The sequence below is a fragment of the Lissotriton helveticus genome, chromosome 9 (genome assembly GCF_964261635.1).
Source record: "Lissotriton helveticus chromosome 9, aLisHel1.1, whole genome shotgun sequence".
Lineage (NCBI taxonomy): Eukaryota > Metazoa > Chordata > Amphibia > Caudata > Salamandridae > Lissotriton > Lissotriton helveticus.
Window position 1 is genome coordinate 560,511,740 of NC_136070.1, and position 144,179 is coordinate 560,655,918.

Genomic DNA, 144,179 nt, shown 5'->3' on the forward strand with positions numbered 1-144,179 from the left:
TTGGATTAAAATGAAAACATTCTTTAAGATACTTAGAGTGTGTAGTAGCTGTGGTCGATGCCATTGTTGAATTCGGTGGTAAATTTTTTTAAATGATTGGATAGAAGCTCATACTAAGGATGGTGTATTGAATACTGTGATATTTCATATCAGGAGAACAGATAATTGTGTTCAACTGGTAGCGCTAATTGATAAAAATTACTCATGAAGGTCACCTGGAGTTACATCTACCATCAAACAAATTGAAAAAGTGCTCTTGGGAACTCTCTTTAGACTCTCATGTATCAACTTGGGTCAGCAAGTGTCCACGGTGTTTAGTCTCTGTCAAGCACTGGAAACATTTGATAATTCATTGCACCAAGTACCATTCCATGTATCTTTTTTTGTAGTAGTAGAAGTTTTATATAGCGCTAACTTGACCTGAAGGTATCGGCTATTCAGAGTGCTTTGCACGAGCACCAGTTGCGTTACACAAGGACATGTTCATTTTTGTTAGGCGCTGGAGATTAAGTGATTTTCCCAGAATCGTAGGATGTGGAGCCATTAGGCTACATCTTCTCCCTGTGGAATAAAATTGCTTTTGAGTTTACATGCCATTCAGTGTGTTATATGTGAATACCTCATAGTGCTGATACACTATTATTATTCCAAATGGATTTATTTTGGTTTAGTAGGCAGTACCAAGAATGTGATGTGTTTCTTATCTCATATTTTCTCCATTGAGGGATCACCTAAAGAGATAGTCATGAATAACAGTCCACATTAAGTATAAGAAATGTTATCTCTAAGAATTACATTAAACAGTTGTGTGTGGCATGTTATAGTACTTCTTCAAATGGCCCTGTTGAAAGTGCAAATCCGAAAGTGGATTCTTTGACTGGAAAAAAACTGACTGAGGATGTTAGTTCTCAAGATGTCAAAAGACACACAAATGATGGACGGAATGTGGAACAAATTAAACATTCACCCCCAGTCAAGAGATCTGGGTTAAATCTGTCGTTCTTTTACTCACCATGCATCCCAGTTTGTAGTTCTCAAGATGGAGCAAACCATCATGATCTTAGTAACTACAGTCAATTTTGACCTGCTGCTAGACGCTCTATAAGATTACCTTCCAAATTTGGTGACTTTGTAATTTATTGTGTTATTCTGTGTCCAGTTAGTTCCCAATTTTTATATTCTCCATTCTTCTTTTTGTTAATAGTGGGGAGGAAAGCAAGTAGGTAATTCGTGTTTTTTTTATATAAATGGCATTTGTGGACTTCAAATTGTATGTGTGTTTCACTCCTTTAGATCTGGTCTCTTGTCTCCATGCTTGTCAATTGAAGAGAACAAATCACCTCGATGGACGTCTTCTCCTTTGTGGGTCCTTATTACCTTGAAAATAAAAGTTTGAAATGAAGTGTTACCAGTTTCAGCATTCTTCCTTCAGAAAGAAGTCTTACCAAAAGGTTGCTCTTTCTTTTCTTTTACAGGTCTTTATCAGATCTGCGACAGCACCATTTTGCTACAGCATTACAGCAGTGCGGATAGACAATATATGAGTTTTGGTGTTTTGGGAGAGATGCGTTGTTGATGATTAGGAGAAGTAATTTCTAGAAAGTGGAGTGCCTTTTTATAGATGTCATTTGAGGTGGGCTCCAACCAGTACAGTTGGCTTGTTACTATTATCTCCTGCACCATCATGTTTCTTTGGTGCAGAAGCATGGGTGGGTGGCGCCAGTGGTTTGCACGGTATTCTGATATTTAAACATTTTTCTAAAGCGACTTTTAATGTTTCGGAGTCATCTGTCACTCTATCGCTATTGTAGGATGAAATTCTATGGAGTAGTCCATGCAACATTGGCAATGCTTGCCGGTAGCACAGAACTGCAGGGTGAGAGCAGCCATCTTGCATGAGCAGTAGCCAAGCCAAATTAACCAGTGCTTTTTAAAAGGTGTTTGTAATGGAATAAATGAGGGTAGTCCATTCTTTGTAAATTCAATGATGTATTTATTCCAGTAGTATTCAGGAAGAGAGCCCCACCAGGAGCAGTCTGTGCTCTGCTCAGCCCATTTGGCAGCTGATTCAATCATACCAACAATCTAACATTCAACATTCTAAACTACACCCATCCTGGCTGAGCAGCATACTACATCTTCACCCTTTTTTGCAATGAGAAGGAAGAACTTCAAGAGGCACAACAAGAGGTTACAAGCAAAATTTAAAATGATAATCAAATCTGTTCTCTCTGTAAAAGGGGTAAGAAGGGTTGGGTTCTTTCTTAATTCATGATCATCCACTCATTTACATGTTTCGAAATGTCTACTCCTTTTCATTACATGTTTAAAAATGTATTCATCATTTCATCCTCGTTCCAAATGTAATGGAATATATAAGGGTGGAATAAAGCTACAATGTCCCTACAACAGAGTAGATACATAGAACCTTACGATAAGGTAATGTTAAGGTTGTCAGAGCTCAAATATGAAGAAAAAAAAACACAAAAAAAACAACAATGCCACAGTGTCAAAAGTATAATGAAATTTAAAAAAACAGAACCAGTTATACAAATATATCATTTATTACATACATTACACAATTCTCTGCACAAATCAATATCATAAAAACACATCCATATTAAAATAATTTCCAGAGAAAAAATGATTCAAAGAGAACAGTTGTCGACGCAGCGTTTCGGTTTTTTGCTTTAAAACACCTTCATCAGGACAGTTTTTCTAGATGACAAGGAACATACAGTTAATTTACCATTAGTGATGATATATTCTTAAACATTTCCATATGCAATCTCTTTTTAAAAAAAATGACCTAGACAGTGTCACTATACAATTTAATGTGGCATGATAGCAGTGATCCATTTTTTAGACAACAACATTTTTTTCTTTTCATTTTGAGCTCTCAACAAAGTTTAAATGACAACCCAACTATTACCCCTGTACACAAAATATTTAGTACAAGTATATATGACTAGTATCTCTACTATTTCCTACATACTTACATACCTCAGTATCACAATTAGAGTATGCAACAGAAGTATTTTGTTTTTCATTAATACTTCTAGGCTCATCCAATCAGTACAGGATTATGTGATTATCGAGCTTCACATCGAGATAACCACCTTAAAATGGAAAGTGTCACCATCACTTCTCATAATCACCTTAAAGGTGCTTTTCTGACTTTTGTCTGAACATTCACAACTGATACAATCTCTTACCGACCTTTCAATTTCCAAATCAATCCCTGGCCACCAATACAAAGCTTTAATGTTTTTCTTGGTCCTGGATATAACTGGATGTCCCTCGTGTCCTAAAGTAATGATTTTTGAACGAACACCCTTAGGAGGAACTAGCTTATCGCCACGGCAAACAAATGTGCCATCCATACTCAATTTATTTCTAACTTCCCAAAATGATTTGAATTGAGGATCACTTTTCACTTGAGTGTGCCATCCATTTGTAATTTTCTCTTTGACTCCTTCAAGCACTAAATCTTTTGTACGTTCATTCTCCCATTCATCTTTTAAAAAGCATGTGAATCCGAAAACACACTAGCCACACAACAATCATTCCAAGAGTTATGTTCAAGTTCCCTCAAAGGTAAAGACAACCTACTTAAGAAATCAGCCACAGCATTCTTAACTCCTGGCACATACTCAATAGTATACACAAAATCTTGAAGTCGCATGAATAATCTCGCAATCCTGGCTGATGCTCTGCATAGACCTTCAGTAGTTAACAGCTTGGTCAAAGGTTTATGATCTGAGCGGAGAGTAAACTCCTTGCCCCAAATAAATTTGAGAAAATGTTCCATTGCCCACACACAGGCTAAAATTTCACGTTCAATGACGGAATATTTTTCCTCGCATGGTGATAAGGAACGTGAAGCAAATGCAATTACCACTTCCACACCTTGTTTGGACATTTGAGAGAGAACACTTCCTAAACCAGTTCCACTGCCATCTGTGGTAAGGAAAGTTTCCGCAGAGGGATCGAAGCTTTGTAGCATTGGAGCATTGCAAATCGCCAATTTAATGTCGTGAAATGCTTTCTTACAACTCTCACTCCACACAAATGGTGATTTGTTCTTCATCAAAACTCTCACCTCATACGTTTTTTGTGAAAATTGGTTTACAAATTTGGAGTAAAATTCTGCTAAGCCCAAAAACGATCTGAGATCATCCTTGGATTTCGGTTCAGGGGAATTAACAATTGCCTCCACAAGTTTTGCTTTGGGTTTGATACCACCATCACATATCTCATGCCCAAGATATGTAACAGATTTTTCTGAAAATGTACATTTACTCAATTCGGCAACCAATCCATTATCCGAAAGGATTTTGAGTACTTCTCTAAGCACCGTGTCATGATGAGACTTGCTCTTCCCCATTATTAAAATGTCATCCTGGAAGAAAATTACCTCCTGCATATGACCAAATGACCTAGACATTAATCTCTGAAAGACAGCCGCTGCTGAGGCTAAACTGAACGGCATTAGTTTAAATCTAAAACACCCAAAAGGTGTGCAAAATGACGTGAAATGTCTACTATCAGGGTCTAGGACTATCTGGTGATATGCCGCCGAAAGGTCTAAGGTAGAAAACCACTTAGCCTCTCTAGTTAAAGATAACATTTCGTCTATTCGGGGAAGTGGGTATTGATCAATTAATATTTGACTATTCAAATACCTCAAATCCACACACAAGCGGGCCTTTCCGTTGGCCTTGCATGCGACGACCAACGGAGAAACCCACTCTGCGGCTTCTACAGTCTCAATTACCTTGGAGTTTAACAATTTATCTAGTTCAGATTTAACTTCGTCCCTTATGATCATTGGAATATTCCTTTGTTTCTGGATCCTAGGAACTGCACCCTCTTTAATCGGATATGATGGGTAAACCCTTTCAACCTTCCCATTTCTTCAGAAAAGACAGTAGGAAACTCACTAAGCACCCACTTTTTTGTGTTCTCACCCTCACAGGAAACCAACACCTGCTCCTTGCTGCTTGGATCCAGAATGATATCTAAGCTTTTCTGGTCCTTCCATCCCAAAACGGATGGCCCATCTTTCAAAATGTATAATTTGCAGGTGGCATGTCTTCCTTTAAATCTAAAGACTAATACTCTAAAACCCACAATGTCAATTCTTTCACCAGTGTAACTTTATGGAGCGATGTCAGGAGGTTCTAATCCCCCTCCAATTTGTGAAACAAACTGTTCATCCCAAATGTGCTGAGCAATGATAGTGAATGGGGAACCCGAATCAGCAGCCAATTGGGTAAGAACTCCTCCTAAAGAAACTTGGCACAAGGGTTTATCTGATGATCCTGAAATATTCAATACAACTTTTTTCTTTGGAACCAATTGTACTTGAACACCTTCGTCACTGGATGAAAAACTGCCATCTGGTTCTGTTTCTTGAATGCATGCAGCCTTACTTTTGTAATTTTTTTACATTTTCCTTCTGCACACCTTAGCAAAATGTCCTACAATTCCACATACTAAGCATTTTGTTGTTTTAGCAGGACATTTTGGATAATGAGCGGAATGTGAGTGACTGCCACATCTATAGCAAACTAACTCTGAAAACTTTTTTGTTTCTATGTTATCCTTTTTAAATCCTGCCTTTATATCTCTATTACCTTTATAATTGCTTTTGCTATCTGAAATTTTGTTAACCACTTCTACATCCTTTCTTTCATTAGCTAAGGATGCTTTCGCACATCTTTCAGACAATTCGGCTTCTTTAACCATCGCAATAATTTCTTTTAATGAATTATGGCCTTCCACCCATAGTTTATGTTGAATAGATTTGCTTTACGCATACATCACCACTTGATCACGCACCAATTCATCATGAAGCTGAGCAAATCTACATTTGATAGCTAACTTTTTCAATGCAGCCACATAATCGTCAATAGATTAATTTCTTTCTTGCTTCCGTTGAAAAAATGCGTGTCTAGTAACAGCAATGCAGACACTTGGAGAAAAATGGTTGTCTAGATCTAGTAATGCTGCTTCGAAAACATCAATGTCTCCACCATCTCTATCTTGTTTGTGTTGATTATAAATCCGCAAACCTTCCGGACCCAAACCTAATAAAAGAATTCTCTTTTTCCTTTCTGGTGAAAATGACCCTCCAACATCTTCCATGTTGTCAATGTAGTTGAGGAAATATTCTTTCCAATCTAACCACACAATTGGTGGATCACCTGCAACAGTCAGAAATTCTCTTGGAGACATTACGTTCATGCCCTGTGATGTTTCTTTAGATGCACTGTCACTTGAAGAAGAATGCATGGTGAGAAGAAGAAAAAAATGCACAAAACAAAAAAATATATATATGTATATAGAGATGGTACTTGAAAGTAACTTTGAAAGTATGCCAATAAAGATTTTACTTGAGACCTGCACCACATAATTATCACATGTGTATCTTAATTTAGTTCAACCTATTCCTTGAAAACGATTCTTGAAAAAAAAATATTCGCAGGTCAGTATCCTTTCACACCCTAAAAGATTCCGTATGAAAAGTTAGTAAAAATAAATAAATACCGTTTCTCCTGCAAAAACGTTGTCTCCTTACGTAGTCCACTTTCCACTGTAATTAGAGATTGCCGATCGACCACATCTGCTTTTCCGCTGTGATTGAAATTTGCCGATCGACCACAAGATGGCCGCTTGCGTGACCTTACGTTGGGTCACGTAGAGCGTAACCAGAATGCAGCGTAACCAGCTCACGGCCACACCAAACACGACGTGGTCACAGGCGAAGTGTCACAGGAAGACAGAGCGCGCACGGACAATGCCGCATCTTTCAAAGGTGAGCCATCTACAACGAAGGTCGTTCCGTTAGAGGCACGAGTCAGTTTTCGTAAGATGCACTGGGTATTAAGTTGTTCAACGCAGACAATGAGACACAAGCAGGAACAAAAAAAATGCGCTCACCGTTCATTCAATGAACTTGAGATCCTTGGCGAAAACGGTGAACAAGAAGTAGAGTAAAAAAATCTGAATTCCTTAGCACGCTGCACCGATGGCAAAACCATAAAAAAAATTATGACACTGACTTCTTTATGTCTTCAGTTGTAATCCCACGACGTCGCCAAAACTGTAGTAATTCTCCACACGATGCTAAGTTGAATATCTTCTTTAGTCATATAAAGATAGTAGCAAGGTAATAAAGGTGCTGCCAGCTACAAGTGCAACTCAGGTCTGACAGCCCTCTACAGAATGCACAACAGATTCCACATAACTACATTCTACATTCCACATCCTACATTTTATTCTACTACGAAACTAAATACTCAGTTACCACAATAATCACCTAAATAAAGGTGCTTTTGTATTAAGTTAAGCTATATCTGCTTGATAATATATTACCTTTCGACAATATGGATCCCCACGAGGTATAATGTATACTGGAGCCACCACTATCTTCAAGTTAAAAAACGGATTCTGAAAGAGTATATGATACTTAATAAATGGCTGAGCAGCATACTACATCTTCTCCCTTCTTTGCAATGAGAAGGAAGAACTTCAAGATGCACAACAATAGGTTACAAGCAAAATTTAAAATGATAATCAAATCTGTTCTCTCTGTAAAAGGGGGAAGAAGGGTTGGGTTCTTTCTTAATTCATGCTCATCCACTCATTTACATGTTTCGAAATGTCTTCACCTTTTCATTATATGTTTAAAAAGGTATTCATCATCCCATCCTCGTTCCAAATGTAATGAAATAAATGAGGGTGGTCCATTCTTTGTAAATTCAATGGTGTATTTATTCCAGTAGTATTCAGGAAGAGAGCCCCACCAGGAGCAGTCTGTGCTCTGCTCAGCCCATTCAGCAACTGATTCAATCATACCAACATTCTAACTTTCAACATTCTAAACTACACACATCCTGGCTGAGCAGCATTCTACAGTGTTCCTTATAATGTATATAAGATCATCAGCCCAGTAGATCTGAGTTTCAGTTTAACCCATTGAAAATATCGAACTGCAGGATTTTCATCACACCTATGTTTTAATTCTGACAGTCATCTCTTCCCACCAGGTAGATTTAACATGCTACAGTTCCTCCTTAGCTTCACTCAAGAGAGCCTGTGTGTGTAACCACAGCAGTCACGAAAATGCCCCAAGCAATACAAATAACTCTGATCTATCTGCAGTCCCATTTAGGAGCACAGCCGATACTGAGGAAATCATGCTGATGAAATGAGATTTGCTCTTTCTCTGGTGGATTCGATTAAGGTTTAAAAACCTCTGTGTAGCAGGGATTTGTACTCAAGGGAGTTATTGAATGCTGAGCATTCTGCCGTGTGTGGCTCTGTCTTCAGACTAATGTGCACTATTCTAGTTCTGTCTGACTTTTCCAAAGGACAACTATCTCCATAGCTTACATCAGCGCAAGAAGACCGCATTCCTTTTCACATACACTGAAATTTCCTGTGGAACGAATGTGTTAGATGGGAAACCAAGAATTGAGGCTTATCTGGTAGCCCGCAAGCACAATCAAAGTCAAAGCTTGGTTCTGCATCTGTAAGTGTCTGGGTCTCTTCTCTATCTGGGCCTATATAATTAGAACATGGTTGCTCAACTGTGGCATATCTTCTTAAGACTCCTTGTGATGTCACTGGCCATGAGTTCTTTTGAGATTGTGACATCAACAGTCTTTGCTAAACCCATCTTGTCAACATTTTCTGCACAAAGCTGGGAGTTTTGAGCAGATGAAGTCTATGTAGCGTGGTGGGCACAAGATACAGTTCGAAACATTCCAGTAAACTGCTTTTGGTCTCAAGTAGGCCAAGAGAGATCTTGTGCACCTGTGTCCATATGTCTTGATTCTCAAAGGTATGTATTCACAGTACACTTTGCTGTTGGGAGGGGTTACATAGCCAGCTAGGTGCCTTCCCTTCAGACTCTGAATGTGATACTAAATGAAAGAACTGAAGGGTGAAATGCTACTGTTCCTGGTTGAGGTACTGTTTCTTCCGCTATATGTGTACTTGGAAAATCTATCCTAAAGCAAGTTGAACATTCTTTGACATAACACTGCCAGGCTTTTGCAATCTTACCTTTCACAATTTAGGCTTTCCTTCTAAGTGAATTTGTTCATCTACTCACAACAAAGTGACACGTCACCTGTGCACATATTTGTATTTAAATCGCTTTAAACATTTCTGTCAGAAATGCTGTGCTGGTCCGTGGAAGGATGCCAAAAATCTCATAAAATGGGTGTCAAGTCGGCATCCAGGGACAGAATTTTTCAAGCTGTTGATTGATAATTGAGCTATCATCTTTCATTCCATGTTTTTCTCTGCTTTTAAAAAACACATTTTTGGCAGACAATGTACTCGCTCATGATTATTCCATTATCTTTGCCATTAGCAACTCGTGAACTTTGAAAGAGGTAAGAAGAACATAACCACCCTGCATTAACCAACAGAGCCAGCCTGACTTTTCTGAAGCAGGTTTGAAGGTGATAGCTGCCATCTTGCAGTATGTTTCCAACGCTGTATTGTTTATGTGTATTACATGTACTCTTCTTCTTCAGCCTTCTGTTCTGTGCTACAGTCTGTCCTGTTCTAGGATTCTACTCGGATTCCATCATCATCAATTCAAGACTGATGACCGCATTGATGCAAGCAATGCATTTGGTCGTCCTTTTTAAATCTTAATCATGATCATCAATGTATTTGTAATTGTTGTCTAGGGACCTCTTTATTTTATTCTCCCTAATAGTTGCAATCAATGTTTTTAAAGACCTTGGACAGATTTAGAATTTTCTGTGGCAATAGCTACTATTTGTTTGGAGTTATTAGCGTTTTCTTCTTCCTTAATTACTTTTGACAACTCTTTAGAAGAATATTGTGATTGTGGGTTTGTCAATGGAGGGTCATGTGTGGAACTGTCCCTGGGCAGACCATGCCCAATATAGTAAGGCAGGTGCTGTGTTGGCTGTTGGTTTTTTCTGCAGTTGTGTTCCAAGGGGTGGATGACTCATTGCGGTGTTTTTAGGATTATCTCTGTGGGGTATTTACAGTACAGTCTAGTAGCAGGTCATGTGACTCTCCACCCTAACCCATGTCATATGTGTCACTTCTTCCACCTGCTTGGCCTTTGGCTTTACCTCATGCTGTAAGGCATGGACTACGTTTCTACGTGTTAGTTTATATGAGTTGGTGTGTACGGTATAGGAGCCCTGTTTGCATTGCTGAGACTGCCGAAGTTGAACCTAATGTCAATGCTCAGTTGATGATATATACATCCAGAATATTTTCCACCTCTTTGCCCATTTCTGGCCACCAAAATGTCTCACATAGGTTTTTATTTTTTAGCACTGCACCCTAGATAGCCATTATGTGCTACCTGAGATATCCCTATCCTTAACCCTTCAGGCGGTACAAACTCACAACTCTACTGGTACAAAACTATGCAAATGACCAGAAAGACACTTGATACTTGTCAACCATCACACAAATACTTATTTACTAGGTTCAGTGTCTCATTACTTTCACTACAATTCCTCCATTCCACTTGTTCAACAGCGCATTGACAACATGCAATAACATCAAGCAAAGCTACCACAATCTTTTCTTCCTTACTGTCCTTCTCTAGCCCAACATCACACAAAGGTAACCGAGACAAGCAGGAATCTGTGATATACTGCACACAAACGTTATACAATTTGCAGCATTCTGATTAGTCTAGAGGAAGCATTTCCTGTACCTTTTTCAACCAGTAAGTATGTCAAAGGTTTCTGGTCTGTCCATAATGTAAACTGTGTTCACAACACAAGTGCTTTAACATTTTCAATACCCCCATACACCGGCTAAAGCATTACATTCAATTGTACATTATTTTTAGCTTGTTTAGGAGTTGTAGGTACAAATGCAATGACATTTTACAAATTTCCTCTATATTGACACAACATTGTACCTAACCCCAAAGCACTGGCGTCAACCATTATGGTGCAGTTCTAACCAGATACATACGCTTTAACAATGGTACTGTAGACAACAGTTGTTTTAACTTGTTCAAAAACAGCGTGTTTCCTTTCAGCCTACAATAACTTTTTTTTTTTTAACCGCCTCTTCAACGCTTCCATCAGCTTTGCATAACCATCAACCCACCTTTGGTAATAGCCACTGAAGCTGCTGAGGGACTTAAACTGATCTTTGTCTAAAGGAGCTAGGGACACTTTGATCACTCTTATCACATCTTCTTTGGGTTTAATACCTTTTAGAGTAATTATATGACCAAGGTAATCTACTAAGTAAGTTTATCAACCATGCTCTATTAAACTTGACAACACGTTCTCCAAAAATGTGATTGTGCTCATCCTGGTTATCAGAATATATTGTCTTTGTTGTCTTTGAAGGCCTGGAGATTCAACTTGCACAAAACAAGTTTTTAAGGTGGATCCTGAGGGTTCCCTAAAGCACTCCATCCTTCTCTGTCCATGAAGAGCTTGGTGTCAAGTATATTGCTGACTTGGTAGCCTTAAAGCCTCTGCTGTGTTGGATTAGGATATGGCCCAGGGAGGGGGCCTAGTTAAATTGTTTGATCCTGAATGACTGTAACTTGAAAACGTGCATTAAATTCCCTGGCTCTCTTATGCAAAGGCATCTTTTACCAGTGTAGGCAGGGCAGATATCTTTTACAATCATGATTCCCTGAGTTCTTGAGAGCTTAGACATGTGAGGGACTTGTGTTTTTAAGCACGCCCTTTCTCATTGTGAGTGCATGGATCTTATGAAGCCTGCTGTGTGTGAGCATTTATTGTTGAGAACTGTGCAGGTAATGGAGACTTACCTTTCGCCTCTTAGTAGTAAAAGGGATAGGTTTCTGGTGGCTCGTTTCAGGTTTAACCATCTACACCATCTTCTGACCACTCCATCTAGCTGGTTTCAATCAAGTATGCTAGGGCCTCATGGCTGCGACTAAAGGTCTCTACAGCATTTTGTGCTTCTTTCTAAATATTTTAGCAGCCCTAGGAAGCAGTTTCTGTCGCCTCTCCGAATTTTATGCAAGCCCGTGTGGCGCTCATGCATTTGCTGCTTCTGTCAAATGAACACGCTCTTTTTGCAGTAGTCTCCTTTCTTCAGCCAGCTTTGAGGACAAGACAATCAAAAGCGACTGATATTATGTGGTTATATACTATTACTGTACATTGTTTATAATGTGATTTTATTCTATTTTTATTGGTATTTATTTATGATACTGTATTTAATGTATTTGCTCTATGATTTAATCTTCTTTGGTTGTGATTGCGACCGAATAAAGATTGATTTGTTTTGGAGTGGAATGAGAAGTTAGTGAAATTAGGAATTAGTACATACTAGACTAACTGGAGTGTAACCAGGAGTCAGTGGAATTAGGGGTCACTACGGTGTAAACAGGAGTCATTGAGATAGGTGTCACTCAAATCAGGAATTACTGAAATCAAGAATTATTGGTGTGAAATCAGAAGTCTATGTAATCAGGGATTTAAGAGAGACTTCTTGCCACAGTTTCCTTAGCTTAGAATATTCACCAGGCATCAGACTGGATCTGGAAGGTTTTGATGAGCAGTACCCCCGCACACTGCAGATGGCATTGTTCAGCTCCGTGTGGCATTGTCGGCGTCGTCCATGCCAGAAATTATGTGTGCAGTGCCTATGCCTATGGCACCTCGTGCTGAAGAAGTACGGAGGCCTCCATCCTATATTAGACCTGCGCCTTCTCAATCTTTTCCTCAAGAAGCAGAAATTCGAAATGTTCACACTCACTCAGATTTTGTCTGTCCTGGGCCCAGGAGACTGAATGATAGCATTGGACTTGTAGGACGCACATTTTTATATCCCCATCCTGCCTGCCCACAGACGTTACCTGTGTTTAACGGTGGGCGAAAATCACTTTCAGTTATCATGCTCCCCTTTGGCCTTACCAGCGCCCCCAAGTGTTCACCAAGGTGATGGCAGTGGTCACAGCTCATCTGTGGAGGTCAGGGTTTCCAGTTTTCCCCTACCTCGACGATTTGCTGTCGAAGGCGGGCTCGCCACAAGCAATAGTTTCCCTCCTCCAGACTACAGTGAACCTCCTGCACTCACTGGGGTTCACTATTGATGAGATGAAGTCACACCTGACTCTCTCAGACGCTCCCTTTCAATGGAGCTTGTTAGAAATTGGGTCTTTAGTTCACCCTATCCAAGTAGGGACCACAATCCTGATCAGGGTAAGCTAGATACACACTTTAAATCAACCCATGCTCACCCTCTGGTAACTTGGTACAGAGCAGACATACTTACCTTAAGAGGCAATGTGTAAAGTATTTGTGCAACACACACAGTAACACAATCAACACCACAAAAAGACTCCACACAGGTTTATAAAAATAAAGAATATTTATTTCAGTAAAACACGACTGAACTCCAATCAGTAGAAGTTGACATATGAATTTTCAAATAATAATTGCATAAATAGTCCTTAGAAGTCACTAGCGGTAAAAAGGTTACTTGAGGTCATGAGGGACCGTTATAAATCCAAAGTTCAGGACAGGAACCAGACAGGTCCCGCTGAAGAAATACCTTGGCTGGAGCAAGTGATGACGTCAAGAGCCTACTGTGTCATTGTCGAGCCACACAAAGGGGTCCTGCGGCATCGTCGACCTCTGTTAAAGTGAATGCAATGCGTAATCATCAAGCCATGCAAAGCGTTGTTGTTGAGCCGCGCAGGCTGTGGATTCGCTGTTGTTGAGCAGCCTCTGCCTCAAAGGGCAATGCAGTGAAATTTCTCATGCTGTTGGGCGATGCGTCTGTATTTGCAGAAATCAACTGCAGAACCCACTTCTGAGGCTCAGGACTGGAGGGAGCACCTCAGGCAAAGGTAGGACCCACAGATGGCAGAGTCCAGCAGCACCAGCAGGATTGCAGGAAGTTTGTGTGTCACTGAAACTTCAGAAAACAGGAGGCAAGCTCTTGGAGTCACTTTGGGTTCAAGTGAGATGGGTCCAGTCCTTGTCCTCGGCAGGGCAGAGATCAGCAGACAGCAGGACAGCTCAGCAAAGCAGAGAAACAATTCCTCAGAACAGTCAGTCAAGGCAAAGTTTAAAGCCTTACAGCACAGCAGTCCTTACTCCAGCAGAGTTCTTCCCAGGTCCTGTAGTGCACTAAGTGTGCCTTTGATGTAGGAGGTAACTTAAAAGGAGCTGGCTGAATAGCACAAAAATCCCTTTCAACACAGTTCTGTCTGCCAGGATATCTGTGGGGGAGGGGTTAAATCAGTGCTTTGTGTGTGAACAGGACACTGCCTATTGATGTATATGTGTCAGCCCTTGCCATTCCTCCTTGCCCAAGAAGACCCATCAAAATGTAGATGAATGCAGATGAGTACTCAGATTGCAGATGAGCACTCAGAATGCATATGAGCCTCACCTTCCCATTTTTGTGGCTGCCTAGAGGGAATGCAGTGTTGCTGTTACCCAGCCCAGAAGTGTATTGGAGACAGGCTGCAGGCACACAGAGCAAAGTTAAGACCAGAGAAATGTCCACTTTCTAGTGGCATTTCTAAAATAGTAATGTCAAATCCAACTGTACCACTAACAAAGATTTATCATTTCCATTCCAGAGATATGAAACATAATTTAGCTAATTCTTTCTAAAAAGTAATTACAGCTTTAAAGTGTTTTTAAGGAATTCCCAATGCTAGCCTATGAGAGGAGTAGCTCTCATATTAGTGAAAAAACAAATGTAGGTGTGTGTCACTATCCGGGCATATAAAACTTAAACGTGCATGTCCTACCTTTTAGTTACTCAGCACCCTGCCAATAGGGCTACCTAGGGCCTACCTTAGGGGTGCGCTACATATAATAACTAGCATTTACAATGCAACGGTCTCGCCTTTGCAAAAGTTAGAGCTATTGGCATTGTAAATGACAAAAATGTTATTTATGCGTTGGTTTTGAAAACAGATAAATAAATGGCATTGTCATTTACAATGGCAATAGCTTAATCTCTCGCAAATGCCACACACAAACACACAGACCCACACAGACCCACACACACAGAGCCCCACACAGACACAGAGCCCCACACAGACACAGAGCCCCACACAGACACAGAGCCCCACACAGACACAGAGCCCCACACAGACACACAGAGCCACACACAGAGCCACACACACAGAGCCACACACACAGAGAGCCACACACACACACACAGCCACACACACACACACAGCCACACACACTCAGAGAGAGCCACACACACACACAGAGCCACACACACACACAGAGCCACACACACACACACACAGAGCCACACACACACAGAGCCACACACACACACACAGAGCCCCCCACACACACAGAGCCACACACACACACAGGGCCACACACACACACACACACAGCCACACACACACACACAGAGCCACACACACACACACGCACACAGAGCCACACACACATTCTGGAATAGACATGTTTGAAAGGGACACAACGAGAATGGCATAACATTAGAGAAGATTGAAGTCAAAGGATGTAGGAGAACAAAGTGGAGAATAGGCATTAGCAGGGGTTGATGTATTCAAGACAGGCATACAATGAGGCAGGTCATAGGATTGTACTATAAACAATGCAGGCAATAGTGTATGAATAGGGGAGGTGACACAAGTAGAAAGAAAAGAAATGAAAATGAGAACTTTTAAACAGATACTCCAAGGACGAAATGCGGCACAGGTGGAATTTGGCAACATCAAGCAAACAGAGAAGGAAGAGCATGCAGCACGTGCCTACTTCAAACACAACCCAATTCAACACTTTGAATTTGGAAACCAGGAAAAATCAATTACTAGGGCGCTCAACACTTTCAGGCTAAGTACACGCAACCCAATTCAAAGCAATAAATCAGACCCTCAGTTTAAATGAAAAAAAAGTGTAATGAATCAATCCTGACTTATTACTGATATCGCATCCCATGCAAAGTAGCAGCAAGAAACTAGGAGCTGGTGGCACAATTAATAGAGTATAAAAGTGCCAACCCACTGTAGGCTTTTTAATAAGTCAGCAAGGTATTGACAAGAGTGCAAGCAAATGCAAATCAGGAACAGGGCAGCCATGATGAAATAAAATTAATGTGAGCAAACATCCAGTATCAATGATATCGGAACGTGAAAATATCAAGAACTTAATTAACCAAAGCATCGTCAGAACATTGTTTGTGTGTATATAATACTCATTTCATATCATTCAACACTCACATGCACTAGAGCACAAACAATCCTTGGCATTATATATACAAATTGGGTACATTGCAAAAAGCACTGCAATAATGAATGAAACATTTTCCTTTGGAAGTCTGTGAATTAGAATGCACATGTCACGGTGTCTATTCCAAGGCTGCACTGATTTGGCTGAGCAGTGGGCAGAAATGAAAACACATTATGTCGGATCAAATGGAGGGGTTATTGAAATACCGATTCACGTTAATAAGCCGCGTTTTAAAATGAGCCAAGGACATGCTGCCACACTAAATGGCACTGGCTTTTATTTTATTTTTTATCACATTAATCTAATGCATTAAAAATTTTAATACCCACGCATCTTGGAATAAGAACTCTGAGTGGATAATGCATGTACCCATCCATGTATTGTTACTATGATTGCAGTTACAGCTTACAGGTGTGAGATAAGTATTCCTGCAGATATATATTTGGGGAGTAGTGGGCCTTGGGAGGGGGGAGGTGCTGTTGCCCAGCGGAAGAGGGTGGGTGAGAAGTGTGAGGCAGCTAGTGGGGTGTGCTGATGGGGCTGGTGGTACTGGGGGCACGGCACAAGGGAAGGAGGGAGCAGCCCGGATCACAGTGCCATCGGTTGGGCGGCGGGGGGGGGGACTTGTCACCTTGCACAGGCACAAGGGAGGGTTGTCAGTCCGCTGCCCTCAAGGTGATTGCTGGTTTGGCTCCAACCCGCACGCATAAGGAGGGATTCAGGGAGCGGCTGGTGTCCTTGTTTAGCGGTTCGAGGACCAGTCTTCATGCCCTCTGCCTTTCATCCTTCTGGGGCCAGTGAGATTGGTTGTAGTTCCTTGTCAACCGCGGTGCCTACGGGCGCTCGGGAGACCTGGGCGGGGGGTGAAGCACTGTCTGGGGAGGGATGAAGGGGTGTTATTGTGGTGAGAAGTGCGGGGAGGGCCAAGGGTTGTTTGCGCGGGTCACCTTCCAAAGTAGCAGGGCATGGAACAAGGCGGGAGGTGGAGGCTGTTCCTCTGAGCGGATGGTGTGAGGTGAGGGGCGGTGTGGGTTGTGGCGGTGGAACAGCATGTAAGTACTGTTAAACAGGAAAAGTGTAGGTGAGATGCGTGCTGCAGCCTGAGCCCGCAGGTAGTTTGCGGCCGGGCTGTCAGTATTAACGGGCATGCAAGGGATGTGGGGCGGAGTTTTGGGGGTAAAGAGTGGTATACAATTAGAATAGGGTGTGGCTACACCCAATGGTTAGCCCAGGTACCACCTTGCGGGCCTAGCAGCAGTGCGCATGGAGGACTGCATTGCCCCCAGCTCGATGATTCATATGGCAGCAGGAGTGGAGCAATGTGCGGGAGGGTAGGTTAATGATGTGTGAGGATGGGAGGGTTGAAGTGTTTTGTCTGGGTCTGGCTCAATGGTTGTTAGAAAATTGCAATTCGTGAATGGCAGGCTAAGCTCGGATGGTGGACAGGATCACAGGAGGTTTATGGGGCCCGCTAGGCAAACGTAGGCTATAGTGGGGACCATAGGGGAAGCCATGTGGCCTATGCACAGAGCTGCCGACTTGTATCAGGAAGAAGGTTTCAATGCGGAGTCGCGTTAAAGGGTATACCAAGGCGCGCGAGGGGAGTGCGCGGGTGGCTGCTGCAGGAGCCTCAGCTTAGAAGTTGTATATTTAGTGATTGTACGCAAGAGCGAAAGATTTTGGGTAAGACAATAGCAGTACATGACGGGGTGCGAGGGGGCTGTAGGCTCAGAGCTGTTGACTTTGGAGCGAGGGAATGACATTTTAAACTCGGTGCGGCTCAACATCCTGTGATCCTGCTCCGATAAGTAGTCTCCCAGAGTACCGGCTTAGAGGAATTTGGCCTGGGGTGACGCAACGTGGGGTGGGTGGGGGGCATAAAAAAATGCTTCAATTTTGGAGGCAGGTTAGAGGGAGACAAAGCGCGGGAGTGGGAGTGGCGAGAGGGGAGGGGCATGGGGGCCTCATTTCGGTGGCTTAAGGAAGGGCAGCAAAGGGTCTAATTACAAGGTTAAGGCGGGGAACCAGGCTGCGCACGAGGAGGTTCTTGCAGGTAAGAATGGAGTGGGTTGGTCGGGTTACAGTACATTGGGTGTCCCCCCCCCCACCATGTCACGTGACCGGGGTCTGCTGGAGCAGGTTGGATCCCTTTAAACTCCAGCAGTTTCATTAGCTGGATGCCTGCTGGGTGAGTCATCGTTTAGGGGGTGGGGCCCTTAAGGAGGAAGAGATCTGGGGGGAGGGGAGAGAGATGTACGTGAGAGAGAGAGAGAGAGAGAGAAGGCACACGAGGCAGAGAGGCACCAATCACACGCACTGAATGAAAACTCATGAGTGGCGCTAGGTTTCCAAGGCGCTTCTTGCGACAGAGAAGCTCTGCAGGGGCCCCTTGCCGGGCCTTTCCTGCTGCCTCGAGGCCCGGGACAGAGACTCACTCCCTCCAGCCTGCAGTGAATGAAAACCTCTCCCTCGGAGAAGGGTGAAAACTGTGTGTGTGTGTGCACGCGCCCCACGGCCTGCCATAAGAAAGGCGTGGTCTGTAGTGAAGTTGTCCTTGTAAACTGCATTCATTCTAAGATCCCTTAAAAGCCCCCGCTGCCGAGATCACACGTGTCCAGGAGGTCTCCGGATCACCAGTGAATCAGTGCACGTGCAGCAGCGCACTCTGCGCACTATCTTCAATCAGCGTAAAGCAGCTCAGGGGGTGAATGCGCTGCCCGCTGGTTATTAAGCAGCCCGGCCCTCTCGGTGCATATCAATGCACCTGTCAGTGTGGTTTGCCACAACATTTATGACTGCCTGCGCATGGCGGTAAGCGCTTCGGCAGGAGTGAAAGTAAAGGTGCTTCCCAAGGTCTGGGACTGGGACTGCTTTCTTTGAATAACAGGCCGAGGCGTGGGAAGAAGGCCGGGGAAGAAAGAATCCCCGACTCCGCACATTTCTACCTTTTCAGAGCCCGCGGGCCCGGTTGATATAAAGTGCCTCGGAGCGCGGCCACCAGTATTTGCTATCTTCTGTGGAAGACGCCGGCACTTCGCTCCGAGGCTCGCCCGTGAATCTCACGTTGTATGTGGATGGTATGGGAGTACGGCTTCCCGACAGGATCATATAGCGGCACAGGGCTGAGGGTCCCGCCCGCAAGGAATGGATGCAATCTTCTGGGCTCTCTGCTCGCACTTGGTCTTTCTGGGTTGGGCCTGGCTGGCTGCATTTGTTAGGGTCCCGATTATGTGGCTAAAGGGAGTTTTGGCTTACGCCGGCGTGGCTCGCTGATTAACAAAAGTCCTCTGGGAACGGAATGGAAGCTTTTGGGCAGTCCTGGTATGGGGCCCTCACAGAGGCCTACAGAACTAACTTTTCGCCTCAGTGTTTCGGATGCTAGTTCGAGACATTTTTTGAAACAACTGCGACAAATGACTGCTAAAAACAATACACAAACTTACAAGCTACGTTTTTTTTTCAATATCGGAGCCTTCACAGTCATCGCACTGAAACTTTAGCAACTGTTTACAGTTCCGCCGGCCTCCAGGGGGTCCTCTTTAGACGTATTTGCTTCAGCCCTGTACCTTTGTGACCGGATGGAAGGAATAGGCGCAGTTGCTGCCATTGGGACAGCCAGTCTACAGCGTGTCTTGCTCATGCAGCCCCCACTCGCCAGTAGGCTCTCTGATTGGTTGAGAGGTCCACCAATCAGAAAGCTTATTTGGTAGTTGCTAACCAATCAGAGAGCAGACAGCGTGAGCAAGACACTCCGTGCCTTTTGTCTGTAAGCCCCGTCCTTTTCAGACTGGGGGGCGTGTTTAAAGAATGGAGAAAGAAACGAAAAAAACACGCCCCTCAATCCGAAAAGGACGGGGCTTACAGCGAAAAGAGAATGTCACAGAGACCTCTTCTCCAATGGCTGGCCGCTGTTTGGGAGGCCAGCCAATGGAGAAGAGGGGCGGGGTTTACACTCACTACTCTGAGACATAAAGTCTCACTGGCGAGACTGCGCAAGCGCAGCCTACGCCAGTCTCGACCTAAAAAGGGAGTTGAAGGATTGGCAAGTGGTTTTAAATGGCAAGTCGAAGTGGTAGTAAACTGCACACAAAGGCCTTGCAATGGCAGGCCTGAGACTGGTTTGAAAGGCTTGCAATACAGGCCCGTTGGCATATGCAGGCTCTGCAGTGGGACCTAAAGTTCCAATGGGGGCAGCATAAGGGGAATCTCTCTGGCATTGTTCATATCTTGGAGGGAACTGCAAAATACCTGTCGAAGACCTGATTGGGTCAGTAACAGATCACTCTCCCTTCCCCAACTATAGATGACTGTAGTAACAGATGCGTCACTCTTGGGATGGGGTGGCCATCTGGGTGAGGTGGAGATCAGAGAACTCTGGTAGAATCTGGGCTCCACATCAACCTGTTGGAGCTTCGGATGATCCATTTGGCATTGAAAGCCTTTCTTCCTTCAATCAGGGGAAGGCTGGTTTAGGTGCTCACAAACAACACCACCGCCATGTGGTACTGCAACATACAGGGTGGGGTGGGGTCGTGGAACCTTTGACAAGAGGCACCGTGCCTCTGGACGTGGTTGGAACACAAGGGCATACCCCAAGTGGTACACACTTGCTGGGCTCTCCTAACGTCAGAGTGGATGAGCTTAACCGTCAGTGCCTAGTGGATCATGAATGGCCACTCCATCCGAATGTGACACAAGGTCTCTTTGAAGAGTGGCAAGAGAGAGCCTTGGTTAGATTTGTTTGCCACCGCCCATATGACGCGATGTCAGCAGTTTTGCACACTGGAGTTTCTAATGCTGTTCTCGCTTGGAGACACTTTTCGTCTCAAGTACATTTCTGGCCTCCTGTATGCCTTTCCGCCAATACCCCTACCACACCAATACCACTCATGCCCAGAGTTCTCAAGAAGGTCAAGAACAATCAGGCCCAAGTCATTCTTGTGGCTCCAGATTGGGCTCAGAGAGTCTGGTATATCCAGAGCTGTTGAACATGAGCATTGATCTTTCGACTAGTCGGCCTCTTTGAGATGAACTTCTGTCATAGCAACAGGACAGGGTTCCACACACAAACCTGAAAACTCTTCACCTTCATGTATGGAGATTGAGTGGTTATAGTTGACAGCTTTCTACCTTCAGCCTGAAGTCTACAATGCTATTTTGGCAGCTAGGCATCCCTCTACCAAGAAAGAATATGCCTGCGGTTGGAGCAAGTTTGTGGCATGGTGTACAGATAAACATGTTGATCCTCTATCTGCACCCCTTCCCCAGGTTCTTCTGGTTATGTTATTCTTTATTTGGCCCAGCAGGGCTCTGCTTTGGGCACATTAAAAGATTATCTTTCTGCTATTTTGTCAATTCTGCAATTGTCAGACCAGCATCCCTTTTCAAATTGCCAGTTGTAAATAGGTTCTTGAAAGGTCTCCAGCATATGTTGCCACCAAAGCCTTCTATAATGCCCAAGTTGGGCCTAAATCTGGTAATACGTTTTTGATGTGAGCTCCCTTTGAGTTGCTCCACAACTGCCCAAGTAGACTTCTCACCATCAAAACAGCATTCCCAGGGGGGGTCACTGAGTTACAAGCACTATCAGCAAATCCTCTATACCATACCTTCTACCCAGACAAGCTGGTCCTCTGGATTTGAGCATCCTTTTTATCGAAGGTGGTGGCTGCTTTCCACATAGGCCAGTCCATCACTCTGCCTACCTTTCATGCTCCGTCTCATCCCTCTAAATAAGAGAAGAGACTCCACTGGCTAGGGCGAAAAAGTGCGTTATTGTTCGATCCTTGATCAGACTCATGAGTTCAAGGCAGACTATCAACTCTTCATGGGGTGTGTCGGGCCAAGAAAGGGAAGGCAGTGCAGAAGTGGAAAATCTTGCGATGGATAATGCTCTGCATCAAAATCTGCTACACAGTGGCCAAAAACAACCTCCTGAGGGTTTTTGTGCTCACTCTACAAGATTCAAAGTTGTGACCACTGCATTAGCTCATGGAGTTGCTCTCCAGGATATCTGTCAAGCAGCAACGTGGGCTTGCTTGCACAAGTTTACAAAACACTTCTGCCTGGACAGTCGCATCCGGCGTAATGGTCACTTTCGCCATTTGGTCCTACTGGGCTTTTTAGCCTAATTTGTATCACAGCCCCACCTCTGGGAAGGTATTGCTTGGGTATCTATTCTAATCTAATCTGCGGCTAAAAGTCTATATCAAATGAACAAATTACTTCAGTAATGCCTTATTTGTTAGAGACTTGATCTAGCTGCAGATTTCTTACCGACCCTCCAATCCTACAACTACACACGGTAATGGCGGGTATACTGTCGCACTTCAAACAAGTGTTAGCAGATATGGGAAAAAATTTGCTATTATTATGTAGCAATTGAACAAACTTTGGATAGGTGCCTCTCGGGGTAAGATATCCCACTACCAAGAATATCTAGTAGAGCAAGTCATGACTGGCTTGTTCAAAATACAAAAAATACTAAACCCCGGCACACTAAATAATATAGATACAATCGATAGATACATTTACATTGGCAAGAAAAGCACAGAGACAACGAGAAGAGACTTTCCAAGTAAGGATTTTAGTGAATCAAATAGAAGTAGATGATCAGATCACAATTTATTACATCAAAAAACACCAGAAAAAATATTTTAGACAGTCTTAGTATTTGCCACAAGTTATACAATTCCTTATGGTATAGGTGAGGTGTCAGTTCTTTGACTTGGTGGCACAGAAACAGCCAACGCGCGTTTCGTCACAACCGTGACTTCCTCAAGGCTTGCTTATGTAGTAGATGAACCCAGCAAAAAAACTTCCGTCGTCACTCTACAGTCACAGAGTAGTGTGGATCCCTTGTCAGTGCTCAGAGTTCAGGGTGTATAAACCCGAAGAGCAGTGATCCAATTGTCAGCTCCTAATACTCGTAAACTGTCGAACCCGGAATAAATATTACAATCAGAAAGGACTGCAGATAAATATAATGCTGCAGATTGATCGTAAATGCCACAGTAGAGCTTCTCAGAAACTATACTTCAAAGTTGAGTTCCTGTTATACACTTGATTTTCAAGTCTTCCCGTAAAGTCAATCTGGAAGCATGGGGAAAACATCTTAGATGGGTACAATGATAAGACCCAAATAATCGTCCGGTCATCGTAACGGCACCCTCAAAACGCCCGTTTCCTCAATCCTCCCAGCTTTCTGAACGGATTATAATGTTAAGAGTTACACTTTTTAAGGGCCCTAGCTGCACACAACAGTTGTTGTTCCTCGTGGTTTAACACTTCTGGAATGGAAAGTCGACTAAATATGGAGCAGGTCAACGCCAACAACTGGGGCGTAGGGATAATCAATCAATCAATAATTTGTAAAGTGCACTACTCACCGGGGAGGGTCTCAAGGCGCTGGGGGGCAGCTACTGCTCGATCAGCCAGGTTTTGAGGAGTCTCCTGAAGGTCAGCAGGTCCTGGGTCTGGCACAGCTCTGTGGGCAGGGTGTTCCAAGTCTAGGCAGCGAGGTAGGAGAAGGATCTGCCACTGGTGGCGGTCCTGTGGATGTGTGGGATGGCGGCGAGGTCGGCAGAGTGAAGCTGCCGGTTCAGGGTGTAGAAGGTGAGACATTTGTTGAGGTTTGCAGGTCCGGCATAGTGGAGTGCTTTGTGGGCGTGGATGAGGAGCTTGAAGGTGATCCTTTTGTTGACTGGGAGCCAGTGCAGGTCTTTCAGGTGGGCGGTGATGTGGGTGTGGCGGGGTATGTTGAGGATGAGGCGTGCGGAGGCGTTCTGTGGGCGCTGAAGCCTTTTCTGGAGTTTGGCCGTGGTTCCTGCGTAGAGTGCGTTGCCGTAGTTCAGTGTGCTGCTGACGAGGGCCTGACTGACTGTTCTTCTGATTCCAGTGGAGATCCACCTGAAGATCTTGCGGAGCATGCAGAGGGTGTTGAAGCAGGAGGAGGAGACGGCATTGACTTGCTGGGTCATTGAGAGCGATGAGCCCAGGATGACTCCCAGGTTTCGTACATGGTTGGTGGGTGTGGGTGCCGTTCCCAGGGCAGTTGGCCACCAGGAGTCGTCCCAGGCAGAGGCGGTGAAGCCCAGGATGAGGACCTCTGTCTTGTCTGAGTTAAGTTTCAGACGGCTGTTCTGCATCCAGTAGGAGATGGCCCTCATTCCTTCATGGAGGTTGATTTTGGCGGTTGCGGGGTTCTTGGTGAGCGAGATGATCAGCTGAGTGTCGTCGGCGTAAGAGATGATGTTGAGGTTTGTGCGCGTGGACGATGTTGGTGAGCGGTGCCTTGTAGACGTTGAAAAGGGTAGGGCTGAGGGATGATCCTTGGGGCACGCCGCAGATGATGTTGGTGGCTTCGGAGCTGAATGGGGGAGGCGCACCCTCTAGGTTCTGTCGGTGAGGAAGGAGGTGGTCAAGTCCAGGGCTTTGTCGCGTATTCCTGCGTCATGTAGGCGTGTGCGTAGGGTGTGGTGGCAGACAGTGTCCAAAGGATCCGAGAGGTCCAGGAGGATGAGGGCCACGGTTCCACCATTGTCCTGTATGGTCCTGATATTGTCTGTGGCAGCGATGAGGGCAGTTTCAGTGCTGTGATTGCTGCGGAATCCGGATTGGGACAGGTCCAGGATGTTGTTCTCCTGGAGGTATTGGGTCAGTTGCCTGTTGACGATCTTTTCGATGACCTTCACTCGGAACGGAAGCAGGGATATGGGCTGGAAATTCTTGAGGCCTTTAGGGTCCGCTGTGGGTTTTTTGAGTAGGGCGTTGATCTCAGCGTGCTTCCAGCTTTCGGGGAAGGTGGCGGTTTCGAAGGAGTTGTTGATGATCTTTCGGAATTGGGGTGCGATGATGTGGTTTGCTTTGTTGAAGATGTGGTGAGGGCAGGGGTCGGATGGTGAGCCGGAGTGGATGCTGTTCATGGTCTTGATGGTGTGGTTGTCGTTGGTGTAGGTCCAGGAGAGCAGGAAACTGGTGATGCTGGGGGGTGGTCAGTCCGCGGTGCTGGTGGTAGTGGGGATGGTCTGGGTGTTGAAGCTGTTGTGGATGTCAGCAATCTTGCAGTGAAAAAAGGTGGCTAGGGAGTCGCAAAGGTCTTGTGACGGAGGGATGCCGTTGGAGCTGGAGCTGGGGTAGAAGAGTTCCTTCACGATGTTGAGGAGCTCTTTGCTGTCGTGTATGTTGTTCTCGGTATGCTCCGTGAAGGAGGTCCTTTTGGTGGCTCAAATGAGTTGGTGGTGCTTGCGGTTGGCGTTCTTGAGGCCAGCAGCGTTGTCCGAAATCCGTTCGTGGCGCCACTTTTTCTCAAGTTTTCGGCAGGTCAGCTTGGATTCCTGGAGGTCGGTGGTGAACCAGCTGGCTTTTCTGTTGGTGCCTCTGTTTGAGGGTTTTTTGATCGGGGCGAGGGTGTTGGCGCAGTCTTCAATCCATTGCCTGAGGTTGGTGGCGGCTGTTTCGGTGTCTGTGGTGGGTGGGGTCCGGGCGAGGGTGGTGATGAGCTGGTCTACGGTGACCTTGTTCCAGCTGCGGTAGGGGAATAGTTGCAGGTGGTGGTGCGAGGTGGGTTTCTTGAAGGTGAAGTGGATGCAGCAATGGTCGGTCCATTGGAGTTCAGTGGTGTTGCTGAAGGAGACGTGGTTGCTGGCGGAGAGGATGGGGTCGAGCGTGTGTCCGGCGGAGTGGGTGGGGGTCGTGATGAGCTGTTTGAGTCCGAGGTTATCGAGCAGAGCGACAGAGTTACTGTTGTTGGCTTTCTCAAGGTGGAAATTCAGGTCTCCGAGGAGGATGTAGTCTGTGAAGGCAAGAGTGTGTGTGCTGATGATGTTGGCCAGGGCGTCGATGAACTGTGGCCGGGCTCTCGGGGGTCTGTAGACGAGTGTTTCTCTGAGGGTGGATCTGGTAATGCAGGTGTTTGGCGGTCTTGGAGGTGTCTGCCGTGCTGGTCAATACTCTGAGGGCGTTTCGAAAACAATAACAGCGAGAGTAACAGGGATGAATACAATAAGGCACAACATCAAAAAATACTACCAACAAGAACAAGGATAGGCTAAGTTACAGTGGGGGCAACACCTGTAAGCAGGAGCCGAGGGTGAAGAAAATACACGGGGCGTTGCGGGTTAGAGGGATGCCACCGGCTGAGTTGGGCGGCAGTTGGCGCGAACCCTGCTTCAGGGGAGACTCTGGACAGGAGCGGAGTGGCGACTGGGCGATGCTGCTGGGGAGAGTGTTAACCTGGACGGAGGTCTTGGTCTCACATGCGCTCCCCGCAGCGGTAGCTATTAAGTAGGGGAGGGGGGCGGGACCACGGAAGGGAGATGGGAGCGGGGACTGTGTTGGGATGAGGGGCCGTAGAGCAGCAGCGGCGGGAAAACAATAACAATAACAGCGAGAGTGGCGGGGGTGAATACAATAACGCACAAAAACAAAAAATACAACCAACAAGGACAGGCTAAGTTACAGTGGGGGCAACACCTGTAAGCAGGAGGCAAAGGTGAAGAAAATACACCGGGCGCTGTGGGCTAGAGGGATGCCACCGGCTGAGTCGTAATAATATCTCAAAAAATGGGAAACCCAATAGACCCTTGGAGGCTTGGGCAATTAAATGAGCAGGTAGCTGAGCCTACAAGGGATTAGTTCATATATATATTTATAGCAATTGAGAAATTACAATCAGGTAAGCTCTGTTAAAGTCGCTTCCAGTTAGATTACTCCAAAAACAATTTTGTTAATGTATCAATAAATCAAACATTATTATACAAATACAGAGATGAGAACAACATGGGTGTAGGTATTCTGAAACTGAGTTTTATATTGATAAAAAATCATTAGTTGTAAAGGGTACAAAATCAAGAAATCAACACAATGTAGCCAGAAGTAAAACAATACATAGGCTTAAATAATCTTCATAGTTACAGTTGTGAACACCTTTTCACAAAGTATTTATAGGCAATCTGAAGAGTTTACACAATACCAAAATTGCCTGTAGCTCAATAAAATAAGAAGTAGGTGTAAAAGTCAACGTTTCGGTCTAATGTTGTCTTTGTCCGTTAGACCATTTGCACTAGGAAAAGTCAATCATTGGGAAAACTAATCCACAAATTAACTTTCTGGTCAAGTTAAAACAAATGGCTGTAACTGCTTTGCTTAAAGACCCCAGTCAATGTGGGTGCTGTCAGCCAGAAAGGAAACACAAATTCTGGAGTAGAAATTCTGTTTTGAAATGAAAAGAGGCTCCAAGTTCAAACGCTCGCTGAGTCGGGCGGCAGCTGGCGCGAACCCTGCTTCAGGGGAGGCTCTGCATAGGAGCGAAGTGGCAACGAGGCGATGCCGCTGGGGAGAGTGTTAACCTGGACAGAGGTCTAGGTCTCACTGCTTATCAAATGTTTTCAGATCCAGTATGACCCCTGGGGAATATTCTATGGTAAGGAATCTGTGGCTAGATAGAGTCTCTGCCAGATAAGGTATAAGTGAAGGTTAGAAACATTGTTCATTAGTGCAATACAGAAATTTGTGGAATCAGTAGTTAGTAGAATCGGGAGTCATTAGAGGGGAATCGGAAGTACGTGTAAGCAAATGTTAGTGGAATAATGGGCCAGTGTAATCGAGTCAATGTAATTAGCAGTCAATGAAAAGAAGAAGTCAGAACTGAGTAGAATCCGAGCTCAGGGCAGTGTTATATTATGTTTTGCCTTTTTTTAAATAGAATATTTGTCTGACCTTTATGTTGTCCATCTATGTAAATGTGGTTGTGGGTTTGCCGAGAACAGTCATCCATAGGGCTGGCTGTGCACAGACCATTCTCAGAATAGTAAGAGTGGTGTTGTGTTTTCCATTCAGTCGACATCTGAAGTTGGGAGGGCCATTGCAGCTGCTGACCAAATGCATTGAGGGTGAGATGTTTTAAGGATGTCTATGTGGGTTCTAATGCAGTAGGGTGCAAGACATGATTGCTCTTAAAATCCCTTTCAGTTTCCTGTGTAAATTTCCCTTTGTGTTGATGAGGTAATTTATACCAACAACTTTTAGCAATCACAAGACTTTGGGGTTCATTTAGAGCAGTGATACTCAAAGTACGGCCCGGGGGCCGATTGTGGCCCTCCTACCTTTCCATGCGGCCCCTTGGTGAACAGCAGCACTGGTCTGCTGTTTACTTGGCTCAGCACTAGAATTCAGAATGGAAGCAACTAAGGTGTCCTGCACCACTTAGTTTTAGAAACACCATCATTATTTAAAGACACCTTATAACAAATTTGTAAAAATATGATAGTCTTTTCATAATATAAAAACGTGTATTTCATTACCATGCAGAATCGTTTCACCTTAGTACATCTGATGATATCACTGGATTGAGAGTTTTATATTTTTTATTTAAATGATAGTTTTCAAACATTAATTGTGGGTACAGCTAATGCTTCAAACTGGATTTTAGTGTTAGATATGAGAGGGCACTAAGATTACCACACCACTTTGTGTTTTAACTTTAAAAATGCATATCTCAGGTTCTTCTTATTGGAGTACTCTCATGTGGGTGTAATTTTATTTATTACATTTTGCTTTATATTTCAAAATCGGGTTGAGATTTCTATTATTTTGCATTTTCACTGTATTACTGTTTTGGTACTGCATACATATTTTACACATCACTCCAAGTCTGTTGGCTTTGTGCCACAGCTGCCAGGAGGTTGAGCTTAGAATAATTTAGTGACTTTGAAGGTTCACCCAGACAAGGGTTGGGATTATTCCTTGAGGTGGGTAACCACACCCCGAATTAATAAAAGTGTTTCTTACTTTGGTCAAAGGTAGTAAAAGAGCAAAATATGCTCAAAGCACAGGGAGAAAATGCCCTACAAGTTAGGGCCATTTGGTTTTTTGCTATTTTGAGCCCAATCCTCACTCTTGGTGTACTATGTGGGCTGCCACAACATGGTGAACCCCTCAGCACCCATCTTTGACAAAAGTGCATTCACACACCAGCAGATGCACTTTTGGCAAAGAAATCCCTGTCAGTCAGGCAGGCATCTCAAAATGGGGCGTACCCTGGGTGCATACACTGCCCTAAATTGGCAGGGTATGCACAGACGTGGGTCCCTTGCTCACTTTGCCACTGGATTCAAGCTAAGCGATACAAAAGGGGATGATGGACGGAGCGTTTGAGCAAATCAAACACTCACCCCCAGTCAACTGATCTGGGTTTAATCCATCACCATTCTTTAGCCCACTCAGCCACCCCATTTCAGACATGGCCATATGCAAATCAGTCTGACCCTGTGCCTCATGGGAAAAGTCCAGCCCGAACTGCCAAGCCATGTCTTCCATGGACCGGAAACAAGCATCCTGGGATCGGTTTCGGATTCATAATCCTTATCAGCCAGGCTATCTTGAATCCAGTGGCCAAGTGAGCAAGGGACTCACGTCTGAGCATACCCTGCCACACTTAGGGCGAACAAAGCGATACAAAAGGGGATGATGGACGGAGCGTTTGAGCAAATCAAACACTCACCCCCAGTCAACTGATCTGGGTTTAATCCATCACCATTCTTTAGCCCACTCAGCCACCCCATTTCAGACATGGCCATATGCAAATCAGTCTGACCCTGTGCCTCATGGGAACAGTCCAGCCCGAACTGCCAAGCCATGTCTTCCATGGACCGGAAACAAGCATCCTGGGACCGGTTTCGGATTCATAATCCTCATCAGCCAGGCTATCTTGAATCCAGTGGCCAAGTGAGCAAGGGACTCACATCTGAGCATACCCAGCCACACTTAGGGCGAACAAAGCGATACAAAAGGGGATGATGGACGGAGCGTTTGAGCAAATCAAACACTCACCCCCAGTCAACTGATCTGGGTTTAATCCATCACCATTCTTTAGCCCACTCAGCCACCCCATTTCAGACATGGCCATATGTAAATCAGTCTGACCCTGTGCCTCATGGGAACAGTCCAGCCCGAACTGCCAAGCCATATCTTCCATGGACCGGAAACAAGCATCCTGGGACCGGTTTCGGATTCATAATCCTCATCAGCCAGGCTATCTTGAATCCAGTGGCCAAGTGAGCAAGGGACTCACGTCTGAGCATACCCTGCCACACTTAGGGCGAACAAAGCGATACAAAAGGGGATGATGGACGGAGCGTTTGAGCAAATCAAACACTCACCCCCAGTCAACTGATCTGGGTTTAATCCATCACCATTCTTTAGCCCACTCAGCCACCCCATTTCAGACATGGCCATATGCAAATCAGTCTGACCCTGTGCCTCATGGGAAAAGTCCAGCCCGAACTGCCAAGCCATGTCTTCCATGGACCGGAAACAAGCATCCTGGGATCGGTTTCGGATTCATAATCCTTATCAGCCAGGCTATCTTGAATCCAGTGGCCAAGTGAGCAAGGGACTCACGTCTGAGCATACCCTGCCACACTTAGGGCGAACAAAGCGATACAAAAGGGGATGATGGACGGAGCGTTTGAGCAAATCAAACACTCACCCCCAGTCAACTGATCTGGGTTTAATCCATCACCATTCTTTAGCCCACTCAGCCACCCCATTTCAGACATGGCCATATGCAAATCAGTCTGACCCTGTGCCTCATGGGAACAGTCCAGCCCGAACTGCCAAGCCATGTCTTCCATGGACCGGAAACAAGCATCCTGGGACCGGTTTCGGATTCATAATCCTCATCAGCCAGGCTATCTTGAATCCAGTGGCCAAGTGAGCAAGGGACTCACATCTGAGCATACCCAGCCACACTTAGGGCGAACAAAGCGATACAAAAGGGGATGATGGACGGAGCGTTTGAGCAAATCAAACACTCACCCCCAGTCAACTGATCTGGGTTTAATCCATCACCATTCTTTAGCCCACTCAGCCACCCCATTTCAGACATGGCCATATGTAAATCAGTCTGACCCTGTGCCTCATGGGAACAGTCCAGCCCGAACTGCCAAGCCATATCTTCCATGGACCGGAAACAAGCATCCTGGGACCGGTTTCGGATTCATAATCCTCATCAGCCAGGCTATCTTGAATCCAGTGGCCAAGTGAGCAAGGGACTCACGTCTGAGCATACCCTGCCACACTTAGGGCGAACAAAGCGATACAAAAGGGGATGATGGACGGAGCGTTTGAGCAAATCAAACACTCACCCCCAGTCAACTGATCTGGGTTTAATCCATCACCATTCTTTAGCCCACTCAGCCACCCCATTTCAGACATGGCCATATGCAAATCAGTCTGACCCTGTGCCTCATGGGAACAGTCCATATTCAAGCTAGCCTGGCTGATGATGGCTGATTAGTCAGAAACCGGTCCCAAGATGCTTGTTTCCGGTCCAGGGAAGACATGGCTTGGCAGTTTGGGCTGGACTGTACCCATGAGGCACAGGATCCGACTGATTTGCATATGGCCATATCTGAACTGGGGTGGCGGAGTGAGCTAAAGAATGATGATGGATTAAACCCAGATCAGTTGACTGGGGGTGAGTGCTTGCATTGTTCAACACTCCGTCCATCATCTCCTTTGGTAGTGCTTTGTTCACCCTAAGTTGGCAGGGTATGCCCAGACGTGGGTCCGTTACTCACTTTGCCACTGGATTCAAGCTAGCCTGGCTGATGACGGCCGATGAGCCAGAAACCGGTCCCAGGGGTCTTGTTTCCGGTCCAGGGAAGACATGGCTTTGCAGTTCGGCTGGGCTGTTCCCATGAGGCACAGGGTAAGACTGATTTGCATATGGCCATGTCTGAACTGGGGTGGTGGAGTGAGCTAAAGAATGATGATGGATTAAACCCAGATCAGTTGACTGGGGGTGAGTGAGTGCATAGTTCAACACTCCGTCCATCATCCCCTTTGGTATTGCCCGGGAGGAGTGTCACACATTTTTCACACCTTGTCAAATGGTAGTCTATGACTGGGAGACGTTAGAGAAAAAATGCAAATTAGCCACCAGAAGCTTCTGAGAAGGGCAAGGTAATTTTCTAAAAGTTAATTCTTCTTAATATTTATTAAAAATCTGACTTAACCATTGAATTTGATTTTTAATAACTATTTTAAATAGTTTTCAAATGATTTTTCTTATCGCAGCATCTAACATATTTTCCTATTATGCCGCCTCCCACTTACTGATTATAAACGACTGGTGGTACTGTTCACCACTGGATCCGGCATTTGCATTTGAGCATGCTGCATTTGAGGGTGCCCTTTATCTACAATTATTATATAGTGCTCAGAGCTTAGACTCCCTACCCCATGCTTGTAAGACGGTAATTCGGCTATGGCTTTATGTAGTTAGGCAAATGGGGTGGCGGGTCTACTGACCCAAGCAACCCCCATTGGCATGGCACTCTGCTGCGTCAAGTTGCGGACCTAACGGGTTTCCACAAGTGGGAAATTGGTGGGCATATCCACGTTGGGTGATGTTATGAAGGGGACGACTTTAAAGTCCTTCCAGCAGTTACATGTGGAATTCCAGCTGCAAAAGTCACAGTTTTATAAATATTTCCAATTGCAGCTGGCCCTGACTCCTATTATCCTTACCCTAGACAGCTTACCGGAGTTCCAACCCTTTGAGGGTCGTCTCCTCATGGGGGACCTGGGTGCCTATAAAATTAGGCAGGTCTTTCAGACCCTAACAACGCACAAGACCAGAAGGGCGTGGCAAGACAACATACCTGACTTAACTGATGATGACTGGGCCGAGGCCATAGCTAGTCCCCGGGGCGTGGCGGTGTTCTCCTGATATCGCCTCACCCAATTTAAGTATATACATTGCACATACTACACAAGACTCCGTTTATGGAAGATGGGGGTTGTCCAATCTCCTCAATGTCTCTGCTGTGAAAGCGATGAGAGTACCTTCATCCATACAGTGTGGAGCTGCACAGCCCTACAACCCTTCTGGTGCAGAGTCTCTGAGGGCCATATGTATCAAACTCTGATTTTGCGATTCTCAAATTGCGATTTGAGAATTGCAAAACGCTATGTATGTAGGATTTGCAAATAATTTTGCGAATCCTACATATTCCTTAATTGCAAATTGCAAATTGCAAATTGCGATTCGGAATTAAGGAATACCTCCCCATTCATTCCTATGGGCCTAGACACCCATAGCAATGAATGGAAAGACATTCTCAATTTGCGATTCTCAATTGGAGAATCGCAAATTGAGAATGCAATTTCAAAGGTGACAGTGTGTCAAAAGGACACCCCCTAAGAGCATGTATGTGCGCCACATGGCACTTTGAAAAATGCAAAAAAGTAAATTTCTTTAGAGAAATCGCAAATTACCACCAACTTGAAGTTGGTGATAATTTGCTATTCCTTAAGGCCAAATTGCACTTTTTCTCTGCTTCTTACATTGTGTTAGACCTGTCTGGATTTTTTGCACAGTCCCTCCTCATTATTATTTATTTTGTCCCCTTTTTGCCCCTCATATCCTTAATATTTTTCTGTCTACTATTTTTTTAGGTGTTGGTCAAGGGGATAGGTGTTCTTTTTCCCCCCATAATCTTTTACCTCAGGCCCTGAGGCCTGTTCTGACAGGAAAGTTGGCACTACCTAAAATGGTGGCCACCAACTGCTCTAACTGTCACACCCAGAACTTGGCCATAGCCTAGCATAGGGCATTCTAGAACCTTCTGGTCCACTCTGGACCACTGAAGGGCAGCCTATATAAGGCGGAATGCGGGGCAGCCATTTTGTCTACCTGTGGAAGTCAGCTGGAGGACAGGCTGTAGCCAAGGGTGGGAGAGGTTAGACATAGGGTTGACCTCCTAGATAGGGAAGCTGCCTTGGGTTGTCACCTCATTATCCCCTTTTGGGTTACTTGTCCTGACCCCGCTGTGAAGGGTTACTGGAGACCCTGGGCGCCTAGCTTGCCCCTTGTCCAAACTAAACAGGGGAAGTCCAAGGAGAAGGAGACTGCAGTGCTGCGGTGCGCAGTCCTCTGCCCAGTGGGAGGATCGGAACTAAGACTCCTGAACCTGTCATCCGTCCAGTAAGGTGGGCTGGGGTTCCAGTGCCTTAAAAGTGCACAGTGACTGTCTACTGAGGAAGCCCCCCCTTGATTCCCTCCTCCCTTCTGAGGATAGGAAGAAAGCTGGTGGCCTGGGTAGCGCTGTACACCCCTTACCTGTGGCAGGACTGCTAGTGAGCCGATCCCCCTCTGAACGCTAAGGTGGTGAAGTGTGAAGGAAAGTCTCATCCCAGCTGAGGAGTCCTGAGCGCTTCTGCCGTGATTGGGACCCCGGGGGCCCTCCCGCGCTGTAATTACATTGTTGGGGAGTGACCCGGTTGCCAGGGAAGAGCCAGAGCGAGACGCTGCAAAAAGGCGCCTTCGCGCATGCCCAAAGCGGGTTCATCGTCTCTTCAGGAAGGGCCTAGGGTCGGGCAGGTCCGTGAGTAGCGTTTTCCTTCCTGAGAGCGGGTGCGAGCGCTTCCGCGCATGACGAGGAGATCAGTGGCCCCGCCGATCATCGTGAGGAGGAGCATCGGAGCGAGCGCTTCAGCGCATGCCCGCGGGAGCAGAGACCCCGCCGAGCAACGTGAGGAGCCGGCTGCAGCCAGAGTGAGTGTCTCCCTGCTCCCCTGCTCGCGCGCCACGCAGAGGAGCTGGCCGAGTAGGGAGAGGGAGTTGAGAGACTCGGCTGTTTTTGGGGGCATTGGGAAATCGGCCCTGTTCTCCGCTTGAGCGCCCGGCAGAGGAGCTGGCCCGAGCGAGGAGAGAGCAGGGGAGCTTCCAGGGAGCCTTCGCCCCAGTTAAGTGATTGACCACCTCGGTGGTGTACTCAGCCCCCCCCCCCCCTTTCTCATCTTGCTGCTGAACACAGAGAAGAACTTAACCACGCGGTGGAAACAAGTAAGGAGTGGAAAAGCAGGGGGAGTGGCGCTAGTGCCTACAAAGGAGAGAATTAGATACTGGTCAGTCAATCCCTGCTAAACACAGGTTGGGGAATAGCATAAGGAAAGCAGATCTGGCCAATGTGGTGAACTTATTAACTGTACTGTTATCAATAACAAGTAAAATAAGTAAATATCCCTGAAAGTGGAGCTACTGTTTATATGTTATCTGGATGTAATGAGAGAATACTACTGATGTGGAATTTTTTTATGACAGTTAACACTGCTGAAAAGTACCCTATTAATTCCATGAAATCTGCATGTACTTAAATTGAGTGGTAGTTTTCTCTCCCAAGGTTCTAGCAGATTATTATTTCACCTGTGTGATTATAAAGTAATGAACTGTGAATCCTAGAGTAAAAAGTGTAAGAGTACTGACAAGTTAAATGATTAATTGCTTAGCAGTTTAAGTGATATAAGTGCTGATACAAAAGTGACCTGCAATGTTCTAAGTTATATTTATATATTTTAAGGATAAGGAGAATATTATTTTTATAAAGCAGCTCGTATTTTTCTACAGTTTTGGTGTAGTGTTTTCTTTTGAGTGCTATTGCGTGGAATTACTTTTGGGTGGTCTGCAACCTTAACACTGTGCCTCTGAAATGTTTGTCTTGCCCTAGGCCAGGCTACCCCAGTTCCAACATTTGGTGCCTAGCGGTGGGATTACTGACTTGGTTGCAGCTACTCACTAGTAATTTAACGCAATACACTAAACCTACACCAGGAGTTTTCTCCTTGCGGCCCTCCTAATTTACATTTTTGTTTTTTCTAAATTTATTTCTGGTGGTGGGTGGAGGTTGACCCTAGGACACTTTTGGTTTCCTCCTGTGTGAAAAGTTTATACTCTAGCAAAAATGGAGATAAATGTGGAAGAGCTGGATAACTATACTGTGACCCAACTAAAGGACTGGTGTCAGCAGCAAGGTGTGTTTTTCAACAAGGGTGCCAAGAAAGGCGAGCTGCAGACAAGCATACGGGCATGGGTGGAGGCTCATTCCGGGGAGGTACCAGTGTCAGAAGGGAGTGACAGGGACACTGTCGTTGAGACTGCCATGCTGTACCAAGGGGAGGGGGGAAATCTACTGACAGGTTCCAAGACACCTCCCAGGGCGGGCAGCAGCGTCTCGGAGAAGGGTTTAACTGAAGCCGAGCTAGAAGATAGGAGGGAGGAGAGGAGAATGAGGCTGGAGTTAGCTAGGATGGATATGCAAAGGGAGGAAAGGAGGTTAGCTCATGAGCGAACCCTCAAGGAGATGGACCTACAGGTCCTGATACGAAGGCCTCCCACTCCAGACAATGGTGGCAGCGAAAAGAAAGTAGACACCAGGGAATCCAGACCCTACTTACCTAAAGATGTCATCGCTAGTTATACCTCAGGTGATGACATTGCCAAATGGTTAGCCGCCTATGAAGTTTCTTTAAGGGCTCACGGGATCCTAGAGACTCACTGGGGAGGTGGGCTGTACAAATACATGCCACCTGCTGGGAGAGACACTTTGTTGGCTCTGGAGCAGAATGAGCAAACCCACTACCCTGCCATGAAGGTGGCACTGGTGAAAAAGTTTGGACTTACCCCTGAAAAGTACAGACAAAAGTTCAGGGGAAGTCACAAAATGAGTAACCAGAATTGGGTAGACTTTCTAGACTACGCCAAGAAAGCTTTAGAGGGTTGGGTCAAGGGCAGCGAGGTAAAAGATTATGAGGGGCTGTACAATCTATTTTTGAAAGAACATCTCCTCGAGAAATGCTTTCCCGAGTTGCGCCAACACCTGGTGGATAGCAAGCTGACCGATCCCCGGAAGCTTGCAGAGGAGGCGGACACTTGGGCAAGTACCCGGGTGTCCTCCAAGGGGACTGGAGGGGATTCTCAAAAAGCCGGACAGGGCGCCCCCCAGAAGAAAGAGGGAGGAGACAAAAAGAAGGAGTTCTCCAAAGGTCCCCAAAATAATTTCCAAGGTAAGGGAGCAGGTTTCACCCCTAGGGCAAACCCGCCCAGAAACCCTAATCCTGGCCAAAGCCAGCAGCCAAGGGTTCTCCACTGTTTTGAATGCGGTGGTGTTGGACATTATAAGGGAGATGTCAAATGCCCAAAGAGACCACCCCCTCCCACCGGAGGAAAGTCACCGGGAGTAGCTAGTGTAGCGCTCGGGGAGGAGTTGCCCTTAGATAAGGGGGGTGAGTGGGCGGGTGTCACCTTAGTGTCCCTGGGAGAACGGGAGATGGTGCCAAAGATCCAGGTGCCCCCAAATACTATTAAGTATGGGCAATGGGTTACCATCAATGGCCAAAGAGGGGAGGCTCTGAGAGACACAGGAGCCAGTATGACTATGGTAAGAAGTCAACTGGTGTCTCCAGAGCAGGTTGTTCCTAATGTACTCCACCCCGCCGCGATGGCGAACGGCAGAATGGGCCACTATCCAGTGGCTGAGGTTCCCTTTGAGTGGGAAGGGGTTGCAGGTTCACTTCGAGTTGCCGTAAGCCCTGCCGTGCCAGTTGATTGTCTGTTGGGGAATGACATGGAGCACAACACTTGGAGAGAGGTGGAATACCGGACGCATTCTGCGATGCTGGGTACACCTGACTGGGCCTGTGTAAGCACACGGTCTGCGACTGCCCGGAGAGGGAGTTCGCCTGGGTTGGAGCCTGGAACAATGGCCCAACCCGCTGCCAAAAAGGGTCAGAAACGGAGACAGGGACAGCCTATTCCGGCTTCCACGCCCCATGTGACAGATCGGCCACCTGCAGTGGTAGGCCAGGAGTCCGTGGAGGGGGAAGTAGACTCTCTGGAGGATTTGCCCATCCCTGCTGAATGGCATGTGGAGGGAGGTCCTACCAGAGAGGAATTCTGTAAGGGGCAGAGGGAGTGCCCTACCCTTGAGGGACTGAGGTGTCAGGCTGAAGCCCAGGCAGCAGGTGATGCTACGGGACACCACCATATTTACTGGGAGGATGGCCTCCTCTACAGTGAACCCAAGATACCTCTACCTGGCTCATCAAGAGCCTTGGTGGTCCCGCAGCAATACCGAGCCTTTCTGCTGGAATTGGCTCATGCGATACCACTGGCAGGACACTTAGGCCAGGACAAGACCTTTGCACGGCTTGTCCTCCACTTTTACTGGCCTCAGATGAAAGTGGCGTCCAACACATACTGTAGGACATGTGTATCCTGCCAGGCCAGTGGGAAGACAGGGGTGAAGCTAAAGGCTCCCCTGGAACCACTTCCTGTCGTTAGCACCCCCTTTGAAAGGGTGGGCATCGACATTGTAGGGCCATTGGATCCACCAACAACAGCTGGTCACAGGTTCATCCTGGTTCTGGTGGATCATGCCACACGGTACCCAGAGGCCATCCTGATGATGGTGACTGATGGTGCTGAGGAAGCAGAAAGCGAGCCTCTCCCAGACCTCTTTTCATGTCAAGAGAAGGATGGGTCGGTGGAGGGAGTAATTCTCTCCCCGTCTCTCACTCCTGAGCAACGAGAGGATTGCCGACAGGTATTGGGGCAGTACTCTTCACTGTTTTCCCTTGTCCCGGGAAGAACCCACCTGTGTACCCATGATGTGGACACAGGAGACAGCCCCCCAGTGAAATCCAAGACCTATAGGCTGTCGGACAAGGTGAAGGCTAGCATCCATGGCGAAGTCGCCAAGATGTTAGAGCTAGGAGTGATAGAACCGTCCAGCAGCCCTTGGTCCAGTCCGGTGGTGCTAGTCCCAAAAGCCGCCCCACCGGGCACCACACCAGAACTGAGGTTCTGTGTGGATTACCGAGGACTGAACTCAGTTACCAAAACTGATGCTCATCCAATCCCCAGGGCGGATGAGTTGAATGACCGGCTAGGAGCTGCCCAATACCTAAGTACCTTTGACCTCACTTCAGGGTACTGGCAGATCTCCTTGACTGATGGAGCAAAGGAAAGGTCAGCCTTCTCCACGCCTGAGGGACACTTCCAGTTCTGTGTGATGCCCTTTGGTCTCAAGAACGCTCCTGCCACATTTCAGCGACTGGTGAACCAGGTCCTCTCTGGAATGGAGGGTTTCTCGGCTGCTTACCTGGATGACATTGCTGTCTTCAGTAGCAGTTGGGAGGACCACTTGCAACATTTGCAAGCAGTTCTCCAGGCGCTGAAACAAGCTGGATTGACCATCAAAGCCAGTAAATGCCAGATTGGGCAGGGGTCGGTTGTGTACCTTGGACACTTGGTGGGTAGGGGGTCAGTGCAGCCCCTGCAGGCAAAAATTGAGGCAATCATGGCCTGGGAACCCCCCAAGACACAAACTGAGGTCCGAGCTTTTCTGGGCCTCACAGGTTACTACCGTTGCTTTGTGAAGGGGTATGGCACTATTGTAGCGCCCCTCACAGAGCTCACCTCAAGGAAACAACCTCGACGGGTAGTTTGGACAAAGGCTTGTCAGCAAGCCTTTGAAAAGTTGAAGCAGGCAATGTGTGAAGCACCGGTCCTGAAGGCTCCCAATTTCTCCAAGGAGTTTATTGTGCAAACAGATGCATCCGAACATGGCATTGGGGCAGTGTTATCGCAACTAAATGAAGAGGGCCTGGATCAGCCTGTAGTCTTCTTATCCAGGAGACTGCTTCCCCGGGAACAGAAGTGGAGTGCAATTGAGAGGGAAGCTTTTGCGGTGGTGTGGGCTCTGAAGAAGCTGCGGCCATACCTCTTTGGCTCGCACTTCCTAGTTCAGACTGACCACCGTCCCCTTCGTTGGCTGATGCAAATGAAGGGGGAAAATCCCAAGCTGTTGAGGTGGTCCATCTCCCTACAGGGAATGGACTTCCGGGTGGAACATCGGCCTGGAGTGGACCACGCCAATGCAGACGGTCTCTCCAGGTATTTCCGCCTTAGTGATGAGGACTCCCAAGGGGTTGGGTAGTTCTCCTCACTTTCAGCTGGGGGGGACGCGTGTTAGACCTGTCTGGATTTTTTGCGCAGTCCCTCCTCATTATTATTTATTTTGTCCCCTTTTTGCCCCTCATATCCTTAATATTTTTCTGTCTACTATTTTTTTAGGTGTTGGTCAAGGGGATAGGTGTTCTTTTTCCCCCCATAATCTTTTACCTCAGGCCCTGAGGCCTGTTCTGACAGGAAAGTTGGCACTACCTAAAATGGTGGCCACCAACTGCTCTAACTGTCACACCCAGAACTTGGCCATAGCCTAGCATAGGGCATTCTAGAACCTTCTGGTCCACTCTGGACCACTGAAGGGCAGCCTATATAAGGCGGAATGCGGGGCAGCCATTTTGTCTACCTGTGGAAGTCAGCTGGAGGACAGGCTGTAGCCAAGGGTGGGAGAGGTTAGACATAGGGTTGACCTCCTAGATAGGGAAGCTGCCTTGGGTTGTCACCTCATTATCCCCTTTTGGGTTACTTGTCCTGACCCCGCTGTGAAGGGTTACTGGAGACCCTGGGCGCCTAGCTTGCCCCTTGTCCAAACTAAACAGGGGAAGTCCAAGGAGAAGGAGACTGCAGTGCTGCGGTGCGCAGTCCTCTGCCCAGTGGGAGGATCGGAACTAAAGAAGACTCCTGAACCTGTCATCCGTCCAGTAAGGTGGGCTGGGGTTCCAGTGCCTTAAAAGTGCACAGTGACTGTCTACTGAGGAAGCCCCCCTTGATTCCCTCCTCCCTTCTGAGGATAGGAAGAAAGCTGGTGGCCTGGGTAGCGCTGTACACCCCTTACCTGTGGCAGGACTGCTAGTGAGCCGATCCCCCTCTGAACGCTAAGGTGGTGAAGTGTGAAGGAAAGTCTCATCCCAGCTGAGGAGTCCTGAGCGCTTCTGCCGTGATTGGGACCCCGGGGGCCCTCCCGCGCTGTAATTACATTGTTGGGGAGTGACCCGGTTGCCAGGGAAGAGCCAGAGCGAGACGCTGCAAAAAGGCGCCTTCGCGCATGCCCAAAGCGGGTTCATCGTCTCTTCAGGAAGGGCCTAGGGTCGGGCAGGTCCGTGAGTAGCGTTTTCCTTCCTGAGAGCGGGTGCGAGCGCTTCCGCGCATGACGAGGAGATCAGTGGCCCCGCCGATCATCGTGAGGAGGAGCATCGGAGCGAGCGCTTCAGCGCATGCCCGCGGGAGCAGAGACCCCGCCGAGCAACGTGAGGAGCCGGCTGCAGCCAGAGTGAGTGTCTCCCTGCTCCCCTGCTCGCGCGCCACGCAGAGGAGCTGGCCGAGTAGGGAGAGGGAGTTGAGAGACTCGGCTGTTTTTGGGGGCATTGGGAAATCGGCCCTGTTCTCCGCTTGAGCGCCCGGCAGAGGAGCTGGCCCGAGCGAGGAGAGAGCAGGGGAGCTTCCAGGGAGCCTTCGCCCCAGTTAAGTGATTGACCACCTCGGTGGTGTACTCAGCCCCCCCCCCCTTTCTCATCTTGCTGCTGAACACAGAGAAGAACTTAACCACGCGGTGGAAACAAGTAAGGAGTGGAAAAGCAGGGGGAGTGGCGCTAGTGCCTACAAAGGAGAGAATTAGATACTGGTCAGTCAATCCCTGCTAAACACAGGTTGGGGAATAGCATAAGGAAAGCAGATCTGGCCAATGTGGTGAACTTATTAACTGTACTGTTATCAATAACAAGTAAAATAAGTAAATATCCCTGAAAGTGGAGCTACTGTTTATATGTTATCTGGATGTAATGAGAGAATACTACTGATGTGGAATTTTTTTATGACAGTTAACACTGCTGAAAAGTACCCTATTAATTCCATGAAATCTGCATGTACTTAAATTGAGTGGTAGTTTTCTCTCCCAAGGTTCTAGCAGATTATTATTTCACCTGTGTGATTATAAAGTAATGAACTGTGAATCCTAGAGTAAAAAGTGTAAGAGTACTGACAAGTTAAATGATTAATTGCTTAGCAGTTTAAGTGATATAAGTGCTGATACAAAAGTGACCTGCAATGTTCTAAGTTATATTTATATATTTTAAGGATAAGGAGAATATTATTTTTATAAAGCAGCTCGTATTTTTCTACAGTTTTGGTGTAGTGTTTTCTTTTGAGTGCTATTGCGTGGAATTACTTTTGGGTGGTCTGCAACCTTAACACTGTGCCTCTGAAATGTTTGTCTTGCCCTAGGCCAGGCTACCCCAGTTCCAACACATTGTATTTAAGGAATGGCAATTTGCGATTCCTTAAATGCAATCGCAAAATAGGAAATCGCATATTTTGCAATTCCTTATTTTGCGAGGCAGTTTTTCTTTCATACATGCCACTGAGCCCAATTGCGATCGCAAATGCCGAAATTCTCAGAATTTCGGCATTTGCGATTGCAATTTGGAATAATACATATGGCTCTGAGTGTCTGGATGGGGTATTAGCCTGGGGCCTCCCATATGACCCAAAATTGTTCGTACTACACAATACAGATGGGATGGGGAATAGGTACAAGCAGCACCTGCTCTTCATGGCCTTCACTATCGCCAAGCTGGACATTGCCCAATTATGGAAGGGGGTCTCCCCCTGACGTTGGGGAAATGGAAGCAGGAACTCAACAGGAGTATGGACGCAGAACAGGCAGTTTTCCAGTTGCGCGTCTGCCCCCGGGGACATAGAAAAAAATGTTCCTGTTGGGCCACATTCCGGGGTATCGACCTTACCCCCCTTCCCCTCTGACCCCCTGATGGATGAAGCTACTAGCATTCCCCGGACCTTCCTGAGCCGCACACAACGTACTATTATTGTATGCACGAATACCCACCTACACTTTCTTAAATGTATAGGTTTGGGAACTGTCCGCACAAAGTTCATGTTGTTTTATGTATCAATTACAGTGAGAAATGAATACCACCTCGAGAATATCCAAACTATCATGGTGTCAATGTATGCATGTAGGGCTACGGCCCACCTGATATCATGAAAACTCAATAATATGTGTTATTTAAAAAAAAAATCTAGCTAGTCCCATTCCTGAGATACAGTATTAGGATTTTAATCTGTACTCTGGTTTTCTACAGAAAAAAGCTAGGCCTGCTACAATGAAAAATAGTATTCGAGGAAGGTTTTGACCTGTCAAAGGGTTTATTTTTGACAGGTTGATTGCTGTTGGCACTCTGCTATAGTCTATCTACACAGGTTAGGCCTGAAGCCATGTTTTCACTGCCACTGTAGGGGATGGCATAATAGGTGCTGCAGTCTACTAGTGACATTTAGACTCAAGGCCCTGTGTACACTTTGTATCATATTATACTAGAGACTTATAGGCAAATTATGTATACCAATTTGGAATATGCCAATTAAACCATGTTTAACCCCTTCCGTGCTCCCGACGGGAGCACTCCCTCCCCAGTGCTGCCGTCGGCCAACGGCCGACGAAACCCCGCCCACCCGTTAGAACACCCGCACCGCGGCAGAAAAACCGCCGCGGTTAAGGAGTTAAAGGGGAGCACAGGTTCTTTAGTAAGGGTTAGCAGTGGTAGAGTATATAGTGTTCTAAAACCAGTAAAAATACATGGTTTAGCAAACAACAAACAAATCTGTGGTGACCATGCAGAAAAGGCAGAAGTCATACAACATCCATGTCTTACATAGTGATACATGGCAAGAAACATAATTGGTGGGAGGCTGGTGGGGTTCCACCTCTGTGACCTAGTGACTGCGGCTGGCTGGCTGTTGTTTAAAGCATTTTCAGTGCTGGAGCCTAGCTGAGGCTCTACGACTGGAAACCCAGTGGCTCTTCACCTCTAAGTAGAATCGCAGGTTTGGATGGGCAGGAGAACAGCCAATATACAGCAGTTCTCCTGTGAATGACCACCATTGTGTCCATGGGCGTCCGCAGGGGAGGGCAAGGGGGTGCGCTTGCCCCCCCCTGGATCGCCGGTCCCATTCCTTTTGGTCCATAATGTTCAAGATTACAGCAGGCTGTTCCCCTGCGACAAGCCCCAGGAGTTTAAATGATCTCTCACTTGGGGCCTCTTGCACTTGTCTCTGAACTCTAGAGGCTGCAGCAGCCCCTCCCCGACCTCAAGCAGACTGTGGACAGGCCCATTGTCATTCTGTCTGCTGCTAATCATCACATAAAGAATGACAATGGGCCATCTGCATTAAACGTGCCTTGAAGGCGAGTGATGAAGTTAACTTTTTGCCTCCCCCTGGAAGGCGAGGTTAAAATGTTGCCCCTCCCCCGGAAACATTTCTGCGGACACCCATGATTGTGTCCACCTGTAATGTATGCATTCATAATAATGGTACAGTATCACATAATGCATATCCTAGAGCTGTGCATTCAACATGGAGCCAAGTCTGATAATGATGCCTCCACCTCTGCCCTGTAGCTGTAATGTTGCCTGCCTTACGTCTTGCGTTAGATTTTTTAACACACGTCAGCACACCCGACGACTTTGCTTGTGCGCGAGAAGCATGTGTGTAACAAGGACTGAGATCCAGATTTGGTCTTTATGGTCTTGAGGGACAAAACATGTTCACCCTCCTTCAAGATAGTGATTCTACCATCAGGTCGCCTAGCCATAGAGGACTGACACTGTTGGCAGCCATAGAGATTATAGTGGCAAGACAAGCCTTTTTATCTGTGCTTGCCAGACAGAGTTGCCTTCTAGCCTCTCCCACCTGTTTTTCAATTTGTCTACAAGTCTCCTCTGAGGATCGTGTACAATAATTGTGTTTAGTGTTAGTAATAAAGTGCTTTTCTTTTATGAACCAAAGTGCTGACTAGGCAGTAATTTATTTCACATCATTAGATAGTCTATTGAGTAATGAGTGTCTAACTCCACACTACTCCTCTGAGTTAACTTTGGACTACTAGACTTATCCACCCTTATGGTCAAGTGCTAAACAGCTGTACTTGGTGCTCTGTTTCAAGTGCAATAGGAGGGCTTGGGAAAAAGAACATTAATGGAAAATGGCTTCCATTAACACATGGGAACTTCTGAAAAGGTTCTCAAAGTACCATAAAATGTTCTCTCAGTTATTAGAATATTTGCGTATTGAGAGGCCCCGTTGAAGTCATTGGAGGAGCTCACGAACAACAATGGCTGGTAAGAAAATTCTGCTCCAACATTCCAGTGTTTGTCTTTCTGTTTAGTTTGGAAAATTCCACTCTCAGTCGATGGAATGTTCGAATAGCATTATACCCCTTCTGCCTCAGGCTATTCCAGTTATGAAAAGACCTCTCCCTCGTTATAGGCCCTTGCCCGTGGCTCGGGCCTGTAGCTTGGGTTTGAGGCCTTTAACAACCATCATAGCTCTCAACAGCAGGCTAAAATGCCTCATATACGTAAACAATATTACCAGCAAGGTAAAGCATTGTAGGTGGGCACATTTCCTCGACAAAAAATGTAATTCAGTAGTACTTTTCATTTTATCATAATAAATGTTTACATTTTAAAAACATCACAATCCTACATAGGATTTCAAATGAAAGTAAAAGTGGGAGACAGGCGTCAACTTCTGAGTTGCTTTATTACACAATTTGCTCTGTCTATGAAATTAGAACTGTGTTTTCAGCGACGGAGCCATAACATCCGATCGATTTTTAGGGGTGGAGTATATATATGCTTCCAGAACTTGAGCAAAATAAACACAATAATGAAGGGTTGAGTTCGTTCCAAACGATCAAACAACTGAAAACACCCAAATCGTAATCTAACACAAATGTAAGTGTTGGGAAATTGATGATGAATTAGATTATGAAATATGAAAGTAAAAGACGCTTTTGGACGGGTGATCTAAGATAATTGGGCAATACCTGGTGCTTATGCCACTCTGCTAATTAACAATAATAATCATAATAACTGTTACTTTGAGAAGATTCTCTAGGTACTCATACACTGGAGAGTTGTTTACATTCTAGTCAGTGTGCTCCCCATATGTTTTGAGTGTATCTATAGAAAAGTGAAAACTTGCTACATTAGATAAGTATCTGTAGGACCTTTTTCTTTATTATCACATTTGAATTTCTCCCCGTAAGCAGATGACATTTCTGGTCGGAATCTGTTTTTTGCTTATCTGGGTGGTTGCCAAGTAGGATTGCCACCTGACTGGTTTCATACGGACACCACTGATATCTTGATGACCCGGCCGGTACAAAAATAAGCAAAATCACCTCAGTATTTTTTGTCCCAATCTGTATATAATTTCAAACAGCAAATATAAATAGAAAGCACTTTTAAATGTGTTCTAAAGATGCATTAATGATCCATAACTAATAATGAAGGTACAAAAAAAGACAGAAAAGTTTTGTTACAAATGAATAGATATGATTTTGTTTCTAGTCCTATTTAGTATCATGACCAAGCCTTTGTAGACTCTAAAATAGTAACAAATGACTAGAATCTTTCTTTTGGAAAGGTGACAACCCTATTGCCATGTCACCATGGTCAATATTAGAACATAACCTTGTGTTGTGGGTTTAAATCCACAGGAGGCTGAGAGAATCAAGCTGAAGGCCGATCAGCTTCACACCCTCCCAGGATCAAATGAACCATGGCTCCAGATAAGGCACAGAAGAATATCATGGTATGTAAAGTTCTGAAAATAAACATCAGCCATGAAGACAACTGATCATAGGAAAAATGTTGTATACCAGTAAACAGAGTACAAAAAGATTGTTGTGCAAACATTTTGAATCCAAGATTTTGATTACGACAATATTGTGAAGATGAGTAAATATAGCATAGTATAGATCACCTATTTTTTAAGTCCGCAGGTTGAAGAGATATATATATACATATACATATACACACACACATATATATTTCATTGAATAAACCAAAGGTTACAGGGACTTTATAGTTAGGCTCATATTTCACTCATACAAAGCCAGTATATTCAGCTGTTATGGTTAGCTGAGATAACTATAACTTACACCCCTGTAATGCACTGCTTATGACCTTCCATATTACATCACTCATGACATGGTCAATGACATCACTGTTGCCATCTCAAATGACATCACTGATGACACCATCCACAAAACGTCTCACAACCACTCACATACCCATTCACAGACCCATACAAGTACTCACACAACCACTCACTCATCCATAAAGCTAACTATAAAATCCTGTTAACCTTTGTTACTTACAGTGAATTTCCTAGGTTTTTTTAATTCTAGTTCCTAACTATAATGTCCCTGTAAACTTTGTTTTTTTTAGTGAATTTCTCTGTTTTTTTAATGTTTTTTCCTAACTGTAACCTGAAACCTTTGAGAGTGAATATGCGAGTGAGTGCATGAGTGTCTTAATGGGTGTGTGAATGTCTGAGGGGGTCTGGGAGTGGCTACCTAAGTGTCTCATGAGGTGTATGAGTGATTGTGCGAGTCTCTGAGTGGGTCCATGAGCTGATGCCTCAGTGTATGAGTGAGTGTCTCAGTGGGTCTGTGAGTGGGTGTGAGTGTCTGAGTGGGTTGCAAGTGCCTCCTTGAGTGTGTGAGTCAGTCAGTGAGTGAGTTCATGAGTGTCTGAGTGTGTCTGTGTGCACGAGTCTTTGAGTGGGTCTGTGAGTGTGTATGTGAGTCTCTGAGTGGGTCTGTTGGTGCATTAGTCTCTGAGTAGGTCTGTGAGAAGGTGTGAGAGAGTATGAGTGTGTCTGTGAGTGGGTGTGAGAGAGTATGAGTGGGTCTGTGAGTAGGTGCATGACTGGCTTAATGGATCTGAGTGGCCTGAGAATGTCTGAGTGGCTCTATGAGTGAGTGCATGAGTGCCTGAGTGTGTCTGTGAGTCGGTGTGTGAGTCTTTGAGTGGGTCTGCGAGTGGGTGTTTAAGACTCTGAGTAGGTCTGTGAGTAGGTGTGAGAGAGTATGATTGGGTCTGTGAGTTAGTGCATGAGTGTCTGTGAGAGTGCCTTAGTGCATCTGTGAGTGGGTGTCTGAGTGGGTCTAGGAGTGCGTGTGAGAGTGTCTGAGTATGTCTGTGAGTGGGTGTGTGAGAGACTTTGTGAGTGGGTGTGTGAGTGTCTGAGTGTATCTGTGGGTGTTCAGTAACTGTCCACAGTTTTGCACAAAATATCGACCCAAATGGAGTTCTTTTTGTTGGTTAATTACTAAGTGCTACCTCCTTGGGTAAATGCCCAGTAGGTATTCTACACTACAGCGGCACAATGGAACATGAGGAAATATCACCAGTGACCTTGTGTGCATTTTGGCAATGTGGTTGTTCCTCGTGTGTTTTTATCCAGAAATTTGTAATAACATGAATCTTCCTATAGAGGACACAGTGAGAGTACAAAGGGTAAATCTCTACCAAACAAAGGTCCTTTTTCTTAACTATATGAAATAATTGCTTCTTTCTGTGGTGGAGGTGTCCTCATATTCCTTGACATCAAGAATGCATCATTAAAATCGCAGAGAAACGCGCTGGGGAGGCCTCTTCCATCATCCTGGCAAAAGGTGGGAATTCTTTGCATACCACTAAAGTGGGTGGGGGCTAACGGGTGAAGCTTCTAAGTAATTTTGCACATTTGAATACTCATAGTAATTTAATGGGGGAACCACTTATCACAGTCACTACTGATTGCACTCCAATAGATCAACAATGTTTTCACCTCCACAAAGCATTTTAGATCATCTTTCAATGTGGAATTGCTGAGAAAATACACTTGCTTTGCCTTCACCAAGCCCATGAGGTCAGGATCATTGTACTTTACACAAGTGGAGGTTCAAAAGGAACACCTACTATGTTTATATTTGTAAGTGCTTCCTGTTAAAGTTTAATTTCTGTAAAATGAGTATCAGGCCCAAAACGGCCAGGCAAAAGTTAGTGGAGGGGCCCCCGGGCCACTTTTGGCACTGAGGACCCCAAACCCTGGAGTCTGCCTAAGAATTAATGGGGGGGCGTGCATCACCCTCTTCAAGCTGATTTTGGCCCCTGGGACCCATCACCCAGGCACGGCCAATTAATGGAAGGGGAGGGGGAGTGCACAACCACCTCTTTGGGCTGATTTTGGCCCTGGGAACCCAATCCCCTGTGACCCAGTCAAAAATGATTGGGGGAGAAAGGCCACACAGCCCGAGCCAATTTCAGCCCGGGGACCCCATTCCCCAGGGCACAACCTCTTGCTCCTGGTTGCCCTGGAGCCCACCCAGCGCACCAAGTGACCAATGTTGGTGACCACGGGGGGAGCCTCAATGCCTCTGTGTCCGTGCCAGCTCCCCACCTCCAGTGGGTGCCAGCATTGCTCCCACACAGAGGGGAGCGGCAAAAATGCTTCTCCCTGCGTCTGGGAGGAATTCTTTCATCTGTTTTTTTACCTCCTCAACAGCGGGCAGGGAAACAGATGACAAATACGCTCCCAGCAAGCAGGGGCAGTTTGACAAATCTCGCTTGTTGGGAGCAGAGTTAGTCTTTACTCTTGCTTGACGGGAGCTGTCACAGCTCCTGCCAAGAGAAAGCAAACAGCGATCTCCCGAGGGTGGAAACTTAAGGAGATAGCAGGAGCCGGCCCTGGGGGTGGCGGTCCTCAGGACCATTAATAGCTCCAGGGGGGGACCGCGCAATCTCCCTCCCTTAATTAGGATGGGTTAGCCCCTGGGAAGTGGTGGTCCCAGGGCTCGGAAAGGGGGCTGTGTGGCCCAACATCCCAGGGTAGGTGTTGGTCCCCATGGCCCGGGGGATCCGTGTGTCCCCTGCATCATTATGTAATTGCCCTGGGGAGGTGGTGGTTCTAGGGGCTCAATGAGCCCAATGTAGGGGGGTCCGCTTGGCCCCCCTTCCAATTTTGAATAAATACCCGGGGAGGTGTTGGTCCGGGACCTAAAAAGAGCACTGTGCACCCTTCCTTTTTTCTCTCTATTAAATACCCTCAGGCCCCAGTCCCATCCAGGTTTTTTTTATTTTTGCAGCAAATACAAAGATTCATCCTTATTTTCGCAGCTAATTGTTTTAAAAACAATGCTTTTTGGACCTGGCATGGTCCTTTGGGGACCCCAGCACCAGACCTATGTGAACAGGGTAGTCCTAACCTGCCCCCTTCTCTTTTTGTTAGCTTTTTGTTTGGGGACTCAGCTGAGTCCTAGTCCCAAGAGGGCTGTTAACATTGCCTTGTTGAAGTGCTGGCAGCCAACCAGATTTCAGCACGAGACCTGGAGGATTCCCCGGAGGGGTGGTGTCCCGAGATATACAAATTTGGTTTACTTTTAATAACTCTAAAACTACTGAACGGATGTATACCAAATAACAAAAAGGTAACTTTCTGGACCGTTATCTAGCTTTCTGCCAAATTTGGTGTGATTCCATTCAGTGGTTCTGGCTGTGGTCGTGTCTAAAATTCCAAAGGAAATTAACATGGAAAACGCGCATTTTTGTGACCCCATTTTTCTCGGCCCCCACTTGACGGTTCACCCAGAAACTTACCATGAACAATAAGACCCACTGGCATGCTATTTTGGGAAATTTTCATTAAGAATCGTCGACTGGCACCAAAGATATAGGCAAGTCAAAAAAAGCTTTTCCTATTGAAACTAGGTCTAATTACCTACTGGTGACTGCCTATAGGTAGTACATTTATATTTTTGCTTTTTAAGCATTTATTTATTTATTTTTCACAACTGTAATTGTGGCATTTTTGACAAGAACACTTGAAAAGCCTGGACCATCATGGCATATTGATAAGTATCAACATTAGTTCGCACCTCAACTCACTCAGATGCAGCAATGCTATCTGCCCATCATCAATGTATGAAGCACCAAAGAACTCAGGAAATGTTAGCAGAATTGCAGGAAACAGGAAAGAAAGTGGAGAGTGGCATATAAAGAGGAAGAAAAGGAAAAATATAAACAATCAATAGCTACATACAAAGATAGCATCATGAAAGCCAAGGCAGAATATTTTACAAAGAAGATAGAGGGCACAAAAGGCTCAACTAAAGAGCTTTAACGCACAGTGACGGAATTAGCAACCAATAATAACACAAAAGTTATGACTGCCGATCAGTCCTTTTGTAACTCACTGGCAGATTTCTTTTTAGAAAAGGTAGACTTAATCAATAAAAACATTTCAGATGGTAAATTATGCACTATGCTGACACCCACTATTAAGAACAATTAACCCCCCCCCCCCAAAACAACCAAAGCCTTGACGGAGTTTGTTCCTCCAACAACAGAGTATATTATAAACGTATTCAATACTGTCACCGTAGGCTCACCAGACGATCCATGCCCGCCAAATATAACTAAATTAGTAGCAGAAATCAGCGCGTCTAAATTAACACCTATTTTTTAAAATACGTGTGAAGCAGGACCTTTCCCAAAGATCTGGAAAAAGGCAGTCCTGACCCTTCTCAAAAAACTTCTCTTGATCAAAAAGACCTGTGTAACTATCATCCGATTTCCCGTCTCCCACTACCAGCTAAAATAGCAGAAAGATTTCTGAACGAACAATTGATTTCTTTTATCGAGACCAACAAACTCCTGGATAGTGCACAATTTGGATTCCGGACCGGTCACATTACCGATAACAGCACTGCTCAAGGCAAACAAAGAGTTCAGGCAGGCTCTAGATCAAGGAAAAGGGGTCGCCCTGATCCTGCTGGATCTCTCTGCAGCTTTCGACACTATCAACCATCAACTACTATTAAGTCCCCTAACGACCTGTGGAATCACAGTTCAGGCGTGAAACTTACTAAAATACTATCTTACTATCTAGCAGATTGGGAGCAAGTAGTGAAGTTAGAGAACTTTACCTCTCACTCGTTCTCCCTGTCTTGTGGAGTTCCACAGGGATCTTCACTAAGCTCTACTCTTTTTAACATTTATGTTTCTCCATTAGCAGACCTTATAAGGAATTTTGGATTTTCGCTTACATCCTATGCTAACGACACTCAAATTGTCGTCTCCATAGGGAAAAATGACGAGAGCACTGAAAACAGATTTCAGAATTGCATGATAGCTGTCTATGATTGGATGGATAGAAAGTATATCAAACTGAACTCAGAAAAAAAGAGGTCCTACTGTTTGGATAGAATCGTATTTTTGGGGTCTTCAGTCTGGCCAACCATTATGGGCCCAATTCCCCTTCCAGTGGAAACAGCGCAAAATCTAGGGCAGACTATTGATACCAAACTTGACTTTACAGATCATGTAAATAAACTCACTCCTTCCACATTTAACACCCATAGAATCATTTAAAAAGTCCTGCCTTTCATACCTGCCAACCTACAAAACACATTAGTCACATTGTTAATCCGGTCTAAAATGGATTATTGTAACAGTCTGCTTCTGACCACCCATAAGTATAATTTAAACAAACTCCAGGTCCTGCAAAACGCAGCAGAAAATCCCCAAATTGTATTCAGTTGCTCAAAATCTGCACTGGCAGATCTGCACTGGCTTCCTGTTAAGCAAAGCATAACCTTTAAGGCTCTATGCTTAACCTATAAGGCAATTAATAATCTTGGTCCTGATTTCTTGAACCACAGTTTCAAACAGTATGTTCCTGCCAACCTATTGGTACAGCCTAGCTTTCAAAAAGCACGATGGGGTGGAAAGAGCATTGTGATGGAAGCATCCAAGATATGGAATGCACTTCCTCTGTACATAAAAAGTGAATCCAGTCTCCTCTCTTTCAGGAAGGCTGTAAAGACTTGGTTATTCAAATCCTGGTAACTCTCCCGGCAGCCTTGCTTGACACTCACAGATGAAATTTAACAGCGCTTAGACGCCTCTGGGCAATGATGTGCTATAGAAATAAAGTTAATAAAACATAACATAACATTGACCAATTATACGAATCTTCAGCTAATTTATCATCTGCCCAGGCCCTTTTCATCCTGATTAATTCTGCAACTGCCCAAGCAGTATTTCTCCCAGGTGTTTCTCCCAGGATGCTGCGGTCTGATTGCTTGGTTTCAGCCAGTTTATGGCCATACAACATTTTGCCAGTACCAAGCCCAGCAGTGCAAATTTCTATTTTATTTGCAATTTCTTTTAAGTTTAGTAAAAAGGGTAAGTAAACAGTGGTTAATAGACAGTTCTAAAAAAAAACCACAATATCACATAACTTATTCATTACAATTTGCCAGTACAGTTACATTGGGATGCAACTCCAGGTCATTTGTAGAAAATCATCTCTTTCCTCGTCACACCTGGGGCATACCGACGACCTATCTGTGTATATTCCATACAATTATAAAGTGTCAAATAAATACGATGAAGGAAGTCAAGATGTGTCAACTTGAACTGGGCATTACTGGAGATCTGTGCACAAATCGTGTTCCATTCAATATCTTTTAGCTGTGTTTCCAAATCCCCCTCCCATATCTGTCCAACTGGCAGCACTTCCTTTTGCTTGTTAGCCCTCAATCCTTTATAAATTTAGGACACCGCAGAAGTGCCCATCTCTAACAGCACAGTCAGGACCATGGAATCTCCCAACCTTCTTTGCCCTGGATAGACTAGCATACTGTAGAAACTGACCCAAACCCACTCCAAAGAGGAGGTGTTCCTCCTCATAGCTTAAAAAATTGTCTCCAGGATAGGTCGCCTAGTGTGGTGTGCCCTTCCTCCTGCCACGTACCATATACATGTTGTGGGCTATCATGAATGGCTACAACCACCAGATCTATAGGGACCTAGACAATAGAGAGCGTCTAACCACTGCATACAGAGCACATGTGAAAAACCCAAAGAATAATTGTATGTGCAGTTAGAATAGTTCACATTTATCTCCATGTTGTTAATGGAGGACAATTTCTCAAGGAACAAATGATCTCCTTATTGCTTATGTCACATGACACCGAATGCTGCAGCAGTGATGCCTATGCTGCAGTCACAGTTCGACACTGGTCAAGGAGCCCTGAACAGAAGGTGTGGAGGAGATTCCTCCAGGAACTCTGATATGCTTACTCTATACTTGTATTCCTGCCATCTTCAAGAGAAATTATCATAAAAGAGGATTTAGCTACAAAATAAAACTAGCAGGGCCTCCACCAGTTGGTATTAAAGCCACTCATGGTGCAGAGACCTGAGGATTGAAGAGGTTTTGATCCAATTAAAACTGATGACCCAAGCTAAGGAAAGGTCTTTCTAAATCATTTTTTAGCCAGGCGAAGGGAAGTAGATCCAGGCAAAAATTAGACCCAGAATATGGAGGACTGGATGACCATGGTTGTGTAAAGTGGATTCAGACTGGGTTAAAAGGATATAGGTGAGGCGAGGTGGATCTAGGGTAGTGGTATCAGATTCTAATTAGAGATATTATATTTAAGAATATGGAGAGTGGGTCTTAGCTGGAGAAAGTAGATCCGTGCTTGGAAGAGTAGCCTCTGGCTGGCGGTTAAATCGAAGCAGCTGAGACTGCATGCAGCGATTTTGTTCAAGTATTTGCTCACTCACTCAGCTTATTGTAGAGCATTTGAATTGTTTTAACATGATAAGAGAACCCCCAGGCACCCACCCCCTTTACCTTTCCCCCATACCTCCTGAGGCATCATGGCACAAGGCCTTCATTCTACTTGTAATGGGAAAAATATATATGCTCACTATGCCGTGGTCAACACCCGAGATCCAACACTTAGCGACAGGACTAAAGGCCGGATGCCCTGTCTTAGTTAGTGATATACGCTCTCTCTCTTGTACTCCCGCCACTCCCCTCCCCATCCCCACCCTGCCCCTCCTCCCTCTACTATCATATGTCTACTTTGTATTGCTCCATCCAATGTTGTGGTTAACTATTGCATTTCTTTTGCACTGAAACCCTGTTGTACGCTTTTATTTCAATAAGAAAAATCAGGAACCAAAAAATAGCTTGATAAGAAACGCTAGATATAAAGGCATGCTGCGACGTCAAGGAGCACTGAGTCCGCCTAAGACTGTGTCCTATCATGGCAGCACTGACCATGTATGGTCAACAGCGTTACCCTTTGCGATATTCATACTATTTCTCCTCTCTGTCTATCCCAGACTTTATGAAACTCATTTTTAAATAATACATTGCCTTTTTGTCCTGTGAATTCTATAACATTTAACATGGTTATGTTTGAGTCCTAGACCACCATTAAATACCATATAATGGACTTCAGTCATAAGAATACTTTTCCAATTAAAATCAAGTTTTCTGGATTAAGTTTGTTCTCTTCAGGGAAATGAACCTCTTTACCCTGTCCTTGCATCACCCTTTTCTCCAGCGCACATGTTTAGTCGTATGAGAAATCTCCTCTCCTCTTTCTGACTTACTGTATACACCATGCACCTCTTTGGCAGCCTTTGTCTACATGGCGTATTATCTGTCTTTACCCATGTTGAGATGTGGCCTCCAGAATGGAACACAATACTCCAATATTGACTACCGAACTAACTTGATTGATTGCTTCCACAGCAGATCAATTCCCTAATACTAGACAAGGAAAATTGAATGTGACTTCCGTTTTTGTTCATAATGTACTGAGAGGATCTCTTTCAGATAGCATTGGATTTGTTCTTGTAATATAAATGCAAAGGTTATCTGGTACAATTTATCATATCTACTGCAAAGGAAAGAGCCACAGCTTGTGAATTAATCCAATAAAAAATGAATTATAGACCCAGTTGTTTATTTTTTATTTGTATAAACAAGTTTAATTTGTTTATAAAGCGGCACCATCCAACATTACAGGCTGAAAAAGCTGAGCATTCAGAGTCATAGCAGTACAGAAAACGACTCAACATAGAATTAATGGGGCATATTCTCAAGAATGTATGATAACTATCGCAAAAGCAACAACGCAACTACCAACATCGCAGCCTATCGCGGGAAAATTATGCTGTGTTAACAAAGCATTCCCAACACGGCGGTACCATGGGATAGTCTCCAGATAATGCGTCATATGTCGGCATTAAAATCAATGCAACCCCGCAAAAATGCAAAACGCGAACGCAAAAAATCTTGCGATGAGGCCAATCGCGGTACAAAAAGCAGCGAAAACCAGCGACAGGCCTGCAAATCACACATGTCTGGTGGTAAAATGCACTATAAAACCCACAGAAACAACACACCAGAAACAATCCAAAGCGCGTAGCAACATGGATGCACCCTGACTGAGTGCAGAGTCCAACGCGAACGCCACAATCCCCACAGACTACCAGCAAGGAACAATGGGGACGGGGACGGCCATGGAGAAGAGGGAGAGGAAAACGAGGTGCATGCCAGAGTAAAACCAGACATGCATCATGGAGGCGACAGTACACTACCATCAACTGGCCCACAATTAGACTACCGGGAATGCAGACGGAGTGTCGAGGAGGCCAGCGGAGGAGGCCAAGTGGTGCTGGCATTATGTGAAAATCTAAACCAGGCATAAAGCCGCTGCCAACAGAAGGCTGCAACGGCGACAGGAGGTGGGAGTCCTGCGCCACAGGAGTAGCTGAAGGAAACGGAGGCCACAGTCATCAGTGTGGAGACGGTGCAAGGAGTCATAGTGCATACACAGCTCCGGAGGACCTGACACCAACAGGGTGAGTAACGACCAGGGACTGGGGGACGGGGGAGATGGGCACAAAGGCACACAAGCACAATGAGGTGTAGCACACTGCACACCCACAATGACCCAAGATCATGTCCATGTTCCCAGTAGCACACTCCAGCACACACACATAGCAAGAACAGCACACCCACATTGACAACAATGTGGTACAATGCGCAAACACAACTCTGCGTGACATAGGACACAACTGGGTCCCCACACGCGCAGAAACAGGCTTACTACATCTGACAGAGCTGGAAACTGTGAAATGGAAATGTACGCGTACTACTTCACATCGGTCATGTAGTCCCAATGTACATGGTCCCGCATCTAAATCCTGCACCTCCCAAACAGGCACAATGTACATTGTCATACAGTCTGCATGTAAACAAGAACAATGCTCCAACATACATGTCAACACAATGTCACCATGCATCTCCCCTTCACATTGCAGAGGGACACACAACACTTCCAGCAGTGCAGACAAGACCACACATCAGTGATGGCAGAGAGAACCACCACACCTTCGACACCGACACCCTACAACAGCCCATAGACATCCCACGCAACCCACCACTAAGACCAGAGCAGCCAAGCTACGCAGAGGAAAACACAGACCCTGCAACAGACCTCACAGCAGGAAGCACCCGCAAGCACGGCTGGCTCACAACACTTCACCGAGCCACACAAGGCACCCCTATGCCAGGTGTCAGAACGCCAAAAGGAGGTGGCCGAACAGGTGCGGGTGGGGTACAAAACCATGGAAGGCGAACCAGATCACAGACGTGGGTGTCCATAATCCTTCAGGGACCAGCTACACCCCATAAAGGAGACCCACACTGCCATTTACACATGCAGATGCACATACCCAGTACAGAACCATGCCCAGGGGCACTCAAACATCAGTCACACACCCATGTTGGCTCTGCGTACGACGGCCCAGTCCACTCCCCTTATGAATTGAGTAGTTATCGACAAAGCTACATCTCCAAGCTCCAACCTGCTGTCTGCGGTGACATTTTTGCATCCATTGTGCACAGCACATAGTAATGTGGTAGGGCCCGGGCCCTAATGCATACATTAAGACCACAGGGGCACACACAGACATCATGTTGAACTGGCTATGGGCACTTGTACCTGGCTCCTTTATTGGCAGGGCCCCATGTACAACGACTTGCATTGGGGGGTGCTGGATAGTGAGTAGTTTAATTTACTATTCCAACTCCAGTCCCCGTGGATAGTAGGGAAGGTGTTGGATAGTAAATTAAACTATTCCCTATCCTAGAGCGTCCCCCAGTGCAAGTTGTTGTAATGACTTGCGTTGTAATAGTTCCGTGGTAATGGTATGTCGTTGTAATAGTTGCGTTTGGTTGTTCACCATGTTGAAAATGTCTTGTATTGTGTCCCTTCGGGATATTCCTGATACAGGCTCTGTGGGGCGTGTTAGACCTGCATCATCTTCCACATCAACATCCCAGGTCTCCCACACTGCCTGAGGTGACATTGCTGCACAACCTCTCCACAGCACAAAACTCAACCAGGGACGGTCCATGAGTTGCAGTGCACTGAGTTAATTGCACCTGGAGTGCTCGGCAGGGTAACAGGCAGATGATGGCATCCACAACAGGTGCAAGCAACTCCGTTAGTCTGTCAGTACCACTATTTCGACAATGGCAGATGGTGGTTGGAGGTGTCCTGGCGATGGAGGCGTGTGCCTCCTGCGGAGATGCCACGTCCACGCCGGCCCAGGCCGGTCAGGACTCGATTGGATGTGTGGGCCCTGGTGGACCACAGTTGAGTCCGGAGGCAGTGGAAAGTGCAGGGCCACAGACACATGGTGTTGACGACCCCAAGGCCATTGTCTCAGAGGCCATCAAATGTTGAATCAAACTGGGTCCCTGACTTGAGCTGCACAGAGTTAGTGGACTCGGATGCACAGCGACCGGCACAAACACCCTGCCGCGGGATGGTGACTTGCTGTCCACTGAGGTAGGGCCACGTCGATGTCGAAGGTGAATGTGGTGGAGGGTTGCAGGGGACAGTGGAAGGTGTCCACCAGGGCATGATGCAGAGGTCTGATGTTATCCGGAAGCAGCAAATTGAGGAGTGGAAAGCGACAGCCTCGTTACCAACACCAATTCGGTATCAGCTACATGAGGATGAACACTACCCCCTAGTCCATAGACTCAGACGCCACCAATGTACGACCAGAGAGTGTCCATGAATGTCGGGGAACAGACTTAGTGGCATCGGGGCTGAGAGGGAAGGCAGTCTGCGATGATGCGGGTACACTGATATGAACTCTGCCATTGCTAAATGAAGATTCTGTGACCTACTGGACCGCAGTGTAGGCCGGAGGCAGCGGTCAGCAGTGACCCACAGCCATGTGTCCTAGGCTCGCGATGCACAGAGTTAGAGACACCATGGAAGTCGTCTGTAGTGTTCGATCACCTCCGTAACGATGATACTTTTTTCCTCCCAAATGAAATGCATCATCATCTTACGCCTCTCCTTGCGTGCAATGATATGTACTCCGCCTTTGAATAATCGATGTCCAGTTCCATTTCTGTGACCTACTCGAGCGCGGTGTAGGCCGAGAGCAGTAGTCCGCGTGGTCCCACAGAATCTTGCGGTTGTGATGTGCGACTAAGACCTGGTGGCACCATGTCGAAGGGTGTATGGTGACATACACTCAGCCATAGTTAATGTGCTCTGCCATGGTGTAATCAAGACTCGGTTCCAAATGTGTGACCTACTCGAGTGCAGCATAGGCCATGGGCAGTAGTCTGCATGGGCCCACATGCACGTGTGGTTGTGATGCTAAGCACAGACTTGGTGGCACCACATCGAAGGGAGTATAGTGATTTCAAGTCAGCCATAAACATCGTCCTCTGCCATAGTGGAATCAAGACTCAGGTCCAAATGTTTGACCTACTAGTCTGCTATGTCAGCCGGTAGAGTACGTAAACAAGAAAGGAGTCCTACACGCCTTGCTCGCGGAGGCCCTGATGGTCGTAGCAGGTTGCCAGGGTTGCGAGCATCAAGTTTGGAGCATGCACCGGCAAGTGGTGGCCTCTCTTCGACACACACCGGTGTCGGCAGGTGGGCATTGAGGCCTGGGTGCGCAGCGGAGGCTCAGACAGGTTCGGGGACCAGCGTTCCGGGGTGCAGCAGGTGCACAGGATCGCAGGCAACCCTGCTCACGGCGATGGCATCGGCCTCGTGGCGGGGTGAGAGGCGCCCTGGCAGAGATGTTGGGCATTCCGGAAGAGGAACACGCCCAGAGTTATGTGCCTTTTATTCACACCCCAACGCTGGTCTGGTGTACGCCGGGCCATCCCACTCTGCTCACGCTTACAGGGGGGAACGTAACTAGCTACATTTCCGCGATCTTCCCCACTGGCTGGGGTGACATGGTTGCGTCCACTGTCCTCTACACTCCAAACACCAGCGGTGTGTGTCGACATGGATATGTGTGGGTGGTCTGCATACCGCAGTCTGGCCATCACATCCACGCCACACTTGGCATTGTGTACATTCTCATTCATTAGTCACTTGCCTCATTTGCACATGCCTGGTCCCCACCTCTTCCAACATACTGCTATTGTGTGGCTGAGGTGCCATGCTGTTGATGGCTAATGTACATGGCTGGGCCACGTCCCACAGTGAGTTGTGCTGTCATGTCTGGTGAGTGTGCATGTTGTATGTGAGCTCGTGACGTTTGCATTTCCTGTGTTGTGAGTTGCATAAACGTGGAGTTGAGGTGTGTGGCGTGTTCATTTGGTATTGGCCAATGAGCAGTGCATTTCCGTGGGTGCCATCCTGGTGGCGCAGGTTGATGATGGACTGTCGGAGGTGTATAAATCATGCATATTGCCTGGGTGGTTGGCGGCGACATTGGCGGAGATTCCCCGGTGGTCCGCTAGTGCCTGCACATTGGTGGGATACATGCGCTTTTTGTTGCGCTTATTGTGTACAGTGTTGCCAGGGGGCACAAGTAGGACATGTGTGCAGTCAATTGCCGCCTGACACGTGTGGGAATCCAGCTGTGGCGCAGATGCCTTGCTTGGTCTCCGGCTGTTCCTGCGCAGTGTGTAGGAGGTATAGATAGATGGGTACAAAGCTGATGATGCCACCCATGACCGTTGTGAGGGACTTAGATTGGTCTGGCTGTGTGACTCTGCCGAATCTGATGGTTGTTGGTTGGTGGGTACCAGAGGCCAACAGGTGCATCACGGCCAGCATCTTTGTCTGAGATGGGATGTTGGTTGTCCGCTGTGTTGGTACCGTCAGCCGGTGTCCAATGGTGGTCAGGATGCGGAGGTTGTTTGTGCGTTTGAGCCTGTAGTGGGCAATGACATTCTCTGGTGTTGGGTCTGTGAGGTTGGTGCATTTTCTGGGGTCTCTGTCTTCCTCTGTGCTGCCTCAGTGTTGGTCTGAGTGGGGTGGCCTGGGCTTGGTGGCGGTGGGTGTTGTGGCCCTCTTGGGTGTCCGGCCCACATGTACTGTGGCTCCATGGCATCTGTTGGTCTTCAAGTGTGGCTCTGGCCTGAGCTCCCTTTTGTGTTGCAAGCTGCTGTCCGACTTTAAACCAGGTCAGAGCAGGTGTTAGTTTCCTGCTACTAACATGCCTTATGGCATGTTTCGTGTTCTTTTTGCCTATCTGGCTGGTCGTTGAGAATGTTATGGAGTGGGGTTGTCGCAGCTTTTGGCACGGAAACGCCTACTCTGCATCTCATTAGCGATAGTTGCTGAGGTCATCTGTGGCGATGTTTTTTGCGGCTGCTATCGTAGGTAAACTGGTGCTATGGGCTGTTAGCACCAGCTTGTGAATGGGGCTATAACTTTATCACAACTTTGGCTGCGATGAAGTGCTGATAGGTCCTTGAGAATATGCCCCAATCTGTTCATGAGGACAAATCATGAAAGGGCCACCACTCCCCCGACATTTTATTACGCTTCCGGGGGCATCCACAATCGTTTTTTCCTGCTGTGCACAGCAGTTGACTTCTGTTTGCCACTGCTGCAGCGAGGGGGTAGGACAGCAGGTTACCGCCCTTATACACATTTCCCAAAGATGTGATTCTTATGTGGTCCCACTGGTGGAAGCCCTCTAACCTTGAGAGCTGTTCAAGCCACGTACCCTGCCAAGGGGGGTCAGTTCAATCAGCCGACTGTCCCATCGTATAACACAGCACTGCTCTCCACCAGTGCACCGTCATGCGGATGCTTGAGGGCATCAGCAGGCACCTTCCATACAGTTGTTCTACGAACACCTCCAACCCCAGCATATGAAGTTCCAGGCGGTAGGCAGGGTTGTCCCAGCCTCCAGTAACCCAGTCATTGATGGCAACTAATTGTGCTGCCAGGTAGTAGACATAGACATCCAAGACCCCCAGGCCCCCATCAAAGGGTGATTTTCTTGCTTAATTGAAAGCCACCATGTGACTTTTCCCGGCCCAAATGAAGGTAGTGAGTTTGGAAGTCAGAGATCAGAACCACCCCTTGATATTGGAAATTTGCAAGGACATATAGATATCGGGGAAGGTACATCATCCTGAAGAGTGCACTACTCCCCCATGGGATTGCGTGGGGGCTGTTGCAGTGGCGCAGGTCTCTATCAAGGGTCAGGGCCAGTTTTCAAAAGTTAAGGGTCCAGGCAAGGTCTGGTAAGTGAAATATGTGTCAATCCCTAAGTATTTAAAAGTGTTCTGCCCTATCGGGATATCTGGGCTCCAGCTATGTCCCTCATGTGTGCCCCTAACATCTACCAGGACTGATTTACCTGCATTAGTGTGGAGGCCAAAAGCCTTGGAAGGTCTCCAAGGAAAAGGAGAACGCTGTCTGTGTATAGCGTCACATGGTCCTCAAGTCCACTACCCCACTTTCTGCCCTGTATCCATGCGTTACAGCGTATGAGGCACTCTAGTGGCTCAATAGCCAGGGCAAATAGTAATGGGGAGAGGTGGCACCCCTGGCAGGTGCCTCTGTGAATTTGAAAAGTGGCGGACAAGATGCCATTTACTTGGACTTGAGCCATAGGGTTATTGTAAAGAAGTTGGACTATTCCGCAGAACGCCCTCCCCAACCCTGCTCATAAGAGCACTGCCTTCAGAAAGTCTCATGAGACTGTGTCAAATGCCTTGTGAATGTCTATGAGAAGGAGGGCCAATGGGCCATTCAGGTCCTGTGCCTGGGAGAGAGCCATTTGCACTCGCCTAATGCAATGCGCATGCTTCTAACTGGCATGAAGCCACATTGGTCTGAGTGAATGAGGTGTGGCAAGGTGTGGATCAGCTTGGCCCCCAGAATTTTAGAAAAAATCCTCATGTCTGTATTAATAAGTGAGATCAGGTGGTAGGACAAGCACCAGTCTGGTGGCAGGCCTTCCTTTGGGATAACCACAATAGTGGAACAGTATAGGTGGGGGAAAAATCCCTGCTGTATCACTTCGCCATAGAAATTTAGGGAATGGGGTATTAGTATGGTACGAAATTTCTTGTAGTATTCAATGGGGAAGTCATATGGACCCAAGGTCTTCCTGGATTGAAGTCCAGATATGGCTAGATTGACTTCTTTCCCAGGTAAGGCCTGATCCATCTCATGGATCAAGGAGGGTGGAATAGAAAGCAGCAGGATATCCCTGAGAAGAGGATTCTCAACCTCCGATTGGGGCAATGGATATCATGCATAGAGGTCTTGGTAGAATGTCGCAAAGGCATGGGCAGTTAAAGGCAGCTCCTCCTGGAGCGCTCTGGCCGAGTCTCTAATGGCTGGAACCACTCTGGTGGAGACAGAGCGAGTCGCCAGCCTGTATATTAATTTGCCTGATTTGTACCCAAATTCATAAACTCCCTGTTTCGAGGCCCTCCAGCCCTGCTTTGTCTCCTCAAGGAAGACCTGTCGCAGCTCCTCTCTCACCAGTGCCAGGAGACGTTGAGTCTTCTCTGTGTGGAGTCATTGGGAGCGGCACTCGTAAGTAAGGATTTAGGATTCAGGGTCAGATGCTCGCTGTTGTTGCAGAGACTCTTGCCGTCTCACTTAGCCTTTTAATAGTCCCCTAATAGAGGGTTTGCTCGATGCCCACATCATCGTCTTCGATGACACAGTGCCCTTGTTAGCCCGAACTAAGGTTTGTAGCTTCTCCTCCACAAACGAGGCACATTCAGGTCCTTTCGGAGGCCATGAGCTGAACCGTCAAATCGGGCACAAAGTCTTTGGATGGGCACCCCATTCCACTAGTAGAGGGGCGTAATCAGATATGCCCAGAACGTAACAAGAGGAGGTCAGTTGCTGGCAATCACTGTAGGTAAATACAGGATTCTATATTATGGACCACGGATCATTGTAAGTCCACATCGCTGGATGTCAAGAACTCCATGCATCAAAGAGGCCCAACAATTCTTCCCAGGTCGACAGACATGCTGAGAGAGTTTGACGCCCAGGGCGGGGGACTGCTGAGGGGTCCCAGTCAGAGTTAGGAACTGCATCAAAATCTCCTCTCACTAGTGTGGTTCCCATGGAAAGTGTCACTAATAAGGTGCGTAGCACTTGGAGGGTAGGATGGAGCAGCTATGGAGGGGCATAATATGAAATAGAGTTGTATTTTTGAGCATCCATGTGACCTTCAACCCCCACGTATCTTCACTGGGGATCCTAATGTATCTTGTTGAGTGTCAGTGCAAGGGATCTATGCAGCAGAAGAGCCACTACCCTAAAATCCGAATGGAAGACCCTGTTGTATCTGAACTGTCCCAGAAAGGGGCAGTGGGTGCCCAGTGGATAGGTCTTCTGCAAATGACCACTCCCAGTTTCTACCGTTGATGTAGTGCAAAACAGAAGATCTCTTGATACGGTCTAAAAGACTATTAATATTCCAAGAATATCATGATCATGTGTATGTGTGTGTGTGTGTGTGTGGGGTGATGACATCTGCACTGGGGTTGACACTCTAGCTGTCCCCCCCACCACCACTATATTAGACACGCTGAAGCGGCAGCGCAGCGGACACGCACAGCGGGCGCGCCAAAGGCAAGCCCGTCTGCGCCCGAAGCGTGCCCCTGCCCAGAACCCCTCGTCAACTTACTCCACACACATACGGTAGGTCAGAATTATGAGAGCTACGTTCAGGCAGGTGTGCTCCCCATTGCTTACCGCCTCAAGACATCACCGAGACTGAGCTCCAATGCAAGAAATGTCTGTTCACAATCTACCCCAAAACACGCTCGGGCATCTGGCCGGTAGTTAATACTGGAGAAGGGCGCAATGGTATAAATTCCATCAAAGAGGGAAATAGTGAACGTGGTAGCAGATTTCGGGACGCCGAGAGAGAATATAGGGCCCCTAACAACACGAGTAAAGAGTACTGCTTAATGCCCGCTCGATACCCAAGCATAAACATGAGTTGGAGGATTTAATCTAACTTACCTTCCCTGATCTCATTTTTATAACGGAGACTTGGACAGATACCACTTCCATGGAATACAGCTATACTAGCCGGGTATGCGTTCTTATCACAGGACAGAGGGACAGGCAAAGGGGAGGGCTAGCTATCATCTACCAGGATCATTATAAAGTGCAGACAGACAAAATTACCACTCTTCCTGCTGAGGCTCTGCACTTTTGTATAAAACCAAATCATTTCCAGAGTTTCCAAGGGATTCTTGTCTACTGACCACCCGCACCAAAGCAACTTTTCTTCAAGCCCTTCTGGCGTTGTTGGAAACATATATTGATTCCCAGTATTTTACAATCCTAGGGATTTCAATTATCACTCGGAATCCAAAGCTAACTCTGACACCGTCAGACTGGTGGATTACTTAGAGGCCTTCAACCTCAGCCAGATCGTAACAGAACTGACCCATTTGGCAGGGCACACGCTGGATGGGATCTTTACAAGCAGCCCTGACATCACTCTCTCTAGTCTGATGGCTCTTCCATGGACAGATCATAAAGCTATATACTTTGATCTCAAAGCGGAACAGCCACATTCTGATACACAAGCTAAAAAATCCAAGGTACGAACTAAACGGTGGGGTAAATTGAAAGATGGCGTATTTGAGCTGGCACTTGACCCCTATCCCATCTTCTCGGGAAACAACTACATCGAAGCCGCCCTACAGTTCAACAACTGGCTGTTGTCAGCTGCAGACCAGGTTGCACCAGAAAAGCTGGTGGCGGTCAAAAAGGTCAAGAGATCATCACCATGGTACACGCCTGAGCTCAAACATCTAAAGATTTGTTGCAGGGCCGCAGAACGTCTTTGGAGACAGGCCTATGATAGCCAAAAGAAACTTCTATACAACCACACTATTTTTCAATATAAGGAGGCTATCACTGCCACAAAAAAAAACAATTCTTTACCATCAAAATCAAGGAGGCGGGAACTCCTTAAAAGAATTATTCAAATTAGTCAACATGTTAATAAAACCACAGCAAGAAAATACTTTTAAACCTGATCAAGCCTTCTGTAATAGATTAGCCAAACACTTTCAACAGAAGGTGCAAGGAATCTGTAACGATTTTTCTATAAATACAACATCCCAAGTCAGGAACTTAATGACGGTTGCCCCCCCTGTATACTGACATGTTTTCAGCCCCCTACGAACGAACTAACTCATAAACTTCTACTCTCTATAAAATCCGGGGCACCTACAGACCCCTGACCACCTTCTATTATGCACCAGGCAGCCCATACAGTCTGTGAAAACCTCACCCCTGTCCTGAACCAAATTATAACATCTAGTTGCTATCCAGCAATCTGGAAGACAGCATCTATTACTCCTCTTTAAAAAAAAAAACAATCTAGATCATACTGACCCTCACAACTACCGACCCATCGCCGGCTTGCCAATGGTGGCCAAAGCGCTTGAAAAACATTTAAATACTGCCCTAAATAAACATCTTGACGACAACAGACTACTGGACCCCTCCCAGCACGGTTTCCGCTCGCACCACTCCACCAAATCCGCCTTAATCCTTGCCACAGAAAAAATCTGCAGGGTGGTGGATAAGGGAGGGAGAGCGGTCCTAGTGCGCCTCGATCTCTCAGCCGCATTCGATACCGTGAACCATACCACTCTAGTAAAGCGGCTGGGAGACGTAGGGATAAGGGGGACCACCTTAGACCTCTTGTCCTCCTTCCTGGAGGCGAGAGAGCAGCGGCTGTTCTGGGATGATTTAAAATCTGACAGTTTCATCATCCCATGTGGCATTCCGCAGGGCTCTTCCCTCTCCCCAACCCTGTTCAATCTGTATGTCACCCCGCTGGCAAATATCGTCAGAAGGCATGGCTTTGATTTGGTCTCGTGCGCCGACGACACTCAACTTGTCATTTCTATAAGTGATCAGCCAGAGACCATACCAGCCAGTTTTCACATCTGACAAGTACCAGCTGCAAAAACTGCAGTCTTTGCAAAATGCCCCAGCACGACATTTACTTGGCCGGCATAAAAACTCTACATTGGCTGCCTATCAAACAGCGTGTCGAGTTCAAAGCTTTAACTGTGGTACATATAGCAATCTATGGCGGTGGTGCTGAGGATCTACAAGCACTTTTTACACTCTACATTCCCACCCGTCACCTCAGATCAGCCAACCAGGGCTTCATCGATACCACAAGGATAAGACGGACAAATGGGGGGGGGGGGGTAGAGCAATCCCGCATTGTGCAACGAAACTCTGGAACAAGATGCTACTCCTTCTGAGGACTCAATCCAACATCCAGCTTTTCAGAAGGAGCTTATAGACCTGGCTGTTTACAGCCATATAAGATCTCACCCCCCAGCCATTCCCTCCACACACCACAGCGCCAAGACGCCTCGGCATTCGAGAGCTTTACAAGCATATTAAACATAAACATGAAACATGACGATGGACCACTTGGGAAGTTTGTTCTTGCATGGGGACCCCGATCACAGCTATCAGGACCTGCATTAGCATTGGTGGGCCCGAAAAATAAAAATGTACTTAGAACAAACAAACGGTCCCTGCAGGACCAACCTAAGACCCTACCCCCAACTACCCTCACCCCACACTTCTAACCCTGAAGCATCTGTCGGCCAAAACCCAAACATAGCTAGAACAGAAAAATCAGGCGGACACAAAAATAAAGCTCACGAGGAACTCAATGGTAGTGTCCACACCCATGGGCCGAATACTGTGCCTGACAGTATTCAGAAAATAGGCAAGGTAAACAAGTTGGGAATATCCCAACGATTAGAACGCACACTTTACTGTAAGGTTCAACACACATTTAAGCTTAATGTGATGGGTGTCATATGAGTCTCATCCATCTTCCCTCTCGACTGATATGGCCTAGGCTACTTCTCATGCTGGCACCCCAGGCAGCTAATGGTTGGCCCAACACCCTTACAGAATCTCGTTCTCCCATCAGGTATCTTGTGCCAATTATGTCCATGATGTCAGAAATTTGTTTATGGAGCAAAAGAGCTGCGGAGTGTCAGTGAGGATCTCATCTGGTTACACCATTGCCTGACCTCGTATGACTAGGGGTGGGCTCAGAGATCTGCCCATCTCCCGTCGACCGGTCCTCGGCCTCTGAGATTGTTAGTGCCTCTTCCTGGTCCTCCTCAGTGGGAGCGGTGTGGGGGGGGGGGTGGTCTCCGTGTCTCTGTATCAGGGCATTCTCCTTGCTCAGCTGGCCACAGTTGTCAGCCCTCTGTTACCCATTCCCAGGCCTGCTCATTATTATCAAAGAAGTAGATGGAAGACTGAAAAATAACCTTGAGGCGTGCTGGCTACAGAAGCATATAATGGAGGTTAAGGGGAACAAAGTCTCTGTTTCACCTCCTCAAAGGATCGTCGCCATTGTTACACCATGTTAGTGTAATCCAGGAAAATCCTTACTCTGGAGTTCAGGTGCCGGAGATCTGGCTAGTTGCGGTCCTCATGCAGGATTGCGCCGCGGTCTTGAAAATTGAGAATCCGTAGTATCACCAGCTGAGGTGGAGCTCCGGTCGGGGGCTTTTGAGAAAGGGACCAATGCACCCTCTCAATAACAAACATATTGCGCCTTCTCAATAACAAACATGTTGGAGAGCTTGTCTGCAAGGACTCAGGATCGGAACCAGGCTTCCAGAGTTTCTACTTGGGTGGAGCTCTCTAGGGTCTTGGGAAGTCCAACTAGGTGCAGATAGTTACGCCTTGAGCGATTTTCGGCATCTTCTGGCCTTGCGTCAAGTGTCGCAACTGATGACATTAACTTGGATACCTGGTGTTGAGTATGGTGACTTCATCTTCAGTTGTAGAGATACTCATCTCAGTTTCAGTCACTCTTTCTGCTACTATACGTAAGTCCTGCCTGAGCAGTGAGAAGTCAACCGGAGACCATTAACTTTATGCTCCATGCCTCCGTCAAGTCTTGAATTGCCTTAAGGATCGTGCTCAGATCCACCACAAAGAGAGGTCCAACCGAGGACGAATAGGCCTCCACAGCCTCTCTTTTATCCGAATGGGGGACAGTGCATTGATGTGGGTAGGAGAGGCAAACTGTGGCCCATCACCACTTGGTTGCCAGTAAGGGACGGCAGAGAACAAGAATGTTGGGGTTAGGCTCACTTGCCACATGGCAGCACGAGCAGCCCACCCATGGTGGGCCCACCCCAACATCTGGAGGTGGTCTCAGCACCGTGGCTACGTCCACAAACAGGCGCCAACCCCAACTTCAGTGTAAGTGAAATCGAGGCCATCAACCCGCTTGCTCGAAGGCAGCACATGCAGTCAGTGGGGTCTGGTGCGCAGCCCAGAGGATGAGGATGTCACAAGTCAGTGCACAGCACTGACAGCTCGTTCCCTGCCCTCTGTAGCAACCATGGGTCTCCAATAATGTGTAAGTCCTGCCGCCACTCTGCCTCCCCAAGAGGCACAGAGTCTCAGATCAGTTGAGTGCATCAAGTTGTCATCCACCAGTGCAGTGTCATTTGCAGGGAGGCATAAGTGCCAGCCTCCTGCAAAATGTAACCTGTTCTAACTTGTAAAATCACAGCATTCAACTGATCTTATGAAATGCTTAACTTCTTCAGCAGCCATGGGTTTTATACAGTAACGCTTCCCACTTTTGGGTTTTTGATACTCAACTTAAAATGTAAAAAAAATGACGTGTCTCAGAAGGAAGCATTGTGGTGAGTGGAAAGACAGAAATGGCTGAAGGTGTCACATGATCCTCAATCATACTCAAAGCCTCAGCGCTAGGGCTAAGGCTTTGGGGTATGGTGCTGGATTGAGGATCGTGTGCCATCCCCTTGTGCCATTCCACATTCTCAGTCCACGCTTCGCTCTTGCACCAGTACCATTGTTGCAGATGGAATTAAGTAGGCATCTAGTCCTACGGAAATAGCAGGTATTCTGTGGGTTCCTTTGTAGTAATTTGTGTATATTCATGAGAGTTGTGTAATTTGTATCTGTGCAGAGTAAGAGGTGTGTTCGTGTAAGTTCTGGATGATGGTGAATAGTGTGATGAGTGGTGTGAGTGAAGGGTGAAAAATATGCCAATGTGAGTGTTGGGTTAGCTGCATGAATGCAATGTGAGAGGAGGGCCAATGTGAGTGTTGAGTGAGGGGAGTGAGTGCAGAGTGGTGTGAGCCATGTAAATGCAGGATGAGTGGTGTGCCTGTGTGTGGTGCAAGGTGAGCAGCGAGAGTAAAGAGTCATCTGTGAGAGTGACTGGTGAGTGCATGGTGAGAGGAGTTAGTGCAGAGTGTGTCCTTCTGAGTTCCGGCAGACTATTGTCACTGTGTGCAAGCTGGATGGACAGAATGCCCATATGAATGCAGGCTTGTCTGTGTGAGTGCAGGGTGCGAGGAGGTAGTGCAGGGTGAGTGGTGTGAGTCCAGGGTGAGTGCTGTGTTTGTTTGTGTGGTGTGAGTGCAGGGTGAGTGCTGTGCCCATGTGAGTGAAGGGTGAGCTGTGTGAGTGACAGGAGGGCCTATGAATGCACAGTGAGAGAATAGGGTGAGAGGAGTGACTGCAGGGTGAGTGATGTGCCAGATGAACTTCGATGTGGGTGAAAGTGCAGAGTGGGAGGAATGAATGCATGGTGAGGGATGTTCTTGTTTGAGTAAGATTGTAGAGTGAGACGTGCAAGTGACAGGTGAGTTAGGTATCACATAAGTGCAGGGTGAGTAGTGTGCTCATGTAAGAGCAGGATGAAAAGCATAAGTGCATGGTGAGTGGTGTGAGTGCAGTGTGAGAACTGTGAGTGCAGGGTGAGCAGAGTGCTAATGCGACCACAGGGTAAGTGGAGGGTGAATGGCATACATTCAAGGCGAGGGGCATGAATGCTGTGTGGTCACTGTGAGTGCAGGGTGAACGGTGTTTTCGTGTGAGTGCAGAGTAGGAGGAGGATGAAGATTGTAAGTGCAGTGTGATTGTTGTGACTGTACGGTGAGTGGTGAAAGTTGCAAGTGAGTGTAGTGTCATGTGCATGCAGGGTGAGTTATGTGTTTGTGCGAGTGCAGAGTAGGAAGAAGGGGAATCACGTGATTTCATGGTGAGCAGTGGGAGTGCAGTGTGATCACTGTGAGTGCAGGGTGAGCGTTAAAGTGAAGGGGGAGCGGTGCGAATCAAGAGTGAGTTGTCTAAATAGAGGATGTATTCCCAGACACCTGGAGTATTTCGGCATTGTACTGACCGCTGGTGTAGGGTTTCAGATATAAGTTAAACTAGTACAATATGCCTTGTGGATAGAAAAAAGGTGTTTTTTTCTTAGTGGGGCAGATTTCACACAGGTCCATAGGAAGGATAAAGACACTTGCCATAATAAGTCGCGATCGTACGCCGGCAGCTCCTTCCTCCAGATCGCTCTTGACAAGGCTTGTGTGTCTTCCATGGACTGTATCAACATCCAGTACCATTCTGATACCTCTTTTCGCACAGTGGGATGCAAGGAAATTTGCGTTCCCGAAACAAATTACCCATTCCCCCTTTTCTTGGCATTTTGGCCCAACTTATTAATTGATATTTGAATTTAGAGCCAGATCCCTCTGAAATCTACTGCAATCTTTGCCAAGGGATTAATTCTGCACCTTCTAAGAGTTGATTCCATCTGAGAATTCCTCTTTCTTTCATAGGTACTGCAAGCAAATCTTGTAAACAGACTGATGTACCAGGTGATTTCCAGTTGGGTGCATAATGGCTACAATACGGCATCTGTAGCAACACTCTTATTTGATGCCACCTCAGGGATTGGCAAAAATGGGGTCCCAAGCTATGAGGAACTGTCCAAAGTGCGGATAATTAAATAGAGATGAAGCACACATGTTCTGGCAGTGTCCCTCCATCCAGATCTTTTGGCAGAAAGTGGGTACGACGCTTTCGGGAATTGTAGGACAGAAATTAAGATGAGCCTGGCATTGGTTATTTTTCGAGTAACACCTGTTGAGGAGAGCAATAGGATACTGTCTAAAGCATATAAAGCGCTTAGTTTTATTTTAGTTCTTTTGGCGCGTAGAGAGTTGTGTATTAAATGGATTCTACAGAATCCTCCTCTCGAAAGAGAATGGGTAAGCTCGGTAGAAAGCATAGCTAAACTGGACCAAGCAACACAGAACACAAAAATAACAAAACTTTGGAGCTTGTGGGATAACTGGTATAAGGTAGCCTATCCCTAATTTACAAAGCCACTTTCTTCTCTTTTTTAACTTTCTCTTATTAAAGGATTAACATTTTTAACCTTTTCCAATCTGTTTTATTATGGTTTATTCTTGGTCCAATGATTATCAATCAGAAATACAGGTTTTTTGAGATTACAGGGGATTGCTAAATTATGAATAGCATTCTTTCTGGGGCATAATCTGTAAGTGCCTGTATAATTGGAGTAAAATGTTTGGCGGTAAAGTATCAGGAACCCGGGATGTGACCCACCCCCTTCTTTCATGGAGTGACCGGGTATCTCCCTTTATTGAATCGAGACTGTCCAATTTTTTTTTTTATCTCCACTTATATATTAATTTGACAAAAGAGAAGGACTAAAAAAAAGAAAGAAAAATTAAACTAGTGCTATTATGGCATCAATCAGGGATGGAGGGTGGCGGAAATAAATAATTTGCTGATCCTGCAACAAATATTCAGTCTTGTGATTAGGGTTGCCAGCTGATCAGATTTTTAACTGCACCAATGGTATTTTGATGTCACAGCCAGTACAAAAAAAAAGAAATTGCCTAAAGCCGGTATTTTTTAGTATTGATCGGTGCATACTTCAAACACCAGATATAAAAAGAAAGCCCTTTTAAATGTGTTCAAGGGCTGCACTAATGAATAATGACTAATAATTGAAGGAAACAAACACAGAAAAGTCATGTTACAAATGAATACATACCATTTTATTTGCAGCCCTTTTTAGTGTCAAGGGGAGGCCTTAGCAGACTCTTTAAACAACAACAAATGCTGGTATTTTTCTTTTTGAAAGTTGCCATCCCTACTCGTGAGAAGCTTTTTCACTAAATGCATTCTGCCACTGTGGCAGTAAACATAAAATGTAAGGAATAGACAGCGTGGGGACCCAGGGGGTACTGAAACCATGGAATAAAACAAACCTTTGTTAACCAGTTCACAAAAGGCATGTAAATAGTCTTTCAAAGACCTGTGAAAAACTCAGGTGTTGAGGAAATAAAATTTCAGACACTTCCCGGCTGATGCCACAGCGGATTGAGCTGCAGCAGTCTGGGCTGAGACACACGGGGGAGGGGGGCAAAAGCCTTTTTTAGCCATATGGGCATTGCACACCTGACTTAAGCCATTGTAGCACTGTTAAAGAGCAGGTCCCTGAAGTCGTTTTTTTGTTGTTTTTTTATCAATCTTGCAAAATAGAAAGTATACAACCATAGAGAAGAATCAATAAACAGGCTACATAAAGAGGCATAGGTATGCGTGTAAATTAGATCTCCATCAGTCCCTGCAATAGTTGAAAGAAATGTTGTAAGCAACACAACCTGGTCATCCCCTGGTGGAATGGAAGCATACACTGTCTGTTGATGTTAAAGGGCAGGATCTTCATACAAGAGTTTGGGGCCATTCAGGTAGGAGGTACGTTCTTTATTTCATGTTAGGCCTTTAGGTTACAGCAACATCAGGTATCCATCATCCCTCCAACTATTCCTATCTCTGAGCTCTGCCGCCACATCACACCAACGTTCTACTACACAATTCACTCTCAGCATTCCAGACACCAGCTCAGACGCTTGGGAAATGACACTACTTTTTAGTGCAGGACAATAGTACACATTTAGGGCGCCAGAACATGCCCTGGTGATATGGCTTGTAACTCTGCCCTCTGGAGTTGCCGATTTCGGGTGTCCCAGTACCTTCCAGGGTAGAGTCCCTGGTCAATTATGAGTGGAACTAAGAATCCTCTTAGAAATGAGAAATTGCTTGGGTAATTGTTAATTATGGGTGCTATACCTTGTAGTTCCTCATTTTCCCCCGAAGTTTTATTTAGAGATGTTGGCTGTCACAGCGGCTAAAGTCTTCGACTAAAACGTACCGGTCCGAGCTAAATGAGGTGGTTTGACAAAGGCACATGTGTCCTATTGAGAGAAGCAAGGATTAGGGCCTCCTGTAGCCCTATAGTCAGTGCTAAATTTGTAAAAGAATAAGTGCCGGGGCTCTCGTCAAGAGGCCACTGCAGCATGCGCCACACATTGCCCCTACCAGATGCCAATGACAGTACAAACACAGCTACTAACCATCACACTCTTACAAGTGTGCAAATTCATACTATTTTAGGCCCCCAAAGCTATAAGAATTGCTTGGCAGGCAGGCATTAGTCACTGTATATGTAAATTAAACTAATAAATGGCTGTAGTTGTGCTCATCCCAAAATTAGTCAGGCTGTGCCACCATGTGGCAGACTGTCATAAGCGCCGGTGCTGGCAATTAGGTGCCGGTGCCGAGCACCGGAAACAACCGGCGCAAATTAAGCACTGCCTATAGTGCCAAACACATTGTTGAAACAGATCCATAGACTTGAAAAGAGACGTTTACAGTAACTGGGATTAGACCAAATTAGAGTTGCTTCCTCCTAGGAGGTATGCCAGAGGGACCAGGAGAGTTATATCTGCATATTTTACGCATTTGGACGCACTTAACGAGTTTCCACCTCAACAAAACTGTAATTGTTTCTTTTTATTTTAGGATCCATCTCTTTGCACCTGCGCCTGTATCTTTCGGTTCTGCAGTAAGTGCCTCATTCATCTTCCTATTATTTTGTTTTTCTAATGTGGTAATGTCTCCTCATTGAGGGTTCGCTGTTTGTGGGTGTCACTGAGGGCCGGCTTTAGGGCGGGCAACTGGTGAGGCCGCACTGGGCGCAGACCTGGAGGGGGCAATGACCTCAGGGGGGGGGAGGCTCTGTTTTTAGAAGAAATGTAGGATTTAAAAGCAACTGCTGCAGAGCTCCTTGTGCGTCCAGCTGTCAGGCAGCAATAAAAATGTAATGATAACGTGCCCTTTCCGCCGTCCCCCGAATCCAACGAACGACTTCCGGCGGCAGATCCTTCTCCTTCTTCGCCGCCAAGACCTGGAACACCCTCCCCACCCATCTACGGCAGACCCAAGACCTTCTCACCTTCAGAAGGCTCCTCAAGACCTGGCTCTTCGAGCAGTAGCAGCAACCCCCCCCACCCCCCCCCCCCCACCCCCCCCACAGCGCCTTGAGACCCTCACGGGTAAGTGGTGCACTTTACAAATTCACTGATTGATTGATTGATTGATTAATGTTCCTGCTAGAGAGCGATCAGAGTTTTGTTTAGTGGCAGTTTTGACTCTCCATGAAGTAGCACAGAGGGTTAATATGCCTGCTGCAAAGTACAGGTCTGTATTTTATGTGGATAGCTGAGTGGGTTAATAAAGCCAGCCTTTAGCGGCGCTTTGAAACAGTGAAATGTATTTGAGAGAGAGGCTATGGCGAGATGAGTGGCACTTATGCAGGGCGATAGTGAGGGAATGCATGAAGGAGGTCATATATGGAGCGCTAAAAATGATTTTTGCACTGGGCACCACCAGTGCTAAAGCCGGCCCTGGTGTCACTTGGTGGATCACAGTTGGAAAAGAACCTCTTCATTTGTCCACGGACCATGGATAGCATGGGTGGCAGGATCCAGTACCTCTGTGCCCCTCACATAGTCACCCTCCATCTGCCTTGTGCTGGCTCTAGGGGTAGAACGCCTCATCCAGGCAGCTAGGCCTAGTTCAGGTTCCATGGTCGAACTTCACTCTCTTGAGCCTTATGGAATTTGGGTAGAGCAGAAACTGGTGAAGCAAAAGGAAAAACATGGTGGGCCGCACTCGCGGCGGAGGTCCCACAGTCGTTGGGGGGCGTCTCCGCCCTATGGGCGGAATCAGCGCCGCGCGTGCGGAGGCCCTTTGTGAATCAGGCCGGCGGTGTAGTACTCTTTTCTCTCTCCTCCTCATTTTGTCTATTTTGGCATAATACTCCCACAAAGCGACCAGTGACAGTAGCAAGGTTGCCGAGTCGTAATGCAAGAAAATAAAATGGCCTCCAATTCCTTATGTTTAGAAAAGTTCAGTGGACCCCCACACACCCCTGGAGATTGGTGCCGCTGCACCTGCTGCACTGTTGATAGGAACTCCCGTGATTAGATTGTTCTATTAGCAGAGCATAACAAATTGGATTTGCCATCAGCTAGCTTTCTTAATGAAGGTAAAATCAACTAGACCACAATGTGAATAAAAACAGTGAAAGTAAAGCAGGGAGTGAAGAAAATGGGAATAGGGTAAAATTCAGGAACAGAAAGGCAAACAGGAACAAATACACCCAAAGGTGTAACAGCTTGCATGGAGGACAAACGTCTTCCCGACGCAGAACACTGACGTCAGGAAGCTGTAGTACACTTTTAAGTAGGCTCTATGTTGTAATCTCGATTTTAAGACCCAGGAAAGCTTTGCCACAGTTAATTATTTTTTATTTGTATTACTAGTGATTCTATGTTTTTTCATGCTGGGGGGGGGGGCTGCTTGACCCCACCTTTCCCCTACCCTCCCAACGTTAGTCTGCAGGTAAACCCTGCCCCTGTCCACTAAGCCAAACCATAGGATCCATTCATACAAATACACCTGAATGGAAATATTTTGCATAGTTTGTGGTTCCCCTAACATCTGGCATGGATCTGACCTTCATGGACCTACACCTGGCAATCTTGCCCATGAGATATGCAGAGTAAGAGAGCCCTGGGGGGCAATCAGCATGTGCTTTATAAGTCCTCCAGCAGTGACCCCTGGATACTTGCTTCCAGACACTGAATTTGCCTCCTCTATCTGGCGCTGGCTTCTGACATCCCTGATGCAGAAGAAGGTGGTTTGGGTGCTGTCAGGGTGTCCAGGCGTATTGTCCATGTGCTTGACTCCTCAAATGAAATTCCTTAGACACAAAGGCAGCCGCCCAATCCCTGAATGAAAATCTGCTCAAAGGACTAAGGGGCTGATTTAGAGTTTGGTGGATGGGTTACTCCGTGACAAACGTGACTGATATCTCGTCTGTCTTATTACAAGCGGGACAGACAATCTGCCTTATTACAAGGGCCATAGACTATCTGTCTTATTACAAGGGCCATGACTATAAGGCACTTGTAATAAGGCAGATGGGATATCCTTCACATTTGTGATGGAGTAAACCAGCCACCAAATTCTAAATCATGCCCTATGAAGGTAAGTAATGTCTCCCATGGCTTTCACACACTGGTATAGGAGACATAATGGTGAAGGGTTACCGCCCACGACCCTGCAGGCACTGATAGTATCACTGCCGAAACCTGGTAGGGATGGCCTCCAACTAGCAAACTACAGGCCGCTCTCACTATTGAACACGGATTACAAGATCCTTAGTAAGATTTTGGCGGCTCGACTGACCCAATATATTCCCCAGTTGGTGCACCCGGACCAATGTGATTTCGTGCCGGGCCGCAGTACTGCAATGAATCTGCGGAGGCTTAGCCAGATTATGCTGCACGAGGACGCGGCGAGTGGTGCAGAGGGTTGTGTATCTTTAGACCTCGGGCAGGCATTTGATTCCATCCGGTGGGATTACATGTTCGAGACGTTCGGTAAATTTGGGATACCGCCCGAGTACATAAAATGGGTGGCGCTGCTATACACGCATCCCACGGCTCGGGTACGCACCAATAAGTGCATCTCGGGGCCTATGGTTATAGCGAAGGGCACCAGACAGGGTTGCCCGTTGTCCCCCCTGCTGTTTATCCTAGCCTTAGAACCACTGTTGTCTAAACTCAGGAATTCTGCCCAGCACAGAGGTATACAGAGGCACGCAACGACACATGTGGTGTCGGCTTATGCGGACGCCTTGATACTTTATCTACGGGACTTGGGGGGCTGTCTTGACCCTATACCGGGGATATTTGAGGAGTTCAGGGTCCTATCGGGTCTCACGATCAATGACACTAAGTCGTATGGGTATAGTTTTGACGCCTCCAGGGAGTACGCGCAACTGCGATTCCCCCCACAGTTTCCAGATGGCGCCTACGACCTTCCGATACTTGGGGATACAAGTATACAGAGAAAAGCAGGACATGCTAGACGGGAACCTAGGACGAGCAATCACCGCGCTAAAGACGCAAGTACAGTTTTGGAACACGCTGCCACTGTCGGTGGCCGGCAGAGTGGCCATCTCTAAAATGGTGGTGCTGCCCCGCCTCCTATATTACTTCACGAACCTACCGCTTTTGATCCCGAATAGCACATTCAATACACTCAACACTGTAATTACCGAACTGGTATGGGGGTCGGGTAGGCGACGAATCAGTCTAGCCAAACTACAGTTGCTGACCGACCAGGGTGGGATGGGTGTCCCGGATATGAAAGCGTATGGCTACGCGTGCCAACTACAGTGGCTAGCCTACTGGTTAGCGGGACGCAACCTCCACGAACTGGACATGTCCGAGTCCGAGAGAGCGACTGGCACCATACACAAACTGTTACTACCGAGGGTTCAGGTTCCCAGTTCGACACCACACCTGCTTAGGCTTGCCATCCATTGCTGGAGGAAAGCGGTAAAGTACACGAATGCCAGGTCTTCCTATGCACCCACGATACCCCTGCTGGGACTTCCCCTCGGCATGGGTCCGCTGTCTGCCCGCGAACTCGCTCCCTGGCGTGACGCGGGGGTTCTACAGGTTGGTGACCTATTTGCCGATGGCAATATGATGGTATATGCGGACTTTTGCAGGGCACACCAGACTCCGGAGGGAGGGTTTCTCCTATACACTAGGATCAGACACTACGTCACGTTGACCTGGGCACCGGACGGCACAGAACCACCCATGAATCCGTTGCTCACTATGCAGTACTTAATGGGGACAGGCAGCCATCTAACGAAATGGATAACGCACGGCATCAGGTCGGGGAGGGCCCCTTCACTCCCAACACACCCGAGAAAGGTGGGAGGGTGACACAGGCAGGGTTTTCAGGGACAAGGAATGGGAAAGAATATTGAAATTCCCCAAGAAGGTTTCGAGGAACCCTAAATTTAAGTTTATTCAGCTAATGGTTGTGCACAGAGCGTACCTCACCCCACACCGACTGCGCACAATGTTCCCCGACGCTGCAGACACATGCCCCCGCTGTGGGGCTGGAGATGCTGGCCTTCTACACATGCTATGGGACTGCCCCGAATTAGGGTACTACTGGACAACAGTACATGACACACTAACTAGAATAACACCAGCCAGGCCTTACGCATCTGTGACTTATAGTGTACTGGGTTGGGCCCTGCCGAAAGGAAGAGGAGTGTGGCGACTCGCTTTATTGACTTGACCCTCTTATTGGCAAAAAAAATGATCACTATGCGGTGGAAGCCAGCTAGGCCGCCGGACCCAGACGTCTGGCACGGGGAGGTGGTGCGCTGGGGTAAGGCAGAGGGCATGGAATTACAGAGAGAGGAGCGAAAAGGGCTATGGAAAACCCCTATTTCTATGGAGTGGAATGCGTTGCTTTTGGACTTTGAAACTGATAGCACCAATAATGTGACTCAACCGACAGAGGTGGGCGCTGAGAGAGAGATGGGATCGCAGTGAGCCCGGGGGGTTCCCCCTCCTTACCTCCTACCCCTGCCCCCACCAGCCCCACTCCCCCCTCCTCCCCTCCTCCTGTCCTCCTCCCCCTCTTCCCCTCCCTCCCCCACCCCCCCCCCCCCCCCCCCGATCCCAATAACGGCTCATCCTTAATGGAGCCCGGGACCGCACTGCTAGGTGCAACCGAAAGAGAACTTGTGACATTGGCTAAGGGAGGGTATCCAGATATGGCAGGAAGCTATATGACTGTTACCATTGTGAACGGACAGGCGGGGGAAAGTGTGTATAGACGACATTGTGTAAGTGCCGGGGTAGTTAGAGGGAGGGGGGAGTTTTTATAAAGAAGGCGAAACGTCGTTATCTAGGGAGAAAAAAAGAGAAAATTGTTCATATGCATATTGTCTATGTAACGATATGGACCTCTACCAACTGTTATGTGTTTGTTGCTCACCATGGAATGTACCTTTTCATGTTCAATGCTGGAAATAAACAAATTTTCAAAAACAAGGAGACATAATGGTGAAAGGAGGACTGTGGCATGGATGGTTTGAAGACTGGCTCTCGGCCTCTACGTAAAACGCCTGACTTGCAGACAAGGGGGGTTATATAGAGTTTGGTAGATGCAGGCCATGTGCCAACACTGGTGGGTGTCTCACCTTTCTTATTTAGAATGTATTCAGCCTTTTTATGGCACTTCCTTGTCATTGATGCCTCTGTATATTCTGCACATACAGCACCCACTCCCTGCTGTCTCACTGAGCTGGACTTACATGTCTTCCCAGTAAATATGTCTCCTCTACCAAAAGCCACGCCTTCTTCTGGCCTCTAATTGATCTTGATAATTGTGTGGTGCTCGCTCATGATATGTTCTTCTCTCTTTCAGTGTGGATGCTTGGCTTCTCACAGATTTTAGTAGGTAAGACACAAGGCACCTTCCTCCCCTGCTTCTACATCTGTCTTGCCCTCCTTGACCAGACCAGGTGGTTCTCCTGTCCCGTTGTTTTACTTTCTCCATTTTGACTCTTTGCTCACCTCTAACTGTCTTCTAACTGCCTTCTTTTCTAGGCCTGGCATCAATCAAGAACTTTTCATTTTACTAAAATATGTATGATTTACTTATGTAGATGCTTCTCTTCATTAATTAGTGTGATGTCATTAACATTTTTCTTCAGCCTTCTACAGTATGTAGCACTTGGTCTGCCCACTTCCGTCCTTGACTGACGTCGATGTGAATGATGGCGTGTGCTCTTCCACGCGGACCAAAGCCTCACACAAGTAGTCCCCTTCAGTGCCACGTACTGCGATAGCAATGCATTGATATTTTTGCTTTTAGACAATGCTTCTTTTTTACTTTGGCAAAGGCCTGGCCACTTCCCCAGCAATCAAGTTTTACCAAAACTATGACAAAAACACAAGCACTGACAAAACCAAAATATTGACAGCCAACGCCAGTCGGGCTGGCTTTGTCAATGCTTGCTTAATTTTCGCTATGTCACTCTCCTCGTTTTATTCTTTCACACTCATACCTTTCTCGTTTTGTCTCTTTTTCTTCATTGACTCTACTTTTCTTCATTTCTTTATTTCTATCCCCTCACTAAGGCCCTTATTTACAAATGATTTACACAGGCGCACCTGTGATGCAATGCAATGCAATATAATGAAAAAACTGATAATTTATTAACTCCCATAAGCACCTGCTGGACCTTTAGTAAATAAGGGCACAAGTCCTCTCTCTCTTGGCTCCCCCCACACATGTGTTTACATGGTATAAAATGGCCCCTTGAGGCCCCGAAAGCTGTTGTAGGGAGGCCTACCAAGGCCTGATGGTGAACGTGTCCATTACTTACTGATAACGGCATTACTCCTAGTCCTACTGCCTCACCTGCCTTTTTTTTTTTTATACTCAATTTTATTGTGTTTTAACAAGGTGTACACTCAGCCAACACATGAAGCTATGACATCATTTCCATGCAACCCATCGCTTACAGTATATATTACAACGCAGACCACTTCTCAAGCCAAACCCCATCCCGTTTGTCGCCTTCCTTCTTAACCAATGAGGCCCCTTGCCTCCCCTAGACCCACCTCCAGCCTACAAAAACACCCCCAATCCCACCGCCTCCTGTACATAAACAATCCAAGCCCAGAACTCAGTTGGTCCGCACCAGCAGGGCGGGAGGGATAGGACTAGTAAGGACTGTGAATAATGCCATTATCAGTAAGTAATGGACGCATTACCCCCCACACCTCCCTCGCCTTCCTTCTTAACCAATGAGGAAATAGCAAGCAAAAACAGAGATGGACAACTGATGAAGAAGAGCACACTTCATTATTGTGCCCAAATCACTACACATGTTCCCTATTCCGTCATAGAGGGCAAGACTCTGTGGCCCAGGACATCATCCAAACGTTTCAGCCCAGCAATCCGACAGTGGCGGACAAAAGTGGAAGGTGAAGATTAAGTCGCCGCCCTACACATTTCCACAACAGCGCTTTTCTGCAATTCAGCCACCATAGCCGCCATACCATGCGTAGAGCGCCCTTGCATCCCCACCGGTGGAACCACCCCTTTCACTTCATAAGCCAAAAGGACCAGAGACCGAATCCACAGACTCAAAGTGGGCGTGCATGGCTTTTCCCCCTTCTTAGCAGGACCTACATTTACAAACATAGCGTCCCCCTTTCAGAAGGACTTCACCACCGCCGCACATGTGCAGCCTACAATCCTCAGTATAGATTGGTTCTGGATAAAACTCAGGTAATATTCACCTCCTGACTGAGATGGAAAGCCAAATCCACTTTAGGGCCATAAGATGGAACTGGCACCAGCACCACCCAGTCCAAAAAGATCTTGCTGAAAGGATACTTACAGGACAAGGCCCCTATCTCTCCCATCCACCTAGAAGATGTGATGGCCACCAAGAAACAAGCCTTGAAAGGCAGGAGCTTCAACTCCAGCACCTCAAGGGATTCCAAAGGAGGACTTTCAACACATCCAAGACCAACTGCATATTCCAACATGGAAAAGAATTAACAGGCCAACGAAGAGGTTCAAAGGACCCTTAAAAACCAAGGCATCAGGCCTCTGTCATCTTGCAAATTGCACCAGGAACACCCAAAAGCCTGAATGGTCACCCACTGCACCGGGAGCATAGCAACCGACAAGAAGCCTGCAATGTCACAACCAACTGTTTAGGGGCCCCCAAACTAGCTAAGCCCCTCGCTCAACCTCCATGCCAACAAGTGCAGCTTCCTTATGGTGTCCAGGAGAAGCTGAAAAAACAAACGGAAATGGAACCACAGGAAGAACCCACTCTAGGTAGCACTTCAACAAGTCCAGGAGACGAAACTAATTTGCACGAGGCCACCTGGGCGCAATCAACACCACCTGCACCCACTCCCTTCGGACCCGAACCTGAAATGCCTTGACCGGCTGGACAGGAGAAAAAGCACTGAGCAGGCCCGAGGCCAAGGACGTCAAGCCGTCTATCCCCCAAGCCCGGAGACACCAACCCTCAGACCAAAATGGCTGCACTTTGGCATTCCCCAGACCCGCAAACAGGTTCAACTCCGGAAGGCCCCATCAAACCAACAACTGTCGAAACAAACTGGGAAACAGGGAAAAATACTAGAACGAGGGAATGCCCCTGCTCAACAGATCCGCTTGGGCATTCTCCATCCCCCAAATGTAAAGACCATTCTCCCCCAGAACCCAGTCCTGAGCCCAAAGGAAAATGTATCTGGCTACAAAGTTCAGGGACCTGGACCCGGTCCTCCCTTGTCTGTTGACATAGAACTTCGCCACCAGATTGTCTGTCTGAACAACCACCATCTGCCCCTGAAGAGCGTCCTGAAAATGGAGCAGAGAGAGCCATACTTCCCTCAAATCCCTCCAGTTTGAAGACCTCCGTGAGTCCTGAAGTGACCAGCACCCCTGAACCTGCTCTGGCCCCAGCCATGCCCCCCCAATCTAACAAGCTGACATTTGCGGAGCTGGGCGAGACAATGAGACCCCAGTCAGGAGATGCTCCGGGCTGAGCCCTCATCCTCATGGATCCGGTCCATCATCCAGTGCAAAGCCAGCAGATGTTGGGTCCTTGGAGACCACAAATCCAGAATCCAGTTGGCCAAGAAAGAAGGTGAAACCGGGCCTAGGGCACAAGAAACACCACCGAAGGCAAATGCCCCTGCACACTTAACCATTCCACTGCTGGAGGAGCCACCTGAGACATCTCGGCTTGAACTTGCGCCTGCAATGAGACCAGTCTCCTCTCGGATAGAGTAACATGCCCTTCGAGAGTCTGAAACTGAGCCCAGATGAAGACCATGCCCTGAGAGGGGGCCAAAGAAGATTTCCCCCCAATCCATGTCCCTGCAGAACCTCCAAGACCCTTTGGACCTGAGCGACCAACAGAGACTCCTCTGCCACATGAATCAAAAGATCGACCAAATAGGGATGAATGAACAGCCCCCAGAATGAAGGTTTGCCATCAGTGGCACCAGGACCTTTGTAAAGACCCTTGAAGAAGACTTGAGGCTGAAGGGTAGAACAAAAAACTGAATATGAGCTTCCCCCACTCTGAACCTCAGGAATTGGTGAGAGGAGGCTGCGATAGGGACGTGTAGATAAGCGGCCTCAAGTTTCAAGGAGGCCATAAAAATCTCTTGGTCTCATGAGAGGAAGAATTACCTGAATAGTCCATATTCTGAAGTGAACAGCCTTGATCCAGGAGTTGACCCACTTTAGATCCAGAACGTGACAAAAAGCCCCTGAGACCTTTTGAACCAGGAATAAAATGGAATAGGCCCCTGTGCCTATTTCTGACTCTGGCACCCTGTAAAGGGCCCTTTTCGTCGTCAGTAACTCCTGGACCCTCTCCAATAGGGCCAACCTTCTCTTTCTGGTGGCCGGCACAGGAGTCATACATATATCAGCATCCGGGGGAAACTGCCAAAAGTCAATCCTGTAACCATTGTCCACAGTTTCCACGACCCATTGATCTGAGACATCCAGAAGCCATACCAAAAGAAATGCCTGATCCTGCCCCCCTTCTGCCCCCCCACCACAGGCACCGACCCCCCCACCAAGACTGTGATTGCCAGGGCCCCTTCCTGGTAGCCCCTTCGGAGGAGGAGCAGCATGCTTAGGTGAAAAACAAGGTTGGAATCTCCTCCGGAAAGACTGATGTGACTCACGCTTAAGGGAAGACTTGGAGGATCTACTCCAACCCTTACTAGCAGATGATGCACCACCCTTATGAGGCAAGGCATGCTTTCTCACCTTGAAAGCCTTTGAAATCATGTCAGGCAATCGATCCCCAAAGACAGCCCGGCCCTATAAAGGCAGCATCAGCAAGGCAGCTTTCTTGCCAGAATCCGCCTTCAACTGCTGGCCCAACAAAGACCATCTGGCAGCCACCAAAGCCCCAGAGGACATAGCTGAAGCCTGAATGATGTCCAAAGAAATGTCCACCAGCAGCTTAGCCTTTTGTTCCAGGGCCGCCAACAGCTCTGAACACTTCGAACGTTCCTGCACCGCCAGGGCGCACTTGTCAAAATTCTACACTGGAGACTGTGCTGAGTATGCGGAAAACAGACTTGACCTCAAAGCCAAATTTTCAGCAGCAAAAGCTTTCTTAAGGCCTGAATCTACCTTCTTGTCAGTGGCATCAGCCGGGGTACAGTCTTCCGGGTTAATGGCAGTTTTCCCAATCAAGTTATCCAGAATGGAATCCAACCGCACAGTATGGGGCAAAGGGTCATCCCCCTCCACCAAGTACATTTTCTAGAGAAAGAGAGGGGCCTGGACCTTGTCCACCTCCTTCCACTCCTGCATAGCCATCTCTCGTACTGGGCCCCAAAAAGGCATACCCAACCTAGAGGGTCTCACATACTGGGAGAAAAAGCCCCCCCCCTCCTCATCATGCTGGAAGGCAGGAAACCTCAAGTTGTCTGGGACATGATCGGACACTGTTATACCTTTAAAAGAGCTTTATTCATAGCTTCCATCTGCCAGCTCATTCCTACTCTATCTGCCCCCAGTTCCTGTCCCCTGCTCCTCCCTTTCCTACTCCTCCCACGACTCCACCCCCCGAACACTAGACTGCTGTGTGCAATATTACATCTCCCCCTTTCTTAACAAAATAAATTAACTTCAAACATGTTTATAGTTCCTCGATCAGCCGCTTGGGTCGTGACGGTCCGCTTGGGTTGTAGAGACGCATCTCCATTTCCAGGCTCAGACTCAGTCCGCTCCTCAGGCATCAACAATGTAGAGTCTGTTGGAGACGCTTCTTTGTCTGGTCTTTCTGTTGTCTTGGCAAAGGCATCCTTGACCGCTGGAGTGCACCTTTGAAAGTGCGAGACATTGTGTGTGATCCTCTTGTTCTCAGATTTCTCCGTTATTATGGTTCCCGTTTGATTAACACCCAGTCCCCTTCGTGGATGGACGGATATTGGGCTCTCCGCCGGGCTGACTTCATCCTGTCCCTGTTCTCGCGATCCGTGGCAGCCAGGTTCTCATGTTCACTGTGTGGCTCGCAGGACTTCATTTGTTTCGATGCTTCCCGAGAACTCTGGGACCCATTTACTTGTTCTGTTTGCCTCACACATTCCCACTTGCGTTCGGGACTGTTGAAGTCTCTGACCATCCGAGCATCTGCAGGTTCCTTTCTCATCCCCTTCTCCTTGAGAATGACCTCCCTCGATCCACATTTTGCCTTTCTTACAGAGTGGTGAGCCTTGGATGTATGACATTACAACGCATGCTTTTACCACGCATGCTTTTACATCGCAGTTTTTACAACGCATACCATTACAACGCATAGCGCTTTGGGGTGCTGGATAGTGAATAGTTTAATTTACTATTCCAACTCCAGTCCCCGTGGATAGTAGGGAAGGTGTTGGATAGTAAATTAAATCTATTCCCTATCCTAGAGCGCCCCCCAGCGCAATGCGTTGTAATGGTTTGCGTTGTAAAAGTTGCGATGTAAAAGCACTGCGTGGTAAAAGTTGCGTTGTAAAGGATGTTTCCCGACAGCCTTTTCTCAACATTTTGGGTAATGTTCCATCCATTCGTTCTCCTTCTGCAAACTCTTTGAGTCAGCCTAGCTGACCCCATCAAAGGTGACAGTATCTTATTCAAGTCTTGATGGGAATATAACTGGCATGACATGTGGCATGATGGGGTAACTGAGTGTTCTGAGTCATTGGCATGTGATGTTTTGCTCTGGATGGGGGGAACGTTCTCTGATTCCATTTTGCATTCGGGTGATTTATGCCATGGGCGTTTTCTTGATCTTGCCTCTGCTGACCTGAGTGATTGTGCCGACATGCTTTCTGAATCAGATAAATCTTTGAGGATGTTCCTTTGGGTGTGTTTTGACTGGCGAAACTCTTGAGCTGGTGGACTGTGATGAACTGCTCCTTGAATCGGAGTTACATTTGAGACGTTTCTTTGGGTATATCTCTCGAAGTGTCTTATGTGCTCTTTCAATGGAGGGAACATTTAATAGCCAAGTGTTTATTTCTTTTGTTTGGTCCCAGGGCATTTTGTCTCTGCTTCTCTCAGTTTTTTCCCTATTGTCATTGGTGTCTTGAGTGTATTTGCCTACCCCTTTCCGGTGTCTGAGTGAATCACCCCGTCTTGTGTGGTTTGTTTCTTCTTCTCGCTTGTTGGGTGCATTGATGTCTGTGCCATGGCTGTGATGCTTCTTCGGACTCGTCTACGAAGAGACAGCACGAACTCCTGAGGTGGAAGCCGGGAGCAACGTAGATTTTAAAATTGCATTTCTGTGTTTTTATCTGAAATTGCAGTTGCACTTTACCTGACACTCCTGCTAAATCCTCCTCCCGCGCAGCCGATCTTAACGCTGCTGCGGGGCTGATACTAACATCGACGCCATTCCGGGGAAGCCCCCCCCGGCCAGGCCACGCCCACTCTGCACCAGGCCACGCCCCTTCCACCTCCTACTTAAATCATGTGTCTTCCCCGGCAGCGCAGCGGAAGGGCGCAGCAGGCGCGCAGGCGGCGCGCCGAAGGCGCGCCAAAGGCAAGCCCGTCTGCGCCCGTCCGCGATCAGGCGCGGTCCAGGGCCGGGCCCTATGTCCATCAGGCGGGACACATACGGTGGAGCGGTCAGGAGTTGTTGGCTTTCCGCAATGCCACTGCCAGCTCATGCCTACATACGATGCGAGTGGACGATAATGTAGCCTGTGAACACTGCCACTTCTCCTATGATTTAGGTAGAAAGTTGGCATCGGCAGGCCTTACCCTGACCTGTGGTCTGCTCAACGTACGCTCCTTGCGGAAGCACAGACTAGACCTATACGACCTACTCATCGAGAAACAGTGGGATCTTTTGTTTCTCACTGAGACATGGCTGGATGAAGGTTCGACTCCTGGTACTTTAGAAGCACTACCGGAGGGCTATACCATGCAGAGGCAGGATAGACCCGCTGGCAGAGGAGGGGGTATCGCCATCGTAGCTAAGCATAGTCTACGATGTCAACTGGAGACTTCCCCCATTCTAGATAGTGAGGCGGGGAGCTTCACCGTTAAAGTAAATGAAGGCTGTACGCTGAAGGGCTTCCTTATCTGTAGACCCCCAGGCCCTATGGCCCGGTTTGGGGAGAGTCTAGTAGAAGGCATCATGGAGGCGGCGCTGCGTGGAGATAAAATCTTGGTATTAGGGGATCTTAATCTCCACTTTATTAACCCCACTGACAATGCTACCAAGGACCTTTGCCAGGCGCTAGTAAACCTCCAACTGAATCAGATAGTAGGTGGCCCCACCCACCAGCTGGGACAGTTGCTAGACCCCGTATTTGTCAACTGGGGGGATGTAGAAGCTATGACACCCATCCCTATCCCATGGTCGGATCACTATCTGGTACCTTTCTCTGTACACGTTCCTGGGACAAGATCATTGGCGCCAGCTCCGCTATACCACTCTAGGCGGAGATGGGCAAACTTCTCCCAGGAAAAGTTCTGTGCGGCACTCATCAAAGGAGGGAGTCCGGGGGGAGACGATACGGACACTGCTAATTTTAACCTCTGCAATCGTATCACTGAGGCACTTGACTGCACAGCTCCACTCTCTTGTGCTAAAGTAGGTGGTCGCACTCAGAAAACTGCCCCGTGGTACAGTGACGAGTTGCGGGTTGCAAAGGCAGCACTGAAGCGAGTAGAAAGGCAATGGCGAGTGGCCTTTTCGACGGAAACCAGGGAGATTTATCTAACTGAGAGGCGACTCTACCACCGACTAATTAGGAAGTCCAAAGCTGTATACTATGCCACCAGAATCAGTGAGGCCGGCAACTCCACGAGGGAGCTTTTTCTGCTCTATAAATCTCTCTCGGGTGGGATACCAGCTACTGCCCCAGACGAGTGTTCAGCGGAGTCTTGTGATAAGATCGCGAACTTTTTCACCGAGAAGGTAACTAAAATCTACTCGTCATTCCCTAATCACCCCATGGCAGGGACTGAGTTCGTGGAAAGCCCGAGGGATTGGGGGAATAGACATAGATTGACTAACTTCGTTACCCCGCCCCCGGAGGACCTCTTAAAGATATGTAAATCCATCAAGTCCGGATCCCCTCGGGACCCCACCACGCCTAAACGGCTAGCCGAAAGCTTGCCAGTGCTGGAACCTTACATCAGGCACCTGCTAGACCTGTCATTTAAGACTGGGATAGTGCCTAGAGACTGGAAGCAGGCGGTGGTTCTACCCTTGAGGAAGAAATCAACCATCAGTTTCGAAAAATTAGAGAACCTCCGACCTATCTCCCTTCTGCCCTACCAGGCTAAAGTGGCAGAAAAGGCTATCAACGTACAACTGATGGATTTCGTGGAGGAGGCTGCCCTCCTGCATGACACCCAGTTTGGTTTCCGTCCCCGCCATTCTACTGAATCGGCGCTCCTGATGGCAGTGGAGACCCTACGCCAGGGGGTGGATGAAAGGCAGACCATGGCCCTCATCCTGCTGGACCTAAGTGCGGCATTCGACACTGTAGCACACACCACCCTGCTACAGTGTCTGAATAATGGTGGAATATCGAGCACTGCACTTAGATGGTTCCAGTCCTTTCTGACGGGGAGAGGTTTCCAGGTCCGCCAGGGTGATTGCTACTCTGGGGGGATCTATTTGGAACAGGGCGTGCCCCAGGGCTCGTCACTGAGCCCTACCCTGTTCAATTTATATGTCTCCCCAGTGGCCTCTATAGTGGAGGGTCATGGCCTGCACATAGTATCCTACGCCGACGATACGCAACTGGCTATCTCCCTATCGCTCGCACCTGGTCTTGCGGTGGACCAATTCAGAACCTGTATGCAGGAGTTGGCAACCTCGATGTCCACCAATTGCCTCAAATTGAATGGCAATAAGACCGAGGTGCTCGTGGTGGGGGGAGCCCTTCTGTGTGGTCGTCAGCGTGGTGGCCCTCTTGCCTGGGCGAGGCTCCTACACCCTGTCGGGAAGCCAAGAATCTTGGAGTTTGGCTTGATGCTGAGTTGTCTTTTGGACCTCAGATAGGACGGGTGGTGGGCGTCTGTTTCAGCGTCCTAAAAAGTTTGCGGAAGGTCTTAGATCTACTTCCCATGTCTGCCCGCAGGACGCTGGTATATGCCCTTGTCACATCGCGCCTGGATTACGGCAACCTACTGTACTTGGGAGCAACCAGTAAGGTATTAAATCATCTCCAGGTGCTGCAGAACGCGGCAGCCCGCCTTATTCTGAAGCTTCCTAAAAGATCAGCCTCTAAAGTTGCCCTTCAGACTCTTTACTGGCTCCCAGTGAAGCGAAGGGTCGAGTTTAAGGCCCTCTGCACCTGCCATCGCATCCTTAATGGGAGGGCACCAGCGCCACTCCAGAGTCTGGTCTCCAGATATGAACCTATGCGAGCGCTGTGTTCCTCCCATGGTGGCCTGTTAAAGGTCCCGAGGACAAGAAAGGCTCGCATGGGAGGCAGATCATTTTGCTATTTGGTGGCGAAGGGCTGGAACGCTTTACCCCTGGATCTTCGCCTTGATCTGTCTGAAACCGACTTCAGGAAGAAGCTAAAAACACATCTCTACACACAGTAACTCTAGCTGACCCTACGGCCTGCCTGCATGAGTTTTTCTGTCTTAGCGCAGGGACACGCCTGTTGAGCGTAACCGCGCGCTTTATAAAACTCCCTTATTATTATTATTATTGATGAACAGTGGGTGGCTCTGGTGTGTTTGTGTACCGGTTCCCCGGGTTGGCATGGCTGGTCCAGTCTTCTGTAGTTTGTCTTTCCTTCACACTGGTTGAGCAGTCTGTCATCTGTTCCGTTGGTGTGGCCTGTCCCACTTGATGCTTCTTCCGAATAGTTTGTAACGTTTGTTGAATGATTCCTTGAAGTTGAATGACTCCTTGAGGTTGACTGACTCCTTGAAGTTGAATAACTCCTTGAGGTTGTATCAGTGAGGCTGTCATAATCCTGGATCATCCCGGTCTTTTGCTTGCCATCCTCTACTGCCTTTTGTATTGTTGACTCGGAGTATTTCACGTCGCTTGGTCTCTTCTGCTGTCTTATCTCTAGTCTGCCTTCGCCCTGCCTCTTTCTGGTTTTGTTTGTTTCTTGGGCTTTATTCACAGACATGAGAGACATCTCCTTTCTTTTGTCTTCGTTTCTTGCATTCGGGTGCACTTCTTTTGCTAATTTTCTTGCTTTGACCCACTCTCCAACTTCGGCCTTCCTGATGATTTCCTTAAGCGAGAACTGCCCTTGAAGGATCTCGCGCTTTGTGCCAGGTGATGAACAGCCCTCGATTACCCGGAGTCGAATTGCTTCCTCATTTATGAATGTGTTGAAATGGCAGCATTGTACCAGATTTTGCAACCTTGTAATGAAGTTTGGTAATGATTCCCCTGGTTCCTGCCGTGCTGCGTTGAAGATGATGCGTTCATGATCCACGTCTTCCTTTGTGTTGAAGTGGGCACGTAGTGCCTCCTTAAGTTTTTCATATGTCTCTGTGTCCTTTGCTGAAAATGTTCTGATTAGGCGTCGGCCGTCATGACCCACCAACTGAAGTAGTAATAGCAGACGTTTGCCATCTCTTCGCTCACCGGTTGTTTCAAGAAATGCATCCAGAGATTCCAGCCACCGGTTCCATCTGGGACCCAAACTCTGGATGTCAGTCTGTGTCGCTGGGGGTGGCACTTCAATGCAGGGGTTAGATATTGGTGTCTCTTTTCCCACCAACATGATGGAGGGGGGTTCTCGTATGATAATGTCACAGGACTGCTCACTTTGCTTTCTGTATTATTGGCTGACCCTCTTCGGTCGAGATCTGGCGTATAGTTGTTTTCCTTAGACTTTGGGAAGATTCACTCACGGGTGACCACTGTATTTTGTCCACCAGCTTCACCTGTTCCTGTTATGCGTATTCCTTTCGAACCCACCCTGGCGTGGCGGCCGCCCTTAGCATGACTGTCTCAATAGACTTCAGTGAGTTAGGTTTGGATTTCCTGATTTCAAAATGGCTGCCACTCAGCTGCAGCATGCGGGGCTCGTGGCTCAGGGAATTCCCGCTTTCTTTAATGCTGCATGCTAGCTGCATTTGGGTTGTGCTTCCTTAGCACAGGTACTTGGTGATGTCGACATCTTGTTCTTGTGTTTCTTGTCAAAACTAGTGCAGGTTACCAGTCAGTTAGTTGGTGAGAGAAAGCTTCCTGTATACTTGTTTACTCAGGCTTCTAGATCGTTTGTTTTCTTAGGTTCCTTTAGTTTCAATTATTTATCTTCACGTGGTGCTGAAAATTTTCTTTGGGACTTGCCTTTGCCCGTGCTTGTTGCGTTTGGGATCTGCATTTACTCGGGCTTGTCGCATTCGAGATTTGCGTTTGCTTGTGCTCGTTAAATCCGGGACTTGTATTTGTCTGTGCTTGTTGCATTCGGGATTTGTATTTGCTTGTGCTTGTTGTGTTTCTTTACTTTGAAATTTGCATTTGCTTATGCTTGTTTATTTCAGAGTTTGCGTTTGCTTGTGTTTGTTTACATCAACTTGCATTTGCTCTGGCTTGTTTGTATTTGAAACTTGCATTTTCCTGTGCTTGTCTATATATTTGACACTTGCATTTGCTTGTGCTTGTTTATTTCAGAATTCGCGTATTTCAGACTTCGCGTTTGCTTGTGTTTGTTTACATCAACTTGCATTTGCTCTGGCTTGCTTGTATTTGAAACTTGCATTTGCCTGTGCTTGTCTACATTCGACGCTTGCATCTGCTTGTGCTTGTTTATTTCAGAATTTGCGTTTGCTTGTGTTTGTTTACATCAACTTGCATTTGCTCGGGCTTGTTTGCCTTTGAAATTTGCACGTGCCGGTGCTTATTGCATTTGACTCTTGCACTTTCTTGTGCTTGTTGTGCTTGTAGCTGCCTTTGCTGGTGTTTGTTGCCAAAACTGGTCGCCTGACCTTAAGATGGCCGCTCTATGTCCTTGACAGGGGATTGGAGGAGCTGCCTGACTCCAAGATGGCCCCCAAACTGAAACTCTCGTGTCTCACAAGGTTTGGCTCCCTGGATCTCCACTTTCAGTTGGGCACTCACCTGACCAGCGTGCGAGCTCCCAAGGGGGCTTCCCCGTCAAGGCCACTCAACCCAGATGGCCTCACGCTGCAGGTAGGACGGGGTGGGCTCCCGACGTCCTTCTTCACTCGCCGTGCGCGACCCTGCGCAATCCCACGCATCGGGGGTGAGCACCCACGATCTAGCGCTCGACAGCGCGTTCGATGTAGCGCTCACCAGAGCGTTCAGGCATGCGCTCCACGTGGTTTTCCGGCCACAGAGCTATGGGGCATGTATCGCTGGGTCATCTGCATCGACTCTAGCGGCGGTCTTCACTCGGGCACACTTGTCGCGACGGCGACCTTCTGCCGGTGCCTCATGGGACGAATTATTCAGCTCCTGGGATTCGTGCTGTGGCATAGCACGATCATCCCACCCTCGTCGCCAGTTGTCGTGTCTCGATGGTAAATAATGATCGGACACTGTTATACCTTTAAAGGAGCTTTATTCATAGCTTTCATCTGCCAGCTCGTCCCTACTCTATCTGCCCCCAGTTCCTGTCCCCTGCTCCTGTCTTTCCTACTCCTCCCACGACGCGACTCCCCGAACACTAGACTGCTGTGTGCAATATTACAGACACGTGCCAAACTGTCCCACATCTCCTCCCTGGAGACATACTTCCGACCAGAGGAGGTGGAAGGGCCTCCCCCTCTGAAGGAGATACATCAACCCCAGGATCCACAAGCAGAGGACGGCAAGGCCCAACAGGCTTTCCAGGATGTACCTGAAGAGCCTTGGATACAGCAGTCTCAATCCTGCCCTCAACTTCCTTTCTGGACATGAGAGACATCTTACCCCCAGCAGGACTCCATACACGAGGCCTTTAATGGGGCACAGGAGACTCTTCCTGAGATCCAAAACTAGGAGTGGTGCACAAATCATGCGTCTGGTAAACACCATGCCCTGAACAATCGTTATTTTATGGGAGCTCAGTTTGCACTCAGGATTGCACACACTCTCGATTAAGGACCTTGAGGATGCCCACCTCTCTGCATTTTTGCAAAATCTAATCTAGGGAGAGGTGTGGCGCCGCGGCAGGGAGACTGATGCTGGAATCTGGGGATCACGGTTTGATCCCCGGCGCCGGTGGCAGATTAGTCCAGCACCATGTGACTATGGGCAATAGCTTGCTTAATCATCCCAACGGCCCCCAGCGCCTGGAGACCCTTACGGGTGATTGTTCGTGCTTTACAAATGTGGATTATTATTCTTATTAATCTCCACCACATGCACAGTTCACAAAGGTAGAGGGCATTCCAAGGTGTGAGTCACCTTGGAAGTTTAGGGACACTCACAAGCATGCACATTTGTAGGCATTCCCAAACTTCTGTCCAACATCTTCCCACTTTGAAAGTAGTCAGAGATTTACTCCACCACAGAGCTGGAGTAACTCAAATTCCAGGGTGGAATGGGAAACAGATCACCCAGATTTGCTGGAGATGTACGGTAAGGGCTTTCTCCACTGGAAAAAAACATTCCCAATAGAGAAAGAAAATGTGCATTTGAACAGGGGTCTCAATTCTCCGTATGTGGACTCCGCTGCTATGGAGACCTCTGCGCAGCTTGAAAAGGTCCCAGAGGACATGTCACCCAACTTTCCCACTAGTATGGCTGTAAACCAGTGTTTGACAGAGATTTCCAGTTTTATAACCAGAAATGTTGGTGAACATAAAAATAAGAAATATCGAACCCATATAGGACCCATATAGGAAATCGACTTTCAGAGACTTCTCTATAAATGGTTTCAAATCACTTCAAGTACACAGCAGTTATGGGATTAGCCATTTTCTGTTTTGGTATTTAATAAACAAATCAACAACTGCACTCTCCAGCTATCTTTCCTGGAAGATAAAAACGTGTTCGCCAAGAGGCGTCATGCTTGGATCACAATAAATAGTTGCAGCCAATAAATATTGTCAGACAGTTTGGTAGGCAGCCTTACCTGGACACAATGCTTAATTTGAGCTGGTGGTTTTCGGTGCTCAGCACCTGCACTTAATTGCCAAAACCGGCACATGTCTGTCACATGGTGTTGCTGTTTGTGTACTTTAGAGATGAGCACAACAGTTGTTTATTTATTCAATGTTCATGAAAAACGACTAATACCTGCTACCCAAGCCATTCTTATAGCATTTGGGGCCTGGAATAGTCTGCATTGACAGACTTGTAGGAGCTTGATGGTTGGTAGCTGTGTTGGTACTGTCATTGGCAGCGCTGGGAAGGGCAAAGGGTGGTGTAAGTTCCAGTGATCTCCTGATTAGGGCTCTGGAACTTTTTTTTCTTCAAATTAAGCCCTACGACAGCTGCTACCCGAAAGAGGTTAAAACCCAATTCATGAACCAGCACCTGGGTGATCTACCAGGTGTGGATTATTAGCCCAAGTGGCTGGCAAAGACTAGAGCTACAGCATGCAGATGATGTTATCAAAAACAAGAATCAATACTTGATGTCATCTGCATTTGTCCGGCACTCCTACCTGAATGTAAACTCTTGCCCCCACTTTAATTCCCTAGAAGTGCACGGTAGTAGACAAGCCATCATGGAGTGCTACAACGGGAACACCATCAGCCCCAACTTCCAGGTAATTACATTACTAATGATTGTGGCAAAAAGACTTCTGTCGACCAGTGGTGTAATGAAACTTGAGGGGGCCTCCCTGCAAAGTACTTTGAGGGGGGCACCTATATACCCTGCACCACTAGGGCTAATACGTTACTCCACTGCTGTTGACACCTGAGTCAATCTATCAATCAATCAAGTCGTATTTCTAGAGCGAAACTTGTCACTCAGGAGGGTATGCAGGCACTATCTGCTGGTCTTAGTTGAAAAGCCAGGTCTTGAGCCACTTCATGAATTTGGTCAGTGATGGTGAAGTGCGGAGGTGGAGGGGTAGGGTGTTCCAGGTTCTGGCGGTGTGGTAGGAGAGAGAGCGTCCTCTGGAGCAGCTACGGCGAATGAGTGGTATCTCTGCGACGGCGAGGTGTGTTGCGCGGAGGTTCCTGTGTGGCTGGTGGAAGTGTAGGCAGTGGTTCATGTAGGCTGGTCCTTAGTCATGTAGGGCTTTGTAGCCCTGGGTCAGGAGCTTAAAGTGGCTTCTTTTCTGAACTAGGAACCAGTGGAGGTCCCTCACGTGAAGTGTGATGTGGTGTCTCTAGGGTAGGTTGAGGATCAGTCAAGCTGCTGCGTTCTGGATCCACTGTAGTCTTGTCTAGAGTAGTTGCCTGCAAACCAGTTTTTAAAGACTGAACTGACATGTTTACACGCATACCTATTTTTTTCAAACAACATCGGCACTTGAAGTACTGTTTAAGTTTTAATCTAATGTGGTTTCATAATTACATTTTGACATTCTGGAATCCCGTACTTGAGGCACGCTTTAACTTGCATTGTGAATCTTTTTTAACTTATTGTGCATTGGCTTTGCAAAGGTTTTAGTTAGGTATGCAATGTAATACTTTTTTTTTTTTTTTTTTAGTTCAATACATTTGTTAAAGTTTTAAAAGGGTAAAAATAATTAAAATACAATACATAATGATACAATTGATGGAGGAAAAGAAAAGAAATACAGAAGTTCATTAGAGTAATCGATCAAATAATAAATAGAACATCGCAGTTAATATTCAGATCAAAAACGGAGTAAAAATAACAGAATCACATTAATGAACCGTACAGACCTTCAAAGGTATCATTATCATAAAGGCAAGAAATATAGAGAGAAGAGAATGAAACAAGAACTAGAAAGAAGGAGAAAGAGATGAACAAGAAGAAGAAGAAAGAGAGGAAAGGAAAGGATCTACTGTGGCGCTACATATACACAAAAAGGACAAACAACAATCAGGTAGACGACATAAAGGGATACTGGTCAACCAACCCCTTTGAGGCCAAATCCATATACATGTCTAAAGCTCTCCATACATTACTGGAAATAGTGGGAGATAGATGAGCCACATCAACAGAAGTGTGTGCACTTCTTAAGAAAGAGACCCATGCCCACCATGTATGATATGATACTGAAGAGAAAGACTTCCACTCCATAAGAATCACCTTAACAGCCACCGTCAATAACAGATCCAATAACTGCATATCTACAGCATCCAATGGCACAGGATCACGGGAAGCCAATGGCCCCAACAAAATCATGGGCAAGGAAAGCTGGAAATTGATTTGAAAGATTAACATAAGATGCTTATGTATAAGATCCCAAAAGGGTTGCAGAAGCGAGCAGTGGAAAAACATATGCGGATAATCCCCAGCCAACAAGCCACAGCTCCAACAAAGATCATCATCTTTTAAGTGTAGAGTATGCAATCGCACAGGAGTCCAATGAAGAAGATTAACAGAAAAAATTTAGATTGAAACAAAGAAGGAGCAATTTTGTCACGAAGAGAGAGCTTACCAATCAACTGCCATGTTTCCGGAGAGATATGGTCAATAAGTTCCTTATCAAAGTGATGTATCCACTTCTGCTGAGCAACAGTACCTGAATCTGAAGAAGTTGATAACAAAAATGTATAAATTCGTGAAGCAATATGACCAGCCTTGAGCCACAAAGAGAATAACGCAATAGTGGGAGAGGTGGGCACCAAATGAACTTTGGCGAGGGCAACTTTAATTTTTAGGAAGGTGTAAAAATCTAAGTTTGAGAGCGAGAACTGGTGAGCTAAGGAAGAAAAGGGTAGTGGGTCATTACTGGCGTCGTATAAATGACGAACCAACGTAACTCCCTTGGAAGCCCAATATTGTATTAACGGAGGGTCAATAATAACCTTTATTCTAGGGTTATGCCACAAGGAAGACCATCTTGATTTATGAATCGGAGTACCCACTTTCTTGTCAACAGCTCTGACAGCAGCAATAGTATCTAATGTGATAGTACGAGAAAACGGAATAGCTAGTGTAGACGTGGTTAAAAAGGAAGAGACTGGTAGAGGAGAAGAAAGATGTTGCTCAATGAACATCCAAGAAGGTGTGTGACCAGGGAGTGAAGAAAACCACAAAGCTCCCTGAGAGGCTAAAAAAGCCAATTGGTATTTCTCCCAGTCTAGGAAATTACATCCACCCATATCGTAAGGCTTCCGTAAAGACCTATACGCGATTCGGGCCCTTTTATCACTCCAGAGAAATTTAGAAGAAATAGAATCAATCTCCCGAAAAAAGGAAGAAGACAACTTCACCGGGAGCATTGAAGAAACAAAATTAATGATAGGAGTGATCATCATTTTTAAGGTTTGTACCCGCCCCCACCAAGAAATATGTTTAGGGGACCAAGTATCTAAAAGACGCCGTACCTTAATTAGGGTCTGAGCCTCATTATAAGCCACAGTATCATAAAGAGTACCGCAGAACCAGATCCCCAAATATTTGAGATGTTTTGATTGCCATTTAAAACCCGCTGATCCCATATGTGATGGGAAGCAATACGCGTTGAGAGGAAACATCTCTGTCTTGTCTCTGTTAAGAGTATACCCGGAGACCCTAGAGCAATAGTATCGGTAATCGCAGGGATAGCCGAAACGATATCATCAGAAAAAATAAGGACATCATCCGCATATGCCGCTGTTTTCAGGCAATGCGAGCCAAAAGTAAAACCCTTAATGGCTGGGTTGAGATCAATTAATCTCAGGAGCGGATCAATAGCTAATAAAAACAAGAGCGGGGATAGCGGGCACCCCTGACGAGTACCCTGGCGAAGACTAAAAAAGTCTGAAGTGCCACCATTTATTCTGATATTCGCCCTAGGGTGGGCATAAAGGGACATCACCATGTTAATAAAAGAATCCCCAAGGTTATGTGCCCGAAGGACAGCATGAAGAAAAGGCCAAGAGACCTTATCAAAAGCCTTTTCGGCGTCTAAGGCTAAGGCTGCGGCCGGAAGTGTGGAGCGTTTGGCTGTACCTAAAATATGGGAAAAGGTACGGATATTATCCCTAGCAAGCCGACCCTTGACAAAACCTGTCTGAGATGGAAGGACCAGCGAGGGAATATAAGATTCCAACCTCTTAGCCAGAATCTTAGCAAAGATTTTAGCCTCCATATTAAGGAGGGATATAGGACGAAAATTTTTAGGATCAGAAGGATCCTTCCCTTCTTTTGGGATTACTACAATGGTAGCATCCGCCGCCGTTCCCGAGACCGCACTCTGTTGAATAAATAAGTCAAAGACATCCTTGAGGCGAGGAACCATAGAGGGAAGAAAAGTTTTATAGAACAAAATGGGAAAACCATCCGGACCAGGGGCCTTGCCAGATCGGGTAGATTTAATTGCCTGGATAATCTCATTATGTGTAATCGGGGTACCCAATTTCTCCGAATCTTCTATTGATACAGATTTAAGAGGAATAGATTTTAAGAACTCCTGACAATCCTCAAAAGACGTCTGATTATTTGGGGTATATAAGGTATTATAAAAATCACGAAAGACCTCAAGAATCTCTTTAGATTGAAATTTCTTACTCCCAGAACTATCAGTAATAGAAGAAATTTGAGAGGACCTAGAACTAGACTCTTGAAACTTTAATGTGGTCGCTAGAATCCTACCAGCCCGATTTTTCAAAAGAAGCCGTTTCAATTTCTGGGCCTGAACCCCAATATGCGCCCTCTTAGTAACAATAGAATTATAAGAATATTTCAGGTTTTTAATGGATTGCAACAGTTGCTTATCTCTAGATCTTCGAAAAAGACGTTCATGATGTTTAATACTGTCTGATAACACAGTAAGTTCCTTCTTAATATCAGCATTTCTCTTCGCCATAATTTTAATGATTTGGCCCCGAAGCGTACATTTAAATGCATCCCATAAGACCACTGGGGAGCTAACGGAACCTTCATTTTCAGAAAAGAACTGCTCAATTTCCGATTGTATGGCCTGAACCTGAGAAGCATCATGCAAAATCTCCGTATTCAATTTCCAAGAAGAATGCTTTTTCCTAGGAGCAAAACTTGACAAAGAAAAAGAAACCGCCGCATGGTCTGAGACAAGAATAGGATGAATGTACGGTGAAGACGAGGATTGCACTAAAGACGAATGTACTAAGAGATAATCAATACGAGAAAAGCTAGAATGAGGAGAAGAGAAGAAGGAAAATTCACTACCCGTAGGGTTATGAAGACGCCAGACATCTTGAAGATTAGCAGAAGAGCACATATTCAACAATTGCTTGTGGGATCTAGGGGGACGAAAGGTAAAAGCCGAGTTTCTATCCAAGATGGGGTTTAAAGGCAAGTTAAAATCACCACCAACTATTAGATTGCCATTATGTTGTGTGCGGGCAAGCACTTTAATAATCTCTTGCCAAAAAACAGGATCATCATTGTTCGGCGCGTAAATATTCATAGCATAAAGATCTGAAACCCCATCAGATAGCTTAGATAGAAGCCATCGGCCTTCAGAATCCTGTTCAGTAGAAAGAATCGATAACCCGGACTTCCTAGATATAAGTGTTATCACACCATTCTTTTTGCCAAGGGCATCCGAACAAGCCACAGCCAGAACCCAGTCCTTCTTCAACCACAGAGCCTCTGTACGGGAAACTTTTGTCTCTTGCAACAGAACCAAGTCCGCAGATAAAGATTTACAATAATCTAGAATTTTAGCCCTCTTGACCGGATGATTCAATCCCTTAACATTAAGGGAAACCACATTCAAACCAGGCATCATTCAACCATAAAAATATTGCAAATGAAACAATCACAATGGCAAAAATAATAATAATTTAAAAAAAATAAAAAAAATAACGCACCCACAGAAGATCCAAGAGGCACAAGATAGCAAGAGAAAAGAAAAGGAAAGGAAAAGAAAAAAAGAAAGAAGAGAAAGGAGAGAGAAGAGAAAAAGAGAAAGATCCACAAGGGGAGGTCTAGAAAGGACCACCATTATGCCAGGGGGGACATGGAGGAGGCAAACAGTGGGGCCGCCTGGGAACTAACCATGGAAGAGTAAGACCACCCACCTCATATTAGCCAGGGGAATATACAAAAAGGTACAGGAGCATAGAAAATATGCACTGTAATATGAAATACCTCGTAAATTGGAGGATAAAAGGTAACGTGACATCTCCAAGTTAGGTAAATAAAGGCCTAAAAAGCACATTACATACTGAGACAAAAAACATTATGAAGAAATGCAAGCAAGTAATATTAAGAAATGAAGAACTACCTACTGAGAAAAACAGTTTACTATTTGCTAGAAGCATAGACATATGGTATAAACTAAATATGCTTAATGAGTTAGGCAAAATAGAATCATGCTAAATACTGTAACAAGAACATCATAAATACCTATGAATTAGGAATAGGAATAAAAGAACATTATCAAAAAGAGAAAAAGGTATAACGCTATACGTAGAAGGAAAAAAGAACCCTCATAAACAATCCCACTTAATAAATAAGCAAAAAACCCTATACAATAGATCCTATATACAAAAAAATATATATATATATATATATATATATATATATATATATATATATATATATATATATATATATATATATATATATATATGCACAAAAACTCCTTCCACGAAAAGAGACAGCGACCCAGGGGGAGACGGTAGGTAACACCTTTATTCAGCACAGATGCGAATGCATTTCGGCAGACTTCTGCCTTCTTCAGCGCCCAAAAACGATCCGTGAGCAATGTCTCATGCTTGAAAACAGTCCCTCATTTAACCGCTTGCTGCTGCAAGCCAGCTCCACCCCACAGTAATTGACTACACGCACCTGTGAGCAGTCCCAAGTGTAGTTCGAAACTGCAAGCCCCAGAATGCAACAGTGTGGGATCTGAGGCCAACGGTGCAGGAGTAAATCACCGGTTGATGAAAATAACATTCCGGGGGGGCAGGGAACAGCTGAGCCTCATGGAAACAGATGTAACAGTCCCGCTTTGGTGTGCCAGATGTCCAGTGTCACCTCCGGTCCCCCAATACCACCGCAGCCATCTAGTCCAGAAAGTCCATAAAACAGGGGATGAGCTACAGCGTGCTCTACCCAGCATGGGATTAATAATCCCAAAACTGCTTACTTTCCTCCCTGGTTTCAATGGCGGGATACCAGCCCTTCCAGCCAACGCTGGCAATAACAACGAACTGCAGGAGTCCAAGTCCCAGAGAGGCTGGTTACCCAAAGCGCAGCAGGGGTCCCTGAAAATATATATATATATAAATAAGTACGAGAAATATAGAACAACAAAGAGACTCCCAATAGTGGAAAACGAAACATACAATTAGGTGTAGAGACTGAGGGCCAGATGTAGGTAATCTTGATTTACCGATTCTAAAATACCGAATTTTACCGATTCGGTATTTTAGGATCGGTAAATGCAATGTAGGTAAACATTCGGTAAGTATTACCGAATCGGTACGATTCGGTATTTACCGAATCGGTATTTACAGATTCGGTAATTCCCATTCATTCCTATGAGCATCCAGGCCCATTGAAATGAATTGGAATTACCGAATCGGTAAATACCGATTCGGTAAAATGGGGAACACATTCAAGGGTGGCAGGGTGTCACATTGACACCATGTTGCACCCCTGACTAGTGCATGGGTGCACATGTGGCACACATACATGCCTAAGGGCATGTATGTCTGCCACACCGCACTGTTGTAAAAGCAAAATAATTGCTTTTGCAAAGGTTTTTGATATTTACCACCAACTTGTAGTTGGTGGTAAATACCGAACCCTTACCTATGCAATGCACTCATTTGAGTGCTCCCTACATTGCAAATTCGGTAATTTACCGATTCGGTATTTTAAGGAATCGGTAATTTACCGATTCCTTAAAATATCGAATCGGTAAATTACCTAATTTGTAATTTAGGCCACCTATATCTCAGTTGCCTAATACCGGTGAGTAACGGCCGAAATTCAGAAATTTAGTCCGTTACCGACCGGTATTGGGCGACCTACATCTGGCCCTATACTCCAAAACTACATGGAAGTCACGTAAAAGAGAAGACAGGGGTAAATATACGAACAGGAAAAATATAATCAACGAGAGACAAAATATCCAAGGTCTAAGAGAAAACGGAAGAAACAACCAGCACCTAAAATACTACAAAAAGAAAAAAAAAACAAAAAAACCTCAAGCCGACAACACTAACAACATCAGACTAGCAGAAATGCATGAAGGAATAAAAACATCATAAAAGATGAGAAAAAAGAGCTGACTAGACAAAAGCGAAGCCACGTAGTTACCAACAAAAGAGTAGATATACGCAGCAAACAACGCAAGAAGAAGAAGCGAAATGAGAGAGAAGAAGAATCACCTGCACAAACGGATCACTGAAATAATGGAAATATATAAAGCACAAAAGAACACGAAATGAGACAAACCAACAAAGAACAAATAGCATATGTCCAGAAAAACTGGAAGCAACGCCATGTAAGAATTAAGGTTATCAAAACAATCCAGAAGCATTAGAGTCAAGTGACTGAGGTACCCGGAGAACAAGAGCAATCCTTCTCGACCGTCCCTTGAAGGTAATACGAAATCTGGAGGGACCAGCAAAAGAAAAAGGAATATTCATGTCTGACAGGCGCTTCCGTATATTGAGAAAACCTTTCCGACGAATCACTGTATCTCTAGCAAAATCCTGTGAAATAGAAATCCGATGACCCTCCCAAGACACTGTCTTAATCTTCCTCATTTGTGCCAGAATTTGTTCCGAGTGTTGGTGACCCAGTGGCTTAAAAATTACCGCCCTCGGTTGTGTGGAAGACTTGGGCCTAAACGTTGGCACTCGATGAGCCCGTTCAATTTCAAAGTCTCTTTGAAAGGAAATTTGTAGCGTAGAGGGAAGCCACTGATGTAAAAAATCAACCATTGAAGAAGCCGACTTCTCCACTTCCTCAGGCAGGCCAAAAATACTCAGGTTACTTCTACGATTGCGGTCTTCCTGCTCCGTGAGATCCCTCCGCAACGCCGCCATTGAGCGTTCCATTTGTTGAAAGTGTTTGGAATGCTGCCGTGCAGTCCTCTACATCACTAATCCGTGTCGCCGCAGTCGAAACACGCACAGACAATGCTATGAAATCATTTCTAATAGCCGCCACTTCAACCTGCAGCAAGTCAGTGTTAGTTTTAGTGGATTGCGCAATATCATGAACAGCATTAAGACATGCCAAAATGGTGTCCAAAGTAGTGCTCGCCTCCTTCTGAGAGGACTCTGGGGTAGGAGAAGTTTGCTTCAGCCTCTTAAGCGCACCTTTAGAGTCCTTATTAGTAGAGGGGGGACCCATGATATCAGCCATAAGAGATATCCGCCACCGCGATAAAGTAGCAGAGAAGAAGCAAAAGAGGTTGGGTATCCCAATATCAAAAGAGCACTAAATCGCAGTAGGGACTCCAAAAAAGATTTAAAAAAAGCGCAGCCTGTAAAGTAGGCACAGCACACAAGCAGGAAGAAAAATAGTTATTGAAGAAAATAGCACTGAAGCATTTGAGACATGCAGGTCAAAAGCGTAGTTCAAAAATCCAGTAAGGAGCAGCTAATATTTCCAGAGACGTCAAAAACATTCACAGCACTCTGGAGTGGTTATGCAGCAAACAGAAGATAACTGGGTCATAGGCAGCAATAAATATCTGAAAAAAAAGTCACCTTAATCAACTTGTGCCTGTATATGGAAGGAGTCGTCACTGGCTCATGAGGGAGAGAAACCGAGCGTCGTCACACCATAAAATGGCGGCCGCTCCCAGCCTCCGGGACTGAGGACTCCTCAAAAAGCCAAAACACAGCTCTCCTGATGCTCCAAATGTCGGAAAGCGGCGTATTCCATTCCCGGCAATTTCCGACCTCCGAGAATCCACTTTGGAACTGGTAGGCAGCATTGGAAGGGGACCTAAATCGTCCCGACAGCCACCGAAGCCCCGGAGCTACTCACGGGCCGCCATCACGTCGCGGCGCGCAAGCCACGCCCCCGCAATGTAATACTTTTTGACATGAAAATATGTTCAGGCTGAAGCTGAAATTTTCACTCGTATTTTTAAGTTTGTTGTTTGAAAAGGCCACCTAATGCTTAATAACCCTTTCTCACCAACTCCAAGCAGCCTTGAAAGTATAGCATTTTTCCAAAGTGCTCCTTGCCTTAAGCTAGACAAAAAGAAAGAGAATTCTGGGATTTAATAAAGGCTTGTGAATTGACAACGTTTACTGTGCATCTTTGGCTAGCAGAAAGATTTTTGTTACAAAACACGTGAAGTGTTTCCACTCGTATTCCTCAAGGGCGCACTGTTGCCTTTTGACGGCTGCCTATAATGTGTAGTTTAGGCCTCTTACGCCTCTTTCGGGACACTCATAGGGGCAGATTTACAAGCCCCTTGCGCCACTTTTGCGTCACTTTTAACATTTGAAAAGTGACGCAAAAGTGGCGCAAGGGGCTTGTAAATCTGCCCCGCAGTCTGTTTTTTGTTACTTAGTAAAAAATAAACTCTAATCTCAAAACCAGTGTTCTTGGACCTCTGTTTCGACCAGTGCGCAATTCGTAATTAAAAAATAAAATATAAGGCTCAGACTGACTTAAAATTAAGCAGTACAGCACCATTTGAAGATCTGCAGGGCTGCATGCCACCAGCTGCAAATTACTGTTCGCGCCATATTACAAGTGATGTACCAGAGGCGCATGGTGCTTGTAAATAAGCCAGTAGTTTTTATTTCAAGACTTGGACGACGGCAGTCTCACAATATTTTTGGAGTATAGAGCCGAGAGTTTGTGCACTGATACAGAGGAGCAATTACATGCCAATGACATACACAGAAGAGCATGCGCAAAACAGGGTAAGGAACAAGGTAGAGAAGGCAAGGAAACCCTAATGTGAACAATCAGGGAAAGGAAATCATTTGTAAATAAACATGCTTGTTTATCACTATGGTTGTACAAAGTTAATACTCTTAACGTAACATAGTGATAAGGAAACACATTGTCGGTGTATAGATTATTTTACAGATAGTCATTCTGCCAACCTAATAAATTGTGGGCTGCAGAAGTGATTCTTCATCTGGATCGTAGGGCACAAACAAGGTTTGTACCCACATACAAGTGATACACTTTTAAAGGGCCAGCTAGAAACAACACGGAGATACATTAAAAAGTAGCAACATCACACTGACATAATTAAATCACTTAAGACTAAATGTAACACAAGACAAAGGACAGGGCAGTGATTGCTTCCTGGAATCTAAGAGCCAGCCTCTGTACAAAAGATATACAAATATGCACAGGAGAGGCCAAAACAGTATACTTACAAAACACCTAGAGCCAAAGAGGAGTGCAAGATGTGAAGAAGAGAGAAAACCACTCTAAGTAAACAAGGACTGACTGGTAAGGCAGAGTAAACTGGAATGAAAGCATTGGAGTAGCATGACAAAAGTACAAAACTGGAGACCAAATAGAGTAAAACTATTTCTAGCTAGCTCATCAAGAATTTTCAATTCCATTACGGACACAGAGATGAGGATTTATGCTTCTCTTTTTTACTGTTAAAATACAGCAGCCAATGAAAACTATCAAAGCTTTAAACGACATATCCCATGAGCCCTAAGTAGAATGTCTCTACCAATCAGTGGGTATCAGTCCCCATATAAAAAACCCTGAAACAAATCTCTGTCCTCTTTCTTTGCATCAAACAGCTTCAACTGTGAATGAATGGCCTGTCTCTAGTCTGGATACCAGGGACCCAAAGCAACTGCACGCCAACAGCCATGTCCAAACATGACACCTCAGAGGTATACTTTCGACTGTGATCCTGTCAGATGGATCTCCAACCCCTTACTTCCCATCGGCGTCTACCTGTTGATAAGAAAAAGAATTGTAACACTATGCACCTCCAAAGACGAAGCTGAAACCAAAGGGAAGGTTACACAACAGAATATCAACTATATAACCAATATGTCAACAATATCAACAATATGGTGTATACTACACATTATTATTTGTAACACCGGGTGGAATAATCCTCGCCTACTTGTCCTTAATAGAATTGAAAGTTCTTGATGTCCTAGAAAGAAATTTTTTTATTTTATGGCAGGACCAGAGGCAGTTTAAAGCTGTGCCACCACCAATGAAGCTACAGGTACAATCGTCTTCGGATAAAAATTCTGAAATGTGGAATCAGACAACCAATCAGCTGCTGCCATTATGTCCTCTAACCGGGACCAGTGGAAAAGCATTAGATGCCATAGTGCCACGGACCATTTGGTCCCAAACGTGGCCACATCAATGCCCGCTTCAGCCAACAGCTATGTGACCCAATGAGCCAATGTTGCAGAAGTCACCAGGCAAAAAGGCTTTTGCAACAAAATAAGCAAATGACCGCCAGGGTCTTAAAAAATGTGGTGTGTAATCTTCATAGGCCATAAGGCCCATTACCACACACAATTCCTGAATGTCAGTAAAAGCCGGATAAGACACACAACATGAATCTGTCTTATTGTGCTTAGTTAACCGAAAAGAGACACATGTAGGAGTAAATACTCTACCCGTAAAATCCAAAGCTCTCACATTGAATACTCGCCTACAAGCAATGAGGGACAAAAGCAGACTCAATTTTGCTGGAAACTTTTTCCTCTTAAGGTCTTTGTTTGCTGGCCAAGCCCTTAAAAACCGAAGGGCCCCATTTACATCCCTCAAAATGAAACATTTCAATTGGGAAGGGGGGGGACAAACCAGCCTGATACCCCTAAGGAGCTTACAAAGCCTGTCAGACAGGAAATTAGCAATCACTAGAACACTGGCCCCCATGGGTTCCGTTTGCTATTCATTACACCAAGGAACCCATCTGCACTAGGAGGCAGCATATCGTTTGTGAGTACTATGGGGCCCAAGACTGGTACAAGAAGAACATAGCCTGGTCCAAAACTTCCGACACCTGCCATTGTCTCCTAAAATTCTCCACACCATAAGCGACAAGCAGCCCTGAACCACCAATAGATGTGTTAATAAAGTGTAATACTTTTTTTTAATCAATTTTCTTTGTACATGTTTTTGACATTTATTGGATTTGTTTATTACATAGTGACACAACTCCAGATTAGTACTAGATCTAGAGACAATAGTTTCCCTCTGGGACCCATCACAGGCCTACTCCCCCACAGACTCGCCCAAAAACCAGTAACTGGAATTTATTCCTTAAAAATCACAGGGTCTGATTTTGTGTAAGCTTTTTAGCCCATCCCAGGTGGTGTGTCACAGTGTACCACACATAAATTGTGTGCGCTGTTGATCCCAAGAGGCCTAATATTTTCTGTTTATTGTAGAGTACCCTGTTGACTCCTCCCTTTCCCAGAGCTACTCTGTCCAGGCGTTACGCGGGGTTGGTGTCAGGTGCATGAATGCACTGATTGATTACTGTCAGTTGTGAGGCCCAGTAATACGCCTGGACTTTAGGTAGAGCGATGCAACTGTCGTACCAACTTTCAATCAGTTTACTCCCGTCTATCCTTGCCGGTTTGCTATCCCAGAGGAGATTAGTGACTCCTGAGTCTATTGATCTAAAATAGGAGTCAGGGACCCGGTAGAGCGTGCTGTGCAGGGCATAAAGGAATCTGGGTAGCGCCATCATTTTTAAAAAGTGCCGCTCTGCTCAATAAGGTGAGCGGTAATGCTTTCCAATGTTTGATATCTCGCCTCACCCTCTGTAGCAGTGCTTGGAGGTTGAGCACCTGGAAGTCATCTGAGTCTGAAGTTATGTGTATCCTTAGGTATTTAAAGCTATCTGTTACTACCCTGACTGTGCAACCCCTTGGTAATTTGGGATGTGGCCCGCACAGAATATATAGTACAGACTTTTCCCAATTAATTGTGTATCCTGATACCGCCCCATACACTTTGCAGATATTTAGCAGTTCATGAATGGATCGCGGGGGGAAGCTATATATAAAAGGACGTCGTCTGCGTAGAGGGAGATGCGATCCTCCCGTCCTTTCGTCCAGCACAGACCCCGGATTATTGGGTCTCCCCTAATCCAGGCTGCCAATGGTTCCAGGACTAGTGTGAATAGGAGTGGCGACAGCGGACAACCTTGCCGCGTTCCGCGTCCCAGAGAAAATTCCTGTGAGATATGTCTGTTAGCCACTACATGTGCGATAGGGTTAGTATATAGTAGGCAAACCCAGAAACAGAATTTAGGCCCAAACCCCAGATGTTGGAGGACAGCGAAAAGAAACACCCATTCCACGGAGTCAAAGGCCATTTTCACATCGAGAGACAGGACCGCCGCATCCTCGCGTACTGTGTGTTTTCAGCCCAGGACACTATGAAGGTGCCTAAGGTTCAGAGCTGTATTCCTTCCCGGCATAAATCCCAATTGATCTGGGTGGACTAATTTAGTGAGGTAGAGGGTCAATCGGAGCGCCAAAGTTTTGGCTAATATCTTGGCCTCTGCTTTAATCAGTGATATCGGCCAAATTTCCTTTGATTTTTTAAGAAAAAGGGGAAACCCATTTGCTGCCCCTTTTCCTTGCAGCTCACACAAAATCTTAATGTTAAGATTGTGAGTTGCAATGAAATGCACCACTGGCGATGCTACTTTTGAGCCCTGCATTTTGGTTTTTCATTCCTTCAAAGCCTGGAGTTTTGGGCAAAAAGCAGGATTTGCAAGGGTGAAAAACTAAAAACATTGTCCATATGTTGGGCCCTTTGTAAGCTATATGCATGCACTCAGGAAGGGGCCATGTAGTGTAGAAAAAAAAGCACAGTGCTATTTACCAGCCTAGCATGGTTAGCAATCACCAACAGTAGTCACTCCAGAGTGTTGCTCTGTTTAATGACATCTGCTGGGGTTTTGAAATGTATGGAGACATCAGTCACTGGGAGGCCTCTTTAAACGTAGGTCCCTTCTGCCACATGAGTAAAAAATTATTTGGAATCAGACAGACAGAACTATGGCCCAGATGCATCAAGCCAAAAACAGGTCGCAAACGGGCAGATTCTCAGAATCTGCCCCTTTGCGACCGGTATTTTTGCATTTGGGATGCATCATCACAAATGCAAAAATCGCAATTAAGGAATCTCTAAATTGAGATTCCTTAAATTGCGATTGCATTTAAGGAATCCCAAATTGAGATTCCTTAAATGCAATGCATCAAACTAAAAAAAAATAGCGAATTCGCAAATAGGAGTGGCAAATTACCATGAAGTTGAACTTCATGGTAATTTGCAAAAACATTGAAAAATGCACTAAAGTGCATTTTTCAAATTTCCATTTTACACACACACATGCCCTTAGGGCATGTGTGTGTGCAAGATGTACCCATATGCAGATTTCAGGGGTGCAACAAGGTGTCCTTTGGACACCCCTGCACCCTTGAAATTGCATACTCAATTTGCGATTCGCTAATTGCTAATCGCAAATTGAGAATGTCTTCCCATTCATTCCTATGGGCCTCTAGGCCCATAGGAATGAATGGGGAGGTATTCCTAAATTGAGATTCACAATTTGCGAGTCGCAATTAAGGAATTTTAAGAAATCGCTATTTTTAAAGCGAGTTCTTGATGCATGGCATTTTGCAATTCCTTATTAGCGAATCCTTATTTTTCGCTAATAAGGAATCGCAAAATGGATGCTTGATGCATCTGGGGGAATATTTATGACCGAAGATTAGCATTCTAACTCTTATCATTACCAAGGACAAGGCAGTAAAACACACTTGCTTCACAGTGCTTGCATACACTCCTACGTGAGACGAATGGGAAAGGGCCGGATCTATGCCTGGGAATGACGAACGGCTTGTCTCAGGCAGGGAGGGAGCTTCCAGCACCCCAAAGCATGACACTGACAGCGTCACTGGCCTATACTAGTGGATACTGCTGTAGACTACAATGGCATTGATTCATTATGATGGACTTTAGAACAGTAAGCCCTGTGTCCTGCATCACAGCTCAGAAAGTTGTTTTACTGCCTGGCTTCCATCTCCTGCTTCAGAGTGAGGCTGGGCAGGCAGCCTGGGACAGACAGCCCATACTTAAATACATCAATTTTCATGGAGATGCGATTGTATCTCTAAATAGATCAATTTATTTTATAATTGTACAGGAATGTGACAAATAACATTTAATAAACAGTGGCTATGAGAGGAAAGTCCATTACAGTGGCATGTGGTCCCTAACGGCAAGAGTAAGTACTACAGCAATGAGGTCCAGGCAAAAAAGATAAAACATTTCACACAGGCCCTGGACCCTAGTGTCTGAAATCCAAAAGTCTTACAAGGGCAGCAGCAGTTGGCTTAGACAGGCCATCCACTGATTTACCACCCTCCCCCAAAATGGATGACTGTCAAAGAGGTCATTGGTCACTCTGCCTACATGAAACTGTTGGACACCAGGCTTGAGGACTGCCCCTATGGAAACTGGCATATGCCTTGGCCACACCAGTCTTCATGCAACACACCCCATTATTGTACAGTATAAAAGGGGAGAAGGCCAACAGACCATGCCATATTGCCCCAGCTCCTTCCAATTAGGTTGTCTCTGAGAATCCTTCTAGCATCACTTGCACATAGCCTCCATCTGACCCAAGAAGGCACCACCTTTGCAATAGAGTTAGTCATCATCAAAATAGGATCCCTGTGTTCCAGTCATCAAGTAATGGAAGACGTGAGTCATACAGACCCCGACAATAGGTTCCATAGGACCAGGACGCAGGACACTAGTTGTTTCAGCTGGATGTCAAGCAATCGGGTGTCATTTAGCTTCTTGACCTATAAAGCCCCACAGGATTTCAACAATGACCACCCTCCTCCACCTTAATCCAGCCATGCAAATGGGGTCAAAGGAAAGATGAGCAAGAAACTCCACCTGCCACTACCTCACAGATAACACCTCATGACAGTTCACCTCATTCTGCATCATGTCATTCAGGATGGAGAACTCCTTCTTGATAGAATTCAGAACATGGGCAGTATAGACAACTTGCCACATCTTCGACCAGGGGACCCATCAAGAGAGATAGTTCCGCTTCTGGGAGTGCAGGCGAGACCAAATCTGGTTCTCATGTTCCCTCTGGCCACCTACTGACTTGAAGGAACACTTATTTGAAGACAATGCAGCAAAAATAACAGGCATCTGTTTAAGCAATTTATAACTCACCTGACCCGTGTGCTGAGCAAGAGACCGCCGCCATCAGTGCTAATTATGGGAGGCAACAAAACAAGCCATGATGCCCACAAACTTCAACACCCTCTTCAACATCTTACTTCCCTTAGCTGACCTGTCACATCAGGGAAGGGGGAAACAACAAAAAAATCCACAAAGCGGACATGCATCCCCATCACAGTCGCTGCACAATTCAATGCACCAAAAATAGGAAGGTTTCTATCCGTGGACCCATGCACTTTGCTACACATGCACCATCTTCCTGCAGCACATCACCTGGGGAAGACAAAACTCTCCATCAAACTGAAAATCAAAATGTCAGGATATGTCTAGGGGGGCTGCCTATTATATGCCTTTTTAAAGAGAGCGTTTCGATTAGGGAAGCCATTGGGGCTAAATGAGGTCTGGTGACAACTGAAGAAGGGGCTTCATAGTATTCGCCGGGGAAGGGGCAGTTAAAAGGCCTCATATTCAATTAATAGAACCAGGTAGAGGCAAGGGGGGTGATTTATTTCTGTTTAAAGGGATATCTATAGAGATCCTGAATACCTATAGTACTTTTGAAACAGTGTCTTTATTCCTTCTGAACTGAACTTGAGAGTGAGCAATAGAATAAGACTGAGAGAGTAAAAGGAAGATGAGTTTGGCAGAGACAAAGGCATTCGAATGGAAGAAAGAGATGGTTTGCTGAGGGCCAGAGGTCTAGCTGAGAAGGGCAGGCTTGGCTAGTGCTGGTTTAATGATACAGCAGTTAACTACAAAATCCAAAATGAATTTAGTTGGTCTGAAAATCACATGCTGGCGTTGAGGTGTGTGTATATATATATTTTGCCGTACTTAAAAACGCATTGTAGGTCTCTGATCTTCATGTGGCAGGAAATGCATGACGTTACAACGCATACATTTACAATGCATGCACTTACAACACAGTTTTTACATCGCAACATCCACTACAACGCATTTCATTATATCGTATGACACTACATCGCATATTAAAAAACTACCTTTATAACGCATTCCATTACATCGCATACTACCTTTACAACGCATACTATTACATTGCATTTCAGGTAAGTATTGGATAGTATAGGGGTAAAGATTACTATTCTAACTCCAGGGGGTTCAACAGTAGGGTAAGTGTTGGATAGTGTAGGAGTAAAAATTACTATTCTAACTCCAGGGGGTGCAACAGTAGGGTTCGTGTTGGATAGTGTAGGGGTAAAAATTACTATTCTAACTCCAGGGGGTGCAACAGTCGGGTTCGTGTTGGATAGTGTAGGGGTACTATGCGGTGTAATGGTATGCGTTGTAATGCCTGCGTTGTAGTGACATGCGTTGTAAGGGATGTTGCAATGTAATGACTGCATTGTAAGTGTAGTGCAATGTAATGACTTTGTTGGAAAGGTTGTTTCCTGTGGCAGGAAGACTGTCAGTCAGACTGTAGAGATGGGTCACAACGCATGATCGCAACAGGGTCAGATTGAAATCCCTCCTCACCTCCTACATTTTGAATGCAATGACAACTGATGGTGTTCATGATCCATGTGTTACTGCTTCTGGTTACAGGTATGTTTCTTTCTCCATCTCAGGTTCGATGTGTCTGAACTTCTGTCCCCTTCAGCGCTTCATCCCCATCTACCTTATTACCAATGGGATCACTCTGGTATCGATGCTCGTCATCTCATTCTTGACCATACTCCAGAGCAACAAGTTCTTCCATACCGCTTTTGGCTTGTTGGCCATCTTCTGGTTCATTTGGTTGATTACAGGTAATTCATTTATTGTTTCTGAATGAGACTTCTGAACTGCAAGGTGAGTTTTCTATCCAAATGTTGTAGGTGATCTCAGATGGCCTTATTACCTAGATATATTAATGTTGTACCCCCAGAGCTAATGATACCAACTCTGAGGATGTGAAATTAAGAGGGATTCCAGATTGAACCCTGGGTCTCCTCTGAGAATGTAGTACCCCAATATCAACTTTTAATTTTCAAAGTGCAACAGTTTTGACTGCACGATTTGATCTTAAATAAAATTGTCAAGTTAAATAGATGTGGAGTTAAACTAGTAAATCTACTCTGCCCGGTGATATTGAGCAAGTTGATATTGTGTAGTCTATATTGTTGCGGGTCGATATTTTGTTTTGAAGGTTTTGACATACAACTGCCTTGAGCAATGAGGTCCATTGGTAATTCAAGGTCTGATTCACATGGTGATCCGCAATATTGAAATCTCTTGGTTAAAGTAGTAAGTAAAATCAATAAAGAAAGGCGCCTCTCACTAAATCGGGCAAGCCCTCTAGTCTCACCTACAAGTTCGCACGTCCTTTCAGATGCTCCAGTTTTAGATCACAGCTGTACCGAAGGCTCTCAAATAATTATCGATAATGATCTAACTGATTCCCCAGTGCAGATCCAGGTAATCCCAGATACCCCCGTGGATACCTCACTACACCTCTCCCCGACATTATCCCAGGTAATTTCCCCGGTACGCAGAGTAGTAAGGGCCTGTAGGGAATTATCCGCTAAGCGGGGGGGAACAGGAAAACTAAAAGAGCTAGTCCGCCACCTATATGTACGGGGGGAGAAAATGTGACATCGAATAAGGCAGAGATCACCGACCTGAACTCTGACCAATTTGAACTGTTGGCCAGTATCATTGAATCCAAATTGGAATCCATGATTAAACCTCTAGTGGCCAAACTAGACCAGGTAACAAAAGAAGTAACCAGATTGGGTGGTCTCTTGAATTCTCATTTAGTCATGACTAAAACAAATAAGAACATAAAGGTCGGCAATAACATACATAATATAAATGAGGATGCTGCTGCCCCCCGTATTGGTGGGAATGGGCCAACAAAAACTGTATCAGTTACTCACCCACCCCCGGTACCAGCAACCCAACCCCCCCTGTACCAGTTAATCGACCACCCCCAGTGCCCACCAGAACTCAACCCATTATGGCAGGGGGGGATAATGAGGGGAGAAGAGAAGTAAGGAGAAGACCCACACTTAATCTCCCCCCAGATTGTGCTCCATATATAGTGGTATTAACTAATGTACCTGAGGTGGACTCTCATCTTACTGAGTCTCGGGTAGAAACCCACGAGTCCTTGAAAAATAAATCGGTATCATGGCTGAATAGGAATTGTGGGTTTCCACTCTCTTTTTCTAATGACATAATATCTACCCGTAGAGTTAGCTGGATTGGGAATTCTATGAAAAACAGTGGGGGGGGACTGTATTATTGTTAACTTTAAGCATCCGCAGCATGTCGCCACAGTTTTGCGTAGAGCGGCATCTCTACCAATCACTGAAAATACTGTATGTGCACGCCCCCTTGGTTTCTTTTAAAATCATCTTAGAAATACACCACACCCACATATGAATCAGCCCAAACCTTTTCTATCTGTACCTAGGTGTGGTTTGGTTACTCCACCACAAATTATGAATCAACCCCCAAACAGATTGCAACCATACCAATATAGGTTGTCTAGGCCAAACAGTCAATTTGAGTCAGTTCTCCCACTGACCAAACAATATGCTCCCCTATCTTCTACGGAGGAAAATGATTGACTACCAAATGACCTGACGCCCAATGTTCAGATTCCACACTCTACTTGCAGGATTATGACTTGGAATATTGCTGGCATCAAGGGTAAAGCTGGGAATGATACCTGGACTAATTTATTAAAACCCTATGATATCATAGCGTTCCAAGATACCTGGGACTTGACAAACAGTTTTTCTCTAGATGGCTACAGTCATTTTTCATCCCAGCAATCTGTAGTGCTGCAGGTAGACCTAAGGGAGACTTACTGAGTTTATTTAAACTCAACCTAAAGGGAAGATTAACTCAGTGTAATTCAGGTTGTCAAAAGTGTCTAATTGTTGAACTTTCCTCCTCTGATACCCCTAAGATTTTATTTATAGATTTTTATAATTCAAGTGCCAATGAGTGTACCAGTCCTAATCTGGACCTATTGGAGACATTTTTGTCAGTCTATAGCACTAATGTGAATACTTTTGAAATTATATTCCTTGGGGACTTTAACATCCATCCCTGTACCCTGCCGTGTGCCAACATAGAAGAGGAGGGGCCCCCATATTCTTCAGCTATCCATCTTGAACACTCGAAACGGGAAGAGGCCCTTGAAAACTTTTTGGCGAGATGGAACCTCACTGAGTCAGGCTGCGGGGTGGGTGCTACTAGGACCCCCACTTTCAAAGGAACAGACGATGGTACCATTATTGATTATATTTTTATGTCTTCTTTTATATTGTGCAAAGTTTTAACATATAAGACTGAAGTCTCGGTTTTCAGTGACCATAATCCGGTGCTAATAAAGATACTCCCTGCGGATTTAATAACCATGAAAACTGCGACTCATAAGGGTGGCTCAAACGTGGTTGTTAAAGACCAAGGACGCAGGTTAAAATGGTTAAATATAGTTCCAGATACTTTTCTGCAGGAAGTTTTGGCCAAGGTTGAAGATGATGTGGCCATATGCCTAGAGAATCAGGCTCAAAATATACTTGTGGTCACTGCCTTTGATAACATTTGCAAGCAAATTAACCAAAGCCTACTTGCTGGCCCCAGACAGATGAGACATGTTGGTAAAAGATGGTTTAATAAAAACTGTTCTAGGGCCCACGCAGTTTTACTTAAGGCTCTGAAGGAGACCCCTAAAGATCGTGCCCAAATAGTCAGCTTAAGATCTGCCTATAAGAAAGCTATCCAGGATAGGAAAAATGAGCTGAAAGAAGAGGCTTGGACACAATTACTTGCCCCTGAGACTTTAAAAAACAGTGGGCAGTTCTGGAAAATCGTAAATCAACCATTATTCTCAGGTGAGGATAACTCTCCCCTTGAGTCCAACATCCCAGATGAGGGATGGATAACACATTTTGGGAAAATATATTCTACCCCAGACCCTGAGAACCACATGATCAATCCTTTCCCAAGTTCTGAGGTTCCCCATGTGACTTTTGAGGACTCAGAGATAGAAAGGGCGATTGAACAGACTTTAAAAAATAAAGCTCCAGGCCCGGATGGGGTTCCCGCAGATGTTTTTAAATGTGCGCCGAAACTTTGGTCTAAAATTCTATGTAGTGTTTTTAATGCCCTGAATCAAAATAACATACAGTTTTTTGGAAAAATCTATTATTATCCCTGTTTTTAAAAAGGGAGACAGGTTGGATCCCTCATGTTACAGACATATCTCCCTAATAGATTCTTCGGTAAAAATATTGGGACGGGTTATTTTGCACAAATTAACGGACTGGCTTAGCGATAGAGGGGTGTTGTCGAATGTGCAATATGGGTTTAGATCAAAAAGGAGCACTTTAGATCAATGCCTTAATTTGCAACTGCTAGTGGATAAATACACTAAGGCTAAAGAGGGGTCAATGTACCTGGGGTTCATGGACCTCTCATCGGCATTCGATCTAGTAAACCGGACAAAGCTTTGGCAAATTTTACTTAATATGGGACTTGACCGGGCCCTAGTTAACCTCCTGGCAGATTTACATTCTGGCCTATTGGCTTCCGTCCGGGTCACTGCCGAGGGGCGCTGTTCCAGTCATTTTAACTCAGATAGGGGGGTCAGGCAAGGGTGCATCCTGGCCCCCCTTCCTTTTACGGTATACATCAATGCCTTAGAACCTGCACTATAGGAGGCAACTCTTGACATACCGCGTATAGGGGAACTTGGTATTCCAGTTCTCCTCTACGCGGATGACGCTGTCCTTCTTTCAAGGATTCAGAAAAGGGGGTGGTGATGGACAGAGCATCTGAGTTAAACAGAACACTCATACCCAGTCAAAAGATCAGGGCTTGATCCATCACCGTTTTTTAGCTCACTGCACCATCCCAGTTCAGAACCTGGCTACATGCAAATTAGTCTGTCCCTGGCCCAGTGCATCATGTTAACAGGGCAGACCAAACTACCAAGCCAATTCTTTACTGGAAAGGAAACAAGCTTCCGGGGACCGGTTTCTGGCATTGCAGCCGTCTTCGGCCCGGCTTGCTTGAATCCTGATGGTGCAGTGAGCAAGGGACTCACATCTGAGCATACCCTGCCACTCCTATAGTGGCCAAAACGATTCAGAAAAGGGGGTGGTGATGGACAGAGCATCTGAGTTAAACAGAACACTCATACCCAGTCAAAAGATCAGGGCTTGATCCATCACCGTTTTTTAGCTCACTGCACCATCCCAGTTCAGAACCTGGCTACATGCAAATTAGTCTGTCCCTGGCCCTGTGCATCATGGGAACAGGGCAGACCAAACTACCAAGCCAATTCTTTACTGGAAAGGAAACAAGCTTCCGGGGACCGGTTTCTGGCATTGCAGCCGTCTTCGGCCCGGCTAGCTTGAATCCTGATGGTGCAGTGAGCAAGGGACTCACATCTGAGCATACCCTGCCACTCCTATAGTGGCCAAAACGATTCAGAAAAAGGGGTGGTGATGGACAGAGCATCTGAGTTAAACAGAACACTCATACCCAGTCAAAAGATCAGGGCTTGATCCATCACCGTTTTTTAGCTCACTGCACCATCCCAGTTCAGAACCTGGCTACATGCAAATTAGTCTGTCCCTGGCCCAGTGCATCACGGGAACAGGGCAGACCAAACTACCAAGGCAATTCTTTACTGGAAAGGAAACAAGCTTCCGGGGACCGGTTTCTGGCATTGCAGCCGTTTTCGGCCCGGCTTGCTTGAATCCTGATGGTGCAGTGAGCAAGGGACTCACATCTGAGCATACCCTGCCACTCCTATAGTGGCCAAAACGATTCAGAAAAGGGGGTGGTGATGGACAGAGCATCTGAGTTAAACAGAACACTCATACCCAGTCAAAAGATCAGGGCTTGATCCATCACCGTTTTTTAGCTCACTGCACCATCCCAGTTCAGAACCCGGCTACATGCAAATTAGTCTGTCCCTGGCCCAGTGCATCATGGGAACAGGGCAGACCAAACTACCAAGCCAATTCTTTACTGGAAAGGAATCAATCTTCCGGGGACCGGTTTCTGGCATTGCAGCCGTCTTCGGCCCGGCTTGCTTGAATCCTGATGGTGCAGTGAGCAAGGGACTCACATCTGAGCATACCCTGCCACTCCTATAGTGGCCAAAACGATTCAGAAAAGGGGGTGGTGATGGACAGAGCATCTGAGTTAAACAGAACACTCATACCCAGTCAAAAGATCAGGGCTTGATCCATCACCGTTTTTTAGCTCACTGCACCATCCTAGTTCAGAACCTGGCTACATGCAAATTTGTCTGTCCCTGGCCCAGTGCATCATGGGAACAGGGCAGACCAACCTACCAAGCCAATTCTTGACTGGAAAGGAAACAAGCTTCCGGGGACCGGTTTCTGGCATTGCAGCCGTTTTCGGCCCGGCTTGCTTGAATCCTGATGGTGCAGTGAGCAAGGGACTCACATCTGAGCATACCCTGCCACTCCTATAGTGGCCAAAACGATTCAGAAAAGGGGGTGGTGATGGACAGAGCATCTGAGTTAAACAGAACACTCATACCCTGTCAAAAGATCAGGGCTTGATCCATCACCGTTTTTTAGCTCACTGCACCATCCCAGTTCAGAACCTGGCTACATGCAAATTAGTCTGTCCCTGGCCCAGTGCATCATGGGAACAGGGCAGACCAAACTACCAAGCCAATTCTTTACTGTAAAGGAAACAAGGTTCCGGGGACCGGTTTCTGGCATTGCAGCCGTCTTGGGCCGGGTTAGCTTGAATCCTGATCGTGCAGTGAGCAAGGGACTCACATCTGAGCATACCCTGCCACTCCTATAGGGGCCAAAACGATTCAGAAAAGGGGGTGGCGATGGACAGAGCATCTGAGTTAAACAGAACACTCATACCCAGTCAAAAGATCAGGGCTTGATCCATCACCGTTTTTTAGCTCACTGCACCATCCCAGTTCAGAACCTGGCTACATGCAAATTAGTCTGTCCCTGGCCCTGTGCATCATGGGAACAGGGCAGACCAAACTACCAAGCCAATTCTTTACTGGAAAGGAAACAAGCTTCCGGGGACCGGTTTCTGGCATTGCAGCCGTCTTCGGCCCGGCTAGCTTGAATCCTGATGGTGCAGTGAGCAAGGGACTCACATCTGAGCATACCCTGCCACTCCTATAGTGGCCAAAACGATTCAGAAAAAGGGGTGGTGATGGACAGAGCATCTGAGTTAAACAGAACACTCATACCCAGTCAAAAGATCAGGGCTTGATCCATCACCGTTTTTTAGCTCACTGCACCATCCCAGTTCAGAACCTGGCTACATGCAAATTAGTCTGTCCCTGGCCCAGTGCATCACGGGAACAGGGCAGACCAAACTACCAAGGCAATTCTTTACTGGAAAGGAAACAAGCTTCCGGGGACCGGTTTCTGGCATTGCAGCCGTCTTCGGCCCGGCTTGCTTGAATCCTGATGGTGCAGTGAGCAAGGGACTCACATCTGAGCATACCCTGCCACTCCTATAGTGGCCAAAACGATTCAGAAAAGGGGGTGGTGATGGACAGAGCATCTGAGTTAAACAGAACACTCATACCCAGACAAAAGATCAGGGCTTGATCCATCACCGTTTTTTAGCTCACTGCACCATCCCAGTTCAGAACCTGGCTACATGCAAATTAGTCCGTCCCTGGCCCAGTGCATCATGGGAACAGGGCAGACCAAACTACCAAGCCAATTCTTTACTGGAAAGGAAACAATCTTCCGGGGACCGGTTTCTGGCATTGCAGCCGTCTTCGGCCCGGCTTGCTTGAATCCTGATGGTGCAGTGAGCAAGGGACTCACATCTGAGCATACCCTGCCACTCCTATAGTGGCCAAAACGATTCAGAAAAGGGGGTGGTGATGAACAGAGCATCTGAGTTAAACAGAACACTCATACCCAGTCAAAAGATCAGGGCTTGATCCATCACCGTTTTTTAGCTCACTGCACCATCCCAGTTCAGAACCTGGCTACATGCAAATTAGTCTGTCCCTGGCCCAGTGCATCATGGGAACAGGGCAGACCAAACTACCAAGCCAATTCTTTACTGTAAAGGAAACAAGGTTCCGGGGACCGGTTTCTGGCATTGCAGCCGTGTTGGGCCGGGCTAGCTTGAATCCTGATCGTGCAGTGAGCAAGGGACTCACATCTGAGCATACCCTGCCACTCCTATAGGGGCCAAAACGATTCAGAAAAGGGGGTGGCGATGGACAGAGCATCTGAGTTAAACAGAACACTCATACCCAGTCAAAAGATCAGGGCTTGATCCATCACCGTTTTTTAGCTCACTGCACCATCCCAGTTCAGAACCTGGCTACATGCAAATTAGTCTGTCCCTGGCCCTGTGCATCATGGGAACAGGGCAGACCAAACTACCAAGCCAATTCTTTACTGGAAAGGAAACAAGCTTCCGGGGACCGGTTTCTGGCATTGCAGCCGTCTTCGGCCCGGCTAGCTTGAATCCTGATGGTGCAGTGAGCAAGGGACTCACATCTGAGCATACCCTGCCACTCCTATAGTGGCCAAAACGATTCAGAAAAAGGGGTGGTGATGGACAGAGCATCTGAGTTAAACAGAACACTCATACCCAGTCAAAAGATCAGGGCTTGATCCATCACCGTTTTTTAGCTCACTGCACCATCCCAGTTCAGAACCTGGCTACATGCAAATTAGTCTGTCCCTGGCCCAGTGCATCACGGGAACAGGGCAGACCAAACTACCAAGGCAATTCTTTACTGGAAAGGAAACAAGCTTCCGGGGACCGGTTTCTGGCATTGCAGCCGTCTTCGGCCCGGCTTGCTTGAATCCTGATGGTGCAGTGAGCAAGGGACTCACATCTGAGCATACCCTGCCACTCCTATAGTGGCCAAAACGATTCAGAAAAGGGGGTGGTGATGGACAGAGCATCTGAGTTAAACAGAACACTCATACCCAGTCAAAAGATCAGGGCTTGATCCATCACCGTTTTTTAGCTCACCGCACCATCCCAGTTCAGAACCTGGCTACATGCAAATTAGTCTGTCCCTGGCCCAGTGCATCATGGGAACAGGGCAGACCAAACTACCAAGCCAATTCTTTACTGGAAAGGAAACAAGCTTCCGGGGACCGGTTTCTGGCATTGCAGCCGTCTTCGGCCCGGCTTGCTTGAATCCTGATGGTGCAGTGAGCAAGGGACTCACATCTGAGCATACCCTGCCACTCCTATAGTGGCCAAAACGATTCAGAAAAGGGGGTGGTGATGGACAGAGCATCTGAGTTAAACAGAACACTCATACCCAGACAAAAGATCAGGGCTTGATCCATCACCGTTTTTTAGCTCACTGCACCATCCCAGTTCAGAACCTGGCTACATGCAAATTAGTCCGTCCCTGGCCCAGTGCATCATGGGAACAGGGCAGACCAAACTACCAAGCCAATTCTTTACTGGAAAGGAAACAAGCTTCCGGGGACCGGTTTCTGGCATTGCAGCCGTCTTCGGCCCGGCTTGCTTGAATCCTGATGGTGCAGTGAGCAAGGGACTCATGTCTGAGCATACCCTGCCACTCCTATAGTGGCCAAAACGATTCAGAAAAGGGGGTGATGATGGACAGAGCATCTGAATTAAACAGAACACTCACACCCGGTCAAAAGATCAGGGCTTGATCCATCACCGTTTTTTAGCTCACTGCACCATCCCAGTTCAGAACCTGGCTACATGCAAATTAGTCCGTCCCTGGCCCAGTGCATCATGGGAACAGGGCAGACCAAACTACCAAGCCAATTCTTTACTGGAAAGGAAACAAGCTTCCGGGGACCGTTTTCTGGCATTGCAGCCGTCTTCGGCCCGGCTTGCTTGAATCCTGATGGTGCAGTGAGCAAGGGACTCACATCTGAGCATACCCTACCACTCCTATAGTGGCCAAAACGATTAAGAAAAGGGGGTGGTGATGGACAGAGCATCTGAGTTAAACAGAACACTCATACCCAGTCAAAAGATCAGGGCTTGATCCATCACCGTTTTTTAGCTCACTGCACCATCCCAGTTCAGAACCTGGCTACATGCAAATTAGTCTGTCCCTGGCCCAGTGCATCATGGGAACAGGGCAGACCAAACTACCAAGCCAATTCTTTACTGGAAAGGAAACAATCTTCCGGGGACCGGTTTCTGGCATTGCAGCCGTCTTCGGCCCGGCTTGCTTGAATCCTGATGGTGCAGTGAGCAAGGGACTCACATCTGAGCATACCCTGCCACTCCTATAGTGGCCAAAACGATTCAGAAAAGGGGGTGGTGATGGACAGAGCATCTGAGCTAAACAGAACACTCATACCCAGTCAAAAGATCAGGGCTTGATCCATCACCGTTTTTTAGCTCACTGCACCATCCTAGTTCAGAACCTGGCTACATGCAAATTAGTCTGTCCCTGGCCCAGTGCATCATGGGAACAGGGCAGACCAACCTACCAAGCCAATTCTTGACTGGAAAGGAAACAAGCTTCCGGGGACCGGTTTCTGGCATTGCAGCCGTCTTCGGCCCGGCTTGCTTGAATCCTGATGGTGCAGTGAGCAAGGGACTCACATCTGAGCATACCCTGCCACTCCTATAGTGGCCAAAACGATTCAGAAAAGGGGGTGGTGATGGACAGAGCATCTGAGTTAAACAGAACACTCATACCCAGTCAAAAGATCAGGGCTTGATCCATCACCGTTTTTTAGCTCACTGCACCATCCCAGTTCAGAACCTGGCTACATGCAAATTAGTCTGTCCCTGGCCCAGTGCATCATGGGAACAGGGCAGACCAAACTACCAAGCCAATTCTTTACTGTAAAGGAAACAAGGTTCCGGGGACCGGTTTCTGGCATTGCAGCCGTCTTGGGCCGGGCTAGCTTGAATCCTGATCGTGCAGTGAGCAAGGGACTCACATCTGAGCATACCCTGCCACTCCTATAGGGGCCAAAACGATTCAGAAAAGGGGGTGGCGATGGACAGAGCATCTGAGTTAAACAGAACACTCATACCCAGTCAAAAGATCAGGGCTTGATCCATCACCGTTTTTTAGCTCACTGCACCATCCCAGTTCAGAACCTGGCTACATGCAAATTAGTCTGTCCCTGGCCCTGTGCATCATGGGAACAGGGCAGACCAAACTACCAAGCCAATTCTTTACTGGAAAGGAAACAAGCTTCCGGGGACCGGTTTCTGGCATTGCAGCCGTCTTCGGCCCGGCTAGCTTGAATCCTGATGGTGCAGTGAGCAAGGGACTCACATCTGAGCATACCCTGCCACTCCTATAGTGGCCAAAACGATTCAGAAAAAGGGGTAGTGATGGACAGAGCATCTGAGTTAAACAGAACACTCATACCCAGTCAAAAGATCAGGGCTTGATCCATCACCGTTTTTTAGCTCACTGCACCATCCCAGTTCAGAACCTGGCTACATGCAAATTAGTCTGTCCCTGGCCCAGTGCATCATGGGAACAGGGCAGACCAAACTACCAAGGCAATTCTTTACTGGAAAGGAAACAAGCTTCCGGGGACCGGTTTCTGGCATTGCAGCCGTCTTCGGCCCGGCTTGCTTGAATCCTGATGGTGCAGTGAGCAAGGGACTCACATCTGAGCATACCCTGCCACTCCTATAGTGGCCAAAACGATTCAGAAAAGGGGGTGGTGATGGACAGAGCATCTGAGTTAAACAGAACACTCATACCCAGTCAAAAGATCAGGGCTTGATCCATCACCGTTTTTTAGCTCACCGCACCATCCTAGTTCAGAACCTGGCTACATGCAAATTTGTCTGTCCCTGGCCCAGTGCATCATGGGAACAGGGCAGACCAACCTACCAAGCCAATTCTTGACTGGAAAGGAAACAAGCTTCCGGGGACCGGTTTCTGGCATTGCAGCCGTTTTCGGCCCGGCTTGCTTGAATCCTGATGGTGCAGTGAGCAAGGGACTCACATCTGAGCATACCCTGCCACTCCTATAGTGGCCAAAACGATTCAGAAAAGGGGGTGGTGATGGACAGAGCATCTGAGTTAAACAGAACACTCATACCCTGTCAAAAGATCAGGGCTTGATCCATCACCGTTTTTTAGCTCACTGCACCATCCCAGTTCAGAACCTGGCTACATGCAAATTAGTCTGTCCCTGGCCCAGTGCATCATGGGAACAGGGCAGACCAAACTACCAAGCCAATTCTTTACTGTAAAGGAAACAAGGTTCCGGGGACCGGTTTCTGGCATTGCAGCCGTCTTGGGCCGGGTTAGCTTGAATCCTGATCGTGCAGTGAGCAAGGGACTCACATCTGAGCATACCCTGCCACTCCTATAGGGGCCAAAACGATTCAGAAAAGGGGGTGGCGATGGACAGAGCATCTGAGTTAAACAGAACACTCATACCCAGTCAAAAGATCAGGGCTTGATCCATCACCGTTTTTTAGCTCACTGCACCATCCCAGTTCAGAACCTGGCTACATGCAAATTAGTCTGTCCCTGGCCCTGTGCATCATGGGAACAGGGCAGACCAAACTACCAAGCCAATTCTTTACTGGAAAGGAAACAAGCTTCCGGGGACCGGTTTCTGGCATTGCAGCCGTCTTCGGCCCGGCTAGCTTGAATCCTGATGGTGCAGTGAGCAAGGGACTCACATCTGAGCATACCCTGCCACTCCTATAGTGGCCAAAACGATTCAGAAAAAGGGGTGGTGATGGACAGAGCATCTGAGTTAAACAGAACACTCATACCCAGTCAAAAGATCAGGGCTTGATCCATCACCGTTTTTTAGCTCACTGCACCATCCCAGTTCAGAACCTGGCTACATGCAAATTAGTCTGTCCCTGGCCCAGTGCATCACGGGAACAGGGCAGACCAAACTACCAAGGCAATTCTTTACTGGAAAGGAAACAAGCTTCCGGGGACCGGTTTCTGGCATTGCAGCCGTCTTCGGCCCGGCTTGCTTGAATCCTGATGGTGCAGTGAGCAAGGGACTCACATCTGAGCATACCCTGCCACTCCTATAGTGGCCAAAACGATTCAGAAAAAGGGGTGGTGATGGACAGAGCATCTGAGTTAAACAGAACACTCATACCCAGTCAAAAGATCAGGGCTTGATCCATCACCGTTTTTTAGCTCACTGCACCATCCCAGTTCAGAACCTGGCTACATGCAAATTAGTCTGTCCCTGGCCCAGTGCATCATGGGAACAGGGCAGACCAAACTACCAAGCCAATTCTTTACTGTAAAGGAAACAAGGTTCCGGGGACCGGTTTCTGGCATTGCAGCCGTCTTGGGCCGGGCTAGCTTGAATCCTGATCGTGCAGTGAGCAAGGGACTCACATCTGAGCATACCCTGCCACTCCTATAGGGGCCAAAACGATTCAGAAAAGGGGGTGGCGATGGACAGAGCATCTGAGTTAAACAGAACACTCATACCCAGTCAAAAGATCAGGGCTTGATCCATCACCGTTTTTTAGCTCACTGCACCATCCCAGTTCAGAACCTGGCTACATGCAAATTAGTCTGTCCCTGGCCCTGTGCATCATGGGAACAGGGCAGACCAAACTACCAAGCCAATTCTTTACTGGAAAGGAAACAAGCTTCCGGGGACCGGTTTCTGGCATTGCAGCCGTCTTCGGCCCGGCTAGCTTGAATCCTGATGGTGCAGTGAGCAAGGGACTCACATCTGAGCATACCCTGCCACTCCTATAGTGGCCAAAACGATTCAGAAAAAGGGGTGGTGATGGACAGAGCATCTGAGTTAAACAGAACACTCATACCCAGTCAAAAGATCAGGGCTTGATCCATCACCGTTTTTTAGCTCACTGCACCATCCCAGTTCAGAACCTGGCTACATGCAAATTAGTCTGTCCCTGGCCCAGTGCATCACGGGAACAGGGCAGACCAAACTACCAAGGCAATTCTTTACTGGAAAGGAAACAAGCTTCCGGGGACCGGTTTCTGGCATTGCAGCCGTCTTCGGCCCGGCTTGCTTGAATCCTGATGGTGCAGTGAGCAAGGGACTCACATCTGAGCATACCCTGCCACTCCTATAGTGGCCAAAACGATTCAGAAAAGGGGGTGGTGATGGACAGAGCATCTGAGTTAAACAGAACACTCATACCCAGTCAAAAGATCAGGGCTTGATCCATCACCGTTTTTTAGCTCACCGCACCATCCCAGTTCAGAACCTGGCTACATGCAAATTAGTCTGTCCCTGGCCCAGTGCATCATGGGAACAGGGCAGACCAAACTACCAAGCCAATTCTTTACTGGAAAGGAAACAAGCTTCCGGGGACCGGTTTCTGGCATTGCAGCCGTCTTCGGCCCGGCTTGCTTGAATCCTGATGGTGCAGTGAGCAAGGGACTCACATCTGAGCATACCCTGCCACTCCTATAGTGGCCAAAACGATTCAGAAAAGGGGGTGGTGATGGACAGAGCATCTGAGTTAAACAGAACACTCATACCCAGACAAAAGATCAGGGCTTGATCCATCACCGTTTTTTAGCTCACTGCACCATCCCAGTTCAGAACCTGGGTACATGCAAATTAGTCCGTCCCTGGCCCAGTGCATCATGGGAACAGGGCAGACCAAACTACCAAGCCAATTCTTTACTGGAAAGGAAACAAGCTTCCGGGGACCGGTTTCTGGCATTGCAGCCGTCTTCGGCCCGGCTTGCTTGAATCCTGATGGTGCAGTGAGCAAGGGACTCATGTCTGAGCATACCCTGCCACTCCTATAGTGGCCAAAACGATTCAGAAAAGGGGGTGATGATGGACAGAGCATCTGAATTAAACAGAACACTCACACCCGGTCAAAAGATCAGGGCTTGATCCATCACCGTTTTTTAGCTCACTGCACCATCCCAGTTCAGAACCTGGCTACATGCAAATTAGTCTGTCCCTGGCCCAGTGCATCATGGGAACAGGGCAGACCAAACTACCAAGCCAATTCTTTACTGTAAAGGAAACAAGGTTCCGGGGACCGGTTTCTGGCATTGCAGCCGTCTTGGGCCGTGCTAGCTTGAATCCTGATGGTGCAGTGAGCAAGGGACTCACATCTGAGCATACCCTGCCACTCCTATAGTGGCCAAAACGATTCAGAAAAGGGGGTGGTGATGGACAGAGCATCTGAGTTAAACAGAACACTCATACCCAGTCAAAAGATCAGGGCTTGATCCATCACCGTTTTTTAGCTCACCGCACCATCCCAGTTCAGAACCTGGCTACATGCAAATTAGTCTGTCCCTGGCCCAGTGCATCATGGGAACAGGGCAGACCAAACTACCAAGCCAATTCTTTACTGGAAAGGAAACAAGCTTCCGGGGACCGGTTTCTGGCATTGCAGCCGTCTTCGGCCCGGCTTGCTTGAATCCTGATGGTGCAGTGAGCAAGGGACTCACATCTGAGCATACCCTGCCACTCCTATAGTGGCCAAAACGATTCAGAAAAGGGGGTGGTGATGGACAGAGCATCTGAGTTAAACAGAACACTCATACCCAGACAAAAGATCAGGGCTTGATCCATCACCGTTTTTTAGCTCACTGCACCATCCCAGTTCAGAACCTGGCTACATGCAAATTAGTCCGTCCCTGGCCCAGTGCATCATGGGAACAGGGCAGACCAAACTACCAAGCCAATTCTTTACTGGAAAGGAAACAAGCTTCCGGGGACCGGTTTCTGGCATTGCAGCCGTCTTCGGCCCGGCTTGCTTGAATCCTGATGGTGCAGTGAGCAAGGGACTCATGTCTGAGCATACCCTGCCACTCCTATAGTGGCCAAAACGATTCAGAAAAGGGGGTGATGATGGACAGAGCATCTGAATTAAACAGAACACTCACACCCGGTCAAAAGATCAGGGCTTGATCCATCACCGTTTTTTAGCTCACTGCACCATCCCAGTTCAGAACCTGGCTACATGCAAATTAGTCCGTCCCTGGCCCAGTGCATCATGGGAACAGGGCAGACCAAACTACCAAGCCAATTCTTTACTGGAAAGGAAACAAGCTTCCGGGGACCGGTTTCTGGCATTGCAGCCGTCTTCGGCCCGGCTTGCTTGAATCCTGATGGTGCAGTGAGCAAGGGACTCACATCTGAGCATACCCTACCACTCCTATAGTGGCCAAAACGATTAAGAAAAGGGGGTGGTGATGGACAGAGCATCTGAGTTAAACAGAACACTCATACCCAGTCAAAAGATCAGGGCTTGATCCATCACCGTTTTTTAGCTCACTGCACCATCCCAGTTCAGAACCTGGCTACATGCAAATTAGTCTGTCCCTGGCCCAGTGCATCATGGGAACAGGGCAGACCAAACTACCAAGCCAATTCTTTACTGGAAAGGAAACAATCTTCCGGGGACCGGTTTCTGGCATTGCAGCCGTCTTCGGCCCGGTTTGCTTGAATCCTGATGGTGCAGTGAGCAAGGGACTCACATCTGAGCATACCCTGCCACTCCTATAGTGGCCAAAACGATTCAGAAAAGGGGGTGGTGATGGACAGAGCATCTGAGTTAAACAGAACACTCATACCCAGTCAAAAGATCAGGGCTTGATCCATCACCGTTTTTTAGCTCACTGCACCATCCTAGTTCAGAACCTGGCTACATGCAAATTAGTCTGTCCCTGGCCCAGTGCATCATGGGAACAGGGCAGACCAACCTACCAAGCCAATTCTTGACTGGAAAGGAAACAAGCTTCCGGGGACCGGTTTCTGGCATTGCAGCCGTCTTCGGCCCGGCTTGCTTGAATCCTGATGGTGCAGTGAGCAAGGGACTCACATCTGAGCATACCCTGCCACTCCTATAGTGGCCAAAACGATTCAGAAAAGGGGGTGGTGATGGACAGAGCATCTGAGTTAAACAGAACACTCATACCCAGTCAAAAGATCAGGGCTTGATCCATCACCGTTTTTTAGCTCACTGCACCATCCCAGTTCAGAACCTGGCTACATGCAAATTAGTCTGTCCCTGGCCCAGTGCATCATGGGAACAGGGCAGACCAAACTACCAAGCCAATTCTTTACTGTAAAGGAAACAAGGTTCCGGGGACCGGTTTCTGGCATTGCAGCCGTCTTGGGCCGGGCTAGCTTGAATCCTGATCGTGCAGTGAGCAAGGGACTCACATCTGAGCATACCCTGCCACTCCTATAGGGGCCAAAACGATTCAGAAAAGGGGGTGGCGATGGACAGAGCATCTGAGTTAAACAGAACACTCATACCCAGTCAAAAGATCAGGGCTTGATCCATCACCGTTTTTTAGCTCACTGCACCATCCCAGTTCAGAACCTGGCTACATGCAAATTAGTCTGTCCCTGGCCCTGTGCATCATGGGAACAGGGCAGACCAAACTACCAAGCCAATTCTTTACTGGAAAGGAAACAAGCTTCCGGGGACCGGTTTCTGGCATTGCAGCCGTCTTCGGCCCGGCTAGCTTGAATCCTGATGGTGCAGTGAGCAAGGGACTCACATCTGAGCATACCCTGCCACTCCTATAGTGGCCAAAACGATTCAGAAAAAGGGGTGGTGATGGACAGAGCATCTGAGTTAAACAGAACACTCATACCCAGTCAAAAGATCAGGGCTTGATCCATCACCGTTTTTTAGCTCACCGCACCATCCCAGTTCAGAACCTGGCTACATGCAAATTAGTCTGTCCCTGGCCCAGTGCATCATGGGAACAGGGCAGACCAAACTACCAAGCCAATTCTTTACTGGAAAGGAAACAAGCTTCCGGGGACCGGTTTCTGGCATTGCAGCCGTCTTCGGCCCGGCTTGCTTGAATCCTGATGGTGCAGTGAGCAAGGGACTCACATCTGAGCATACCCTGCCACTCCTATAGTGGCCAAAACGATTCAGAAAAGGGGGTGGTGATGGACAGAGCATCTGAGTTAAACAGAACACTCATACCCAGACAAAAGATCAGGGCTTGATCCATCACCGTTTTTTAGCTCACTGCACCATCCCAGTTCAGAACCTGGCTACATGCAAATTAGTCCGTCCCTGGCCCAGTGCATCATGGGAACAGGGCAGACCAAACTACCAAGCCAATTCTTTACTGGAAAGGAAACAAGCTTCCGGGGACCGGTTTCTGGCATTGCAGCCGTCTTCGGCCCGGCTTGCTTGAATCCTGATGGTGCAGTGAGCAAGGGACTCATGTCTGAGCATACCCTGCCACACCTATAGTGGCCAAAACGATTCAGAAAAGGGGGTGATGATGGACAGAGCATCTGAATTAAACAGAACACTCACACCCGGTCAAAAGATCAGGGCTTGATCCATCACCGTTTTTTAGCTCACTGCACCATCCCAGTTCAGAACCTGGCTACATGCAAATTAGTCCGTCCCTGGCCCAGTGCATCATGGGAACAGGGCAGACCAAACTACCAAGCCAATTCTTTACTGGAAAGGAAACAAGCTTCCGGGGACCGGTTTCTGGCATTGCAGCCGTCTTCGGCCCGGCTTGCTTGAATCCTGATGGTGCAGTGAGCAAGGGACTCACATCTGAGCATACCCTACCACTCCTATAGTGGCCAAAACGATTAAGAAAAGGGGGTGGTGATGGACAGAGCATCTGAGTTAAACAGAACACTCATACCCAGTCAAAAGATCAGGGCTTGATCCATCACCGTTTTTTAGCTCACTGCACCATCCCAGTTCAGAACCTGGCTACATGCAAATTAGTCTGTCCCTGGCCCAGTGCATCATGGGAACAGGGCAGACCAAACTACCAAGCCAATTCTTTACTGGAAAGGAAACAATCTTCCGGGGACCGGTTTCTGGCATTGCAGCCGTCTTCGGCCCGGTTTGCTTGAATCCTGATGGTGCAGTGAGCAAGCGACTCACATCTGAGCATACCCTGCCACTCCTATAGTGGCCAAAACGATTCAGAAAAGGGGGTGGTGATGGACAGAGCATCTGAGTTAAACAGAACACTCATACCCAGTCAAAAGATCAGGGCTTGATCCATCACCGTTTTTTAGCTCACTGCACCATCCTAGTTCAGAACCTGGCTACATGCAAATTAGTCTGTCCCTGGCCCAGTGCATCATGGGAACAGGGCAGACCAACCTACCAAGCCAATTCTTGACTGGAAAGGAAACAAGCTTCCGGGGACCGGTTTCTGGCATTGCAGCCGTCTTCGGCCCGGCTTGCTTGAATCCTGATGGTGCAGTGAGCAAGGGACTCACATCTGAGCATACCCTGCCACTCCTATAGTGGCCAAAACGATTCAGAAAAGGGGGTGGTGATGGACAGAGCATCTGAGTTAAACAGAACACTCATACCCAGTCAAAAGATCAGGGCTTGATCCATCACCGTTTTTTAGCTCACTGCACCATCCCAGTTCAGAACCTGGCTACATGCAAATTAGTCTGTCCCTGGCCCAGTGCATCATGGGAACAGGGCAGACCAAACTACCAAGCCAATTCTTTACTGTAAAGGAAACAAGGTTCCGGGGACCGGTTTCTGGCATTGCAGCCGTCTTGGGCCGGGCTAGCTTGAATCCTGATCGTGCAGTGAGCAAGGGACTCACATCTGAGCATACCCTGCCACTCCTATAGGGGCCAAAACGATTCAGAAAAGGGGGTGGCGATGGACAGAGCATCTGAGTTAAACAGAACACTCATACCCAGTCAAAAGATCAGGGCTTGATCCATCACCGTTTTTTAGCTCACTGCACCATCCCAGTTCAGAACCTGGCTACATGCAAATTAGTCTGTCCCTGGCCCTGTGCATCATGGGAACAGGGCAGACCAAACTACCAAGCCAATTCTTTACTGGAAAGGAAACAAGCTTCCGGGGACCGGTTTCTGGCATTGCAGCCGTCTTCGGCCCGGCTAGCTTGAATCCTGATGGTGCAGTGAGCAAGGGACTCACATCTGAGCATACCCTGCCACTCCTATAGTGGCCAAAACGATTCAGAAAAAGGGGTGGTGATGGACAGAGCATCTGAGTTAAACAGAACACTCATACCCAGTCAAAAGATCAGGGCTTGATCCATCACCGTTTTTTAGCTCACTGCACCATCCCAGTTCAGAACCTGGCTACATGCAAATTAGTCTGTCCCTGGCCCAGTGCATCATGGGAACAGGGCAGACCAAACTACCAAGGCAATTCTTTACTGGAAAGGAAACAAGCTTCCGGGGACCGGTTTCTGGCATTGCAGCCGTCTTCGGCCCGGCTTGCTTGAATCCTGATGGTGCAGTGAGCAAGGGACTCACATCTGAGCATACCCTGCCACTCCTATAGTGGCCAAAACGATTCAGAAAAGGGGGTGGTGATGGACAGAGCATCTGAGTTAAACAGAACACTCATACCCAGTCAAAAGATCAGGGCTTGATCCATCACCGTTTTTTAGCTCACCGCACCATCCCAGTTCAGAACCTGGCTACATGCAAATTAGTCTGTCCCTGGCCCAGTGCATCATGGGAACAGGGCAGACCAAACTACCAAGCCAATTCTTTACTGGAAAGGAAACAAGCTTCCGGGGACCGGTTTCTGGCATTGCAGCCGTCTTCGGCCCGGCTTGCTTGAATCCTGATGGTGCAGTGAGCAAGGGACTCACATCTGAGCATACCCTGCCACTCCTATAGTGGCCAAAACGATTCAGAAAAGGGGGTGGTGATGGACAGAGCATCTGAGTTAAACAGAACACTCATACCCAGACAAAAGATCAGGGCTTGATCCATCACCGTTTTTTAGCTCACTGCACCATCCCAGTTCAGAACCCGGCTACATGCAAATTAGTCTGTCCCTGGCCCAGTGCATCATGGGAACAGGGCAGACCAAACTACCGAGCCGATTCTTTACTGGAAAGGATACAAGCTTCCGGGGACATATAGCCAGGTTCTGAACTGGGATGGTGCAGTGAGCTAAAAAACGGTGATGGATCAAGCCCTGATCTTTTGACTGGGCATGAGTGTTCTGTTTAATTCAGATGCTCTGTCCATCACCACCCCCTTTTCTGAATCGTTTTGGCCACTATAGGAGTGGCAGGGTATGCTCAGACATGAGTCCCTTGCTCACTGCACCATCAGGATTCAAGCAAGCCGGGCCGAAGACGGCTGCAATGCCAGAATCCGGTCCCCGGAAGCTTGTTTCCTTTCCAGTAAAGAATTGGCTTGGTAGTTTGGTCTGCCCTGTTCCCATGATGCACTGGGCCAGGGACGGACTAATTTGCATGTAGCCAGGTTCTGAACTGGGATGGTGCAGTGAGCTAAAAAACGGTGATGGATCAAGCCCTGATCTTTTGACTGGGTATGAGTTTTCTGTTTAATTCAGATGCTCTGTCCATCACCACCCCCTTTTCTGAATCGTTTTGGCCACTATAGGAGTGGCAGGGTATGCTCAGACATGAGTCCCTTGCTCACTGCACCATCAGGATTCAAGCAAGCCGGGCCGAAGACGGCTGCAATGCCAGAAACCGGTCCCCGGAAGCTTGTTTCCTTTCCAGTAAAGAATTGGCTTGGTAGTTTGGTCTGCCCTGTTCCCATGATGCACTGGGCCAGGGAAGGACTAATTTGCATGTAGCCAGGTTCTGGACTGGGATGGTGCAGTGAGCTAAAAAACGGTGATGGATCAAGCCCTGATCTTTTGACTGGGTATGAGTGTTCTGTTTAATTCAGATGCTCTGTCCATCACCACCCCCTTTTCTGAATCGTTTTGGCCACTATAGGAGTGGCAGGATATGCTCAGACATGAGTCCCTTGCTCACTGCACCATCAGCATTCAAGCAAGCCGGGCCGAAGACGGCTGCAATGCCAGAAACTGGTCCCCGGAAGCTTGTTTCCTTTCCAGTAAAGAATTGGCTTGGTAGTTTGGTCTGCCCTGTTCCCATGATGCACTGGGCCAGGGACGGACTAATTTGCATGTAGCCAGGTTCTGAACTGGGATGGTGCAGTGAGCTAAAAAACGGTGATGGATCAAGCCCTGATCTTTTGACTGGTTATGAGTGTTCTGTTTAATTCAGATGCTCTGTCCATCACCACCCGCTTTTCTGAATCGTTTTGGCCACTATAGGAGTGGCAGGGTATGCTCAGACATGAGTCCCTTGCTCACTGCACCATCAGCATTCAAGCAAGCCGGGCCGAAGACGGCTGCAATGCCAGAAACCGGTCCCCGGAAGCTTGTTTCCTTTCCAGTAAAGAATTGGCTTGGTAGTTTGGTCTGCCCTGTTCCCATGATGCACTGGGCCAGGGACGGACTAATTTGCATGTAGCCAGGTTCTGAACTGGGATGGTGCAGTGAGCTAAAAAACGGTGATGGATCAAGCCCTGATCTTTTGACCGGGTGTGAGTGTTCTGTTTAATTCAGATGCTCTGTCCATCACCACCCCCTTTTCTGAATCGTTTTGGCCACTATAGGAGTGGCAGGGTATGCTCAGACATGAGTCCCTTGCTCACTGCACCATCAGGATTCAAGCAAGCCGGGCCGAAGACGGCTGCAATGCCAGAAACCGGTCCCCGGAAGCTTGTTTCCTTTCCAGTAAAGAATTGGCTTGGTAGTTTGGTCTGCCCTGTTCCCATGATGCACTGGGCCAGGGACGGACTAATTTGCATGTAGCCAGGTTCTGAACTGGGATGGTGCAGTGAGCTAAAAAACGGTGATGGATCAAGCCCTGATCTTTTGACTGGGTATGAGTGTTCTGTTTAATTCAGATGCTCTGTCCATCACCACCCCCTTTTCTGAATCGTCCTTCTTTCAAGGACGGGGGTTGGTTTACAACGGCTGCTAGATGTTTTTGGAAAATGTATGGGCTCCTTGGATTCCAAAATTATTGCAAAGAAATCACAAATTATGATCATGGGGAGGTGCGCTAGGATGAAGCAACTTAAAACGTTTTTTTGCTGCAAAGAAGAACTCTGCAGAGTGCCCACATTCCCCTACCTGGGGATTACTTTCGATGGGAGAGGGAATTGGGGCCCAGCACTTAAAAACAGAAATATCACCTTCGCAAGAACTACTTCCGCACTCTTGGGCTTTTCCAAAAAACTTGGGGCAAGGCCTATAATAGCTTTAATGAAGATCTATAAAGCGAAAGTGAAATGACTTCAGGTAGAGTAGATTTGAAGATAAAATAAGTAGTTTATTTATAGTAACAACCCCAGGGAGATCCAAGACCAACTCATCCAGTGACTGTTCATCTGTGTACTGCCCCCTGGATTCCACACTCTGGAATCCAGTGAGCACAGAGACTTTGGAACATTGCATCATTACAAGGATATAACATATCTCCCTTTCTATAAAAACAATAAAACAAAACTTAAAAGAAAAACAATAAACTATACTGTTAACCTATATCATGTGTCAGAGTGTTACCAAATCATGAACAAACATAATCCTTCATCCACACTGGTTTACCTTTAGGCCTAGTAGATAAAGACACTGAGGTGGGAACAGGATTACATTTAGGCACAGTAGATAAAGAGGTGGAATCAGAAATAGGAACATCTCTTTTCTCAACAGATGATTTTTGAGAACGTACAGCCTGATCAAAGATGTGTTTACATTCAAGATCATTGCATCTTGTAATGCTTCTTTTATTCCATTGCTTACCATCATCTAGTTTCACGATGTTACCAGTAACTGAGACAATTTGCTTGGGTTTAGACCATTTAGAGGAACCAGGTTTCCGATTCCCCATTAATTGTGAACGTACCCAATCACCAACCATAAAAGCTCTACCACTACAGTTGATTTTTGAATTGTGACAATTAACATATTTGTTTTGATATCGTTGAACTTTACTTGTTAAATTCTTGCTATCAATTACTCTTGGACAGTTTCTGGACATCCAAGCGGGCTTGACTTTAGATCCAGCCGCACGCCCTTTTAATAAAGAAAATGGAGATACTCCAGTGGCTGTATGAGGAGTATTCCTGTAACACCATAACATTTCTTTGACAGCATTTTTGCAATCATCATCATTATTGCTGGCCAGTTGAATGCATTCTTTCAACACTCGGTTGAATCTTTCTACTAAACCATTTTCCCTTGGATTATATACAGAAGTTGTCATGTGTTTTATACCAACTTTGTTAAGGTAAACTGAAAATTCCTCTGCTATAAATTGAGGACCATTATCAGATAAGATAATACTTGGATAGCCTTCTCTACGAAAGATTCCCTCACAAAATTCAATAATATTGGAGGCCTTAATATCCTTGACAAAAGCCACTTCCGGCCACTTAGAATGAAAGTCCATCAAGACAATTGCAAACTTGTTTTCAATACCCTTAACGTGAAATGGACCACAAATGTCGATAGCCACTTTGTCCCAAGGTTTGTCAGGAAAAGGTGTAGCAGAGATGGTAGTTTCTTGGGACTTGTGAGACTTGTCACTAGACATACATGCCAGACAATTTCTAACACACCTGTCTATGTCTTTGTCCATTCCAACCCACCAAAAATCATTTCTAGCCCTTCTTTTCATGCTAGTCATTCCACTGTGTCCTTCATGTAACAAATGCAATAATTTGTCACGCAAAACTGCAGGTACAACTAATCTGTCACCCCTCCTAAGAATTCCATCATAGAACGATAATTCCGGCCAAACCATCTTATAGTTTGCCAAAATGGACTTGTCTAGAGAAGACAGATCTACACCAACGTGTAGATTGTTGATAATTTGTTGTAACAAAATGTCATCAGACACAGCTTGAACCCATTCCTGCTTACTGAATGCATTGTTGCAAGACTCTTCAATGCTGGCAATTAACCACTCATCATTATCCCCTGTTGTATCATTTTTGACACAAGGCAAAGGAAGGCGGGATAAACAGTCTGCACTTATATTCTTATGACCAGGAACGTAGTTTATTTGAAAATTATACCCTTGTAATCTATATAACCACTTTGCTATTCTAGGTGTAGCTCTTGAAGCACCTTTAGTGGTAAAAATGTCAATAAGAGGTCGATGATCAGTTCTTAATTCAAATGAAGTTCCCCAAATAAAAGTCTTAAAATGGTCTACACCCCACCAACATGCTAACGCCTCCTTTTCAATTACAGAATATGAAGGTTCAGCACCTTTAAGTGTGCGAGACGCAAAGGCTATGATTCGTTCAATTCCATCATGCCTTTGCATAAGAACAGCACCTAAACCGTAAGCGCTGAAATCCACCACTATAATGGAAGGGTGATTAGGATCATACGGTTTAAGAGCTACAGCTTTTGTGATATCATTTTTGATGTTCTCAAAAGCTTGTTGACACAAGGTTGACCATACAAAAGAGGTACCTTTTTTCATTAGTAATCTTAAATTATATACTTTATCAGCGAAGTTTGGGACACATTTAGAATAGTACTCTGCAAGTCCCAAAAATGATCGTAATTGATCTTTATTAATGGGGTGAGGTGCTTTCTCAATGGCATCTAATAATTTCATTTTAGGTTTAACACCCTCATTGGAGATGGTATGACCAAGATAATCAATTTCTTTCACTCCAAACTTGCATTTTTCACCACTCACAGTTAAACCAGCATCTTGTAACTTTTGCAACACATTGTGAACTGCATTGTCATGACAAATTATATCCTTCCCCCAAATAAGAACATCGTCTTGAAAAATTCTTACATTCAGTTCATCCTTCAAAATGCTACACATGACTCTCTGAAAAACTGAGGACGCAGATGCCAATCCGAATGGCATCCTGAGATATTGAAAAGCACCCTCAGGTGTAATAAAGGATGTTAGATGTCTAGAATCAGCGTGTAATTTGATTTGGTGATATGCATTTGACAAATCAATTGAAGAAAAGTACATGGCATCTTTAATACTAGAAATCATTTCGTTGATATGTGGTAGGGGATATCTATCCACCCAAATATTTTTATTTAGATCCCTCAGGTCTACACACATCCTAATTTTTCCATTGGGTTTGCGAGCCAAAACGATGGGACTAAGCCATTCTGAAGCTTCAATTGGTTCTATTACCTTAGCATCACATAACCTATTTAATTCTTCCTTCAAAGGATTCCGTAGGGCAAAAGGTACATTCCTTACTTTGTGGACAGATGGAGTGTTGTCAGCTTTTAATATGATTTTATGTTCGAATTTGATTAGACATCCTAAATCTTTGCTAAACAATTTTGGAAAGATAGTTTCCCATCTTGAAGATGAATCCTCATTGGTTAATAAAACTTGGTCAAGATAATCATAAGCTAAAACTACTTGATCAGGATGATTTGGGTTCAGTAGTAACCCCATCTTTTTAAGATCTTTCCAACTTAATAGTGCACGTCCTCGTTCAACAACATATACTTTTGTTGAACAAGACCTCCCTTTGAAAGTTACTTTAGCATTAAAATAACCCACAACCGGTAATTTAATGCCACAATACCCTTTAGGTTGTGCATCAGAAGTTATTAAGGAGTATTTGTTCCCATTTTCCCACATATCTTTATCAATAATGGTATACGGTGAACATGAATCTGCCCATAACATCATGTATACTTCATTTATTAACACTTCACATTTAGGTGGGCCATAATCATCAGATATATCATTGACAAAGTCATCTTGCAGCATCATTACCTCAATATTATTGTCATTGCTGTCAATTTCTTCATCATCACTCTCAACATTTGATTCAACAAGATTAACCGAACGTTTCTAATTACTATTATCACCAGTCCTACACCACTTAGCAAAATGGCCAATTTTTTTACATTTAATGCAGGTAACTTTACTAGCAGGACATTTATTGAAGTCAGCAGTGTGTTTTTGACTACCACACCTGAAGCATACTCTTTTTGTGAAAACAGACTTATTTTTGTAATTGGGTTTAAATTCCTTGCTATCGCTTTTAAAGTCTGATTTTTTGTAGCTTGAAGTTAAGGCATTAACATTACTGGACTCATCTTTAGAACCTAACTCCTTAACGTAATGGGAAGTATTCTCCATTTTTCTAGCAGTGTCAAGTGTTTTCTGTAAAGATGGATTCTTGAGTTCAAGTAAACGTTCTTGAATTTTAATGTTTTTAATTCTGTTTATTAATTGATCTCTAATTATTTCCTTATGTAAATCTTTAAATTTACATGTAATGGCTAAAGTTCTTAAGCATGCCACATATTGTTGTACATTTTCACCGGGTAACTGTGCTCTAGAGAAAAATTTATGCCTTTCAACTACAATACTGGTTTTCTTTCCGTAGTTTTCTTCTAGTGCTTTTAATGCATCTGAATATACATCTATGGACGTATCATTTGCGCTTGTTTCACTGGTTTCACTGCTTTCATCATTGTCAACAACAGTTGAAACGACACGAATGATGGTAGGTAAAGTTTTTAAGACTTTCCTGCCCTCGACTCCTAAGTTATGTTTTAGTAAAGCTAGTTTCCTGGATGGCAAAAATACATCACCACCTATTGCCTCCAAATAAGTCTCGAAGGATTCAGACCAATCTTCCCAATTCATAGGTGGAGGACCAGGAGATTGTAAAAATTTTGGGGGAGCAATCACAGAAGATGAAACATCCATATTAATCACAGAGGTAATAACAAGCACACAATAACAATAAGAAGAAATGAAGAAAAACAAGTAACTAAAATAATAAAAGTAGTCACCGTTGTCTGTTGAATTAAAATAAATAATGTAGTCACCGTTGTCAGGTTAAATGTAGTTGTAGACTGTAGCTGTAGTAGATTATTGTTAAGCAGTTCCAGTATTATAGCGATGCTTGAGGTTCAAAAAAATGTCACTAAAATAAACAAGTTTGGTAGCGTTTTATAAGCTGTAACGAAGGAAATTGTACGTAGCGTGTAAAAACGCGTGTAAACCAGGAAATTGCAGCCGAGTCGTGACGTGAAGATCAATGGCATCAAGTTGCCATGGTAATTCAAAATGGCCGCCACGTATGCGTAGTAGCGTGATAATACGCTGTGACGTAGGAGCGTTGGCGCCGATGCGTTGCTTGTTGTAGACGCTTGAAGAGACACCAAAACAATGGGAAGTTCGAGTGCACGCGAAGGAATCAAGTTGAATGAATACAGCGTTTTTCAAGTAAGAAACGTTGGCAGTCTATGAAGATCTTTAATGTTGAGATTGCGTTTTGGTAAAAATGTTGAAATTGCGCTACGCTTTGGCATACGCTTAGGCAAAATTATTAAAGTTGCGCAAAGTGGTAAAATCAAAGTGATTATTAGCGAGTTTTTACCACGAAGAATTTATCAATTAAGTTCGGATTTTAAACGCAATATGGTAACTTTCAAAGGTGAAACATTAACACGATGTAGGTAAAAAAATTTAATACATACATCAGATGCCTTGGAAATCCACAGAAATATTCAGTTTTAATCTGGGGTTGTTGTATTCATCAGTTGAAAGAAAATCTTCAGTTCATCAATTGATTTTCTTCATGAAGTCTTCATTAATTCAGTTGAACTTCTTCAAAACAATCCCATCCTCGTGGCCACTGAAATGACTTCAGGTAGAGTAGATTTGAAGATAAAATAAGTAGTTTATATATAGTAACAACCCCAGGGAGATCCAAGACCAACTCATCCAGTGACTGTTCATCTGTGTACTGCCCCCTGGATTCCACACTCTGGAATCCAGTGAGCACAGAGACTTTGGAACATTGCATCATTACAAGGATATAACAGAAAGGACTTGCAGTAGCCACATATGGTAGCTCAATATGGGGCTACAGTGCCCCAGATTGCCTACAGGTGACTGAGAATAAATTTATGAGATCCGTCTTGTCAGTGCCTCAGTCCACTCCCTCTTATACTATCCATTCTGAATTGGGGGTGGGCTTTATTTTTGACATGATAAGAATGGCTCCTATAATATGCTGGATGAAGACCTGGTTGAACCAGGAAATCTCCCTGAATCATATTAACATGAAAGACTGCCTATCACTTGAAAATTCTAGTAAGATTCAGTGGTTGAAATATATCAAAAACAGTTTCCATAAACTGGGAAGACCGGAGCTCTTCTCGTCACCAAGCAACGCTTGCAGGTGGTCCAGAACACGGCCGCGCGGGCCATCTTTGGCCTCCACAGGCAGGCCAGAGTCTCTAGCCTATTGCAGTCGCTCCATTGGCTGCCTATCCGGAAGCGGATAGTGTTTAAGGCCCTGACACTGGCCCACAAGGCTTTGTACGCCTCGGGAGCTCAATATCTCCAAAGGAGGCTCACCTTTTACCATCCGGCCCGATCTTTGAGATCTGAGTCTCTGTTCCTGGCTGTGGTTCCCCGAGTAAAAAAGGCCCGCATTGGAGGCCGCTCCTTCAGGCTGCGAGCTCCGCAGCTCTGGAACTCTCTTCCCTTGACACTACGCAGTACCTCTAATTTACTGGCTTTTAGGAAGGGCCTTAAAACTTGGCTTTTTGCCTGTTAGTGCGTTTTTTTCCTCTATATTGCTGGATCTCCCTTATTCCTCTGTAGTGGTCCTGTTTTGTTGTGTGTCGATTGTCTTTTCTGGTCACTAATAAAAGCGCCGGGACACTCCTTCGGAGTAGCCGTGCGCTATAGAAGACCAACTTAACATTAACATTAACATTAACATAATAACATCAAATGATATTATACAAATCAAGGGAGCTATGGTACAGATGTTGACTCTGGAGAGAGAGGAACTAGAGCTCAGAAAACTAACTGTTAGGATTAATCTTATGGTAGCCAGCCCATCAGGACCTGAAATGTATCTCAATTTGGTGAACCATCCCTACCACAGGTTTCTTTTAACTCGCTTCCGTTTTAACTTGATCCATCTGAACCTAGGTTATTTTCCTAATTGGAGTACCCCTGAAAATGCAATTCCGTGTTCGTGTGACAATTTTTCCACTCAGAACACGATGCATTTTCTGATGTTTTGTGGTCATTTTATGGAACTAAGGAGGAAATTCCTGGTTCCAATACTTAGGGAGGAGGGGTTCTTGCAAGTTAAACCTGCTCTCTTGTTTTTACAACTATTAAAGACCCCTCGGATCACTTTCCATATAGCTAGTTTTTTAGTGGGTGCTGTCAGGATTAGGAATAGAATAACGATTAAAAATGGTTAGTTGTATTTAAATGAATTTGGATACAGGTTGGAAAAATGTTTGCACTGTAAAGAAAAATGATAAGGTTGCGTAATTAATCTGGCTGATGTTTTTATTCTATTTATTGTGATTTTATAAAAACCCTATGATATTGACGGTAGATTCTTAACTGATTTTTTTTTATCAGCTGTAAATAATGAATTCATTGTATGTTTTGTATTGTACCATTGTCTTTTTATGATATTGATTTATCGAAATTAAGTATTCTGACTGACTGACTGAAATCTCTAGGGGAAATTATAAGGGGTCAGCAGTACGTTTGTGGAATGCGTAATTCCTGAAAGACCAGTAACAGGTTTTCTTATGGCCCGCTCATAATGAAAGCCCTAATAAGCACTATAAAATATAATTAGGTACCATTAACAAGGTGATAGGCTCACACAAACGTACCACTCTCGAAAGGATGTGTGAACATAAAGACCCTCATTACGAGTTGACCAGAGCAGTATTTTACAGTGGGATGCTGCTCCGAGCACCTACAAGCGGCCAGCTGCCATCCGCGACCCCCATCACCCTCGTGCTTCAGCTCGCGGGGCAGAAAAAGTGAATGGATTTTTGCCCATCCTGCTGACCCCAGACAACTCCATACGACCATAAAATAATTCCAACTGGCAATGGTAAATGTTTGTGGATTTGAACCCTTTATTTCCTCCTGAAGGGGGGAAAACATGTGGACCCGGTATTGCTGGGTCTGCATGTTATTCCCCATTCCTGGGGGGAGGAGGGGGGCACTTAATCCCTTTTATCACACGAAGAGATACCGTTCAGTATCGGTCAATCTGGCCCGATATCTCCCAGTAGAGATAACAGGAAACTCGGATTGAGGCCCAAAGGGCTATACACTAGATAGTGGAAGAATCTAAACATTAAATGACA